Source organism: Phacochoerus africanus, chromosome 5, assembly GCF_016906955.1.
Source record: "Phacochoerus africanus isolate WHEZ1 chromosome 5, ROS_Pafr_v1, whole genome shotgun sequence".
NCBI lineage: Eukaryota > Metazoa > Chordata > Mammalia > Artiodactyla > Suidae > Phacochoerus > Phacochoerus africanus.
The window spans coordinates 73,431,491-73,533,418 of NC_062548.1; the positions used below are offsets into that span (position 1 = coordinate 73,431,491).

At 44.5% G+C, this 101,928-nt stretch overlaps 2 protein-coding genes across 6 annotated transcripts; both read right to left on the bottom strand.

Annotated features, from left to right (window-relative positions):
- Positions 1-1,629: 1,629 nt before the first annotated feature.
- DGUOK (deoxyguanosine kinase) lies at positions 1,630-37,794 on the bottom strand. 5 transcript variants are annotated; one of them, XM_047781751.1, is made up of 9 exons: positions 37,564-37,794; positions 25,413-25,525; positions 25,115-25,209; positions 15,785-15,836; positions 13,717-13,904; positions 9,246-9,393; positions 3,111-3,226; positions 2,430-2,529; positions 1,630-2,007 (listed from the first exon to the last, which is right to left on the bottom strand). In XM_047781751.1, exons 1-9 carry the CDS (start codon positions 37,703-37,705, stop codon positions 1,981-1,983), a joined length of 981 nt encoding a protein of 326 aa, XP_047637707.1. In that variant the 5' UTR covers positions 37,706-37,794; the 3' UTR covers positions 1,630-1,980. The 5 variants fall into 5 exon arrangements, with proteins under 5 accessions (XP_047637707.1, XP_047637708.1, XP_047637711.1 ...); XM_047781752.1 differs by lacking the exons at positions 15,785-15,836; positions 25,115-25,209 and having other exon boundaries at positions 37,564-37,791; XM_047781755.1 differs by lacking the exons at positions 25,115-25,209; positions 25,413-25,525 and having other exon boundaries at positions 37,564-37,680.
- Positions 37,795-43,781: 5,987 nt separating this feature from the next.
- Positions 43,782-67,822, bottom strand: ACTG2 (actin gamma 2, smooth muscle). Its single transcript, XM_047781756.1, has 9 exons — positions 67,740-67,822; positions 57,853-58,014; positions 57,337-57,465; positions 51,940-52,050; positions 51,656-51,740; positions 49,527-49,688; positions 48,284-48,475; positions 47,065-47,246; positions 43,782-44,003 (listed from the first exon to the last, which is right to left on the bottom strand). Exons 2-9 carry the CDS (start codon positions 57,976-57,978, stop codon positions 43,860-43,862), a joined length of 1,131 nt encoding a protein of 376 aa, XP_047637712.1. The 5' UTR covers positions 57,979-58,014; positions 67,740-67,822; the 3' UTR covers positions 43,782-43,859.
- Between the last annotated feature and the right edge of the window lie 34,106 nt (positions 67,823-101,928).

Below are 101,928 nucleotides of genomic sequence, written 5' to 3' on the forward strand. Positions count from 1 at the left end.
CTTGAAAGTGAAAGCTAGTCAAAAAAGGCCACATATTATGAGATTCCATTTACATAAAATGTCCAGGATAGGCAAATCTAAAGAGAAAGAAGGTAAACTAGTGGTGGCTTAGGGTGGGGGGCAGGTGGGTGGGTGGGTGGGTGTTGTGGGGGTGGGGTGGGGGTACAGCGACTGCTCATTGGTATGGCATTTCTTCTTGGGTGATGAAAACATTCTGGAATGGACTGTGGCGATGGCTGCACAACCCTATGACTATACTAAAAACTAGTGACTTTATTTTTTTCTCGGCCATGCCTGCAGCATGCAGAAGTTTCCAGGCCAGGGATCAAACCCATGCCACTGCTGTGACCACAGCAGTGACCATGCCAGATCCTTAACCTGCTGAGCCATGAGGGAACTCCTGAATTGTATACTTTACGTGGACGAATTGTATGCTATATGAATTATATGTCAATAAAGCTGTTATAATTTTAAGTAGGATAAAGAAATGCTGTGCTATTTCAAAACGTCACACGTGTTAGAAAGCAATCTCACACGCACCTTCCCAAGCATCCAGGAAAACATAGGTTCCTGTCTTCAGGGATGCTCTGGGTCCCAAGTTCATCCATTTTCCTGTGGGCCTGAGCAACTGTCAAGGGCTCAGTGTAGGAATTCCGATCCCAGCAAATCATGGACCTGCAGGCTTCCTGCAATGAAGCACTTCAATTCTATAGTGCCATGTGTTTTTTTCTCTTAACAATAAACTGTCCTTGAAGGTTGAAGTGGAGCACAAACACAAAGATATTTTTTTAAGTTATTTTCTTTCCAGCAGAGACAGAGTCACTCCATTCAGGTCACCTGAAACTCACTGGGGCCAGGTTCCAGGATGACGAAACCCTAAATGTCAGCTGCTGAATTTTTAGGTTCCTGATTTGTTCACTCCCCCTCCCCTCCTCTGCCCTTACCTTTCTTTCATCCAGGTTCTTTGGCTCCAGGACAAAGGTCTAAACCCCCACCCATGCCCCATACCAAGAATGCTGGATGGGAAGAGACAGAGGAAGTTCCTGGAGTTTGGGCTCCATTTCCTGGCTCTGTGGCTCACACTTGAGTGGCCAACCACACTTAAGCCACTTGACTTTTCTTCTTGATGCCTAAAGCAGAGCTTGGTTGGGGTCCTGGAAGCAATTCCTGCCCTGGCATGTCAGAGGGAACCAGTGAACACAAAGGGCAGTCTGGTCGGTGAAGGACTCAAGAATAAGAAAAGCAAAGACTTTTCTTGGAGTTCCTGTGGTGGCTTAGCGGTAACGAACCTGACTAGTATCCATGAGGACTTGCATCCTGGCGTTTTTCAGTGGATTAAGGATTCGGCGTTGCCCTGAGCTGGGGAGTAGGTCGCAGACACCGCTTGGATACTGCATTGCTGTGGTTGTGGTGCAGGCTGGCAGATACAGCTCTGATTCGACCCCTAGCCTGGGAACTTCCATATGCTGTGGGTCCAGCCCTAAAAAGACCAAAAAAACAAAAAACAAAAAAAAAACAAAAAAAAAACAAAAAAAAACCAAAAAGACTTTTCTTAAGTGAAAACGGTTAGTCTAGAGGGGAGTTCAGAGCAGGCACCAACAGATACACATAAATAAGTGAACAACTGGATTAGCAAAATCCACAAAAACTTAAGACTTTATTTAAGAAGTCCTTAGATATAAAAGAAGACAAAGGCAGGGTCTAAGGATAATAGGAAGCTAAGCCCTGCATGTCAGAGCCCTCTAGGGGTAAAAGGAGCTAGAGTAGGGGTGGAAAGGCGGGTGACTTGTATCTTTCTGGCTTCACAAAGTCAGAGAGCCCAGATCACAGCTAGAACACATCATACTGGGTACAGATTCTTTTTTGGGCGGGGGGTTGTACCCAAGGCATGCAGAAGTTCCTGGGCCAGGGATTAAACCTGTGCCAGGGCAGTGACAATGCCGAATCCTTAACCGGTAGGCCACCAGGGAACTCCATCGTTTACAGATTCTTTACAAAGATGTTTACCTGTGAAAAAGAGAAAAGCCAGAAGCTAAATTTCACATTTTCCAGGAATAATGAATATATAGCCAAGCCCACGGATTTTTTTGTAAAGAAGAGAAAATAGGTATGGAGAGGAAATGCGACCTGCTCAGCGTCATGCAGTGTCAAGTGGCAGAGCTGGATAGCATCCAGAAGTCTCACTGCTCTAGTTCTGGAATCCCTCAGAGGATGGAGTCAGCTGGAAAGCACACCTTACAAGCCCAGTATTTAACAATTATTAGCCCCAAATACTTCGGAGAATATTAGTAATTAATACAAGGCCCCACAGGCTTTGGAGCATGAAATGCAATCTGAGGCACAAAGCACAGGACACACACTGAAGTCTGAAGCGATAAAAGTGCAAGAAAGGAAATCTACCAGGACGCAGGAGTTAAAGTCTTCCCCACCCTTTTCATGAGCTCTTCTTGTCTGGTTACTTCTTCAGAAAAATCATCATTGACATCCAACACCAGCACTGGAACGTTGAGCAGAGCCTCAGAGTGGAGCCTATGAGAAGAAGCATGGACATTCAGCAAGTGTCACATACTCACCAGTTTTAATAATTCAGAACAGATCTAAGGTCACACGGTTTCTCAATGAAATTTCATGTAAACAGCAGCTTAAAAAGGAATTCAATAATGTCAGCTGGAAAGATGAGGCTGAACTTTCTCTTTAGTGCTGAAACGGATACCGACACTCAGAGCCCCAAACGTTTTAAACGAGCAGCACAGAGAGCCTGACGGGAGGCAAGGCCAAAGCCAGGAATGTCAGCTAAGGACACTGACAGTTTCTCTCAAATGTTCGAGCCCTTCCCCCTGAACCAACTCTGTCGTCCTCTCATCAATGGCCATGTTCCATCCAGGAGAATGTCAACAACCAAAGAGCTGGAGAAATGGAATCAGTAAGTGACTTGGAACACAGACATTACTTCCGATATTCAGTTTCTGATTTGGATGATGCCTGCCCATCCGCCCACTTCCAGTACATTCTGAACCTGCGCACGGGGCTGCGTGTTGAGCGTCCTGAAACATTAACGCCTGGCCTCGGGGAGGCAGGCCTCTGTCCGTGCTGCGCTCCTGTCCACTTACGGGGTTGTCTTGCGGACAAGCCAGGCTTCGTGCTGATCATGAAGCTGCTCAAGATACGCCAGCTCAATTCCTCTCTCCTCTTCCCTGGCCCTCCGGCGTAGCCTCTTCAAACAAACCTGAAAGACAACCCCCAAGCTCTGCTGAGCCACAGGTTAGCTCAGCTGTTCCAGGGGAGCCTGGGGTGGGGGGCGGTGGCGCTCAGACCCACTCCCCACGTCTGACTTCGCCTTTGCCGCCTCGTGTTCTTATTCAATCCCAGGGGAACGGCACCCATTACTCCAGGACCCTGGGGACCTGGAATTACCCTTCTTTTTCCTTCTCCCAGTCACATCCAGGAAGTCACTGAATTCTCTTCAATCTCTCTCCAGCTGGTTCTTTCTTTGCCCCTCCCTCACCTCTGCCCTGGTCAGGCCCCCATCAGCTTTCCCCTGAAGTACAGGGCAGGAGGCCTTGTGGCTCTCTGCCCTGGAGACGGGGAAGCGTGTGGCAAGAGCACAGGCCTCAAAATCAGAAGGTCCAGGATTAAGTCCCCAGCTTCACCAGGCAGCAGCGGTACGGGTGTTGTGGCCTTCCACTTGCTCACCTTCATCAACCCCATGGGTCCCTGGGAGGATCCACAGCAGGGAGAATGTCAAGCTCCCAGCCAAAGGTGTCTTTCCCCCCAGTCTTCCCGCTCAGCCCACCCTCCCACAGCACCGAGTTAGGCAGCGGTCCCTCGGTAATGGCGGGTGGGCTGGTCCCAGGACCCCCTGCAGGTACCAAAATCCAAGGTGGCTCAAGTCCCTTACACATCTAAAGTGACAGCGGGCTTGCTCTCCACATGGGCGGGTCCCACATCGGTAGACGTGGAGGGCTCACTGTAATGGTATCACTCTCCTTGCTTAAAATACTTCTCAGGGTCCTTACTGCCCATAGCCATCGGCCCCAGTGGAAGGAAGTAGGAGCAATACTACAGGTACAAAAGAGTCAGCGATTTGAAACATCTCTTTCCTATCACATCAAATACCCGCTCTGGGGCAGAATGCAAATTCTGCGTAGGTCAAGGGTAAAGACGTAAAAAAGTGAGGCTTGAGATGAGCTCTCGGTCCCCAACTGCTCCCAGAGTGTGCACAGTCCCTTATGCTGACAGGCCCAGAGAATGTCCCCTTCTCCTTTATCGGCCACACAAGGCCATTCCCAGAGTGTGGCTGCCCCTTCTAATGCCCCGCTGTCAGCTTCCTCAGCTCCTCCCCTGGACTTGCTGCTTCGGCCAGACTGGCCTCCCGCCTGCTACAGACCATGCGCCTTCCCCTTGCACGACATCTGCTTAAAGGTCTGTTTGGCCTCAACGGCCTGCCTTCCTCTCTCTGCCTTTCACACTCAGTGTCCTCTGTCCTGGGAAGAACAGGTGGAGTAAACCACTGACTCAGGACTCTGTTCCTTCAAACACTGACACTTTATTCCCAGATGTGAACTCCATCCCCAAATGCAGTGTACAGCATTCCCAAGGCTGCGGAGTCTTTGTTCTCTTCCCTTCTTGCCCTATCTTTTCCTGTAAGGAAAGGACAGCATATAAACGGGTTTTATTCACGGTCTTGTGTCCAGCATTTCAAACTGATGGACACAGACGTAACATGCTAATACCTCTAGCACTTACCCTTTTCATCTCTTTCCTCTGAATCGAGAACTGCTCTAAACTTAAATGAGGTCCTCATCCTAGGGATTCCATAATTTAGTTAGATAACAAGTAAAACGAGATATGCAAAACAGCCAATCAAGCGCCAAGCTGTGAGTCTGGATCTCAAGTGCAGCGGGTCAGACAAGGAGGAGCAGGTGGGCCCCTGCAGTCAGAGAGGCGCTTCTTGGAAGAGGCAGGTGCTCCACCTTTATCTCTGGTCCCAGCTCACCTGTTTTTTGGGGTTTTTTTTTTTGTATTTCTTTTTTTGTCTTTTTGCCTTTTCTTGAGCCACTCCTGCGACATATGGAGGTCCCCAGGCTAGGGGTCTAATCAGAGCTGTAGCCACCAGCGTACACCAGAGCCACAGTAACATAGGATGATCTGACCCACGTCTGTGACCCACACCACAGCTCACGGCAGCCCCAGATCCTTAACCCACTGATCGAGGCCAGGGATCGAACCCGCAACCTCATGGTTCCTAGTCAGATTCGTTAACCACTGCACCATGATGGGAACTCCCCAGCTCACCTGTTCACACCACTCTGCGAGATGGGCACTGTGCTAGGCCCTGGACGAACGCAGACCAGCGGTGGCATTTCACCTCTATCAGATGACAAAGGTGCATCTGCACAGGGTGCTCTGAGGGTACAGTGACTGGGGGAGACCCAGGAGGTAGGCCAGAGTCCATCTTGAGCACGGGGCCTGGCAGCGCAGGTGGTCAATAAATCCGTGTTGCCTGTATTCACTGACCATTTTCATGTCTGACCTAATGGGTCTGCCTTTTGCTCCTACTTTCATCTTTTTCCTTTTCTACTTTCCTTCGCTCTGAACCTCCTCTTTTTCCCTCCATCTTTCTGCCCCTACATCCTCATCCTCACTGCTAACTGCTTTAGGATGTTTCCCCTTGTTCCCCTGCCCCCATCACAAAGCTTTACACCACTGACTTCCTGCAAGCCAGTTCTCTGCCCACTGATGATGGATGTTAATGGTTTATTAGATACTTTCAGAAATATTTTATGCACATACACATTCTTACCCCTACCTTTTTTTTTTTTTTTGGTCCCACCCACAGCATGTGTAAGTTCCCGGGCCAGGACTCAAACCTGTGCCACAGTGGTGGACCCAAGCCGCTACAGTGACAAACACCAGATCCTAAACCTGCTGTGCCAGAAAGGAACTCCATCCCCCCCTTTAAAAAAAAAAAAATACATATAAAAGGTGCCCTACCACACATTCTGTTCTTGTTTTTCTTTACTTAACAATATATCTTGAAGATTCTTACATACCAGTAGAGTACTTTCTAACTCCCTTTCATGACTTCAGAGTTTTCCAGTGTGGGAGGGAGCATTAATATATTTAACTGGTCCCTAATGATGGCTGCTTGGGTTGTTTACAAGAATTTGCTATTCCAAACAATGCACCCTTGCACAGGAGCCATTCTGCCCGTGTGGGAGCAAGTTTATGGAGGAGTCAATTCCAAGGAGCTCCATTACTAGGTCAAAGGGAGGTGCACCAGCTGGTATATACGGCCAGACCGCCCCCTTAAGAGGCTGAACAATCCACATTCTTGTCAGCAAGGTAGCCTCAGGATTTCTGAACACAGCAAAGCTCCCTAATTCTCCCTAGAGAAAAATATTATCAGAATTAATGAAAATGCCTATTTTTTAGAACGTGGCTTTATGTTTTCAATTATACACAAGGGCAGGGCAATTCTTTTCATCAAAGCCATGGTTATTCATTCATCGCCGGCAGGCAAACCTTGATGTTAAAGTCTCTCCTGCTAAAATAGGCTAGCAGTCCCCTTTGCACTATCAATTTGCTTAAAAGAGCCAACTTTTCTTCCCCCCAGAAGTCTAAGTAAACTTTTTTTTTTCTTTGTGGTCTTTTTGTCTTTTCTAGGGCCGCTTCCACTGCATATGGAGGTCCCCGGGCTAGGGGTCGAATCAGAGCTGTAGCCGCCAGCCTACACCACAGCTCATGGCCACGCCGGATCCTTAACCCACTGAGCGAGGCCAGGGATCGAACCCACAACCTCATGGTTTCTAGCCAGATTCGTTAACCACTGAGCCAAGATGGGAACTGCAGGTAAACTTCTATTTTGAGCATTTGGCATAATTCTTGCTTTACCGATATGGCTGCAACAAGTTCTTTAAAAAAAAAAAAAAAATCCTGTGCCAACACTGCTTTAGTCTGGTCCCTCTTCATCTCAGTCCTCACGGAGAGGACACACCTGGACATGAAAAGGAAAGACATGCAGCTGGTGACAGCAGGGGAGAGAAGGACCCTTTTATCAATCTGCCCCCTTTGCGTCCTGCCTCCCCCCCGCCCAGCCCTGGTTTGGACGGTCTGAGGTCAGAGGCAGGCACGGACAGTGACTGCTAGTTGGTCTGGCCACTGTGTTTCCCAAGCCCCACACCTGGGTGCCATCTGCCCCTGGCCTTTCCAGTGTGCTGTGTCCATGCCATGAACACAGCCTGGCTCTTGGAGGCACACTGGCCAGCTGCACTCTCTCTTCCTGACTCCCTGGGGCATGGAGGCTCAGCCATTTCTCTCTTGATTTTTTATTGTTGGCTTGCTTGCTTCTTATGATTTAGGGAAAAGGGGGTGGGAAGGAGCAAAAGGCCCCACCGAGGCCCATCTCACTCAGGGCTCTGGACTGGCAGTGGAGCACTTGTCCACCTTTCTATATAGAGAAGTTTTCACTTCTGTTCTGCTCTCTCTTGGATGTAGTTACCTCTGGGTCTCTCAGAAGAGGTCGGGGTGACTTCAGGTAAAGGGCACTGGCACTCCTGAGCTCCTGGCTCGAGTAACATCAAAACAGCACCAAAATCCCCATCCAATCTCAAAATGAACAAGCTATTTCTTTCCTACAATTAAGCTGCAATGATCCTTCAACCCTTATTCTATGCCAGCTGAAATACCGCCATCAGTCCCTCCAAACAGCTCCATCAGCCACCATAACAACAATGATCACCACCACCCTTATCATCATCATGGGGATGACTTCCCACAAAGTCATTCCAAGAGCACAAAGAAGCAAGGAAGACTTTCTTGCTTTCCTTGCTGGGTCTGAGTGACCCAGCAGGTTCGGTGAGGAAACTGGAGAAGGCTTGGTCAGTACTCTCAACTCTTCTCCTAATGCTCAGCCCCGCAACCGACGGCGGCTTTCAACTACTGAAAGCCCATCGCTTCTTCAAAATCCAACAACCTTCACTCGTTCAAGTCCATGATGCTCTTACTCAACCTTGGCCCAGGCCCTGAGCCTTCCTGGGGGCCAGGACTTTCCTCTCCCCCTGAGCCCTACACTCAGTTACTTCAAACCATCCTCCTTGGCAGGGGCCTCCTCTCCCCCTGATCACTGCCACCGATCCCCACCCTACAAGTCACCTTCACGCTTGGCCTCTTCTGTTCCTGCTCCCTGGCAATGAAGACTATGCAAGAAGTCATAAATATGTGACCCAGCCAGCTCCAGCGTCGTTCTTTTTGCAGAAGGTTTTCAGCCCTCTGGCTTCACTGTGTTTCAAGTGGCCTTGAGGTCTGCTGTGTCTCACTGCAGACCTGAGGTTCTATTTATTTCCATGGAATCTCTCATTTCCTCCTATGATCTAGCTTCTATCTCACAATCTTCAGAAACTCCTGATACGAAGAGCCCCCACATCTGGTCCCCCACACCCAGGGCCTCCTGCCTGGCTGCCACCTCCCTGATGTCAGGCCTTTCCATCCGGTCCTCTCCTCCCTGGCTCCTGTGAGCCTTTGCAACGGGGGCTCGCCCTCCCACCCATTTTCTGGCCCTGCTCAGTCTGTTCTCAGGCTGCCTCCTATCCACAAGCTCAGTTCTAACTCTAAACGCATGGCCTCAAGCCTAAAGAGAGCTATCCTTCCTAAGATAATCTGGCACAAGACTACATAGCAGCTGTATATCTTAAAAGCTGAGAACGACACAGCCCTCAAAAAATTCTCCCTGCCTTGGCTCAGAATCCCACTCCACAAGAGCCCCTAGAGATCACTAGTCTGAGACACTGGATTTGACAGACAAGGATCACTCCAGGGGAAACATTTCCAGGGGCTGCCCATGGTCACTGCCTTCCAGTGGCACTCTCAAGGTTCAAAAAGAGACTAAGTGCTCTTCTTCCTCCTGACATGCTATTCAGGAAAACCATCAAGACCGCCACAGACTCTGATGACCCAGTTAGAGGGAAGGAAATGCTGAGGTAACTGGCTACAGGTTATTGGTCAGAGCATCTGACCTCAAATCCTGGGCAATTTCTCGATATGGCTGCTACATCAAGGGAGAGCCTTTCTTCGCACAGTTTGGCTTTAGCCCTCTCCTGCGGAAAGCCTGTGCTTACCCACTGCTCTCCGTGCACCAGGTAATACCCACAATCGAATTTCTCTAATTGGAAAATCGGAGGCTCGGAGAACATCGCCTTTTAAGTTTCATATGACCCTAAGGTCTAAGGCTTTAAATTCTGTGTTACCTGGGGAGCAGCCTGGAGGTAGACGAAGCCATGTAATCTCAGCCGGCTGGCAAACTCCTGCAGGAGAAAAGAATGCCCGTCCTGATAGATATGCCACTCCACGTCACTGAGGGAACCATTTTCAAAAAGATTCTTTGCAAAGATATACCTGGTTGGAAATTTAAGTGGGATGAGGGGAGAGAAGGAGAATGGAAAAATGGAATGAAAGGCAAAAGAAAAGTGAAGCAAAAAAAGAAAAAAATCAATAACCGACTTATTCCATGTCTGTCCAAACCACTTGACCTTTCTAGTTCATCAAGCTTTTTTTTTAAAAAAGAACTGAAGTGTTTCTAGCTCCTCATCAATCTTTAAGAAATCTGAATTCTTCACCTATATCTCTCCTTCCTTGCTCTGCACTAAGGTGAGAAGAGCATTTAGACTTCGAGGCCCAAAGCACAGCTCTCAGGTGGATTACTCCACTGGAAGAAAAGGGGCACTGAAAGAGGGTATCAATGGTGGCCAACAATTATCCCTGCTGGAAACCTGTCAAAACATAAAGCAAATAGTGCATGTCAACTTGAACTTAAGATTTCCTTATTATTATTGTAAGTAAGCCCTGAAACAAACAAACCAAAAAACCCAATCTAGTATAAAGCACCCAACACTTTTAATTTAAGGACTCTAGTCTTCTGAGTCTCCAGGCAGCCTAGCCATCCCTGTGTCCAGTGGAGAAGTAGAGAAGAAAGTATATTTAAGTGGGGTCACCTATGGAGCAGGAAATGCATTTCCTACTAACTGCAGTATTCACCAGGAAAGCAGACTCTCCTCCAAAGCAAGCACATATGCACTCTTGCTTCCTATGCTGCTGAGCTTCTAATCCAGATATAAGAAATCTAAGAATCCAACTAGTTTTGCCCCTTGTTTACTTCTGTAACTAAAGGAGCATCTGGTAAAGAGAAAATCAGAGCTACCTGGAAACTCTTGCTTCAGGAGGGTCAATTCTGCTTTCAAACCTCAGGCATCTTGATACAAAACACAATTTATATCCTAAACAATGAACTTCAGTTTCTAAGGCAACACTCAGCACCTGGCCACTTCTGAGAAAATGAAATTCAGAATCCTTGTGTACAAATGGCTCAGGCAAGTGCACGTCACAAGGCTGCAAGTGTTGTGAAAAGAGAATGGGCTGCAGAGTCACATTCCTAAGCCCTATCCTGGCCTCAAAATTCAAGAGCTGTGTCGCCATGGGCAAGTCATTTGACTCTCGGCCCACTTCTTCCTCTGCACGAAGAGAGAACAGTTGAGCCTAACTCACAGAGCTGCGAGGACTGGGACGGAATACTTACAAGGTGCTCATGAGAGGGACTGGTACGTAAGCTAGGAAGGTACTAATTTGGGAGCTCCAGGGGTCAACCTGTCCATTCTGGACTGGCTGAACTACAGCCTAGCTGAAGGCAACAAAGAGGTGAATTTCCAGTTCCAGTTTCTGAACAATGTTTTCAGCTTCCTCACAGGTAACATGGAAAGTGAAATCTCACGAAGAGAAGTTAAGTATGTGTAAATAAGCCCTATACAAGGGCCCTCGTCTCTCTAAGATGAGCATTTCTTCCTCTCTCCAGAGCTGGTGGTGATGGGGAGAGAGGCAGTTAGAAGGCCGTGGTCAACGCTGAGGAGGAGGAACCACTGCAGCCTGAACGCAGGGGTTGCAGAGAAGAACCAGCTTAAGGATCGAGGCGTCAGGGTCTCTGCTCTAAAGCCACATGCTGTTGTTTCTTTTAACTTAAACATAAAAGATTTAGATTTCTCCTTCCCTGTCATCGAGTCTCCCAAACAACCCATGCTCTTCCTTTGGAACACATCTGACACACATGAGCACGTGCATAGTCTCAGAGTGCCCTGTTAGACTAAGGTCACCATGAAGGTGGAGACAGGCTCTGCTCTGCTTACTGCTGCAGCTCCTGGGCCTGGCCTGGTACCTCAACATAGGCAGCATTCGACAAATTGGTGCTGAGCAAATGAATAAAGGAAGAAAATTTGGGGCCATGATGTGTAATTAGTTATTCTTTCTGTCAAAAATTTGCTCCCCTACACCCCCTGCCCAAGAAAACACCTAGGATGTTGTAGCTACCTATAGTGCAATCAATTTCCATCTCTTCCTTTATAAGTAAATGTTAAGATCTTATAGCTTCTAAACAAAATACTTCTGGAATTCCTGTTTTGGCTCAGTGGGTTAAGAACCCAACAACAGTGTCCCTGAGGATGTGGGTTCAACCCCTGGCCTTGTTCAGTGGGTTAAGGATCCGGCATTCCAGGGCTGTGGCATAGGCTGTGGCAGTTGCAGCTTCGATTCAACCCCTAGCCTGGGAACTTCCATATGCCATAGGTGTGGCTCTAGAAGAAAAACAAACCAAAAATGTTCTGTTTCTTTTTGGGGGGCCATGCCTGTGGCATGCAAAAGTGTCCAGGCCACAGACTGAACCTGAGCCACAGCAATGACAATGCCAGGTCCTTAACACACTGAAGCACCAGGGAACTCCAAAATACTTCTATTTCTGATGGGTCTCTCACATGCCTACCTCACTAAGAGGCTGGAAATCAAAAGACCAATGGTGAGTATGTTTCCAAGCAACCCAGAGAGTTATATGTAATTCATTTTCCTAATCCTAGAGGCATTGGCTTGGGAGAATGGAGAGGAAAATAGGTAGAAGCACATCCAACAGCTGAAAAAGAACCAAAACCCATAACCCAACAAATTATAATTCACATATCTAGCTTTTACAAAGAGCAGGCTCTCTCCTGGCATCCAGAGAGAAGGAATGCCTAGCCTGTCAGGTTTGTTTTACATATCTTGAATGATTTTGAAGTAATGTTTTTTTAAAAAAAGTCACAATACATCTACGAACATACCCTTATGTTTTCCCTCCAGGAGGGTTTATGGGAACACTAAGAGTAGAACAAGTTTCTATAATTTGGAATTAAATAGATAACCAATCTAGTGTCTTCAGAAGTGAGCAGGCAATAAAAATGTATTTTCTATTTTGACAACTCTAGGGGCTTAAGACAGACCACCATGATGGACCTAGAAATTATCATACCAAGTGAAGTCAGTCAGACAGTGAGACACCAACATCAAATGCTATCACTGACGTGTGTAATCCAAAAACAGGACACAATGAACTTCTTTGCAGAACAGATACTGACTCGCAGACTTTGAAAAACTTATGGTTTCCAAATGAGGCAGGTTGGGGGGATAGGCTGGGGGTTTGGGATGGAAATGCTATATATAAAATTGGGTTGTGACGATGGTTGTACAACTATAAATGTAATAAAATTCATTGAGTAACTAAAAAAAAAAAGACAGACCACCATGGTTGAAATCACCATTTCACACTATATAGGACACTCAGAGCCTTCAGATTAAAAAATCCTCAGTGATGTCCAGATCAAGGCACCCCTCGCTTCCTCTCCAAATGGCTTGAATGAGAGTCACAGCCTGGTCTTGAGGCAGAACCAGGAACTCCAGAGCCTAGATGGACCAGCGCCTCTGGATCAGATGAGCTGAGTTCCCGAGGCAGCCGCTGGCCTTCACAAAAAGCGACTCTACAGCTCACTCCTTCTGGTGGTCAGGACGGTGCCCTTCCCCTGACTGACTGAGGCACTGCCTCTTACAGACTCTGGCCAACAAAAGTCCTGTCACATAACAAAGGGTCCAAAGAGGATAAATCCAAGACTGAAACCAATTTTGCAAATGTGTTCTTTCTACTCAGATATCTTGTCGTGAAGAATAAAAAAAGGATAAATGTCCTTCCCTTATTACTTTAGGAAAAGAAATTTTAATTGTCTGCTTTTTCCTTCAAGGTGATGACCAGCCACTGATTCATTTGGTTTGCTAGAACATACACTGCTACTTAAGTGTTTGTTCTGTGCCCTTTAGCAGGTAATGGTTGTACTAAGTAGCTACCAGCCTGCTTCTATGCCAGAAAAGATTAAGGAAACATAATCAGGGCCAATGTGAGAAATTAAATGCATTTAGTTTGTGAAAAACACCATTTCCTTTCTTGACATATATGGTAACTCTGTGAAATTATAAGTCTAAACAAATCTGTATTGTGTTGGCTTTAAAAAGAGGACAATTTGGGGAGTTCCCGTGGTGGCTGGGTGGTAATGAACCCGACCAGGGTGCGGAGGATGCGGGTTTAATCCCTGGCCTTGCTCAGTAGGTTAAGGATCTGGCGTTGCTGGGAGCTGTGGTGTGGGTCACAGATGTAGCGTGGGTGTGGCTGTGGCGTAGGCCAGCAGCTGCAGCTCCCACTGGACCCTTAGCCTGGGAACTTCCATATGTACGGCCCTAAAGAGAAAAAAAAAGGAAGAAGAAGACAACTTGTCCAAGTATAACTTTCAAAGACCAGAGCAGTGCAGGGTCTGAGCCAGAGGAGAACACATGCAGTGCTGGGCACGCAGCGTGTGAGCGGTGGAGAGCTCGGGGTCTTACCTGTCACTGTACACAGACCTCTCAAAGATCCGTACCGCCTTCTCGGCCTCTAAGAGCTTCTCAGGGAAGGGCTCCAACTGTACTTTCAGGCGGCTCATAAAAGAAAATGTCTGGAATGTGTAGGACCATCGTGTTGGATTCTGGTACATCATATCCAGTAAGTTTCCAAGATTTGGGCTAGTGCAGGCCTAGAGGTCAATTACAAAAGAGGAGAAGTTCCCAGAAGGCATGTTTACGGCACAGTGTTTACCACTCCCCACCTCCGAAGGTGGAACAATCAACGTGAGAAGAGGCAATTACAAAAGTCCCTTTTCCCTCCAAAGATAGAATTGCATCCCTCAGTCAAAACTACATAATCAAGGAGGAGCCATTCCTACTTTATTAGACAAGAACCTGCTAGAGGGAGAGGACACGCCACCTTTAACATACCAGCAAAGAGTGGAGGGAGAGCCACACACAGAATTAGCACAGCCACTGACTGCTGGGTTTGTGGAGCGTGCGGGAGGGGTGTGAACAGTCAACAACCACCCAATGCTCCACCTGAAATCAGACATTCCTATTCTAACACCGTGTTGCTCCTCTTCTGAGCTTCCATTTGTGGCACTTTCTCTTTAAACCTTCAGCCCAGGGAGTTCCAGTTGTGGCTTAGCGGAAACGAATCCAACTAGGAACCACGAGGTTGCGGGTTCAATCCCTGGCCTCACTCAGTGGGTTAAGGATCTGGCATTATTGCCGTGAGCTGTGGTGTCGGTCGCAGATGCGGCTCGGATCTGGCGTGGCTGTGACTGTGGCGTAGGCCAGCAACCATAGCTCCAATTCGACCCCTGGCCTGGGAACCTCCATATGCTGCGGGTGCGGCCCTAAAGACAAAAATAAAGAAATAAACACATAAATAAATAAATAATAAATAAAACTTCAACTCAGATAAGAAAATAACTGACCACTGGAAAATCCAATCAACCAAATAGAGTTCTTGCTCTCTCATAGCAAGGCCACAATTTGTTTTGTTTTGTTTTGTTTTTTTGTCTTTTTGCTATTTCTTGGGCCGCTCCCACGGCATATGGAGGTTCCCAGGCTAGTGGTTGAATCGGAGCTGCAGCCACCGGCCTACGCCAGAGCCACAGCAACGCAGGATCCGAGCCACGTCTGCAACCCACACCACAACTCATGGCAACGCCGGATCGTCAACCTACTGAGCAAGGGCAGGGACCGAACCCGCAACCTCATGGTTCCTAGTTGGATTCGTTAACCACTGCGCCACGACGGGAACTCCCACAATTTGTTAAACAAACAAAAACAAATACTTCCTCCTCAACTCTAGAGACTTCACGAAAGGCATGTGAAGACCCGCTTACTCAGCAGGTGCAGATGGGAACACAGGGAACCCTGGATTCTTTCCTAGGCCCCGCCGCTGACTCACGGCAAAAGTGAAGTCTGTGCAGAACACTTTGGACCTGCATTCATTCAGTCACCATTAACTCAAGGCCTGTGCGAATGAGAGGCCACGTGAGTGAGGTGCTGTGAGGGGTACCGAAAGCAAAACGAAGATTTACCTCAACATTCGCTGTACTCTGTTACCTCATTCAACCTTCAAAACAGCTTCAGGAGGTAGGTGCTACTATTATGCCCATTTCTTGAGAATATCCACTCACAAAGGTTACGTAACTGACTTGTCCAAGGTTTCGTGGTGACTGAGTGTTGAATAGGGACTCAAACCTGGCTTCCTCTAACTTTTCCATGCTAATACTTCTCCATATAAGGGTAAGCAAGACACGGTTCCCAAACTGGAGGAGCTCCCAATGCAAAAGGAAAGGGGGTGACACAGCTAGAGAGCTAGAATTGAAAGGCAGAACGTATGATGAAGAGGTGATCACGTACGGTGGAGGGAATCTAATAAAATTTCTGGAAAAAAGCGGTACTAAGTTGGGAAGTAAATGATACATCAAATTACCACAGATGGAAACGGGGATTAAGAAGAAAGCAATTCAGGTAGAGACAAAAATTCAGGAGGGGGTAAAAAAAAAAAAAATTAGACAATCACAAATGGTCTAGTTTGGCTAAATCTTACCCCTAGATTCCAAAGAAGGGTCTGGGCCCTTTGGACGCCTTCAGCAGGAGCACTGCAGGTAGAACAGAGTGGATCACAAGATAATTTCCCTCTTTCCAACCCCCCAACCCACAGACACACACCAGCCTCACAACTGGCCCCTGGCTAAGAGCTGGAGGGGGAAGCAGGGGGCAAATCTGAATCTACTTGAGTCTGCGATGGTGTCACTAGAGACTGCAGGGAGCCCTTGGTATGTGGCATAGTTCTGAGATGGCACGGAAGTCCCGCTGCGCTGGCAGAGGGACCAGAGCTGACTGGGTGGGGGCCTTGACCAGAAAGCTTTGGGCTACCAAGGGGAGGACCAATCCGTGTGCTCAGGACAAGCAGCCTCTCAGGAGGCAAAGCTGTTACCAGAGACAGGCGAAAACAGAACAATCTCCATGAGATTCAAGACACCACCATGTTGCTAAGAACAGGCTACCATGAAAAAGGCACAATGCAAAAAGAACATTCTCAGAGGAGAAAAATGCAACTGCCAAAACAAAACACCCAATGGAGACAGTAACCAGCAGACTAAACTGCCGTAAAGCTAATTATTGAAAGCACGCAGAACGTCAACTCCAGAAAGTTCCCTCGACTAAGAGGAAAGCAAGCAAAAAATGATGAAAGAAATGAAAAGGCACACAGTATAGGAGATCCAGTGTACACTGTTATAAAGTGGGAGGGTAGGCTTTGTTTTTTCTTTCTTTCCTTTGGAAAGACATGATGTAATGCCCCTGCGCCCACATCAGGGCAGTTAATGCAATTTTGTATCAAACGACTTTTCAAACAAGGGCCAAAACTGTGTGCAACTTCACAGCACCCCTAGCCCAGACAAAGCTACATAACCAAATGGTTTTCCTTGTTGTGTCCAATACAGTGGACACAATACAGGTCCAATACAGAGAAGTGAAATGCCACCCCCAATAAAAAGATGAGCAGAGGAAAGACCAGTGTCAAGTGTGTATCTCCCTCTCATCAAATTTCGCCATCTCTGTCCAACAGAAACAAGATATATCTCTAGGTGTTTTAGAACAGCAATGAAGTTTAAAACCATGGTATAACTAGGAGTTCAGATGAAAAAGAAGCCAAAATCCAAGAAAATCTGAAATGTGAGATTTTCCACATTTCAATTTGCTGAGTACCAGAAAAGATTTAATATAGATTTATATACACAGCTTTTACACACACACACACACACAAACATGAACCCCAAAATGGGCCTATCCTGACAAAATGTCAACAATACATTAAAGCAAAACAAAACAAAAACCTAAGAGGAAGGAGGAAAAACATGAATTACTTATACGTAAAAGAAACAAACAAAAAAGGGAGTTCCCTGGTGGTCTAGTGGTTAGGACTTGGTGCTTTCATCTCTGTGGCCTGGGTTCAGTCCCTGGCTTGGGAACTGAGATCCCACATCAAGCCACTGCAAGCTGAGGCCAAAAAAAAAAAAAAAAAAAAAAATCAGAACCATATAACACTATAACACTTCCCTATGACAGAAACTAAAGACTGCTTTTTTTCTCTTTATGGCACCTGCAGCATATGGAAGCTCCCAGGCTACGGCTCAAATTGGAGCTGCAGCTGCTGGCCTATACCACAACCACGGCAATGCCAGATCTGAGCCACATCTGAGACCCATGCCACAGGTTGCAGCAATGCCAGATCTTTAACCCACTGAGCAAGGCCAGGGATCGAACCCGCATTCTCACCAAGACTACATCAGGTTCCTAACCTGCTGAGCCACAAGAGGGACTCCAGAAACCAAAGACATTTTAAGACAAGCAATCATTCAGAAATGATACCACCCACTTTCTGAAAAATTTTTCTCTAAGATACATTCAACCAATTGAAAAATGAATCAAAATAAGAATTAAGAAACAGAAGTGGCAGTAAGAAAACAGTGATCAGTGAATGACCAGTGTTAAGTATAAAGGAATTATTATTACCGTGGTTTACTTTACTGCCAATTTCTATAGTTAAGAGAGAAACTTCACAATGCAAAAACATTCTGGATCTATAAAACTACAGCTTTCTATACCTAGAGGATGTAGTCTGGAGAAGAAGGTAATACAAAAGTAGCAAAGTTTTTTTTTTTCTTTCATAGAGACTCCATTAACATTGATAAATAGGTTTAAATGTGTACGTGTGTGTGCGTGCATGCGTGTGTGTGTGTGTGTGTGTGTGTGTGTGTGTGTGTGTGTGTGTGTATTTATTGGAGTACAGTCAATTTACAATATGATATTAGTTTCAGGGGTATAGCAAAGTGATTCAGTATTTTTGCAGACTATACTCCACTATAGGTTTTTATAAGATAATGACTATAATTCCCTGTGCTATACAGTAATCCTTGTTACTTATCTATTTTACACATAGTAGTTTGTATCTGTTAATCCCATAATCGTAATTTGTCCCTCCCCTTCTCCTAGCATCTTTGATAACCACTCGTTTGTTTTCTTTATCTGTGAAGTCTTAAACATATGTATTTTTTATTTAAATGTTTCCACTGGTAGAATAAAAATAGCAAAGTTTCCATATGAATGAAGGGGAGAAAAATGAAAGAAATATTCAAATATTGCATAAAGGAAAAAAAGGAGATGAAAGCACAAAATAAGGTGGCAGGAATATATTAAACATAATCATGATAAAAGAGAAAAATTCCCAGGAAAGGCAAACCCTAAGATTGGGTAAGATCTATAAATTCTGTTCATAATAGAAACACCTAAAACAAGATGACATAGATTCGTTAAAAACAAAGGGACAGCAAAAATTCCACCAAGTAGATGCAAATGGAAAGAAAGCCCACGTGACAAAGCTGTATTAAGAAAAAAAGCATTAAACACGACAAGAGAGTTTTTTTAAAAAACTAATAAAGCCATAAAGACTCCACACAGAAGTCATGAACATTCTTCTACAGAAAAATAAAGCACGGAAACACAAAAATATAAAGTCAATTAAAAACAAGGAAAAATGGGCAAAACACAGTAATAGCATAAAAATTTAGTACACCACTTTTCTTAGAATTTAATTCAACAAGTAGACCTCCAAAATGAGAACTTAGAGGATAAAACTCGAAATCATTAGTTTTTCACCTATCTGAAACTGGGATACATCTCACAATGCTTATTAAATTTAATTATTTTATTTTTTAAAAATTATTTTAAATAATTAAAACAAACATTTTAATTATTCTTTGGAAGTGCTGCTAAATTGATAATGCATTTCACAATCAATGATATCTTAAAATTTATAAAAATGTCACATCAAACTCCATATACCTTACAGATAATACACATTCTTCTTAAAAGCCCAAGGCACATTTACCAAAATTTTACCTAGGTCATGAAGAAAACCTCAGTGAGCTTCTCCAACTAGAAACCTTATAAGTCACGCTTATAAGTCGTAACAAAATAAAACTAGAATTAACAAAATAATAAACATACAAAATCCACTCAGAATATGTAAAACACTAAAAATAATTCTGAGGCAAAAAATAAACCAAAATTACAATTACAAACACTTGTTTGTGAAATTTCAGTTAAAATCTCATTTGTCAAAATCTAGAAGACAGGGCCAAAGCTTATCCCATGAAGAAAACTTCCAGTTGCACATGCTTTTAATATTAAGGCAGAAAAAAAGAAAAAAAATACCCAAATTAATCACACACTGAAAGCTTTAAAAATGCAAAGAAGCTCTGAGAGATAAACAAATTTAAAGGTAAAAATTAATGAATTAGAATGCAACCCCCATAGAATTAAAAAAATAAAACCATTAATTGAGTCTTAGGACAAGTAGACAATCATCTATCAAATCTATCTCTGCCAAAATATTCACACAAATAAACATCAGACAAAAGATAGAACAATTCTCAATGTAGAAGAACTTAAATTATAAAAGTTCTCAATGTAGAAGAACTTAAATTATAAAAGAATACGCATAATCATTTTACACTATTAAATTTGAAAATCTCTATAAAAGGGCAATTTTCCTTTTTTCTTTCTTTTTTTTTTTCCGGTCTTTTTGCCTTTTCTTGGGCCGCTCCCTCAGCATATGGAGGTTCCCAGGCTAGGGGTTGAATCAGGGCTGTAGCCGCCAGCCTACGCCAGACCCCCAGCAACGCGGGATCCGAGCCGCGTCTGCAACCTACACCACAGCTCACGGCAACGCCGGATCGTTAACCCACTGAGCAAGGGCAGGGACCGAACCCGCAACCTCATGGTTCCTAGTCGATTCATTAGCCACTGAGCCAGGACGGGAACTCCAAAAGGGCAATTTTCTAGGAAAACAAAATTATCAAAATTGACACAAGAAGGATAAAAAAAGTGAATAATAATTTTGGACAAAATAGTTGTCCAATAACTATTCTCCCAAATAGAAATGAATCCATATAATTTTAAAAGAGATTTCTAGCATATCTTCAAGGAAAAGATAATTCCTCTGCTAAAAATGATCCAAAACTTCTCAATTCATTTTCATAATCCTGATGGTAAAACCTGTCAAAAACTGTACATACAAACAGTAATACCAATTGAATTTATAAATAACAATGCAAAATTCCAAACAACAAATTAGCAAATTAGTGCGACAGTATACCATGACCAAAAGAGTTCATTCTAGGAATGTGAAGATGGTATTGTTATCAAATCAATGACTAACATTAAGAGGTAAAAAAAGAAAAAATCCCATGGTTATGTCACTAGATGCTAAAAAAGGCTTTGGATGAAAATTTAACATCTGATACTAATAAAAACAGTTAATATCCTACTAATAGAAGGGTACCTCCTCCACATGGTCTATTGAAATGAATGACAGTCACAGAATTTAAAAATGGTACATTAGAGATAGTTTCACTAAAGACAGAAAAGATAAGGGTAACTATCATAACTGCTATTTTTTAATATTGTTCTGGACCATCTATCCAGTGAAAGAAAACAGAAATGAGGTTTGGATAGTGGAAAACTCTCACAAATGATTAGTATTTAGAGAAAACTATTATTTTCTAAAACCCCAAGCAAATAAGGCAAAAAAATTAATATGAGAATTAAGTCTCATAAGATATACACAACAATCAACTGCTTTTCTTTAAAACGGCAATAACCAGTCGAAAAAAAAAATGATAGGAAAAGAGATCCCAGTCACAATAACAAAATATATAACCACTCAGGAATAATCTCAACAAGACTACTCCTGGGCCAGACAGATAACAAGTTGGGGAAAAATCAGGCTCCTATAACTTTTAAAGTCACATAAAGAGTAAAACCTTAAAAGCAAGAGAAAGAAAAACAGGTGTGTATTTTTGTAATATTGGGCCGCGAGAGGTATTTTTAAACTTTAATGTTAAAGGAAGTAACTACGAAGTAAAATATTTGACCACATAAAAACATCAAAGTATAATATTACAAAACATCCATAAATATAAAGGAAAAATAACAAACTGGGGAAAGTATCAATAACATACGACAAAGAGTCAAGAGACCTAGCAATGAGACTTATGAAGCCATTACAAAAAGATCTCAACAGGAAAAAAAAAAAGGCTACAGTCATCAAAACAGTATGGTACTGGCACAAAAACAGAAATATAGATCAGTGGAACAGGATTGGTTAGGAAACCCTAAACAAAACAAAAAGACAACCCACAAAATGGGAGAAAATGTTTGCAAATGACGCAACTGGCAGGGAATTAATCTCCAAAATATACGAATGCCTCCTGCAGCTCAATTAAGAAGAAGAAAAAAATTAAAAAATGGGCAGAAAACATGCCCAAACACTTATGGTCAATTAATCTATGACAAAAGAGGTAAGAATATACCTCCTTTGGAGAAAAGACAGTCTCTTCAAAAAGTGGTGCTGGGAAAACTGGACAGCTACATGCAAAAGACTGAAATTAGAACATTCTCTAACACCACACACAAAAATAAACTCAAAATGGATTAAAGACCTACGTGTAAGACCAGATACTATAAACTCTTAGAGAAAAACACAGGCTCTCTGACATAAACCGCAGCAATATTTTCTCGGATCCAGAAGTAATGGCAATAAAAATGAAAATAAATAAATGGAATCTGATTAAACCTAAAAAGTTTCTGCACAGCAAAGGAAACCCCAAACAAAACAAAAAGATTACCCCACAGAATGGGAGAAAATATTTACAAATGAAGCAAATGACAAGGGATTAATCTCCAAAATATACAAACACCTTCTGCAGCTCAATATAAAAAAACAAAACAAAACAATAAGCAAGCCAATTAAAAAGTGGGCAGAAGATCTAAATAGACCTTTCTCCAGAGAAGACATATGACGGCCAAAAAACACAGGAAAAGATACTCAACATCACTAATTATTAGAGAAATGCAAATCAAAACCACAATGAGGTACCGTACCACCTTACACCAGCCAGAATGGCCATCATCAAAAAGTCTACAAATAATAAATGCTGGAGAGGGTGTAGAGAAAAAGCAACCGTCTTACACTGTTGGTGGGAATGTACATTGGTGAGACCACTATGGAAAAGAGTTATGGAGGTTTCTCAAAAAACTAAAAACAGAACTACCACACAGTGCAGCAATTCCACTTCTGGGCATCTCTCTGGAGAAAACTATAATTCAAAAATATACATGCATCCCAATGTTCACTGCAGTATTATTTACAATAGCCAAGACATGGAAGCAACCTAGATGTACATCAACAGAGGAATGGATAAAGAAGATGTGGTACATAAACACAATGGAATATTTCTCAGCTGTAGAATATGACATAATGCCATTTGCAGTAACATGGATGGACCTAGACACTATCATACCAAGTGAGTTAGTCAGATAGTGAGAGACAAACATCATATATTACATATATGTGGAATCTTTAAAAAAAAAAAAAAAGGATACAAATGAACTTATTTGCAGGATAGAAACAGACTCAGACTTTGAAAAACTTATGGTTACCAAAGGGGACAAGTGGAGGGGGTGGGAGGGATGGACTGGGCATTCAGGATTGGCATATGCACACTGAGCTATATGGAATGATTGGCCAGTGGGGACCTGCTGTATGGTACAGAGAACTCTACCTCGTATTCTGTGATAACCTGTGTAGCAAAAGAATCTGCAAGAAAATGGATTGGTGTCTATGTATGACTGGGTCCCTTTGTTGTACAGCAGCGATCATCATGGCCTTGTAAATTAATAATACTTCAATAATTACACTTTGATATACTTTTAAAAAAAGAGGTCTGAATAGGCAATTCACTAAAGAATACTAATGAATGGCTGACAAACATTAAAAAGTTGTTCAATTCATTGGTAATCAAAGAAACGTAAAATAAAATAACACACCATTAATTTTCTTACCTCTCAAATTAGAAAGGATGAAAAAATAAAGAACATCTGGTGTTACTGAAAGTTTGAGAAAAGTAGTACAACTTTTCTGAAGGAAAAATTTTCTCAATAAAACATGTAATTTTGTCACATCAAAATTCCAGCTATAGGTTATGGTTTTAGATCACCTTCAAATTTCATGTATTAAAAAAAGAAAGGGACAGCTACAAGGATATTCATCACTGTAGCACTGTTTCTAATAGGGAGAAATTAGAAAACTAAATATTCAAAGGAAAAGATTGGATACCTAAATGACAGCACATCATATTATGCGGTACATGGCAACCATTAAAATGACATTACTATCAATGGAAGATGACCTTGTCTATCAAGTGACATGCAGATGACAACCACGATTTTTCTTTTAAAAAAAAGGAAGTAGATGCCTATGTTTTACACATTTATGTCAGGGTATGTAAATAAAAATATATACTCTGTAGAAATAAATCTAAAAGGACAAAAATGTTAAATATTTTGCTTCTGAATAATGGGATTATGGGAGTATTAGTTATCTAAACTGTGCCAAAATTTAGTGGCTTAAAAAAAAATCATTAACTCCATTTCAGTGGGAAAGGAAATCTGGGGCACAGTTTAGCCAGATGGTTCACTGCCTCAGGGTTTTCCATGAGATTTCAATTAGGATATTGGCTGAGGTTACAGTCATCTGAAGACTTGACTGGGGACTGAAGGATCTTCCAGTAAGACTCATTCGCATAGCTGTTGGCAGGAGGACTCAGTCCTTGCTGCGTGGGCCTCTTCCCAGACAGCTATACTGCATTATATGGCAGCTGGCATCCCCAGGGACAAAGCAATCAAGAAAGAACAAGATGGAAGATACAATGTCTTATGACCTACCACAGACACACACTGCTAATCCTGCTACACTGTATTTACTAGAAGCAAGTCACTAAGTCCAGCCTGCACTCTAGGGGAGAATTAAGGTCCACTTCTTGAAGGAAAGAGCCTCAAACAACTTGTGGATATATTTTTAAATCCCGGAAACAGGTGACTGGTGGCATACTCAGAAAAAGATAATTTAGTTTCTAAACAGGAAAGTTAACTTCACAAATACCCACCCACACACACAGCGCACACATACACAGAGAAAATTTACAAAACAAATAGCCTCAATAAGAATTACATGCCTGCCAAAAAAAGGTAACACAATCTTGAGGTGGAGTAACAGAAAAATGGCAGCCAGAACAAGCTCTGTGACATCCTGCACCATTTAAACCACATCTAGAATGTCCCGTGCAGCTCGGAGCACCCATCTTACTAAAATCTAAGTGGAAAAAGAACAAACTGAAGTGCATCACCCAAAGTTACTTCAAAATGAGAAAAGGTCTGGAGGATAATGGAATTTGGTTTCAAAGAGAGAAGGCTCGAGGGGGAGAAAAAGCAGGCAACTCCAGGCCTTAGAAATGTATGAAGGGTTGCCAGGTGGAAAAGTTAAAAGACTGCAGTGAGCCAATGAGTCAGAGTCACAGGTATGCAAAGTGGCTCAGACAAGAACTTTCTAACAATAGGTTGTTAAAAACAAGAATGAGGCACTCAGTGAACAACGTTTCTGGTGACTGGTGAGGAGGCTGTGGAGACTGAGGCAGGTACTGCCACTCCCTCAACTTCCTCTAAGGTTTCTGTCCAAATCGGTTCTTCCCTGCTCACACTGCTGTGGCTGGTGCTGAAACCAACGCTATGCTATAGCTGCTCCCAAAGCAACAGACCTGACACCAGCACCTAAGCCACGAGGCCTAAGTAAAATGTACAGTGCTTGGGATAGGACAGTGCCTGGCATGCAGTATGTGCTTTATAAAGGCTAGCTAGTATTTCTGCAGCAACTCAAAACATGACAAGATGCTCTCTAAGGTGACCCTCCAGTTTCTTAGATTTCATGAATAAGTCAAAATCACCATCAATCCTGAGGTCCATTTCCGTAACGTACCTAAGGGCAGGAATGACAAAATTAATCTTCAAAGCCAGGATGGCTGGACAGGCTTTGGGAAGCCATAAAGAACCAAGGCAAGTCCCTTTACTGATCTGTAAAAACGACACAAATCAAAACTAAACACATTCATACAGGTCATATTTTCTCTAGTGCATGTGGTCTGCTTTCCGGAATGAAGGTATTTTTAAAAAGGAGTCTCAAACGGGACTACTTCCCCTACTCAGAGCAAATTAGATTATTAAAATTAGTTTATTCACCCATGCCTGCCAACTACCCACCACAACCGAAAACTTACTTTTTGGGTGCCAGCAGCCTGGACATTCTGCCACGTTGCTACAGGTTCTGTAGCTACGTCCCACTCTGGGTAAGTTTTCGTGAGTAACTTCACAAAGGTGGATTTTCCCACAGCTGCAATGCAAACAGCATGTGTTGGGATGCTTCCCAAATCAGGGCTATAGGAAAAGGCTGCCATTAACTCTGCCACAGGTGCCCAACAAGAGGGAATAAATATCGGTTTCTCCAATTTCAAAACTCAGCAGCCACATCACTGCCAGATTGATAATGGGGCAGGCCATGCTAACCAGAGTCAGTCACCACAATGAATGCAGGCAACAGGGAATTCTTTTTTTTTTTTTTTTTTGCCACGGCTTGTAGTGGCTAGAAGTGGGATCTCAGTTCTCCCACCAGGGACTGAACCTGGGCCACAGTGGTGAAAGAACCAAATCCTAACCACTAGACTGCCAGGGAACTCCCAACACCCCATAAGATTTGATTTGTAATTTTAACATCTATCCCAACCTCCCAGAGGCAAAGAGTACTTAATAAGAGTTAAAAATGGAATACTACTCTCAAAAGCAGATGGAATCAGCTACACATGTTGTCAAGCTTGCATCACGGTCCTATTCACTCCGTGACCGTGTAAAAAATCACAAGTTTTCCAAGATAGAAAATGAAGATAATGACCCTCATTCATTTAACAAATCTAAATGACATTCAGGGAGTGCCACGACGTGCTCAGGACTGTCTGGCACTGGGGGTACAATGGCAAATAAAACACCGGGTGGATTCTGCCCTCACAGAACTTGTATGCAAGATAGACACTAAACAAACACAATAATAAGAAAGCATATTAAGTGCTAGGAAAGAAAAATCAGGATGGCTCTGACACTGCTCCGGAGATCAAGGAAGGTTCTTCTGAAAAATGTTATTTGAGGTGAGACCTGAAAGATGAAGTCTGGCCGGGCCCAAGGGCAGGGAAAGGTGGAGGGAGCGGCATGAACAAAGGTCGGGCAAAGAAAAACTTGGCTACAACAAGATAGCAGTCTGTGGCCTTGAAGGCACGGCAGTGACTGTGTGGTCAAGTGAAGGAAAATGGCTCATAAGGAGCGTGGAGAGGCAGGTCGGCAAGCCGGGGCCAGGTCACACGTGGCCTTGTGCTGTGGTGAGGAGTCTGGGGTCTCTTCCAAGGGCAATGCGAAACCAGTGACGATGGGTTTTAAGGAGGGAAATGACACGTCTACATCTCACTTTTAAAAGCCCACTCAACCAGTTATGGAAGAAAAGGCTGATGGGAAGGAGGCAGACCAGTTAGAAGATAATAATAGCTTGAATCGAGGTGATGGCAGATGAGGTAGAAAGTGGTGGCTGCTTTGAGAAATATTTTGGAGATGAAATTAACCCAGTACCACAACATTCAAGTTATCTTTTCCCACTTACACCAATGCCTAGCTCATCACTTCCTGAATTCCAGACTCACCGGCCAAGAGGCCTTCCAGACATTTTCGCTTGGATATCCCACACATAACTCAAAGTCAATATATTCCCTAAATGAACTCTTCATCCCCCCACCCCCAACACACACACCAAATTGAGCTTCCTTCCTGGTATGACAGCACCAGCCACTCAGTCAGAACTTCCTCCTCTGCCAAATCTCAAGTGGCAGCAAGTGCTTTTGCACCTGCCTTCTAAACTTTCCCTATCTGGGAGTTCCCGTCGTGGCTCAGTGGCAATGAATCTGACTAGTATCCATGAGGACACAGGTTCCATCCGGCTTTGCTCAGTGGGTTAAGGATCCAAGTTGCAGATGAGGCTCGGATTTGGCACCGCTGTGGCTGTGGTGTAGGCCAGCAGCTACAGCTCTGATTCAACCTCTAGCCTGGGAACCTCCATATGCTGTGGGTTGGCCCTAAAAAGACAAAAAATAAACTTCCCCCATCTGTCCTTTTCCCTCTATTTCCACCTCTCACTCAAGACCAGGCTCTCATTTCTTTCTTATTTTTTAAAAAAGTCTATTATAGTTGATTTATATTGTTCTATCAATTTCTGCTGTACAGCAAAGTGACCCAGTCATACATATATATACATTATTTTTTTTTTTTGTCTTTTTAGGGCCTCACCTGAAGCATATGGAGGTTCCCAAGCGAGGGGTCGAATTGGAGCTATAGCTGCCTGCCTACACCACAGCAACACCACCACCAGATCTGAGCCACATCTACAACCTACACCACAGCTCACGGCAACAGCAGATCCCTGACCCACTGAGTGAGGCCAGGGATTGAACCCGTATCCTCATGGATATTAGTTGGATTCCTTCTCGCTGCACCATAAAGGGAACTACTCCCATCCATTCTTTTTTTTTTTTTTTTTCTATGAGGCTTTCATTTCTTGCCTAACTCTGGCCTTGCCCTTTTCAATCCATCATTCATAATGCAGCTATAGTGAACACAAAACAGTACTGCCTAAAATACTTTGGCAGCTCCCTACTGCCTTCAGGACAAAATTTAAACCTTTTAGCATGGTCTATAACACACAGTGAAATTCCGCCCCTGCGTAGACCTCTCTGTCTTAGCTTCCTTCAGGCATTCTGAGCTCCCACTGGATCAAACTCCTTGTAACTCTAATCACGCCACACTGCCTGCTGCAAAAGTGCCTTTGCATGTGCTTTCCCAGTTCCTGAAGCTCCTTCTCTCCTCCTCTGGCCAACCTCTACTCAATCTTCAAGATTTTGCTCAGATGTACCTCCTGTGTGAAGCCTTTCAGGACTCTGACACCTCTAGGCTGGATCAGCTCCTTTGTGGTTGGCCAGGCATTACAGGTAAGCCTCTACCACTGCTACTATAATTCTGTTGCTCTAGGTAGAAGATGGGGCTCCTCCAGAGCAGGAAGCAAAGCCCAGACTAAAAACCTGGCTGAATGAATAAAACATATAAGACACTATTAATTCCAGTTCCCTAGGAAACCCACATTTGTTAAAAACCAAAAATGAACCTTAACAGTGTGTTTGGAGTGCAATCTCCCCCATCAGGGATAATCTTTCTCAAGTGAGTTCTACCCTTAGGAGGAACCCAAATGGAACCAAGAGAAGGAAGGGGAGGCACCCTTTCAGTCAATTCTATCAGCTATTCATGGTTACTGATCAGGAGTAAAGAGATGTCTTCAGCAGAAGAGCCCACACATCCAGTATGTGACATTTATTACCTACCACTCCAACTGTTCCCTGAACACAGAGTTAAGAACAAACACATAAACCTGTGCCTTTTGTACAGTCACACTCATCTCTCAGTCCCACCTCCAGCCAGCTCATGTGTGCCTTTGCACATGTGCTCAGCCTCTGCTCCTCCCTCCCACACTTCAGTGACTAAACATCTTTCCCTGTTCTACTCGGTCTATGTCTAAATCCCTTCCCCTACCAAGCCTAAAGCCCACCTCTTCCACCAAGTTCAGGATGTCTCTAGCTCACACCCAATTCCTACCACGACGGGCAGTTGAATCAAACAAGAAATATTTATTAACTGCCTCTGATAGGGTTAGCAGTTAACTGTTTGGATTGTTTCATGGGTCTCAGTGTTGGTTTCCTAACAGGATCTGAATCTCTGAGGTTGGTCCCAGGAACCCACATATTTAAAGGATGCCCCAGTGATCCTGAGGCAGATGTGTATTTGAGACTGCCACAGCTGCACTGCCATCTGATCAGTCGACAGAGGTGGCTTTTTAAAAATACAAATTCCGGAAGTTCCCATCATGGCGCAGTGGAAAGGAATCTGACTAGGAACCATGAGGTGCGGGTTTGATCCCTGGCCTCACTCAATGGGTTGGGGATCCAGTGTTGCTGTGAGCTGTGGTGTAGGTTGCAGACGAGGCTCAGATCCCGCGTTGCTGTGGCTGTGGCTGTGGCCAGCGGCTACAGCTCCGATTAGACCCCTAGCCTGGGAACCTCCATGTGCCGCAGGTGCGGCCCTAAAAAGACAAAAGACAAAAAAAAAGGTTCCAAAACCACACCCTAGACTACTAAATAAGGCCCTCTGGGCTTGTCATGGAGTTACCAACAGAGTCTCCAGAATTAATTAAAGATTGGTTGAGTTTGTGTATTATCAGATACCTGTCTGCCCTGAGTAGCCCTTCATTTAAAACATTCGGTAGGGGTGCTCCTGTTGTGGCTCAGCGGTAACGAACCTGACTAGCATCCAGGAGGACATGGGTTTGATCTCTGGCCTCACTCAGCACGTTAAGCGATCTGCCGTTGCCATGAGCTGTGGTGTAGGTCACAGACACGGTTCTGATCTGGTGTTGCTGTGGCCGTGGCTGTGGTGAGGGCTGGCAGCTACAGCTCCAATTCGACCCCTAGCCTGGGAACTTCCATATGCCATAGGTATGGCCCTAAAAAGACAATCAATCAGTCAATAAAATATTTGAGAGTCAATATTTAGATGGTAGGCTGTTGATTAAGCCTAAAACATGGTCTCTGCCTATCAGCTGAAAAACTACTTAAATTAATACAAAAAGATGAAGGTAACTGATTAGTTAGATGGGTAGCATGGAATGTGAGAATTACCTAAATTTTTAAAAAGTTAAAAACAACTACCTAAGGAATGATTGCAGATGGAAAGAAAGGGCCCTGAGGGTTAGGGAGTGCCAACTTCACCTCTGAGATCAGAAACTATTAGTTCATCTAAGGGCAGTCAGGACTCTGAGAAACTGACTCATGCCGTTTAAAGACACAAAACCCAGAATGCCAACAAATTAGATATAATGGGAAATATATTGCTCCAATTACTGGAACAATCACACCAGAGCAACACCCCCACCTCGCATACCACTCCTCATTCCAAAGCGTCTAGAAAGCCAGTTTAGTAATGAGGAGCCAGCTTCAGCCAAGAACGACAGTAAATGGTGGTGGACGGTCCAAGGAGCTTTGCCATCCATGCTGCTGTAGGGCGAGGAGAGCCTGGGTAGTTCACAATAGGACTGCATGTCTTAAACCACATTCCAAGAGAATCCGGCTGTGCCAGGCACCACCCACAGATAGGGAACAATTGTTTTAAAAAATAATTCAAAATGCTATATTTATATTAAAATTAAGCACAATAGAACTTTTTTTAAGGCTATGATACCTGATTGTAATTGTTTCTTTCCTTTAAGAAGGTTTTGTTTTTGTTTTGTTTTGTTTTTTGCTTTAACAGCCACACCTGTGGCATATGGAAGTTTCCAGGCTAGGGGTCAAATCAGAGTTGCAGCTGCTGTGGGACCCGAGCCGAGTCTGTGACCTACACCACAGCTCATGACAACGCCGGATCCTTAACCCACTGAGCAAGGCCAGGAATCGAGCTTGTATCTTCATGGATACAAGTCAGGTTCTTAACCCACTGAGCCACCACAGGAACTCCTGTTTTGTTTTGTTTTGTTTTAAGACAAAATGTTTAAAAAAAAAAAAAGACAAAATGTTTTAAAGTATTCCCCGGGGTTTCATAAAAATGGTGTTGTCTGTTTCTCCACTGCTACACTGGCCTCCTCCTAGTGACCAGAACATCTGTGTCCGTCAAAGGCCTCTCTTCAGGCAACACTGGGCAGATGGACAAATGCCTCCCTTTGTTGGGTCTCTACACAGAGCACCAGCCTAGTATGACAGCCTCATCTCAGGCTTGTTACAATTCAGTTAGATTCCGGCTTAACTGTTCTCTTTCAATATACTTTTTAATATCATGAAATGTGAGAGGTATCAGATCTCATAAGCAGCATTAAACCTTCCCTAGGGCCTTGGCTACCACTGAACTTCATTATGTCTGCCATGACTTGAAAAAGGGTGGGAGGTGTTTTCTTTGAGTACATTACATCAACATGCTGATTTCTATTAGCACCAGGATTGTCATTCCACAAGCGGGACCAAAGGGTTCTATTGTTAATGTTCATCCTTTCCCAAATCATGTTTTTTTCTTTCCTTCCACAAATTTTTCTATAAACCATGATGCCTGCTATAGCTACATTATACTAAAACCTAGCAGTACGATAGTATCTGATGTAACACTCAAAATATATTATTTTAAATTTAATATGCTTACAGCTCATGGGACCCTCTTAAATATACCATCATCTCCAGGCATTTTATTCTTCTGAATGAGATGGGGGAAAAAATCCAATTCTAAACCCTTTACCAAAGAGCAAACAAAAACAACAAATATAAAACTGCCTATCTTGAAGTTCCCTTATGACACAGTAGGTTAAGGATCTGGCATTGTCACTGTAGCAGCTTGGAGAGCTGCTGTGGCAAAGGTTCAATCCCTGGTGTGGGAACTTCCATTTGCTGTGGTACAGCCGAAAGGAAAAAAACAAAACAAAACAAAGAAAGCAAGTGAAAAAAAAGTTCCTTACAGCTTTCAGAGTACAAGTCAAACTTCTGCATTTAGCATGAGACCCTCGCTGATCTAGAATGAACTCCCCAACTCTGCCCACCAGTTGATTCATCCTTTCACTGTTGCCTTCTCAGTGAAGTCTCCTTGAACTCAGTCCAGCTCCACAATAGCCCTGGGCAGAGTTAATTACTGCCTGCTCTGGTTTACCGAGGCGTCATACCGTAATTATTTGTTGACTCATCACTCTCTCCAGCTAGATTGGTAGCTCGCTCTTTGAAGACAGTGACTAACCTTTTTTCCTTTGCATCTTGAGTATCAGGTGCTCAGATGGAGATGGACTGATGGAATGAGGTGAATCACAGACACAGAGAATCCAATTATTCCAAACACTGTATGTTAGATTAGATACAATGTTTAAAATAAGAAGATCTTTTTCCCACTGGTATTCTTGCTCAATTGTTTATACTTAGTGAGAGTAAAAGATGCACACTAGTGATGTTAAGTCACTAGTCTTGAATGCTGAAGGAACGTAACCAGGAAGATTTCCACAGCTTTATGTACAAAGTCTCTAGATAGCAAAACTGAGGTTTCTTCTTTCGAACTGGGTCTTGGAAAATCAAAGTGAAGGGAAAAAAAAAACAAAGTGTGAATAGTCCGAGATGACTCACTGATAATATTTCATAAAGTGATCCTTTCTCCAATTTAGATTTGTAATCATAAAATAACTGGCTTTGGAAGGTGATAATACACTTTAGCAATGAATATACTTAAAAGATAAGCTAAGGGTTTTATTTTTTAGATTTCAAGGGACTCTAGGTTCCAAGCTTTTGACTTTCAATCATACATGACATATGGCTTCATGACTCATGTTTGATGCCATTAGTTGCTAATTCACCCAGCCATTTTCTTTACATGCTGCTGCCTGCAGCCACAGAATCAAATCAACAAGATTTAGAGCAACAGGACTACAAGAAAAGCCCCTCTAAACAACCTAACCAGCTGGGACAGGGGTTCACCTTCCCCTGTTCAGGTTTCCTGAAAGGATACTCTGACGGGGGTGGGGGGGTGGGGGTGGAATGCCACCTATGGTTAGAGAACAACGTAACTATTTGACTTGACTGGAAAAGCAGTTTATTTTTTTTTATTTATTTATTTTTGTCTTTTGCCTTTTTTGTTGTTGTTGTTGTTGTTGTTGCTATTTCTTGGGCCGCTCCCGCGGCATATGGAGGTTCCCAGGCTAGGGGTTGAATCAGAGCTGTAGCCACCGGCCTACGCCAGAGCCACAGCAATGCGGGACCCAAGCCGCGTCTGCAACCTACACCACAGCTCACGGCAATGCCGGATCGTTAACCCACTGAGCAAAGGCAGGGACCGAACCCGAAACCTCATGGTTCCTAGTCAGATTCGTTAACCACCGCGCCACGACGGGAACTCCTGGAAAAGCAGTTTAATGTATTTCCTCTGTGGATGCCAATGACTAACTTCCACAAGGATATCACAGCACAGGATTCAAGCATCTGGTAAACAAGGAAGGAGTACAATGGGCCCGGCCTGGGTGAGGTGCTGGTGACACAAAGTAGCTCACCCAGGGGAGGTACTTAAGGTACAGACTATCTCAACAGAACTCATGCTGCAGCAGCTGTGGGTACACAATGTTATGTGGGTACAAACAGGAGGCAGTGACCCATTCTGTCCGGGGAGAGTCATCAGGGTGTAATAGGAGATGAGAAAGAGCCAGACTAAGGTCCCCCAGTCCACTTATTCATCACACACTGCTTGGGCAAACGCGTTCTCTTCCGAGACTTCAACTACCCCTACAAGTCAGCAACTTCGTATCTGAGGTCTCAGCTCCAATCTCTCTCGACCGCATGCACTTATTCTAATCTACTTCAAAACATCTAACCGTCTCAGAGGCACCTCTTACAAAACATATCACTCTTACCTCCCAAGACCTCCTCTTCTTTTATTCCCATGCTCAGTTTTCAGAGTCGAGGTCCAAAATAAACCTCCTTATCCCTCACCTCCAAGTGGCCACCAAATCCTGTCAATCCCAATTCCAAAATCTCTCTCAAACCATGTCACCTCTGTCCCGCCATGCTCTCTGTTCAGGCCTGCATCTTCCCTCCCTCTGGTGACAATAGCCACGAACCTAGTCTATCTACTCCAAACTCTGTTCCTGTTCATTCATTCAACAAACTGGGTACAAGGCACTATGGGTATTGCAGCAAACAAGACATACGAAGAAGGTGCCTGCTTTATTGAGCTTCCTATGTTTTTATTTTTGGGCTGCGCCCATGACATGCAAAAGCTTCTGGGCCAGGGATCTAAACTGAGCCACCACAGCAGTGACAACCACTCAGCCACCAGGGAACTCCCCATGGAGCTTTCTTTCTATTCATTCATTCTAGCCGATTTCCTTTAAAAAATTAATCTGCCCATGGCACATACTGGCTTTAAGTCTTCAGTAGCCTCCCAGAGCCTACATGAGAAACTCCTGGCTGTTCAACATCTGGCAAACCCTACCCTTCTAACCTCTTGTTCTGCCATCCTCTCAAAGGGCCTTTAAACTCCAGGCGCAAAAGCCTGATATTAAAACCGCATGTTTCTTCAGACTCCTCGTTGGCAACTGTTACTTCCTGTGCTTGGAATACTCTTTCCTCTGGGGTAGGAATTCCTACCCCCAGAGATTCTGAGTTTCCATGTCCAAACATAGCACTCAACACATGGTGCAGAAATCATGTTTAGAAGCCTGTTCTTCTCACTTAGTTGTGACTTCCTTAAAGGATAGAGGCTGTATCACATCTGAGCCCACCTCCGTGGTAGGCACACGGAGAGCCCCCAGCTGCGTGAGAAAACAGGGAAGAAGTGTAGAAATCTGGAAAGGTTAAGAAGCAAAGGTCAGGACAGTTGGGAGAGGCTGCTCACACCTCACCTGATGCCCTCTCCAAAGGACTTATTTTGTAAAGGACTCTGTTATCTCAGTGGGCTCTGAGGAGAGTTTTCTTTACGGGCGTGTTTCCCAAAATACAGGACAGAACATCTTTAAATAACACCATCAGGCAGGGAGCACTTCTCATGGCTTTCAGTGTCTCTGATTTGGCTGGAGAAAAGCACACAGCTGGGGTGACTGGTCTCACTTTACATGCAAGCCCACCAAGTTCAAGTGGGTCCTTAACACCACCCAGCAATTCTACATTTCTCCCCCTACTCACAAGACTATTTCATGTCTTTCCCCTCTCCTCACACTCACTCCAAGCTGCTCTTTCCTCCTAATTCACTGAGAATATAGACACAATCAGAGGACCTTCCCCAAGTTCCCTCGCAGCTACTTGAGTCAGGAATCATTTCTCCTGCCATTCTCCCTGGTGCTAGAGATGAACGGTGCCCCCAGCTAAAGCCAGCCTCTCTCCGCTTGGGCAAGAGACTCCATTCCTTCTGGCTTACTAAAATCACTCTGGCAATTCTATCCTCTCTGCTGTTTCACCAGTTCTCTCCCTCTCTACCAGCTTATCAATATGATCTAATTCCTCTTACAGAAAGAAAAAAAATTAAAACAACCCTCTCCAACCCTATTTCAGCCACCACTCCATGGCCCCCCTTTCCAGGAAAACTTCCAAAGGGTTGTCTTTCAAAAAAGTTGGCTTTTCTCCTGTCTCAGTGGTCATTCCTTCTCAGTCTCTTTTGCTGGTTCCTTCCCATCGCCTCAATTTCTGTAACATTTGCATGCCCATCAACACACATAGGTTCCTGGCTTTCAATACTGTCTACATTTATAACTAGAGTCCAGGGAGACTCTCAATTCTGGACTCAGATATCCAATGGGCTATTCAACATTCCTATTTAGATATTTAATAAGCATACAAAAACCTAACACTGCCTAAAACCCAAAACTGGAAATGACCCTCTGCCCCCAGGCTGTTCTTCTCACTCTTCTCTATCTAAGAAAATTGGATCTTTTTTTTTTTTTTTTTTGGCTGCACCTGCAGCACGTGGAAGCTCCCAAGGCCAGGGATCAAACCCATGCCACAGCAGCAACCCTAGCCATAGCAGGGACAACACCAGGTCCTTAATCTGAGGCACCACAAGGGAACTCCAGAAATCCCCCTTTCAAGGGGCTGAGGCTGAAATGATTAGACATTACTAACCTCTCTTTATCTTATATTCCTCATCTTTCTGTTGCCAAATCCAGTGGGCCCTACTTTCAATGTAACTAGAATCTAATCACTTCTCACCACCTCCACTGTTACTGCCCTGTTCCAACATACCATAACTCATCATTGCAACAACTTCCTGACACCTTCTATTTTCAACACAGAGAGATCTTTTTAAAATCTAAGTCAATCATCATGTCACTTGACTGCTCAAACCTTCCAATTGTTTCCCTTCACAATAAGAATAAAAATCCATGATGGACTACAAGGCCTAGGCAAGGGGTGGCTACAGTTTACCTTCTGACCTCATCATCCCCACACTCCCCACTGCCCACTCCATTCCAGCCACAGCAGCTTTCCTCTCTGAACTTCCCATCTAGGGGGCCTTTGCACTAGGTTCTCACTCTGCCTGGAAGATTCTTCTAACCCTCACCTTCCTTGGGTTTTTGCTTAAATGTCACCTTCTCATTGAGGCCTGATTACTCAATTTAAAATTGCAACTTCCCTCAATCCCTGATCCCTGAATTTCCTCTATCATGCTCATAACCAATATACTGTTTACTTTGTTTAATTTATGTTGTTTACTGTCTCTCTCTCTCTACTAGAGCTCCCTGAGAGCAGAGATTTTTATTTGTTCTGTTCACTGCTGTGTCCTCAGGGCCAAAACCACTGTGGGATTGTAGAAATTGCTCACAGGGCTATTTCTTGAATGCATAAAATGAGAAATTTTCAGTATGCTGCTAGAATGTCTTCAATACTTTACACTTGCTAATCCCTTTTCAGGGTTTAGCAGCTTAATAGGTAAAAATCTTAAGTTAGAATTTAGTAACATTATATTGAAATGTTTTGTTTTCATTTTATTTAAGATCCAGTGGGTCTCTCACTGGATTGCCAGGTGAAATAAGGACACCCAGTTAAATCTGTATTTTAGTTTTTCGTTGTTTTTTTTTAAGTGTATGTCCCAAATATTGCATGGGACACATACTAAAACATTATTCGTTATCTGAAACACTATTTTCAATGGGCATTCTTTTTTTCTCCCCTAAATCTGGCAATCTTATTACTACTATTATTATTATTTGTCTTTTTTTTTTTCTTTTGCCTCTTCTAGGGCCGCACCTGCAGCATACAGAGTTTCCCAGGCTAGGGGTCTAATCGGAGCGGTAGCGGCCGGCCTACCCCAGAGCCACAGCAACGCGGGATACGAGCCGCGTCTTCGACCTACACCACAGCTTACGGCAACGCCGGATCCCCAACCCACTGAGCGAGGCCAGGGATTGAACCCGCAACCTCATGGTTCCAAGTCGGATTCCCTAACTGAACCACAACGGGAACTCCTAGCAACCTTATCTTAGGGGAAAAAAAAGAACTTGCACCCTGCTCCTTATTTCTATTTTGTTCTATCAAAACAAGCTAACTCTTGTCCTATCTGTGGACTGCGTGGCTTCTATGCACCAATAAACGTGTCTCTGTGGGAGAGAACTGAGGCTTGACGCCTGAAAAATCAGAGTCAAAGGCCCAGAGTGCACTTAAGGGGAAAACGCCTGGCAGCTCAGTCCGGCCACATCAGTCGGGGAGGGAGGAGGTTGCAAGCCCAGCTCCTTTTTGCAGCCTCTCAAGCACCTGCTCTGCGGAGGCCGAGGCTTGGCAGCTACTTTCTGGCCCTTACCAATGTTGCCTTCGATGGAGAGCCTTCGGGGCCCGCGCCCCGCGTGCAGACCCCTGGAGGGGGGCCCGCCCTTGGCTGGGCTCTGAGCCATGGATTTGGAGGATGATCGCAGCAGCCTTAGATAGAGCCGAAGCGCGGTCATCCCACCCACGATTCACGCAGCGATCACTTCCGCCGAGAGCCGTTCCGCCCCCGGTAGCGCAGTTCACGCACTCCGGCGCGCCTTCTACGTCAGGCGATCGCCAGGCAGGAAGTGGGTGGGGTTGAGAGGACTGGAGGGGAGGGGCCAAAGGGAAGCTCTGTTCTCGCGATGTTCGTGGGAGGGTGTAAGGAAAACGAAGACGCCTGATGTAGGCGACGGGAAAGATTGCTGATGAGAGGTGCTGCTGTAGGATTTGCACCTTCTTTTTTGTTCACTGGACAAATAGCACTTAAAAAGAGACATAAATTAACGGTCTCAGCACCTTTGCCTTTTTGTATCACTGTAACATAAATTTCACAACTGAAAACAAAAATAATTGTAATTTTAAGCGACTCCCCCCACCCCCGCCCCCACGTTGTCTGGTTTTTATTCTGACACAGGAAGAAGTTGGACGGTTTTCAGTAGGAAGATGATGCAACCTGAAGATTTACACAAATTAACGTTTTCCCATTCCCTGTTAATTCACGTCATAATGCTGGCACCTTTTTGAATACGTTAAATTCATCAACTACACCCCACCTCTTATTTTGCTTCTTGAATGGATAAACAAACTTTTGCCCAATCGATTTGCATAGTAGCCAAATATTCTGTAAGGATGAAGAGGGTGGAAGCTCAGGGACGCGCGTGTGGAACTCGTTTAAACCAGATAAACTGGGTTCTGTGGGCGTGAGCAATGGCGGAGGCGAGGTGGCTGGTGGGGATTCAGAATGGGATTTGTAAAAGCTTGGGAAAAGCCAGGATAAAGAGAGACTTTCTAATGTATAAATGTACAAAACTGGAATCCAGCAGTCGGTGAAGAATTGTGTTTTGCAGAAGGACAGGGACAATTCTGAGCTGCTGCCACCGGAGGAGGCCCTAACAGGCTTTGTCCTGCCACACCCCATGGATGTAACGACTTTAGAACTAAGGATTTATGAAATGTTGTCAGAGGATGCCTCCACCTTCCCAGCTTGACTTCCACAAGAGTCAAACCGGGAGTCAACAGGCAAACCAGCATTCTGGCAGCGATCTTAGATGAGGGAGGTTTTAGGAAACCATTCTGTTTGCCAGAATCAGTAGGGCAGGGCCAGTGACTAGGACAACTGTTTGCAAATCTGGCACAGGACTTTTTTCCTATATTAATGTTTATATGGGATGGCTGAAATGACATTAGTATACTATATTCCCATACAATCTAATTAAAAATAGAGTGTACATTTTATTCAGGATAGCCTGGGTGGGTCGCAAGCAGCTAAAGTCTATCCCATCCCCCACTCCCACAGCTACTTCTGTGTAAGAATACTGCTTACCTTTCTTTCCTTTCCTTTCCTTTTTGTTTTTTTCTTTCTGAGTCACAGCCATGCATAGGGAAGTTCCTAGGTCAGGGGTCAGGAATTGAGTCCGGGCTGGAGCTGTAATCTACACCACAGCTTGTGGCAACACTGGATCCTTAACCCATTGAGCAAGGTCGGGGATTAAACCACATCCTCACAGAGACAACGTGGAGTTCTTAACTGTTGAGCTGCAAGGGGAACTTCCGCCACAATGCATTTTTTCCATTCTACTCTTGATGGACATTTGAGAGTTTCTAGATTTGGGCTATTATGAGTTATGTTTGCTGTGAATATACTTGAATATATCTTTTGATAAAGTGAAGTATGCATTTCTCTTGGGCATATGCCTACAGGTGGCATTGCTTCATGGCTGGTTATATGTATGCTCAGCTACTAAAGATATTCCCAAAGAGCATGCAGTTCTGCAATGTTTGTACCAGCTGACAATGCTACTGTCAGTGAGTGAGCACTCTGGTTGGTCCACATTCTCACCAGCAATGGGTATTTTCAGCTTTTTTCATTTTATTTCTGCTGTATATGATATCTTATAGTTCTTTGTTTTATTTTGTTTTGGCAGTGGTTCCTAGGCCAGGGCTCAAACCCACACCACGCAGTGACCTGATCCATAGCAGTAACAATGCTGGATCCTTAACCTGCTGAGCAACCAGGGAACTCCTGATATCTTGTAGTTTTAATTTGCATTTTCCTAATGATTAATAAAGTGCAACATTTTTTCATATGTTTATTGGCCATTGTAGTAACCTTGTTGTGAAGGACCTGTTCAAGTCTTGTGCCCACATTTTTTTTTTTTTTTGTCTTTTTAGGGCCACACCCTCGGCCTATGGAGGTTCCCAGGCTAGGGGTCCAATTGGAACTGTAGCTGCTGACCTACGCCACAGCCACAGCAATGCGGGATCCAAGCTGTGTCTGTGACCTACACCACAACTCAAGACATCACCAGATCCTTAACCCTCTGGTCAGGGCCAGGGATAGAACCACATCCTCATGGATACTAGTTGGGTTGGTTAAACACTGAGCCACAACAGGAACTCCTGTGACCACATTTCTATTGTCTATCTTTTACTTATTATTTTTGTTCCTTGTATATTGGTTGTGAGTCGTTTGTGAATATTTTCTCTCTGTTCCTTGCTTCTTCTTTTTTTTCTTTTAGCAGTGCCAATAGCCTATGAAAGTTCCCAGGCCAGGGATCGAGCCCACGCCACAGCAGTGACCCAAGCCACTGCAATGACAGTGCCAGATCCTTAACCTACTGCAACACAGGAGAACTCCTTGCTTCTAAAAGCTTTTAAGTTTTTTGGATGTATAGTGTAAAGTCAGAAAGCAAAATGTCTTTTGTCTGTTAGTTATTTCATTATTAGTGATGATCCTTCTATTCCTCTGTATTCCTTTATGCTTGTTTTATTATGTTATACCAGGCCCCAGACTTCAGTATCTTCCTTGGTCCTAATTCCACATTTCCAGGAGAGAGACTCTGGCCCAGCTGTGGCCAAAAGGTAAGGTCTCAAGGGACAAACATGAGTGGCCCACCCCACTGTGCATGAGGAAGGAGGGCGATTAAAGGGATTGTCGTGAGCAAGGGAGGAAAAAAAGATGGTCATCAGTTCCTCCTGGAAGTGGTAAACAGGGTGTTTGCATCCCACCTCCGGGGGACAGACAGCAGAGTCACATCGGTGAGCAGAATTCTGTCCCACTTGCCTGGAACAATAAGGTCACTTCCTGCTGCTGGGGGCCTGTCAGAGACCTGCTGGGTTTATGGGTAAGACCTGATGTTGCGCCCTGGGGACTCAAGCATCTATACCTTCCCCCAATGTTTGCTGAGCTCAGAAAGAATGATTACTGTCAGTTATTTGTAAATGCTGTCATGACAAATAAAGTACTGGTCCACATTACCAAAATGCTAAGCAGCCACTAAAAATCAGGAGATAAGCATACACAAATGTGACCCTGACTGGAGTTCCGTGGTGGCGTAGTGGAAAGAAATCCGTCTACTAACCGTGAGGTTTTGGGTTCCATCCCTGGCCTTGCTCAGTGGACTAAGGATCTGGCATTGCTGTGAGCTGTGGTGTAAGTCGCAGATAAGGCTCGGATCTGGCATTGCTGTGGCTGTGGTGTAGGCTGGTGGCTACAGCTCCAATTGGACCCCTAGCACCCTAACCTGGGAACCTCCACATGGCACGGGTGCAGGCCTGAAAAAAAAAAAAGTGACCTTGGTTTTCTTCTGCAGCTTGGTGTCTGGTCAGTTATATTTGCATCTCCATCAAAGATATTCTAATGTGCTAGCTTGTGCTAACTCAATTTGGTTAAACTGAGAAGGACACTTTCTAGAATCCCTTTCCTGACAGAGCTCTGAGTTAGAGTTGGTCAAAAGAGGGCCTGTGGGAGATTTGGAAAGCAGAACAGGAGCCTCCGCCACTCTGGGGAGCACTCTGTCATCAGATACCGTGACAGACAGATGTGCCCACGAATAAATCACAGCTAGTCTTCAAGGCCTAGTGACTCCTCTCTGGTCATCCCACACTTCCCTTTAGACCTTCGCTTTCCCAGCGTGCCCTACCTTTGGGCAGACCATAATACATCCCATGTTCCCATAGCGTACACGGTGGCTGTGCTCCCCGAATGAACTCTGTCTGATAGAATTAATCATAAAAGGAGGCATGCAGAGAGCGACTAAGAGTGTGGGCTCTGGATTCCGGCAGCTAGAGGTGTAAGAAAGATAATCCATGTGCAGCATTTACCCCAATGCCCGCCACAGAGGGACCACCCAATAGGCATTGCAGAAGAAGTAATGGCTGCCTTCAGCTTGGCCCTCAGTGCCTGGGATGTTTTTTCTATTTATCTTTAATTGACTTCTTGGATGTACAGTCTTCTCAAGCCCCCGTAACTGATCCATGCTCTCCCCTCTATCAGCGCATAATTTGACTTCCACTGCAGAATCCAAGGACAGCCATACTTGAAAGTGGGGTACGACTGGGTGGAGGAGGGAGGGGAACAACGGGTCAGCCTCCCCTTCTTGCCCCACATGGAGATTCCCATGTGCCCCTCCCAGCAGGGAGTGCCAGCGCTCCACACTTCTCTGGCCATGCCTGCCTGCCACTGCATCCTACCGCCTCCTCCCTGGCTTTCTCTTCCAATACGCTCTTCTCTGCAGGACTGCCTTCAGCCTACTGGAGCCCTTTTCCTGCACAGAAGGAAAGCCTGGGACTTTCTGTCCCCTAGGAAGCACAGTCACCAACCACTGATATGTGACCAGGACAGCCTGGCTCTTTGCCTGCCATCAGGTTTATACTCCAGTCAAGGGACCAGGCTGAAGCCATCCTCTGTGGGACTTTGGCCCCTCTCCTGTTCTGCCTCTCCCCTCCACTTACTGGTTTCTCCTGAGACCACTTCCCTGTGAGTCCTCATTTCAAGGTCTGCTTCTGGGAGAACATAAATCCTCTAGGGGTTCTTGAAAACATGCTTCTCCAGCCCATCCCCAGAAGGCAGGTGCAGGGATGGTGGAGGAGGAAGGTCTGCCATTGAGGTCCACGTGCTTCCATGCCTTCACTGCCTCTGAATAGGTGTGTCTGGGAAGACCAGGTAGGTCCTGTTCGGGAGCATCAAGGATAGGACCTGGCCAGGTGGCAAGAACCAAGGTACACCAGGCAGAAGTGAGGACCTAGTTCTGCCAATAACTAGCTGGAAAATCTACTTAACTAGTAAACTAGTTATAAAATGAGAATGATAATAGTACCTGCCTCACAGGGCTGTGGTGAGGATAAATGAGAAAATTAAGCTCTTAACCCAGTGCCTAGTGTATTGTCAACATTAATCAATGTTAATTACTATTATTTTTCCCTTGTTTTCTCATAGTATTTTGTGACTGCTTCTGTTTCACTTCCAACCTTTCTTACATGTATGTGTCTGTCTCTCCCCGGTATGCAGTGTCCTTGATGGGCAGGAATCATCTTTATGAGGTACATAGATCCCATTTGGCCTTACCCAGTAATTGTAGCTGCCAAACATTTATCAATACTCGTGATATTAAATAGACTTGACAAAGGGCAGGGAGCAAGCAGCAAATAAGGAAAGAGAGGGAGAGAGAGAGAAGAGGGAGGGGGAAGAGGAATGGAAGAAGAGGAAATATTCTTCTTTCTAGGGATGTTGCTCCTTTCCTGATTAGTTTTGGGGCAAAATACACCTTAATCCCGAATGACAAAGGAACGCATAGAGATCTTAAGCCCACTATGACCCTCCTTGACATAAGTTTAACATAACATTGTATTTGAACCACTCACTGTTACCTCCTGTAAGCCTTGTGTTTCTCTTTCTGTTCACACTCCCTAGAGTATCGCCCATGAGTACAAGGACTTACATCTTGCTTCTTGTTTCTTAACCCCCTTCCCCTAAGAGTCATCTAGTCCTCCTTCTTACTAATGTTCAAGAAAACGGAAGCAAGGAGATACAGTAGAAGTAGCACTAGGCTTTAGAGCCAGACACATTCCCTTTAGATCGAATCCTGGTTCTCTGGGATCTTCAGCAAGTCGATACCTTCTCCGAGCCTTCATTTCTTCATCTGTAATGTGGGGATAATAATGGTACCTCTCCCACACGGTCATTGTGTGGACTAGAAACAAGGTGTGAAAAGCCCTTCGTGCTGTGTGTGAGACCCAGCCCAGGAAAATAAAGAGCCCCACGCAGAGAAGTAAGGCTTGCAGGTTTTAATGTTTCATGGTTGTTGACAGAGAAGTCTCCAGGAGATCCCCAGAGAATCTGCTCTCACTCTAGAAGCACTTCCTGTGGACAATGGAAGGCCCTGCCTCGTCATACTCTGGCTTGCTGATCCACATCTGCTGGAAGGTGGAGAGAGAGGCCAGGATAGAGCCTCCGATCCAGACTGAGTACTTCCGCTCTGGGGGAGCAATAATCTGCAAAGAGCAAATGTGGTAAATCATGATCAGTCCCCAGGGAATAGGGAAGGTGGTCGAGGAATCAGCTCAGCACCCTGCTGGGGAGCCTCAATGGTAAGAAAGGAACAGGAGAAAGCTTGTGGTAGATTAGACTGTTGCTCAAATCATCCCTCTCCCTCCCACCCCATCCTCATGCCCCTGCTTGAGAAGAGTGCCCTGTTCTACCCTGTGACTTTGGGCTGGGCCCTGTATTTGCTTTGGCTGATGGGATATCAGCAGACATGACCCAGGAACTGGAAATGGGCTTCAGGCGTGCAGGTGGGCACACTTCTTGTGTCACTGCCACCTTCCTGAAAAGAGCTTCCTGAAAAGAGCTGTTGGCCCTTCAGCTTGGGCCCCACAGCAAGAGATGTGCCCCTGACCTGGGCTGGCTGGGCCTGCAGAGCTGCCTCACCAAGCTTGACCTAGATCAACCCAACTGGCCCATGATGCATGCGCAATAAATGCTTATTGTTATGTGCCCTGAGATTTCATAGTTGCTGTTAACGCAGCAGTAGCTAACCAATACAAATCTATAGAGGGAGTTCTGTTCTGTTTTTGCCTGGAGTTTGGATGCATGAGCAGCTTGGGCTGGGATTCCTCCATTCCCGAGTTTAAGCAGTCTACTCAAGCGTCACTTGTATCTAGAAGTTCTCAAATTCATACATTCAAAGTTCATCCTCACCACTGTGAGTCCTGAGCGTGGCCTTTAGAAATTGATTGTCATGTCAGACAACTTTGAACTCCAAGCTAAAAGTGGATCCAGAAAGACTTTGACTCTTCAAACAATTCCTGTTTCTGAAGGGACTAAGATTTCAGCTCTGGAACAAACCAGACACGAAATCGATTTTCTTTTGGTCTCCTAAGACTCTCCTTACATATTACCTAAGTTGCAAAGATCATGGAATTGCAGAATAAGTAGGGTCGTTAGAAGTTCTTATTTGGGCAGACAACCTTCACCCTGTTGCTCCTTTGACCGACACCTGAAGGAGGGGCCCAGCCACTCAGAAGGTAACAACAGATTTTATTGCTGGACAGTTTTCATTGTGAAAAAACTCAGGGTTGTCTTGGGCTGGAGGCCCTAAATCTAAGCCCCACTCCCACCCCACATCTCTTCTTCCATATCCTGGAGGCTTGCCTCATCTTCCCTACTGTCTTTACACACACCTTGCTGTCCAGTTTGGCCAGAGTGTTTGTACCTGCACACACACCCCTGGGCACCTTTGCTGACTCTATTTCCACTGCCTGTAGCACCCTTTCCCCTCTTCTGTTCTTGTTTAAGTTGTTCTTCCATTGATCATGTCTACCAGTCAGATCTTAAACTCTTTGAAGGCCAGCATATATTATTAAACTCCAGGCATACATTGGGATATCCATCGGATCACTGGTGTCTGTTATCAGTGTAGGTCATGGGGGCATCCCCTACCTGCTGAACCAGAATCTGGGGGTGAGGCTAGGTAAGGTGTTCTGACACAGGCTCCTGGTAAAAAGCCACTGCCCCAGGCCTGGCATGGTGCTCCTCCTATAGCAGGCTGACTGCTCCAGTGGCTCTGGGTGAGAAGAGCCTACCAGTGCTCCGCTGTCTTCTGGTGACTACTCTGCTTCCCTGTGCTGAGCACCATCTGCTAGGCAAGGGGAAGTCCTTTGTGAAGAAGGCTCTTAGAATACCAACATAGAGAATACACCTCTTCAGAAGTTCCCATTGTGGCTCAGTGGTAACCAACTCAACTAATATCCACTGGGATGCAGGTTCAGTTCCTGGCCTTGCTCAGTGGGTTAAGGATCTGGCATTGCCGTGAGCTGTGGTGTAGGTCAAAGATGTGGCTCGGATCCTATGTTGCTGTGGCTGTGGTGTAGGCTAGCAGCTGCAGCTCCAATTCAACTCCTGGCCTGGGAACTTCCATATGCTGTGGGTGCAGCCCTAAAAAAAGAACAAAAAAAAAAGAGAGAGAGAGAAGAAAGAGAGAGCGAATACACACCTCCTCAGATCAGGCCTGCTCCTTGGAGACCAACTTTGAAACTTTCAAACTATTTGTTATTGCTACTTTACTCCTAACTCTTTTTCTAACCCTGCTAGCAGGAAAGTTCCTAGAAGCCCTAAAAATGGCTGTCGGAGTGATTACTTGGAGACCAAGGGCTGGGGAGAAGTGGTGGGCTTCCGTTCTGGTGGATCTATGAAGTGAGAAGCTGTGGCCCAGATGGGACAGCAGGTCAGAGGCTGTCCATGCATCAAGGAATGTCCCTGTGAGTTTGAACCAGCAGCCTGTCCTATAAACAACATTCTGTCTTTGGAACTCTCACACTTCTCTAGGGTGAGACCTAAGTTCTCTTAAATGTGGGGATTTTGTTTTTCAGGATTTTTTTTTTGCTTTTTGGTGCCACACCTGCAGCATATAGAGGTTCCCAGACTAGGGGTCGAATTAGAGCTGCAGCTGCAGGCCTATACCACAGCTCATGGCAATCTCACATCCTTAACCCACTGAGGGAGGCCAGGGATCAAAACCGCATCCTCATGTATACTAGTTAGGTTCATTACTGCTGAGCCACAATAGGAATTCCTTTTTTTGTTTTTGCCATGCTTGCTTGCAGCATGAGAAAGTTCCTGGGCCCAGGATTAAACCCATGCCACAACAGTGACCCGACCCACAGAAGTGACAATGCCAGAACCTTAACCCATTAACCACCAGGGAACTCCTAAAGTCGCAAGTTTAAAGATGCTGTGCTGTTGCTTCCATCTTTTCTTTGCCTTTCTCCTTTCTCCTTTCCTTTTTATCCCCCTCGACATTCTCTCCATTCCAAATTCTTTTACCTCCTCATATGATGTCCAGGAGATTGTATTTGAGAGTCCAGGTTAAGTTGTCTCCAGCTCATCAGTGCCCAAGGAACATAATCCACTGAGTTGAAATCTGTCTCATGCCAGGACGATGGTGCGCCCAGGAGACCACCAAACTATAGGCCTGGCAGCCTGACTCAGAGCATCTCCTAGGAACACAGGTCTTTGGACAAAGAACAGGGTGGAGAGGAACACGGCAAGACCCACCTTGATCTTCATGGTACTGGGGGCCAGGGCTGTGATCTCCTTCTGCATCCTGTCGGCAATGCCAGGATACATAGTAGTACCCCCAGAGAGGACGTTGTTGGCGTATAAGTCTTTGCGGATGTCAATGTCACACTTCATGATGGAATTGTAGGTTGTTTCATGAATTCCAGCTGACTCCATGCCTAGTAGAGATCACAGGATCTAGTCAACATCCATCACCCCATACCTTCGCTCCTCAAGGGACACTTCTGTTGTTGCAGCTGCCTTAGTTTAAATCCTCAATCACCTGCCTAATGGATCACAAGGTCAGACTCTCTGAAGGTCATTGCAAAAACACACGTTTCAGGAAACTAGTTATCTTTGTATTAAATCTTACCTTATTGGATTCTCGTAGCAGCCCTATTACAATTTCTACTTTATAGATCAGAAGACTGAGGTTTGAAGAAAGTAACATGTCCAGGGTCACGGGGCTTGAAAGAGCAGAGTCAGGACTTAAAACCAGGTCTGACCCCAAAACCCATCCTGTTTACTGCTATAGGTTTCAGACCCCATGACCTAAATGGTGAGGGATCCAAGAAGTATTTTGTGGGAGCTCCCTGGTGGTCTGGTGGTTAAAATTTGGCACTTTCACCACTGTGGCTTGGGTTCAGTCCCTGTTAGGGGAACTGAGATCCCACATCAAGCCACTGCACCTCATGGCCCAAAATAAAAATAGGTATGTTGTGTTTAAACTTGTTCTTAGTTTCATGTTATAGCCTCTAACCCACTTTTCCTTTATTTTGATTATTTTGATTTCCTTATGCTTCTATTTAAAATTAGATTCTGGAGTTCCCCTCCTGGCTCAGTGGTTAACGAATCCGACTAAGAACCATGAGGTTGCGCGTTCGATCCCTGGCCTCGCTCCGCGTTGCTGTGAGCTGTGGTGTAGGTTGCAGACGTGGCTCGGATCCCACGCTGCTGTGGCTGTGGCATAGGCCGGCAGCTCCAGCTCCAGCTCCTTAGACCCCTAGGCTGGGTACCTCCACATGCTGAGGGTGCGACCCTAGAAAAGACAAAAAAAAAAAAAATTAGATTCTATCTAGCTGTATTGTTTGTGTATTTGGGGCCCTTCCTGGAAACCTGTGGCAGGAATATAAACTATAGGCAGTGTATGTGACTCCTGGTGCCCGGCTCTCCATCCCTGCCCTCCGATTGGCTGAGGGTAGGGGCGGGGCCTCACCGATGAAGGAGGGCTGGAAGAGGGTCTCCGGGCAGCGGAAACGCTCATTGCCGATGGTGATGACCTGTCCGTCCGGCAGCTCATAGCTCTTCTCCAGGGAGGAAGAGGAGGCTGCCGTGGCCATCTCGTTCTCAAAGTCCAGGGCCACATAGCACAGCTTCTCCTTGATGTCTCGCACGATTTCTCGTTCAGCTAGAAAGAACAGAAACGACAGAGTTGCTACTCCGTTCTGTTTGTTCGGTTGCCCCGTTTTGATCTCCAGGAAAACGCTCTTCTTCCTTCTTCTTGGGATTCAGTCTCAGGATGAATGTTAATGTTTTTATTCCTCTTTCTAAAGTGGAAGTTCAAAATCTTGATTCCCAGGGGGGAAAAAAAAAATCTTTTTAAGGCCTCACCTGTGGCATATGGAATTTCCCTAGCTAGGGGTCAAATCAGAGCTGCCACTTTGGTCCACAGCCATGCAACACCAAATCCAAGCCGCATCTACCACCTATGCGGCAACTTGCAGCATCGTGGGATCCTTAACCCACTGAGGAAGGCCAGGGATCAGACCTGCATCCTCACAGATACTATGTCCCTTTCTTAATCCACTAAGCCACAACCAGAACTCCTAAGCAAAACGTTGCATGTGTTTTTCATTTGCTCTCATCCCTCTGCCCTGGTGCATCTGCAGGCCTTCCTGAGGGTCTTGCAGGATGCGTTTCCCACCTAGATGGAGGTTTAAATGCTGGGATGGTATAGAATATAGGAAGGCCCCCACTTAAACACTCCTCCTGCCCAGGGAGATGCTTGCTCTTAGACATTCAGTCCTTATTTATTCCATTTGTCCTCATACAAACTATAAATGCCATAGGTAATGAAAGGCATCCCCAGATCCTTACCACTATTCACCTCTGTGAAAACTAGCTCTGGTTCTGGGATGGACGTGGACAAGGGGAGCAGCTGCCTGAAGAGGGAGGAAGTGCTGCAAAACACACTTGAACGAGGGTGGATCAAGCACTTCTCAGGATGAGTATGTCTAACCTTTGTCTCCTTCTCCAGGGTGTCTTAGTTGGGAACCTTCCTCCTTAAATGATGATGCCTTATCTGGTCCGGTCCAGGGGCCCAACCCCAGCCTAAGCCCTCCCCGTCTACCTTCAGAGAGTTTGAGGATACAGCACCACCGACTTCTCATTGGTCATGGGAACTTCTGGTCCTCGATCTGATTTGGTTTTGAGCTCAAGTCCAGAAAGAGGCTGGGTACCTGTGGTCACAAAGGAGTAGCCTCTCTCTGTGAGGATCTTCATGAGGTAGTCCGTGAGGTCGCGGCCAGCCAGATCCAGGCGCATAATGGCATGGGGCAGTGCGTATCCCTCATAGATAGGGACATTGTGGGTGACGCCATCCCCGGAATCCAGGACGATGCCTAAGGACAGAGGGGATGAGACCTATGAAACCTTCCTTTTCTTTCCTCCACCTCTTTCTGGGACCTGTTACCAAATGGTCTTCAACGACTCTACTTTTCTTTAGCAGCTGAAAAATTCACTCACTGTGAGAATCATCAATCATATTTTTTGTGTACATCAATTTTTGTGTACCTCAGTTTATTCTCCCAGATGAGACTATAGGCTTCTGGAAGGCAAGTAAAATGTCTCCTCGTCTTATATTCTTTATTTTTTTTTTTGCTTTTTGGGTCACCCCCACAGTATATGGAGATTCCCAGACTAGGGGTCAAATTGGAGCTGCAGCTGCCAGCCTAAGCCATAGCCACAGCAATGTGGGATCTGAGCCACATCTGCCACCTACACCACAGCTCACAGCAACGCCAGATCCTTAACCCACTGAGCAAGGCCAGGGATCAAACCTGCATCCTCGTGGATACTAGTCGGGTTTGTAACCCACTGAGCCACAACGGAAACTCCTCTCCTCATCTTATATTCCTTGAAACACTTTCACAAAAAGACACACTTGTCAACTGGCATCTAGGCTGCACATTCTTTAAGTGAGACTGGATAAGTTTCATACCCTTCAGGCATCCAGCTAACACATATGCACATGCAACCAGAATCTTAGCTCTAAAAGGACTATAAAAACCAGTTTGAAAAAAAATTGACATTCTCTACTGATGAAACTTGAAGGGAAATAAGTTTTCTCAACATGATAAGAAATCCCTCTTGATCCAACAATCACATCAGAGGTGATGGGGAAATGCTACAATATTGTTATTGTGTTATTATTATTTAATATTTTCCTGGATGTTCTAGCCAATGCAATATGACCAAAAATAGAAATGAAGTACTATTTTTTTAAGAATTGAAGTATTATTAACAAAAGGAAATAGAATTGTCATTATTTGTAGATGATATAGTTATATGATACTTAGAAGACCTAAGAAAATTGACTGAGAAACGATGAGAGTTAATAAGATGGTTCAGTAAGGGTCAAGTCCAAAATAAACATCCAGAGACCAGTGGCTTACTCCTATACAGAGATGTTGATCACAGCATATTTTATAATAAAAAATGGAGACAATCTAAAAGTCCAACAATAGAGACACAGTAAAATGAATAAAGTATAGAATCCTCATACAATGACTACCATGTGGCCATTAAACAGGATATTCACAACATAATGCCAAGTGCAAAGGACAGGATACAAAAACGTTATGTACCCTGTATTTCCCCATCACTTTCCTTATCACCTGCAGTGAAATTATCTTGTACTTTAGGGCCACACCCATAGCATATGGAAGTTCCCAGGCTAAGGGTCTCTCCTCTGCTAGACCGTCAGCTCCATAATGGCTGGGTCTGTCTTGTTTGTCTGTCTTGTTTGTCACGGAGCACCCATGGGCTAGCAGCAGTGTTTGGCACTTGGTGGGGAGTAATGGAAAATATTTGAATGAATGAATACATGGACAAATCAGTGAATACAGGCACGAATGTTTGAAAGAAGTTCACAGAAGCTGTCGAGTCCCTATTAAAAATCGCTTTATCTTCAAGTCCCTCTGTTCCCACGAGAACCTTTCTAACGATGAAGGCCACGTCCTCGTTATACATCTACCATCTCAGGTTCTGCCACTGTCGTTTTGTTTCACGAACAAAAACATTCTAACATGGTTGGAAAGTGTGTATAAGTTCCCAGACTATCTACTGGGAGGGAAATGGCCCTGGCAGGATGTTCTAGTGGTAGTTTGCTCATGTAAACTCTTTCCAGCTACACGGGGTAGACTCGGATCTGCATTCTACGTGGGATCCCCTTCGGTTATGCCTGACCCAAGGTTTTCCTTGGACTTGGGCTGTCCCTTCGATTCTTCTGAAAGGAACTGCTTCAGAAGCCCGGCTTTCAATTCCTCTTCCTCAAGTCAGAAGGGGAACGGATTACAGGGCTACTCACCTGTTGTGCGGCCGGAAGCATAGAGGGAGAGCACAGCTTGAATGGCAACGTACATGGCAGGGACATTGAAGGTTTCGAACATGATCTAAAAGGATAATGAAGAATCGAATACTATCTGGCAGAAATCACCGTGCCTCTAGGCCCACAGAATGGTTTATAATTTTATCAAGGGCAGGAACTGTGCCTATTTATCCCACTCCCACCTCCCATAGGGTCTGGCTAGCAGGTCCTCAAAAAATTCTGTTGCGTTGATGATACATGAATGGGAAAAAGATGACTCTTACCTGGGTCATCTTCTCCCTGTTGGCCTTGGGATTTAGGGGGGCCTCCGTGAGCAAAGTGGGGTGTTCCTCAGGTGCTACCCGCAGCTCGTTGTAGAAGGAGTGGTGCCAGATCTGGTTGGGACAAAAGTTGGATGAGTGCAGCAGACTCCCATATGGGCTGGGAAGTTCTGACTGACATGCCCATGCTGGGGGAGGATGGCACACTGTCCTCAGGACAGACTGCATCTGGAGAGGAGGCCTGTGAACCCTGGGAATTTCCTTTTTCTTTCTTTTTTTCTTTTTCTTTTTTTCCCTTTTAGGGCCACACCCATAGCATATGGAAGTTCCCAGGCTAAGGGTCAAATCAGAGCTACAGCTGCCGGCCTGCGCCACAGCTCATGGCAATGCTGGATCCTTAACTCACTGAGCGAGGCCAGGGATAGAACCTGTATCGTCATGGATACTAGTCAGGTTCATTACCACTGAGCCACAACGGGAACTCCCTGGGAATTTCTGATTGGCCTTCAGAGGTTATATTCCTTCTCAACAGGGCCCCAGATGGGGCTCAGACCTGGGGCCGATATACTTAATGTGTCCATTTTTTCCATCTGATCTTGCCTCCTCTACTTCCTCCCTTGTCTCCCCTGCTCTGGCCCCTGAGGGACCAGGCCCAGTGCAGCTGTCTGACTTCTAGCTGTTTGGCTGATGGAAGATACCATTTAGAGGTCGGAGAGTGTGAGGAGGGAGAAGGGCAGGGTGAAGGGTGGCCCCTCTTTGGGCTCCAGCTCCCCCTGAGCCCTAGTGATGTTGCCCTTGCCCCTCAGCCTTCCCTTTGTGGCTGGTACTTGGATGCCTCCACATCCCCTTCTGGTCTCTAACCTGCTCACATCTCTTAATGTAGCCCTTCCTTAAGTTAATTTCAAAACCCTAGTTGAGTGCATATTGACTCCTGCTGAAGCCTGACAGATATGCCTGGATTGTCACTGTCCATTACTGACACAGCTGCTCTTTATAGCAGGGTTTCTCAATCTCAGCACCTTGACATTTCAGGTTGGATAATTCTTCACTGTAGGGGAGGGGCTAGCCTGTGCCTTATGGGATGTTTAGCCGCATCCCCGGCTTTCACTCACTAGATGCCAGTCACACCTCTCCAGCTATGATGAGCAAAAGTATCTCCAGACTTTGCCAAATGCCCCCATGGGAGGCAGAATTGCCCCAGTTGAGAATCACTGCTTTAGTGGAAGCTGTTTCCTCCTGCTGTGCCCAGTTCCCTCTTCAGTGACCCAGGACAAAAAACAAAAACAAAAACAAAAACAAAAACAACAGGAGCCTTTACTTCAGAGGGATTTGGCAAAGAGTGGCAGGGACACAGGGCTTTGATTTCACAGAGGTGGGAAGCTTTGATTCCATCGTACCCATATATTTATGGACCCTTGGCTTTGTGCCAGGATGATGCAACATGTGATCTTAGTTTCAAAGTCTGGAGGAGAGCAAGGCAGTCAGAAAGACCAAACACAAAGACACGTCCGCATTTAAGTGAAGGAAGAGCAGGGGAAGGTCATTTCCTGGGAGATTTGAGTGGGCCCTCAAGGCAAAGGAAGGTCTCCAGACACTGAGAGGGTATCTGAGGCAGAGCAAATGGCACAAACAGAGGCCCTGGATGGTGGGAGTTTCCCAGCAGACATGAAGGAGCTGGCAATTGGGCTTAATAAGGTGATGCCAGAACTTCCTCAAAGGTGGGCCCCAGATGCTTTGTGGCAGGATCATCTGGGATAACTTTATAGGTGAAGGTTCTTAGGCTGTATCCCAGATCCACGAATCAGAAGCTTCGGGTGTCAGGCCCAAGCATTGGCACTTCACTTTATTTCATTCTGGGGAGCTTTTATAGAGTACTTTAAAAGTTAAAGATGTTGACAGTTTTAAAATTAGGAGTTCCCACTGAGGCTCAGTGAAAATGAACCCGACCAGTATCCATGAGGACTCAGGTTCAATCCTTGGCTTCTCTCAGTGGGTTAAGGCTCTGGCATTACTGTGAGCTGCAGTGTAGGTCGCAGACCCAGCTTGGATCTGGCATTGCTGTGGCTGTGGTGTAGACTGGCAGCTGCAGCTCCCACTCGACCCCTAGCCTGGGAACTTCCTTATGCCATGGGTGTGGCCCTAAAAAAGCAAACAAACAAAATAAAATAATAAAATAGAATTAGGAAATTATTTTTATTTATTTATTTTTTCTTTTATAGCTGCTCCGGTGGGATATGGAAGTTCCTGGGCTAGGGGTCGAATCAGAGCCACATCTGCAAACTATACCACAGTTTGTGGCAATGCCAGATCCTTCACCCACTGAGCAAGGCCAGGGATAGAACCTACATCCTCACCAAGATGTCAGGTCCTTAACCTATTGAGCCAAAGTGGGAACTCTGGGAAATTATTTTTAACAGGAATAAAAATTTCCCATATTTCCATCACCTAGTAATAAACAGTTAATACTTCGGCTTTTTCCTTCTGCCTGCTCTTTCATGTATGTTAAAATTTATTACTATTGCCATTTATTTACTTTATATACTTTCATTATTTATTATTTACTAATTTTTTTCCTTCTTTTTAGGGCTGCATCTTCTGCATTTGAAAGTTCCCACAGCTAGGGATCAAATCAGACCTGCAGCACAGCCACAGCAACACCAGATCTGAGCCACATCTTTGATCTACCCAGCAGCTTGCAGCAACGCCAGATCCTTAACCCACTGAGTGAGGCCAGGGATTGAACCCGAATCCTCATGGATACTATTTGGGTTCTTAACCTGCTGCGCCACAATAGGAACTTCTTATACTTTTATGTTTGTTTCCTGTCACTTTCAGCTAATAAAGTTTTCTTTTTCATAGTAAATATTTATTTTTAATAAACTGAACAAAAGTTCATTTTGATTTTTTTTCTCTTTTTTAGAGTTGCACATGTGGCATATGGAAGTTCCCAGGCTAGGGGTCGAATTTGAGCTGGAGCTTCCAGCCTACGCTAAAGCCACAGCAACACAGGATCTGAGCTGTATCTGTGACCTACACCACAGCTCATGGCAATGCCAGATCCTTAACCCACTGAGCAAGGCCAGGGATCGAACACTCGTCCTCAAAGATACTAGTCGGGTTTGTTTCCACTGAGCCATAACGGGAATTCCTATTTCAATTCTTACACAACATTTCATCATATATCATCACATAGTAATTATATAGATATAAAAAATCATGTGGTAATTAATTCATGGTATCTTTGATTTTTGTTTAGAAATAATCTTGTGATAGTTGTCTTTGTACATATTACTTTTTTTTTTTCTGTTCGGGATGTTTTCCAAAGAAAAAAATTCTAGAGGTGGGGTTACTGGGCTAGAGAGCATGGTGATTGGAAAACTTTTTCATGTCTATTATTCACAAAGAAGCTAAATTTATCTTTACCTCAGATTGTTCTCGTAAATTTTGCCTTATCTGTTGCTCCATACGTTATGATTATCTTATATAATTAAAACGTGATATTTTTGGTGCAACTCCTAGGAGCAGAAAGTAAAGTGGTGTTACCAGGAGCTGGGGGGAGGGGATGCTAATTAAGGGGTACAAAGTTTCCATTATTCAGGATGAGTAAATTCTGGAGATCTGATATAACGTATTAGCATGGTGGCAATAGGTAACAACACTGTCCTGCCTACTTGAAATTTGCTAAGAGGGTGAATTCTAAGTGTTCTCATTACAAGAAAAGAAAAAGCTATGTGAGGTGGTAGATATGTTATTTAGCTTGAATGCAGTGATTGTCACATAATGTATACACGTATCAAATCATCAACTTGTATACCTTTAAATATACACAATTTTTTAAATTATGAGATTTTTATTAGAATGGGAATGAGCCTAAATTAATTTGAGAAGATCTGACAGCTTTCCCTTATTCAGCTTTCCTTTTAAGGCACATGATATACTTTTGGTAGTTTCTTTAGAGTTAACATTACGACTGTGAATAAATTTTTTATGTTTTTTCTTTTTCTTTTTCTTTTTTTTTTTGCTTTTTAGGGCCGAATTTGCAGCATATGAAGGTTCCCAGGCGAGGGGTCGAATCAGAGCTGTAGCTGCTGGCCTACGCCACTGCAATGTCAGATTCGAGCCACGTCTGCAACTTTCACCACAGCTCACAGCAACGCCAGATCCTTAACCCACTGAGCGAGGCCAGGGATTGAACCTGCAACCTCATGGTTACTAGTCAGATTCATTTCCACTGAGCCATGATGGTAACTCCCAAAAATATTTTGTCTATTATGCTTTCGAATTAAATATTGCTAGATATATATAAATATATAAATAATATGTGTAATTTATTGAGTCTTAAAAAGTGTGTTCCATGCCTTGGGATTATTCCAAGTATTTGTCTGGTTCAACCTCCACAGCAAACTAATGAAGAAGGTATTTTTATTGCTGTAAATAAAGAAGCCGAGGCTTAGAGGGAGGAACTTGCTCCCACATCTCCCTGCCACTGACTCCAGTGTCTGTGCTCTTAACTGCTCCACAGCAAGAAGCAAAAGCCATTGTATTTTATCTATTTATCTCACATCCAGAGAGACTGAATCTAGGTTTCAGAGAAAAGTGTATGTGAAGTACAGATTTCAAATCAGCTTTCTTTATTCCCTGTTGCCATCTGTCCAATAAGCCCTCTGTTACATTTCAAAAGACAGTTGTGGCAGAAGCAAGAATTCTCAGACAGCTGTCAGCAGAATTTATCAAAAGAGTATTAAAAATTGTACAGCAACTATACCTCACTTTAAAAAAAGAATATTAGAAAGTCTCTATCAAAAACAAACAAACAAAAGGCTCTATCAGCATTTTGCACAGGGTTGTGTTGAAAACAAACCAGTGTTTAAAAATTACCTCCCACATCTTCTGAAACACACACAAAAGCTTCTGGAGACCCCTAGAGATACCTATGTAAATTTTTCATTAGAGAAGCATCATAACACTAGAGCATCAGTGCACCTATCTGAGGTCATGAGAGAGAGAATAAAGCTGTTTGTCTTTCTAGGGGCAGCAGTGCATTTTAAAGAAGGATAAGCACTGGGCTGAAGTGAAAGCTGCAGGAAAGGATGAAGCTGGGACTAGGAGCTATGGAAGAGGAGGTGAGTGACAGGATTGGGGCTGTTTTTAGAAAGACAAGCCTTGCAGCAGGGCAGAGAATGAATCAGGTGAGTGAGGCAGGAGACAAAAAAAGCAGTCAGGAAGCCATTGGCATCGTCCAGGGAGCTATGTGGGCAGCTGAGGCTGGAGGATGGCCACAGGGATAGACAGAAGGAAAGAAGGATGTGAGAAACGCTGCAGAGGAGGAGTTGACAGGGTAGAGGGTCGTGGTGATACACTATCATTAAAGTGAGCACATTAAAGGGGGTTCACCAGTACCTTCTCCATGTCATCCCAGTTGGTGATGATGCCATGTTCAATGGGGTATTTGAGAGTTAGGATCCCTCGCTTGCTCTGAGCCTCATCCCCCACGTAGCTGTCTTTCTGGCCCATTCCCACCATTACACCCTGCAATGCAAAAGAGGAGGAAGGAGAACGGAATTGGCTTGGAGGAATTCAGGCATTGGAGGGTCTCTGAAGAGGCATAAAGATGGGAAAAACATCCTTCATCCCTGGGAAGCCGGACTGATGGAGACACTGGTGAGGCAGATACCCATGAACACAGAGATGGTGGGGAGAGGAGACGGAGGTTTTCTTGTGGGCTTGTCTCTCTTCTTGGTCCTGAAACAGTGTCGTTTTCTGAGAACAGGGCCCATCCAAACACATCTTCCTCTTCCCTTCCCTTACTTTACACACACACACACACACACACACACACACACAGCTCAGCATCAACTCCACAATGCAGAGCTTCCTCCTAGTAGCTCACAGCCTTGAGTCCACACGAGCCCATACCTGGTGGCGAGGGCGACCCACGATGGAAGGAAAGACGGCCCGGGGAGCGTCATCTCCTGCGAAGCCAGCCTTGCACAGGCCAGAGCCATTGTCACACACAAGCGCGGTGGTCTCCTCTTCACACATGGTGAGTGCAGCCGAGTGAATCGGGGGCTGGAGCACCTTGGGGGTTGGGGAGAAGAGAAGTAGTTGGCCGTGTGTCAAAGTCACATTGGAGATAGGCTCCTTGGCTTTGGGGCCTGACCCCATCAGCAGCCAGGGCCCTGTTCCAGGGCAGGGGAGGTCCCTCTCTCTCTGGCATGTGGGCTTCTTCCCTCCACTCTGCTTGTTTGGGGCTGAATTGTGGACCCCTCAGATTCCATGTGGAAGTCCTAACCCCTGTGCCTCAGAGTGTGACTGGGTTTGGGGATAGGGCCTTTAAGGCTATAATTCAAGTAAAAGGAAGTCATTAACCCGCTATGACTGGTGTCAAATACACCTGCAGTTATCTTTATTAGAGGAAATTGGAGCACAGACGCACAAAGAAGAAAGACACAGCCAGAAGACAATCATCTACGAGCCAAAGAGGGTGGCCTCAGAAGAAAACCAGCCCTGCCCACGCCTTGATCTCAGACTTCTAACGTCCAAAACTGGGAAAAAATAAATTTCCATTGTGCGGGCCACCCAGTCTGGGGTGCTTTGTTATGAAAGCCCTAGCAAATGAACCACCTGCCTCCTAAAGACCGGAAATGGCTACAAAGCTTTCATCCAAAGGAAAGAATCTCCAAAATTCTTGACATTTAGAAAAGGAGTTGAAAAAATGTGTAATGTACGTAATTAAGGGCTACTCTATAAAAGAAGCCTTACAAATCAATAAGAAACAAGTAAATAGCCTCAAGGGGGGGGCGATGACTACAAACAGAGAGTTGACAGAAAAGGAACTACAAATGTCCAACAATTACATGAAAAGATGATCAGCCTCACTAGTTATCAGGAAATGCAAACTAATGAAGATTATTTTCTTTTTTTTTTGTCTTTTGTCTTTTGTTGTTGTTGTTGTTGTTGCTGTTTCTTGGGCCGCTCCCACGGCATATGGAGGTTCCCAGGCTGGGGGTCTAATCGGAGCTGTAGCCACCGGCCTACTCCAGAGCCACAGCAACGCGGGATCCGAGCCGCGTCTGCAACCTACACCACAGCTCACGGCAACGCCGGATCGTTAACCCACTGAGCAAGGGCAGGGACCGAACCCGCAACCTCATGGTTCCTAGTCGGATTCGTTAACCACTGCGCCACGACGGGAACTCTAAAGATTATTTTCACCTATCATATCATTAAGATTCAAAGCTTTATCACAGGTGTTGGCAGAGGTGTGGGAAAACTGGAGAAACACACGACTCCCCAACCTGGCACTACCCAAAGGTCCCTTACAGGACACCATATTCAAGGTAAGAGAAGGGCCAGGCTGATGGACATGGACTAGTGTGGATGGATTTCTAAACCATTCTGCCGAGTGCACAAAGCAAGCTGCAGCATAGAATGTACAGCAGAAAACTATGATTGAGTTCCTTTTAAAGCACAAAACAATATCATGCATCTTCCATAATTTTCTTTGTGTGGATGTGTGCACATGGCAAAAAGTTCTGGAAAAAAACATATCTAAGACCCATCATGGTCATTACCTGGAGATGGAAAGTGCCATAATGTCTTAAATTTTTACGAGGAGACTGTATCCATGTACAGTCTATCATTAAAATCAATCATAGGAGTTCCCGCTGTGGTACAGCAGGTTAAGGATCCAGTGTTGTCTCTGTGACAGCACAGATTCAATCCCTGGCCCAGCATAGTGGTTTAGGGACCTGGCGTGGCCACAGCTGTGGCATAGGTCAAAGCTGGGGCTCAGATTATTCAATCCCTGGAACTTCCATATGCCGTGGGGGCAGCCAAAAAAAAAAAAAATCAATCATAACATATCATTGGGGAAAAAAAGATGCAGTAGTTCTAGAAGAAATGTTCAATGCTAAGGGTAGAGGCCTCTTAAGGAGGAAGGGGCAGCCTGAGAGAGAGGAAAGCCAGGGACTTTGAGGTGGGACGGCCCTGCCACATCAGATGGAGACGAGCAGAGACTCCCTTCCTGCAGTGCTGGTATCTAAATGCGAAGGACGGCAGAGTGACCAGGGAATTAATTTTTCCAACATCTGTTAAAGGTTTTCTTTCTCTGGGAGGTGGGGGGAGGGTGTGAAAACACAACCCCCACCAAATTCTTGGCACTTAGGGACAAAGGAGACGCCATGGCTGCTCCAGGATGGGGTGTGGATTGCGTGGAAAGTTTCAGGTGGGGCAGAGTAGAAGTGGTGTGTGTGTGGGGGGGTTTCTAGCTGAGGGGGTTGGAGTCCAGAGAGGAGAGGTGCAAGGAGTAGGAAGAAGAGGTGACCTCATAGGAGGGCCTGCCAAGCTTCACTCCAAATGTCCAGGAGGGAGGAGGGGAGATGCCACAGACACCTGGAACCCTGGTCCCCCAATGACCTTGGTGGACAGACAGCGAGGACCACGACCAAAGCAAAGAGGAGACAGAGCCACAGGCCTGTGAATGTGAGTCAGAAAGGCTACCTGAGCCTGAGCAGAAGCTTATTCACACAAATTGTTGGCTGAAAGGAAGCCCTGTGTTGTTCAAAGCAGGGTGCATGCTGGGAGGCCCCCCCATGACTTTTTGAATCCATCTTTGCTTGTCCTTGGTGACCCTCATGATTCCCCCTGGCCATGGAGATCGGCCCTCAAGGCCCAAGAGGGTCTGGTCTCTGCCTGGGTCTCCAGGCTCGTCTCCCCATCTTGCCCTCCTTGGCCTCCTCACTCTGACTCTGTGGAGTTTCTTTCCACTCTCTGAACTGTGCTGTCTCCTGTCCCTTCTGGACCTTGAGACACAGGGTCTGGAACACCCTTTCCTCCCACTTGTTGGCTACTCTGACTCCTATCACCTCTGCATCAACACTGTATTTCCGGTTTCAGTGGCCCTTCTTTGCCCCACAGCACCTTGAACTTGTCCCAGCAATGATCGGCTTGGCATGTCCAGGCTCATCTGTGCCTTTGTAAAGGCATGAGCCGGGTCTGTCCTGTTCCACAGTAATTCTTCAGTATGCCCAGCACGAGGGCTGGCAGGGGTGGGCTCTTAAACATTTTCTTATCCAGATGAATAAGTCAATCAATGGGTGTTAAGGAGAAAGATTTACGAATAGCAAAGGTAGAACAAACATTGGAAAGAGGACATCAAAGCCTGAGATGAGATGAAGATGGAAGGGAAGTACCTTGTTGCTCAAAACAATATTGTCTCTGGTTTAAACAGTTTCTGGATTGCAGAGCAGATCCCCCTAACCTCCTACCATGTTAGAAGAATGGAGAAATGGTGAGATATCAGGAGACAGAGACGGCTCTAACTGTTCAAAAAGAGAAAGAAGGCAGCTGTCTAAAACCTCAGATAATCGTGATATACAAATCAGGCAGTTTTCTAGAAGGCATTATTAGAGAAAGCATTATTAAAGCAGCAGTGGTTTCTTGTAATCAGTTAGGGTTTACCAAAGACAAATGTTGGCAGAATAACAGCCTCCCTTTTTTCCCCAGGACCACCTTGCCTGAAAATGCAGGAGAAGGTGGGAGACATTGAGCTGAACTTGATCTTGGCATCTGACAAGTTCTCCCATGATATCTCTATTGATAAAACCTTGTAGGCTGAACAATAAATTAATTAGGCATATTACACCTGCCTGAGTTACTGTCACTGGAAGGTGTTAATTGATGGGTCAATGTCAACCTGGGGGCAACAACATGCCTCAGAGCTCCACGCTTGGTCCCTTCTCACGTGACATTTTTATAAGTGAGTTGGATGAAAATCTGGAGTACATACCGATCAAATTTCCAGATAAAACAAATATGTTGGCTAGAAGAATCAAAATCCAAGATCTCGAAAAGCAGAGAAAATAAGCTGAATCCAATAAGATTTAATTTAACGGGATAAATATGTGCTTGCGGATGTGCGCCTAAATAACCAAACTGTGCAAGCTCTTGTTGAGCATCTGTGATCAGGCCTTGGGGTCTTGTCGACAGCCAGCAGCGCACTGGAGCCAGGATAACAGCTAACCCCACCTCTGGCTAAAGTGCTGTGTCAGTTCTAGGATCCACTCTTGCTGGCAGAGGTGGGGGAGGTGGGCTGGCGTTCACTGCTGACACATGTTGAATTGTGCTACTTTTCTGAAGGGGAATTCAAAAATACTTATCAAAAGCCTTAAAACTGTACGTATCTTTTAAATCCACAGAGACACTTCTAGGAATTTATCCTTAGGAAAAACTCATGGATGAGCGCAAAGATTTGGCCAAGAACCAGTTTATCAGAGCTCCGTTTAAAATCCTGACATCAGGAACAACTTTAATGACCAAAAAGTTATTGAATCATAAGTCAATCAGTTGATAAACTAGTTGCCAGAAACATCCACACAATAGAGGGAGCAGAATATTTAATTGGATGGAAAAGGCGCAAGGAGCTTTGTTGTGTGAAACACAGTGGTATGTTCCATGGCTCCTTTTTTTTTATTTTATTTTTTGTAAAAATGCATTTTTCATTTAAAAAAATTGGGGGGGGGGTGCTTTCACATTCATTATTACTTAAGCCTCACAAAAGCCCCGAGGGAAGATATTTTTATTTCCGTTTTACATGCAAGTACACCAAGCCTCAGAGAAGTGAAAGGATATAGCCCTCGGGCTCCTCGCCTGGAGAGGCAGGGCTGGCCTCAGCCCAGGCCAGGTTCCGAAGCCCAGGCGTGCATCTTCACCACCACCTTAGCGAAACTCTCACAACTTCTCCATGTTTGGTGTTTTTTTGCTTCTGCCTCCCTGTCTCTCTAGCGCTATTGGCGGCAGAAGCCCTTCAACAAAAAGGTCTGTGTTCTTTTCTCTCCTGGAACCTCTGAGCTTCCCTTATGCCACAAGTAGGTCTAGATTTTGTGTTTCTAGCCATTGCACTGTTTAGCATGTAGTAGGTGCTCAATAAATGTTGGACGACGACCCCACCCCCTGCCTGGCCTTCTTCTCCCAGAAGGCCTGCTCTGCCCCTGGGATCTGATTTCCAAGTCCCCACATGCCAGTCTTAAGACAGCTTGGTCAGGGGACCCTGACGGAGAGCCACTTAGGGACAGTCCTCTCCACGAGCTGGTCAGCAGAGCTGGGTTTCCTTGTTCTAGCAAGGGGTCCACCTGTAGGGGAAAATAACCTTGAAAAGCTAGAGGGTGGGTGGCCAAGAAGCAAAGCTGCACCTCTGGGACTGTCTCCCTCTGAGGTCCCCTCAGCATCCCTCACCTGTGACTTATAGTTCAAGCCTGCCTGGTCTTTCAACGAACCCTTGTGCCTCGCCCTGAACTTTTCCAAGCACTAGGAAGAAAGAGAGCGTTGGACTTTGTTTCCTAGCAGCTGAGACCAGCCATAAAAGCAACCTCAAGTGGTCAGCAGTGCCACTCCGCAGCCCTCCAAGTGGATTCAAGTCTGCCTTTTTTGAAGTCAGAATCACATGAGAAGTGAAGGGGGTGAAGGCAGGGTGAGGGCTGCTGGCCTGGAATGGAGGCTGCTGGGTGGGGGACCCGGCTACCTGGGAGAAGGCTTTGACCAGAGCCAGGCTCTTCTGGAATGCCTCTGCCAGGAGAAATTCTAAACTTTCCTCAGCCACTTGCTGGTAATTTGTGGCTAGACTCAAGCGTGTCAGCTGAACCAGGGCCAAAGTCACTGTGGTTTCCTGGGTCACAACAGCTTCGCGCTCACAGAAAGCCGACAGAACTGTTCTGGCTCTTTCGGCACGTACTACATCTGGGCTTCATTGAGGATTTCACAGAGTTAGAAACACGGCTCCCCTCAAAGTGACCCAAACCCAGAGATATAATGAGTGCGGAGAATTTGCTCACCCACGCATCCTCCTGACCACCCCCAAGCAAATACAAGGCCAGAGGGTGGTGACAGCCCCCTCCCCACCCCTACCCCTGCTCTGAAGGAGAAAGGTTTGGCTTCCAAGTTCCCTTCCGCTGTCTGTCCTTTGCCCTTCTCCTCCTCCGGGCACCCCTTCCCACGGCTCCCCTTCTGACCTTCAGTTTCCTTGAGTGTAAAATGGGAACAGTTTGGGAGTTCCTGCCATGGTGCAGCGGAAATGAATCTGACTAGGAACTATGAAGTTGAGAGTTCGATCCCTGGACTCGCTCTGTCGGTTAAGGATCCAGCATTGCTGTGAGCTGTGGTGTAGGCTGACAGCTGTAGCTCCGACTAGACCCCTAGCCTGGGAACCTCCACATGCCACAGGTGTGGCCCTATAAAGACAGAAGACAAAAAAAAAAGCAAACAGTGACACCTACCTCCTTGGAGGATGGATCAAATGAAATAATGGACATGAAGGGCTTTGAAAATTGTAAATCAGGGTCAGCAAACTAACACCTATTTTTGTGAGTCCCTCAAGCTAAGAATGGTTTTAACTTCTCTCCCCCCTTCTTTGGCCGCCCTGTGGTGTATGGAGTTCCCAGGCCAGGGATCAGATCTGAGCCACAGTTGTGACTTATGCCCCTGGATTCCTTACAACCCACTGTGCCAGGCCAGGGATCGAACCTGCATCCTAGTACTACAGAGACACTGCTGATCCTATTGTGCCCCAGCGGGAACTCCAGTTTTCACTTTTTTTTTTTTTTCCTTTTTAGGGCTGTATCTGAGGCCTATGGAAATTCCTGGGCTAGGGGTCCATTCACCAGCTGCAACTGCAGACCTATGCCACAGCCACAGCAATGCCAGATCTGAGCCGCATCCTGCATCCTCAACCTACGCTGCAGCTTGTGGCAATGAGCAAGGCCAGGGGTGGAACCCGCATCCTCATGGGAGTATTTGGGTTCTTAACCCCCTGAGCCACAATGGGAACTCCGGTTTTGACATTCTTAAATGGTTGCAAAGGAGCCAAAGACTAAGATTCCAAGAAAATGATATAAAATTCAAATAAGAAATAAAGTTTTATTGGAACACAGCCACACCCATTCATTTACATACAGTCCTTGGCGGCTATGCTATAATGGCTGAGTTGAGTAGTTGTGTCAGAGACCTTTAGACTCATGAAGTCTAAAATACTCAGTATCCTGCCCTCCACAGAAAAAGGTTGCCAACCTCTCTTGTAAAAGGGCTGGAAAAAAATTAATTCTTATTGTCTCCCTTACTCGTCTCCATTAGAGCTTGCTCCCAGGGTGAAGTCTGTCCTACAGGAAGGAGATGAAGGAGCCACTTCACCAATCAATGATCACTGAGGGGAAGGCAGAGTTTATGCCAGTTCCCAAAGACATTTTCATCTTAATGGAAAGTTTAAGCCCTAAAAGGAAAGCATCTCAGCCAGTGAGATTTCAAATAATAGTTGGGAAAATATCTTGGAGTGAGGGCTTCAAATGACCAGTAAACAGCTGCCTATTATAACCTGTACACACACATACCCATACAATGATTGCATGAGAAACACGCCTATGGTAGAAAATACTAGCAACACCTCTTATAAACGTCAGGGTATCTTGACTTGGTTGAGATATATTAATAAAATAAAAAATGACTTCTGGCTAGTAGTATTTCTGTTCCTCAGCAATCTGCCACTGGGCTCTGCTCCCTTCGGCTTTTGCTCCAGCCACTCCCTCCCTCCCCCACTCAGCTCTATCCTGACCCCTCTCCTGAGCTCCAGAGCTGCAGGGCCAACGGCCTGCAGGGGTCCACTCCCCACACTCCAGCACCTCAGCTCCACCTCTGAGACCCACGTCCTCATCAGCATCCTCTGACTGCAATGACCCCTCAGAGTATCACATGCACACCCCCTCCCCGCTGCCAGGATGGAACCCAGTCCCAACACTCTGACTCCTCCCTCCCAACCCCAGGCCCTCTTACTTCTGCCTCCATGCCACCCTGCGCCACCAGCTTGGGGACACTGCACACTGAGGTAGCACTCTTGCCCTGTTCTAGTCCCTTCAGAGGGCAGATCTCTTGATATCATCTTGCTGCGGTCTCCCTTTGCTCCATCCTTTAGTGTTTAAAACCCTAGTCATCTGGCCTTCCCCACCCCTCTGACCTCAGTTCTCCCTGCTGTCTGCCTTGAAATCTACATTCAGTGGAGTTGAGCCACTTGAAGGGTCCCACAGATCATGCTTCCTTTTATCCTGGAGCCACCCCTACTTCAGGACCCAGCTCAGGTACCCTTTCCTCCAGGAAGCCTTCCCTGATCATTTCTGGGCTGGGCAAGGGGCTCCCCCTGGGCTCTGCCCTTTTCATCTGTTGATCTACTCTGTGGTTCTCATCTGTCTCTCCCAGGGGTTGCAGAAGCCCGGAGACTGACTCTGAGTAGCAGGGACAGTGCCTGGCACATAATAAGTGCTCAATAAATGCTGCCGAAATGAACAAAAGGAAGGCGGAAAGAAATCTAGCCTCAAGGTCAGGTTGTCCTACTGCCTATCTTGGCTTTCCAGGCGTGACATGTAGCATCTCTGCTTACTGCCGTTTCTCTGGTATCCCAGCATCTCTGTCACAGCCTTTTCTCTCTTCAGCCCTAGGGCTAACCTCAAAGTCTAAATCCACTCAACTACTAAAAACAAGTGCTTAGAGCCTCCCTATGCAAAGTCTGATCCCAGAGCAGCAGCCTCAGCATCACCTGGGAGCTGTTTGGGAATGGGAAGTATAAGGCCCCACCCCAAGTCTATTGCGTCAGAATGTGGGGTGGGTGGTAAGGCACTCTGTGTGGTTCTTAAAGGGTCAGGCCCTGACAACACTGAGTGGAGGGCTTTAGCATGTGTTATCTCAGGTAATCCTTCTAACAGCACCGCCAGGTAGATAGTATTACTATTGCTCCCATTTACAGGTGAGGAAATTGAGGTCACCCAGTAACTTTGGTAGCTGGGCAGTCCGCACCACTGAAGCAGCCAGCCTCAGCTGTAAGGAGATGCTAGCAGACTCTGATCACAAAAGTGGACACAGCCCCTCGATCTCATTTTCTTCCTCGTTGTTACTTTTTGGCCATACCCACGGCATGCAGAAGTTCCCGGGCTAGGGATCGAACCCACGTGACAGCAATGGCCCAAGCTACAGCATTGATGTCAGATCCTTAACCTGCTGAACCGCCAGGGAACTCCCTCCTTCTAATTGCTTATGCTTGTGTGTTTGTGTGTGCCATTGGGAGAGGACAGGGGCCTTGGTGGAGAGGTTCACAGCCGGGTATGGGTCTTTGGGACAAGTTTTTTAACTTCTCTAGGCCTCAGAGTCCTCACCAGAGAATGAATTAGATGGTTCCACATCCCTTCCAACCCTGAATCCACATGAAGCCCCAGGACCCTTGCCCACCCCACTGCTGAATTTTTGCATTTTCCAATGATCCTGGAGCCTTCAAGGCTAAGAAAACTCTTAGCCAAGCCTGAGTCAGAGGCCGGAGAACCCACAGGGGTCTGAAGAAAATAAAATCCTCTCCCGTTCCCAACATGACATCTCACAGACACAGGGACCACATTGGGTTGGATTCAAATACCCCAAGAAACTATTTTTCAAAAAAGCGTCTGCTCCCCTGAAACAGCCTCCTGGACATTCCAAGCCATGAGGCTGTAGATCCGTGCCGGCCCTGGGGAGCGGCCTGAATAGAGACCGCGGGTGATACAGCCTATGCACCACCCAGTTAGGAGGACAGGGAGCCCTGGTCCTGGCTGTCCCTGCCCAGGATGTCCCATGACCAGAGATGCCTTTTGCCGGCAGGCAGCGGTGTGCTCGCAGGCACCACTGCACACTGAGGGCCTTGACGTGTGACCTGGGCCAGCGTCACGGAAGCCAGGCCAATCTAGAGGCGCCTCCTGCACCCAGAAAGGAAGAGCCTGGGAAAGCTGTGCGGTACTCACCGAGGGTAAGAGAGGTCCTTCTCCCAGTGACTGAGGGCTGGTGTGTCTTTGGCAGAAATATCAGAGCAATATAAAACCCCAGAGGCGGATCTTCTTTAAACAGAGTCCCTAAAAAGGCCAGCTGACGGTGTGTTAGCAATATTACCATATAAGGTGGTTTTTTCAATAAATTGGCCTTGGGGGGTGGGGAAGGGGGTTGGGTAGGGTGAATTATCATTTGAAAAATGTATGCAAAAGGCCTCGAGAGGCCACAGCCCCGGTGCTGGCAGATTTGTTCCTTTTATGCTGCACTTGCATAAACAAAACTCACACCAGGCCTTATAAGCTGCCCAGAGTGAGGCCAGATGCAGTTCTGCTCCTGGAGAGAGAACCATACCAAGAATGGCAGTGGGCCTCCTCCCTCCACACCTCCCTTCTCAGACCCGGCCGCCTGCCCCCCCACCCCACCCCCCTGGGGCCAGCCTGGGACACCTCTGCAGTGTCCCCCAAATGGAGGCCATTGTGCCTGGTCTGGTGCAAGCCCAGGACAGCTAAAAGCTGAAGGGAAATGCCATCCATCCTGGGGAAGCAATCCCACGTGCCCTCCTCCCCCGCTGCCCCTCACACTAGCTCCTGACCCCTGGGCTGAGTCACTGGGAGGCCCAGGACAGCCTAAGCCTCCCCTGGCCCTTCCCTGTCCCCTTTTCTTCCTGGGTTCCCTGTGCCAGTCCCTGAACATTGGGAATTATGGCCTTAGCGTTGTGCCACACCTAAGAGGACTCACAAGCTTGGAGACGTGTGTCCACAGTCCTGTGGTTGCTGCTTTGTTCTCATAGTTCACGTCCCCTTCCTGAGTAGCTGTTTGTTTCCCAAGCCAGCAGCTCTGGGGTCTGTGGCAATTACTTTCACCTCTATATTGTCCCAAAACCACATGCCTGACCCGGATGAAAAGTACGGATTGCCTATTGAACAGTTCAACCCATATGAGCCTTCAAAGCTGAATCCCCGACCCCTACTCTCAATGCTGCTCTGCCTCCTGGGTTCCCTACTTCTGAGGCCTTCCCCTTGGTCCTTCAAGCTAGAAATCTGAATTGGTCTGGATTCCTTGCTCTCCTCTCTCCCTCCTCCCCACACCTACCTGGGTCCTTCCTGCTGCCCCTCGCCTCAGAAATGCTCTGCAGCCTTCTTGTCATATTGCTGGCGCTGCCCTGCTTCAGACTTTGGTCCTGCCCAGCACGGCTTCCTGACTCTGCCCCACCTTCAAACCCAGCAGTTCCCAAAGTATGGTCCCCAGGACTGGAAGGCAGTAACAGCATGACCTGGGATGTGTTAAGACATGCAGATCCAAGGAGTTCCCATTGTGGCTCAGCAGGTTAAGAACCTGGCTCGTATCCATGAGGTTGGGGGTTCCATCCCTGGCCTCGCTCAGTGGGTTAAGGATCAGGGGATGCCGCAAGCTATAGCATAGGTGGCAGATGCGGCCCTGACCACACATTGCGTGGCTGTGATGTAGATCGGCAGCTGCGGCTCTGATTCTAACCCTAGCCTGGGAACTTCCATAGGCCACAGGTGCAGCCATGAAACAAAAAAGGGCGGGGGGAGAAATAAGAAATGCAGATCCAGAGTTCCCGTTGTGGCGCAGTGGTTAACGAATCCGACTAGGAACCATGAGGTTGCGGGTTCGGTCCCTGCCCTTGCTCAGTGGGTTAACAATCCGGCGTTGCCGTGAGCTGTGGTGTAGGTTGCAGACGCGGCTCGGATCCTGAGTTGCTGTGGCTCTGGTGTAGGCCGGTGGCTACAGCTCCTATTGGACCCCTAGCCTGGGAACCTCCATATGCCGCGGGAGCGGCCCAAGAAATAGCAACAACAAAGACAAAAGACAAAAAAAAAAAAAAAAAAGAAATGCAGATCCTTGGGTTTCACCCACATGGATGGAATCAGAAGCCCTGGGGGGAGGGCTCAGACATCTGTGTTTTACAAACCTCTCCCTTCCCACCCAGGTGTCCAGGATACCAACCCCCCACCAGAAGAAACAGGCACTGAATACAGGCTCACCCAGTACTGGGCCCCCCAGGTGACTCAGCCCAGGGGTTAGGAGCCTGTGTGAAGGGCAGCAGGTGAGGAGGGCACACGGGATTGCTCTCCCAGGTGAGGATGCTGTTTCCTTTCAGCTTTTAGCTGTCCTGGGCTTGCACTAGACCAGGCACAATTGCACCCACTTTGGGGACACAGCATGGAATTCTTGGCGATTTGGGGTGTCCTGGCACAATGGCTGAGTGTAGGTCTGTCTTGTCCATTAACAAAGGACTGAGGTGCCCAAAGATGTGGATAAGGAGTGGTTGCTGCTGACAGAATCCAGAGGAAAGACTAGGAAAGCTTTGCATGGAGGCTTGTGGCTGTAGAGAAGAGTCACTGTAGCCATCACGAGATATCCTTACTAATCTTTTGACCACTACCCTGAGTGCTTAGCCGAGTCTAAATTCCAGACCCCCAGGGAAGCTTCCCTGAGTCTTTCAGGCCCTGGAAAAGCCCTGGTTGTGGATGGTGGGGCAGGCCAAGTAGCAGATGAGGTGGGAGCTGTCCAGCAGGGACACAGGGCTGTCAGTCCTGACTGGGAGAGGCAGCGAAGAGCCAGGGCCTAGGTCGTGTTCTGCCTCCTAGTCTCCTTCCCTGGACAGGGACAGAGAGTGAGTCTCCTCTGACCTGATCAGGGATCTAGTGGGGGCCTTTTTTTCCCTTCACAGTGTTAGGTTTGGTTCCCTTCTCTTCTAATGATTCAGCACTGTGGCCAGGGTTTGGCATAATCAGCTTATAAAATAAAGAGCCTGTAATCAAAGGGAATTGCTTGGGTTCCAGACAGTCCAAAGATCAGACCCAAACAATTCCCTTTAACAGCTCTTTGCAGAAACCAAAGCCCTAAGGAAATACTTAGGAAGGTGGAATCTGCCTTGACTTTTGATAAAGATGAGGAGGAGACAGGAAGCTAAACCAGGCGCCAGAGGTATTCACTTTTTCATGGGGCGAGGAAACCCACTCTTAAAGAGTTATTTTCTTGCCCCCCCCATTTCAAAACAAGTGCAAAAAATTCAAAGAATGCAAAAATGTATATTTTAGAAAGCAAACATCTCCTACTATTTCAGACAGACCTGAGTCAGAGACAGCTCAGATATGCTTTTAGTATGATGTGTATTCTCTCAGCTTCTTGCAGACTTTTTCTTCGACTTTTATACTACTTCATAAAAATGGGATTATGTTATAACATATGTTTTTACAACTGTTCTGAAACTTGCCATGTTCTCTTAATAATACTCTTTGATGGCTGTCCAAGCCAGTTCATATCATTTTTAAAAACTGAACACAGTTTTTCATAGTAGGGATATACCATAAAACATTTAACCAATATCCTAGTGGTGGGCTCCTGAGTCCTTTCCAATTTTTCACCTATGCAAACATTGATGCTATTAATAAAACCTTATATGGAGTTCCCATCGTGGCACAGCAGAAACGAATCCGACCAGGAACGATGAGGTTGTGGGTTTGATCCTGGCCTCACTTAGTGCGTTGAGGATCTGACGTTGCCTCGAACTGTGGTGTAGGTCACAGACGAGGCTCGGATCTGGCATTGCTGTGGCTGTGGTGTAGGCCGGCAGCTACAGCTCGGATCAGACCCCTAGCCTGGGAACATCCATGTGCCTCGGGTGCGGCCCTAAAAGGACAAAAACGACCAAAAAAAAAAAAAAAATACAACAATATTATGCCTTTGTGTGCATGTGTGAGTATATTTATGTGGTAAATTTCCTAAAGTGGAATTATTTGATCAAGCAAGAACATTTAAAATATTAATGGAAATGGCCAAATTGTCCTCCAAAAATGTTGTACTAGTTTACAATCTTGCCAATAATGATGAGACCACCTCCTTCTTCACACTCTTTCAGACACCAAGTGTCAATGATTATATTTTTTAAATTTTTGGTCCATTTGTTAATTACCTTTGGAGTTCCTATTGTGGCTCAGAGGGTTAAGAACCCGACACAGTGTCCAGGAGGATATGGGTTCAATCCCTGGCCTCGATCAGTGGGTTAAGGATCTGGCATTGCTGCAAGCTGCTGGGTAGGTCGCAGATGTGGCTCAGATCTGGTGTGTAGGCCGGCAGCTGCAGTTCCAATTCAACACCTGTCTTGGAAACTTGCATATGCCCCAGGCACGGCACTAAAAAAGAAAAAAAAAATTGTTTATTACCTTTGGAAACAGGCTAATTTTTTTTCTTTGTCTTTTTAGGGCCATGCCCGTGGCATATGAAGTTTCCCAGGCTCGGGGTCCCATCGGAGCTGCAGCTGCCGGCCTACACTACAGCTCACAGCCACAGCCACAGCCACAGCCACGCGGGATCCGAGACACATCTGCGACCTATACCACAGCTCACGGCAACGCCAAATCCTTAACCCACAGAGGGAGGCTGGGAATGGAACCTGTGTCCTCATGGATAATAGTCAGATTCATTTCTGCTGAGCCACAATGGGAACTCCCAGGCTAATTTTCATATGACTCACCACATTATATATGGTTTAGTTTTTCCTGCCTGATTACAAAATTAATGCATGTAATAGTTAAGGAGAAAAAGGAAAATATGGAAGCAGGTGTTTGCATCCTAAGATATTTGTTTTGGTGAACCATTGGCCAGTTGAGCCTCTCTGTTTCTCCGGCTCTATTTTCGCCCAAAAGAACCATGTGATAGATTTCCTGCTGTGGCACAGTGGGTTAAGAATCCTATAGCAAGTGTTCCCATCATGGTTCAGCCAGTTAAGAACACAACTAGTAACTGAGGATGTGGGTTTGATCCCTGGCCTGGCTCAGTGGGTTAAGGATCTGGCATTGCTGTGGCTGTGGCACAGGCCTGCAGCTGCAGCTCTAATTTGACCCCTAGCCCAGGAACTTCCATATGCCATGGGTGTGGCCCGAAAAATAAATGAAGAAATAAACAAATATAGCTCTAGACCTGATAGCCGTTGAAGTCAATATTGCATTGTTATTCTCTTCCACACATTTCTTGGCTATTATTATTTACTTATTCTCCAGAAAAATTTTAAAATTATTTTGTGAAATTCTCTCACCACATCCCCTGAAAAAGTTGAGATCCTAATTGGTCACAGTGAATTTACATATTAATTTATAAAATGTTTATACCTTTACATTGTTGGACTTCCTATTTATGTCTATTTATTCAAAACTTTCTTTATGTTCCTGAATAACATCTGAAAGTTTTGATCATATAGATCTTGCACAGTTCTGTTTTCCGAACTATGTTTTTATATTTTTCGATGCTACTGTATTAACATTTTTGTCATATTTTATATCTGTTCACTGACATATAGGAAACATATGTAACACACATTTCATATATGTAATATGTTATTATATACATATATCTAGTCATCTTGCTAACCTCATTAGCTTGAAGGAATTTTTTTTTTTTTTTTTGTCTTTTTAGGGCCTCACCTGAGGTATATGGAGGTTGTCAACCTAGGGGTCAAATTGGAGTTGTAGCTGCTGGCCTATGCCACAGTGACAGCAACAATGTCAGATAAGAGCCGCGTCCATGACCTACACCACAGCTCACGGCAACACTGGATCCTTAACCCACTGAGTGAGGCCAGGGATCGAACCTGTGTCCTCATGGGTGCTAGTCAGATTTGTTTCTGCTGAGCCATGACAGGAATTCCCTGAAGGGATTTTTAATAGATAGTATATATTATCTGAAAATAATAATTATGAAACCCAATATTTCTGCCTCTTAATTTCTTATTTTTATTATCTACATAGAACTTCAAGAATAGTGTTAATGTTTTGCTCTTACAACTGGCATCCCTGTCTTTAATGAAAATGTCGCTAGTTCAATTTTTTTTTGTCTTTTTGCCTTTTCTAGGGCTGCTCCTGCAACACATGGAGGTTCCCAGGCTAGGTGTCTAATCAGAGCTGTAGCTACCGGCCTACGCCAGAGCCACAGCAATGCGGGAACCGAGCTGCGTCTGCAACCTACACCACAGCTCACGGCAACGCCAGATCCTTAACCCATTGAGTGAGGCCAGGGACCGAACCTGCAACCTCATGGTTCCTAGTCGGATTCATTAACCACTGCGCCAGGATGGGAACTCCTCGTTCAATGTTCTTAACCATCATTGCCTTCAACTCTCAAGGGTTCTAATTCATTAAATCTGAGGAGGGACACAGGCAACTGTGTCCTGTTAGTTACACAGATAACATTGAACCATATTCCCAATATGTCATTGAGGACCCCACTCTAATATTTCCCTATTAAATATTATTCAATATAATAGGCATTATTTTTCAAATCATGGAAATACTGTTCCACTAGAGGTTTATTAAGAGTTATTAATGCTTTATCATCTCAGTGATCCTCCCACTAAGATAAAACATGAAAATACCTGTTCAAAGGCACCAGAGAACCACCAAGCCAGACAGGATATAAGAGGCCAGGTATCTAGAGAGAGAAAATGCATTTGGGTAAAACCGGTATTCTATGCCATTTTCCCCTTGAAACATCTTTCAGTGTTTAAGCAGCTCAGGGCAGAGGCCAAGAAGTTGAGCAAGACACAATAACTAAGAGAATGGGAAGCTTATCAATACTTTTGGCAGACTCATGAGGCTAGGGAGAAAAATATTGGAGTTCAGGGCCCACTGTGGGGAAGGGGCACTGTCCAGCACTCCAGGCTTTCCACTGGGACTCTGATGGTTAATTTTATGTGTTAACTTGGCTAAGCAATGTACCCAGATAGTTGGTCAAATATTAATTGAGTTATTTGGTGAAGGTATTTTTTAGACGTGATTAACTTTTTGTTTGTTTGTTTTCTGGGTTTTTTGTTTATTTGTTTTTGTTTTTTGCATTTTAGGGCCTCACCTGCGGCATGTGGAAGTTCTCAGGCTAGGGGTCAAATCGGAGCTACAGCTGCCTGGCCACAGCAACGTGAAATCCGAGCCGTGTCTGTGACCTACAGCACAGCTCTTGGCAACACCAGATCCTTAACCCACTGAGCAAGGCCAGGGATCAAACCCTCATCCTCATGGATCCTAGTTGGGTTCATTAACCGCTGAGCCACAAAAGGAACTCCAAGATTAACATTTAAATCAGTAGACTTTGGGTAAGGTAAATTACCCTCCACAATGTGGGTAGGTCTCATCCATTCAGTAGCCAGCCTTAATAGAAAAAGATTGATCCTCCTGGGAGAAGAAATTCTGCCAGCAGACCACTCTTGGACTCAAACTGCAATTTTTTCCCAGATCTGCAGCTTGCTGGCTATATATATATATACACACACATACCCACACACCCACACACACACACACTTTATTGGTTCTCTTTCTTTGGACAGCCCTAATGAATACTGGTCCCATAAAACACTATGCTCTAGGGAATAAGGGTAAGCCAGCATAGAGTAGGCGTTACAAAGATTGCACACAGCTTAACATAAGTTCAGTTCCAGACTGGAAGATGGTGAACTCTAACTACCTGCAAAAATTTAAAGTAAATTCTCTCTAGAAGAAGATAATACTATTAAGAAGAGCCTATTAAGAGCCTCTATAGATATCTGTCTGTAGTATCTGGCATTCAATTTAAAAATTATCAGGAATACCAGGATATAGGCCTAAAAGAGAAAAAAGCGAACAATAGGAACATATCGCAGATGATCTTTATTTTGGAAAAATAGGAAAAAACACAAAAAAGAGATCTGGAACATGGTGAAAAGGTTTAACATGTATAATTGCTCCCAAAAGGAGATGAAGGAAATAATGAGACAAAAAGAAGATTTGAAAAATAATGGCCAAGAAATTTCCAAAACAGATGAAATATATTAAGTTAAAGATTCAAGAAGTACTCTGTATCCCAAGTAGGATAAATACAAAGAAAAATCATTTCCAGGCTCCTGTCATAATGGACCCATGGTATGTGGGGGAAACTAAGATAAAGAGAACAATCTGAAAGCAATTGAGTGAAATATGTTCCTTTCAAAAGAATAGCAACAAGACTTACACTGACTTTTCATAATGGAATGACATCTTTAAAATGATGAATAAAAATATATATAACTTGTGAAATATCTTAGAAAATAAAGGCAAGAAATAAAGACACTTCCAGAGACACTAACACTGTGATAATTGCCTTAAGGAGAATTCTTCAGACCAAAGGAAAATTTTCCCAGTAGGAAGTATAGACATTCAGGAAGAAATAAAGAACAATGAAAAGGGTTAGTATTGCATAAATATGCATGAATATTAACTATACAAAAGTAATAATGTCTAGTGAGCTTTAAAATATATATAGAATTATAATACACAACAGCAGTAACACTAAAGTCTGGAGGGGATAAATGAAGTGTTCAAAGTTCCTTGCCTTGTCTTGCAAAGAGAAAAGTTACTATTTTGCATGAAATGTTAATAAATCAAGGATGAACATTATAATATCTAGAGTAATCTCTAAAAGAAAAATCGGGTAATAGAGGAGAAAACAATTAGACTAATAGAAGATACTCCATTAATACAGAAGGAATTGGAGTTCCCGTCGTGACGCGGTGGATAACGAATCTGACTAGGAACCATGAGGTTGCAGGTTCAATCCCTGGCCTTGCTCAGTGGGTTAGGGATCCGGCGTTGCCATGAGCTGTGGTGTAGGTCGAAGACGCGGCTCGGTTCCCCCGTTGCTGTGGCTGTGGCTCTGGCGTAGGCTGGTGGCTACAGCTCTGATTAGACCCCTAGCCTGGGAACGTCCATATGCCGAGGGAGCAGCCCAAGAAATGGCAAAAAGACAAAAAAACAAAAAACAAAAAAACGGAAGGAATCAAGGAAGGAGAGAAAAAGAAAAAGCAGGTGGGAAAAATGGAAAACAAATTATAAGTTGGTACCCTTATGCCCACACATATCAGTAATTATGTTAACTTTATTTTTTTTAATTAATTTATTTCTTTTTTTGGTCTTTTTGCGATTTCTTGGGCCACTCCTGTGGCATATGAAGGTTCCCAGGCTAGGGGTCTAATTGGAGCTGTAGCTGCTAGCCTACACCATAGCCACAGCAATGGGGGATCCGAGCCGCATCTGCAACCTACACCACAGCTCACTGAAACGCCGGATCCTTAACCCACTGAGCAAGGGCAGGGACCGAACCCACAACCTCATGGTTCCTAGTCGGATTCATTAACCACTGAGCCATGGCGGGAACTCCTATGTTAACTTTAAATTGAATAAATATTCCTATTTAAAGATAAAAATTGTGGGAGTTCCCATTGTGGCTCAGCGGTAATGAACCCAACTAGCATCCATGAGGCTGTGAGTTTGATCCCTGGCCTTGCTCATTGGGCTAAGGATGTGGCATTGCCGTGAGCTGTGGTGTAGTTCACAGTCTCAGCTCGGACCTGGTGTTGTGTGTCTGTGGTGTAGGCCAGCAGCCATGGCTCTGATTTGACCCCTAGTTTGGAAACTTCCATATGCTTCAGGTGCAGCCTTAAAACGCAAAAAAAAAAAAAAAAAAAAAGATAAACACTGTTTTGTTGGATATTTGATGATGTTAAATTGACAATATACTGCTTATAAGAGGTATCATACCTTGGAGTTCCCTTCATGGCTCAGCAGTTAATGAACCCAACTAAGATCCAGGAGGACTCGGGTTCGATCCCTGGCCTCACTAAGTGGGCTAAGGATCTGGCATTGCCGTGAAATATTGTGTAGTTCGCAGATGTGGCTCAGATCTCTAGTTACAGTGGCTGTGGCGTAGGCCAGTGGCTATAGCTCCAATTTGACCCATATCCTGAGAACTGCCATATGCTTCGGGTGCAGCCCTAAAAAAAAGAAAAAGAAAAAAAAGAGGTATTATACCTTAAATGCACGGATTCAATAAAATTGAAAGTAAGAAGCACTACTCAAAAGGAAGTTGTACTAGGAGTTCCTGCTGTGGTGCAGTGAATTAAGAATCCAACTCTGGGGGAGTTCCCATCTTGGTGCATTGGAAATGTATCCGACTAGGAACCATGAGGTTTCAGGTTCAATCCTTAGCCTCACTCAGTGGGTTAAGGATGGAGCATTGCCGTGAGCTGTGGTGTAGGTCGAAGACACGGCTCGGATCTGGCGTTGCTGTGGCTGTGGCAGTGGCATAGGCCGGCAGTTGTAGCTCCGATTAGACCCCTAGCCTGGGAACCTCCATATGCCCCCGGTACAGCCCTAAAAAGCCAAAAAACAAACAAACAAACAAAAAAGAATCCACTTCCAGGGAGTTCCCATCGTCGCTCAGTGGAAATGAATCTGACTAGTATCCATGAGGACACAGGTTGAACCCCTGGCTTTGGCTTGGATCTGGCGTTGCTGTGGCTGTGGTGTAGGCCAGCAGCTACAGCTCCAATTCCACATTTTATAGAGTTGAGGACTTTGAAGCTGGGGAGGGTAAGGCACTTATGGGAGTGACATAATCTATAAGTGAGGAAGCCAGGAATCCCTCCCAGGTCACTTTAGCTTTGGAGCCAGTTCTTAACCTCAGCATTACACCCTCTCCTAGTGCTGAGGGAAAATAATATATTTGCAACTTGGCATTAGCTGAGAACTAGTAGAAGCATCACTTGTAGTGTTCTGAAAGTTAGGTTCTCCCATAACAGTGTATAATTTAGAATCAGGCTTTATTTTCAAAATGTTACCAGAAATATATTTCTTACTTTTCCTACATTTGGTTTAAGAGTTCTTGTGTAGCCAAAATAACCTTTAACAAGTCAAATGAAGGAGCTATGAAAAACCAAAACAGTAAGGAGCCACTCAAGACCTCATGAAAGGTAAGGTTTAGGATACATTTTTAAAAAATAGTTAATGAGTTTTACTACATTTATTGGTGTAAAACAATCATCACAACCCGATTTTACAGCATTTCCATCCCAAACCCTCAGTGCATTCCCCCACCCCGCAACCTGTCACATTTGGAAACCATAAGTTTTTCAAAGTCTGCGAGTCAGTATCTGTTCTGCAAAGAAGTTCATTGTGTCCTTTTTTTAGATTCCACATGTCAGTGGATAGCATTTGATGTTGGTGTCTCATTGTCTGACTGACTTCACTTAGCATGATAGTTTCTAGGTCCATCCATATACATTTTTCATGCTCTCAAAAATATTTTACTTGGGGGTTGAGGGCAGTAGGGGAGGAGAAAAAATAGGTGAGGGAAATTAAGAGATACACACTTTCAGTTACAAAATAAGTGAGTTACAAGTATGAAATGTACAATGTGGGGAATATAATTATGTAATATCTTTGTATGGTGACAGATGGTAACTGGACATAGCAAGGTGATCATTTTAAAAGGTATAGAAATATTGAATGGCTATGTTGTATACCAGGAACAAACATAGAGTTGCAGGTCAATTATACTTCACAAACAAACTCATAGAAAAAGAGATCAGATTTGTGGTTACCAGAGGTGGGAGAGCAAGGAATTGTATGAAGGTGGTTAAAAGACACTGACTTCTAGGAGTTCCTATTGTGGCTCAGTGGTAATAAACCCAGCTAGTATCCATGAGGACACAGGTTCAATTCCACCTCACTCAGTGGGTTGGGGATCCAGTGTTGCCGTGAGCTGTGGTGTAGGTCGCAGACATGGCTCAGATTCAGAGTTGCTGTGGCTGTGGTGTTGGCCGGCAGCTGTACCTCTGATTCGACCCCTAGCCTGAGAATCTCCATAGGCTGCACATGACCCCCTAAAAAGCAAAAAAAAAAAAAAAAAAGCAAAAAAAAGTTAATAAAAAGAAAGACACTGACTTCCCCTTATAAGTACTAGAGTTGTAATGTACAACATAATAAAGATAATTAACACTGCTGTATGTTATAAATGAAAGTTGTTAAGAGTAACTACTCTCCTAAGTAACTCTTAAGAGTTCTCATCCCAAGGGAAAAAAAAATTTTTTTTTTCTGTCTCTTCAGTCTAACAGTCTCCCAAGTGAGTTATTTTGGCTGCCTTTTTTTTTCCTTTTTTTGTCTTTTTGCCATTTCTTGGGCCACTCCCAAGGCATATGGAGGTTCCCAGGCTAGGGGTCTAATCAGAGCTGTAGCCACTAGCCTACACCAGAGCCACAGCAATGCGGGATCCGAGCCGAGGCACGTCTTCGACCTACACCACAGCTCACGGCAACGCCGGATCCCTAACCCACTGAGCAAGGCCAGGGATTGAACCCGAAACCTCATGATTCCTAGTTGGACTCGTTAACCACTGAGCCATGATGAAATCTCCTTGGCTACCTTTTTCTATGTCTTTAATGAGAACTATATGAGATGATGGATGTTCACCAAACCTGCTGGGGTAATCATTTCATGTAAGACAAATCATGTTACACACCTTGAACTTACGTAGTGCTGTTTGTCAATTATATCTCAATAAAACTGGAAAAGGGAGTTCCCACTGTGGCTCAGCAGATTAAGAATATGACCAGTGTCTGTGAGGATTCAGGTTTGATCCCTGGCCTCACTCGGTGGGTTGGGAATCCAGTGTTGCTGCCAGCTTCAGTGTGGTTCCCAGATGCACCTTGGATCTGGTGTTACTGTGGCAGTGGTGTAGGCTGGCAGCTGTAGCTCCCATTCGATCACTAGCCTGGGAACTTCCATATACTGTAGGTGCAGCCCTAAAAAACAAACAAACTGGAAAAAAAAATTTAACTTCAGTAATAACTTCTAGTGAGAATGGAATCTGGCAACAAGGGCAGACTTTGGAAGAGGTTCTTTTGTTTGTTTTTAGAGATTTTATTTTTTTTCTTTTTCGGCTGCCCCATGGCATGTGGAGTTCCCCGGCCAGGGATCCGATCCTAGCTGGACCTAAGCTGCAGTTACGGCAATGCTGAATCCTCAACCCACTGTGCCAGGTTTTGAACCTGCGTCCCCAGGTCTCCCAAGAGGTTGCTGATTGAGTTGTACCACAGCAGGAACTCCTGATTGTTTTATTTTGTTTTGTCTTATTTGTGTTTTGGCTGTGCCATGCATGTGGAAGTTCCCAGGCCAGGGATCGAACCTTCACCATGGCAGTAAAAGAAATTCTCTTTGACTCCGATGATATGGCAGAGGTTTCTGAGTGGTTATTCTGGAAAGTGAATTTGTGTGGTACCAAATGCTAAATAACTCCAAGAAAGTTCACTTCCCCCAGCTCTCTCGAAACAAGATCAACAGCCCCAGTGTTCATAAACACGAGGCCAATCTCTAACTAGAGCCCAGTTGTGGTCCTCCATTGCCCAGACAATTTTTAAAATGAACTAAATAGAGCATCCATGGGGGCTTTTTGCCTCTTGAGTTTTTAATGCTTCTTCTGAACGATGGACTCCAATCCCCAGTTTTATTTATTAATTGCATCTATTATTTATTATTTTATTCCTTGGACTTGGTTCTGTTTAGATAGAGCCAGAGTCTTGTTTATTCTTCTTGAATAAGGTCAACTTGTGCCTCCCCTAATACACATTAAAAGTCTATTTTTTTAAAATTGGTTATTCTACCTAAGTTCTATGCCAGCTCCTTAACACTTCATGCAAATCCAGGATTCTCAGATCAGCATTTGACACAAGGACAAGATGGTCTTTAAATTCCACCACATGAGTTCCCGTCATGGCTCAGTGGAAAAGAATCTGACTAGTATCTATGAGGACACAGGTTTGATCCCTGGCCTCGCTCAGCAGGTTAAGGATCCGGTGTTGCTGTGAGCTGTGGTGTAGGCCAGCGGCTACAGCTCCGGTTCGACCCCTAGCCTGGGACCCTCCATATGCCAAGGTTTTGGCTCTAAAACAAACAAACAAACAAAAAATTCCACCACAAGTCACTGCTATAAGGTTTGCCTACAGTGGAAAGAATAATATCATGTTGTCTGCAATTTTTTTTTTGTCTTTTTGCCATTTCTTGGGCCTCTCCCTCAGCATATGGAGGTTCTCAGGCTAGGGGTCTAATCAGAGCTGTAGCTGCCAGCCACAGACCAGCAACTCGGGATCTGAGCCTCGTCTGCGACCTACACCACAGCTCACAGCAATGCTGGATTGTTAACCCACTCAGCAAGGGCAGGGATCGAACCTGCAACCTCATGGTTCCTAGTCTGATTTGTTAACCACTGCGCCACGACGGGAACTCCTGTCTGCAAATTTTATTGACCTCTCCTCAGTCTGGCCCATGGACAAATTGATTCGGCACTGCTACTCTACCTCATGGGCTAGAATAGGGAGAACAACTTTCCTGAGGGTTGATCCAGACTGAGCTCTGACAGCAGTACTTTTCCACTCATTAAAAAAAAATCTGATACTATCTTTGGATGAGTTCATTGCATAGCCTCTTGCTATTTTTTTTTTTTTAATGTAGAAATTCTCTTCTACTCCAATGATATGGCTTTATTTTCCTGGACAAAAAAAAAAATGGTCTCTATATACAACAGACCCTATTAGCTAATTATGAAGAGAGAAGGGCTACAGATCAAAATCTCCAACATTAAAGTTATTACCTAAGTAGGTAGTTCCATGTTATCCCCAAGTTCATAAGTGAGGAGACAACCCCACTGTCCAAAATTTGATTCCCCAAATTTGCCGTACAGAAACACTTTGTCGTGGTTACTGCAAGTCCCTTTTCTGCTGTAAAGTGGGAGTTGGTGTACCAAGTGGGCCACGGGCTCTCTTACTCCACCTTGGTGAGCTGCGTTAAAATGAAGCAAAAACCCTTTGAAAGTTGAGAGCCTCAGATCTTACTTAGCCACCAATTAAGAATGGCAGCTAGGAGTTCCCGTCGTGGTGCAGTGGTTGGCGAATCCAACTAGGAACCATGAGGTTGCGGGTTCGGTCCCTGGCCTTGCTCAGTGGGTTAAGGATCTGGCGTTGCCGTGAGCTGTGGTGTAGGTTGCAGACGCGGCTCAGATCCCTCGTTGCTGTGGCTCTGGCGTAGGTCAGTGGCTACAGCTCCAATTCGACCCCTAGCCTGGGAAGCTCCATATGCCGCGGGAGTGGCCCAAAGAAATAGCAAAAAAGACAAAAAAAAAAAAAAAAAGAATGGCAGCTAAACCCCAGGTCCTTGCCAAAGATTATAATTCCGAGTTCACTGTCACTAAATATTTATTAAAACGGCACCAAAGAGAAACCTGGAGTTGTTTAAAATCCATGCAGTCCATCTGCATTCTCAGATATGACAAAATACGTCCCTAGGTTAAACCAGATTCACAGACAGCTTGGTATCCGAGATGAACTATGCTGCCTAGCTCCACCCCACCCCCTTTCCAGTAGAATTACTACATATTGTGCTTCAGTGAGATGCGATCTTTTATATGGAAAAGCATAACCCTCTATGTGCTGTTTGGGTTTATTACACAAATGTTTATAATATCCACAACATCACACATCATGTGCCCTAGTTGTGGGGGGATGGTAAGTGGTCATGGTTTACTGTTTAGTTCTATAACTGGATCTGCTTTGCTGTATCCTTGTAGTCTATATTCCTTTGTCCCTACATTCAATTAACTTTCTCTTGGTAATATTTTACATATCCTGGAAAACCTTCCTACTAGGTATCCAGAGTCTAGCATGGGGCTTGGCATTTAGTAGCCACATAGTAAATATTTGTTGAAATAATTAAAAGTGAAATACAAAAAATTATAGAGTATAAATTAAATACTAAAAGTGGAGTATAAATAAAGATGAAAACATTCACTTCTCCCTAACTTGGGTTCCTTCAGTATTCACTCATGGAGTTGGTGTTCATTCTGTGTACGCTCATCAGTTATGAAGAAATTGCTCTTGTGCTCTTTCATGGGACTATAGTTTCTTTTTTCTTTTTATGGCCATACTTGTGGCATATGGAAGTTTCTGGGGCTAGGGGTCAAATTGGAGCTGTAGGTGCAGGCCTGTGCCACAGCCACAGCAACACTGGATCCAAGCTACATCCATGACTTACACCACAGCTTGCAGCAATGCCAGATCCTTAACCCACTGAGTGAGGCCAGGGATCAAACCCCTATCCTTACAAAGACTAAGTAGAGTTTTTAACCGCTGAGCCACAATGGGAACTCCAAGTTGCTTTATATTACTCCATCATTTTCTCCCTGAAGACAGATTTTACTTCCTCTGTATGTATTTTGAAGAATATGCTGCACAAGCAGGTGCTTAATAAATCCATATTAAATAAATGACCATGGCCTGGATGTGTGACCCACCTTTGGGGGAGTGAAAGTGTTACTACCCAACAGTCCACCTGCTATTATCTAAAGCCAATAGCATTGGTATTTCCATTTATGTGTTATTAGCTTGCTCACTTTGGGTCACTGGCCACAGTGACGATGGCAGGCTCTACCTTTTTCTTCCAGGCACTTATTGTAGACATCTATTGCTTTTGCCTGCCTAGCATCCATTCTTCCCTTAACGCCATCATTTTTCTTTGCAGAATGAATGTTCCCTCACTCCCAGTGCATGTAGTTCAGATGGGGTATAGACACATAACCTAGGACGGGCAAATCAGAGTTTTCCATCCCCTTGGCCACAGCGATTGGCCCAAAGACGAAGGCATGACAAAGCCATGACCAAAGTCATGACCCAACGACTCAATGACAGGACTTGTTGGAACTCCTGGACCCAGAATTTCTCTTTTTCCTGCTGGACTTACCAAGACAGTAGAATATAAACCCAAAACTGTCAAAGCTACCATATTGGAAAAACCTAATTAAATGAACAAACACTGAGTACATAAGAGCCAAGAGAACAACACAGAATAAGTCTTGATGACCATAGGTATGGGATTCAGCTGTGTCTAAACACCAGTTTGAATTCAGTTTTCTGTCATTGCAATGAAAATAATTCAAACCAACACTGGGTTTTGTTCCCATTATATGGTCTCTTCCTAGGCCAAGGCCAAGGGCCATATCAAAGACCTGGTGCTTATAGAGCAACACTGGGACTGGGGACTAAATTATTTGTGTGAACTTATCCTGAGTCTACCAGGGTTCAATTAAAAATAATTTAAAACTCCTATGCCATGGAAATGTATAGAATACCAAGCTGGGTGAAAGAAGTTCTAGACACAGATGTTTAAGCAGGGGGCAGGGATGTGAAGAACTGTTCAAGGAGGCAAAGGGATCAATGCTATAGATGGCATCAACCATATCTTGATGGAATCGTGGTCTGGTATGACACTATTGGGTTTTTTTAAAAGGCAAAGGAAGATGAAGCGAGGAGACCAAGGGTAGGGAAGCTAACTCAAGGCAATGACTGAGGCTTACTTCCTTTAGTCTAAGTTGATGGTTGCACTTTCTTCACCCATCAATAACCCATTACTGTTTGTCCAACACAAGTAGCATACTATATTTTCACTCAGGCCCAGGAAAATAATGGAAATAACCCTGGGCCACTGTAGGAGTTCTTTTTTGGAGGAGGCTGAGGTGGGCAAAAGAAATCCTTCACTAGGAACTAAGCACAGAGGAGATTTGCTAAGAAGCCCAGATGGATGCACAGGAGTTCTTCAGGCCATATCCCAGAAGGCTGTCTTCTTTCGGTCAATTCTTTCTCGGCTTTCCACCCTCCAGGTTTTGTCCAAAGATCTCTGCTGGCCTTTGCAGCGAGGTTTATGTTGAATGGGTTCCAGTGGTGAGGTCACCCTCATGGAAGGTTTCCATATATGACATGCCTCTGCTGCTGTGCCCAAGAGCATTCCTAAGGCCCTTTCACTGATGCTGTCCAAGAATAAGGTCTTGGCTGGATTCCCACACTGAAGGGGCAGTAGAGCTTTGGTTTCTGAAAATAGTAGGCATTGTCCTGTCTCTCCAATTACAAAAGCAATACATGTTCTCTGTAGAATATTTGGAAAATTGAAAAAAGCATAGAGGGGGAAAAAAGAAAGCCTTCATGCCATAATTCTATCACCTACAGAAAACCAATATTAACATTTTGGTGTATTTCTTTCTCATAGTTTTAATGAAAACATGTATCTATATATATTTTAAGAAGGCAGTATTGCATTGTGGTTGAGTGTGGGTTTGGAAGTCTGACACCACTCATTTGGAGTTCTGTGGCCTTCAGCAACTTCAAAAAAGAACTCCCACAGTGGCCCAGGATTATTTTTGTCTTTTTCCTGGGTCTGAGTGAGAATGTAGTATGTTTCCTGTGTTGAACAAATAGTAGTGGGTTATTAGTGGGTGAAAGAAGTGGAAATATCACCTAGACTAAAGGAAGTAAGACTATTCTTAGATACTCCTCTGTCACTCCCTGTAGTTAGCTTCCTTTTCTCCAGGGAGTCTTCTCTCTTCACCTCAGTTTGCCTTTAAAAAGCCAATAGCATCATATTGAAGCACAATTCTGTCAAGATAGGGTCCATGCCATCTACAGCATTGTCTTACCCCCTTGAACAGTAAAGTTTGCTAATTCTTCATCTAGTCCTCCACCAGTACACTAATAATTTATCATGTTACCCAATAACAAAATTTCCCCCGATAGTCTTCATCTTTCCATTTTTAAAAATGGTTATTCCACTTACTCCAGAATCATTTTTTGATGATTTTTTAAGTTAAAAAAATGAAATTTTTGTAGACTTGTATTTAAATTTATGGGTTATTTAAAGAGGAATTAACATCTTTAAAGCATTGAGACTATTCCTCATGGAATATGGAACATCCATCTTTCCGTTTATTTTCTCCATATCCCTCTGCACAGCTTCATGTTCTTTACATAAGTCCTGCATGTTTCCTATTAATTGTGTTCCATGATATTTTATCGTTTTTGGTTGCTAGGGTGAAAGAGAAATCATTTTCACCCGGTCACAACTAGCTATTGACTGTACTAGAAAGCTACTTTAGAAGTTTTATATATATCTTTTAATGGACAACTTTGCAGCTCTTTCTTATTAGGCCCGTTTTTTGTTTGTTTTTTTTTTGTTTTTTTTTTTTTTTTTTGGCTACCCCACGGCACATGGAATTCCCAGGCCAGGGATCAGATCTGAGCCATAGTTGCAACCTACGTTGTAGCCAGATCCTTTAATCCACTCTGCCAGGCTGGAGATTGAACCTGTGTCCTGGTGCTGCAGAGACAGCACCTCCTATTGTACCACAGCCGGAATTCTAGGGGAGTTTTAAAAATAAAGGAGTTCCTGTCATGGCACATCAGAAATGAATCCAACTAGGAATGCTGAGGTTTTGGGTTCCATCCCTGGCCTCGATCAGTGGGTTAAGGATCCGGTGTTGTGGTGAGCTGTGGTGTAGGTTGCAGACATGGCTCAGATCCCAAGTTGCTGTGGCTGTGGTGTAGACTGGCAGCTGTAGCTCTGATTATACTCCTAGCCTGGGAACCTCCATATGCTGTGGGTGTGGGCCTAAAAAGCCAAAAAAAAAAAAAAAAAAGAATAAATGCTACTTCTCATCTTCAAAAACTTATTATCTACTGAGTCTTGAGTCTTTTTTTTTTTTTTTTAATCTATATTAGTGGATTTCTTTTATGGGGCCAACATTACCTTCTCAATAAATTTATCAAATTCATCATGGGCTTGAGGGTTGGGCAGACCTGGGCTGCCATCCTAGCCCACTACTTACTGGCTGGGAGGTCATGGACAAGTTCTAAACAGGGATGCACAACAAAGGCTGGCAGTTATGACATATTATTCCTTCACTATATTGGTGAATTTGTTAATGCTCTTATTTAGGAAATTTTCATCTGTATTGTTGAGATTGGTGTGAAATGTATATGTATGTGATTTATTAGGTTATGTTCATAAAAATGAAATATGTTCTTTTCATTTCTTTTCCCTTTCCTTTTCTTTTATTTTTCTTTCTTTCTTTCTTTCTTTCTTTCTTTTTTTCTGCTGTTTAGGGCCACATCTGTGGCACATGGAAGTTCCCAGGCTAGGGAGGTTGAATAGGAGCTACAGTGGCCAGCCTAGGCCACAGCCACAGCAACGAGGGATCTGAGCCATGTCTGTGATATACAGCACAGCTCATAGCAATGCTGGATCCTTAATCCACTGAGCAAGGCCAGGGATTGAACTCATTTCCTCATGGATACTAGTTGGTTTTGTTACTGCTGAGCCATAACAGGAACTCCCCCCCCTTTTTTTTTTTTTTGGAATCTTTGTAGTTTTCTTATTTTCCTAAGCTCTGCAACAGTTAAAACAGCAAGAGATATTTATATACTCATGTCCACAGAAGCACTATTCACACTAGCCAAGAAGGAGAGTGTACATTGACAGATGAATGGATAAAGAAAATGTGGCATACACACAATGGAATATTATTCAGCCTTAGAAAAGGACATTTTGACACATTTTACAACATAAATGAGCCCTGACAACATTATGCCAAGTAAAACAAGCCAGTCACAAAAAGACAAATTCTGAATGAGTCCACTTATATGAAGTATCTAAAGAAGTATTGAGATAGAAAATAGAAGGCTGGTTGCCAGGGGCTGGGGGAAGGGGGAAAGTAAAGTTTGGTTTAATGGTTATAGAATTTCAGTTTGGCAAGATTAAAAAGTTCTGGAGATCTGTTTCTTAGCAATATGAGTATACTTAACACTACTGAATTGTACATTTAAAAATGGTTAAGGGAGTTCCCATTGTGGCACAGTGGAAACGAACCCAACTAGTATCCACGAGGATGCGGGATTGATCCCTGGCCTCACTCCGTGGGTCCGGGATCCAGAATTGCTGTGAGCTGCAGTGTAGGTCGTAGACTCGGCTCAGACCCCAAGTTGCTATGGCTGTGGTGTAGGCTAGCAGCTGTGGCTCTGATTCAACCCCTAGCCCAGGAACTTCCACATGCCTCGGGTTTGGCCCTAAAAAGCAAAAAAAAAGTTAAGAAAGTAGGAAAGAATGAAATGGTAAGAGAACGGTGAAGAAATAATACAGTTGATATGACTGGTAATTCAGACTATTCTAAAATAAAAAAAGATTATTTCAAAAACAGACAAGGTAAAAGACAGCAGATTTTATATTGTATGACTTTTTTTTTTTTTTTTTTTTGCTATTTCTTGGGCCGCTCCCACGGCATATGGAGGTTCCCAGGCTAGGGGTTGAATCGGAGCTGCAGCCACCGGCCTACGCCAGAGCCACAGCAACGCGGGATCCGAGCCACATCTGCAACCTACACCACAGCTCACGGCAACGCCAGATCTTTAACCCACTGAGCAAGGCCAGGGATTGAACCCGCAACCTCATGGTTCCTAGTTGGATTCGTTAACCACTGAACCACGACAGGAACTCAATACAGAGGACTTTTTGAAAAGGCAATTTGTCATATCCCTTTTTTCATTTCTAATTTTGTATATATTATTCCTCTTCCTCAAAGTTTATTTACTTTGTTTTTTTTCTTTTTTTTTTAAGGGCCACACGTGTGGCATATGGAGGTTCCCAGTCTAGGGGTCCAATCGGAGCTACAGCTGCCAGCCTACACCACAGCCTCAGCAACATCAGATCTAAGTTGTGTCTTCAACCTACACCATGGCTTACTGCCATGCTGGATCCTTAACCCACTGAGCTAGGTCAGGGATGGGACCCGCAACCTCATGGTTACAAGTCAGATTTGTTTCTGCTGAGCATGATGGGAACTCTTTTTTTTTTTTTTTTAGGGAACTTTATTGTTTTTTCAAAGTGAAAATTATAATTTATAACTATAATTTACTTACCAAGTCTATTTTTTATTTTTATTTATTTTTTTAATGGCCACACCCGAGGCATATGGAAGTTTCTGGGCTGTGGGTCCAGCTAAGGCCTATGCCACAGCCACAGCAATGCTGGATCCTTAATCCACTGAGTGAGGCCAAGGATCAAACCCACATCTTCAAAGAGGCAGGTTCTAGGCAGCGTCAGGTTCTTTTTTTTGTTTTTTTGGCCAAGCCCATGGCTTACGTAAGTTCCTAGGCCAGGGATCAAACCTGTACCATAGCAGCCATAGTACCAGATCCTTAATCCACTGCAACACAGGAGAGCTCCTAGAGCCAGGTTCTTAACCCGCTGATCCACAATGGGAACTCCAAGTCTCCTATTTTTAAATTCAGTAATATATGCTTTAATATTTCTTTCCTTCCTCCTGGCTTTCCTACCATATCTTGTTTTTTTTTTTTTAATTTGAGCCGAATACTTATTTCATATCTCTGCTTCTTTCTTATTAAATAATTAAAGCACTTAAGGTTCTAAATTTCCTTCTCTAAACAATTCGTAGAAAGCCCAGGAGTGGGTTTTTTGTTTGTTTAAAAAGAATTTTTTAAAATTATAGTTGATTCCTAATGTATCAATTTCTGTTGTACAGCGAAGTGACTCTCTCTCTCTCTCTCACACACACACACACACACACACACACACACACAACCACACACACACACATTTTTTTTCTTTAGCAACAGAGATATGAACAGTTTAATGGATGGGGGAGTTTACATGTCTGACATCCCAATGTGTGTGGCAGACAGAGGGCAGGACATGGTGGCAGACTTCACTTCAGAGGGAGGGGAGATTGCCAGTTATAGGGAGAATTACGTCATGTTGGCTCATTAGTTACCAGGGAAACCAGTGAGGAGCATGCCCTTTTGATAAGCTATCACTAGCTGGGGCCTGGGGTAAGTACGTAGGAAGATTAGCCATGTGCATAGGGGTATAAGTGAAGCAGGCACTAGTCAAGTAGGGAATGTCCAGAGAACAAGAGAACAGCCATCTTGAGTGGCCTAATCATACATTCCACCCTACATAACCCGCACGACCCTTGCAGGCTTGGTCCATCCCTCTTCTGCAATATCCCTGGGGTCAGGTATGCAGAGGGGCACTGCAACCAGATACCACAAATGCAATACAGATGGGAGGTATGGCCACCCTAGATTAAGTTGAGTGCCATTAGGGGTGGACCCATTAGGTCTTTCCAAACAAAAACAGTTAATCCCACTCATTGGACTGTGTGTCCAGATGCCAGCCTATTCCATTCCACACAGCGTAGCCGGGGGGGCTTATGGGCAGTCAGTTGTACAGTAACGTTCACTGATGGGGGTCTTTCTGATGTACTGGCATGTGAGACAAGAAGGGGGTGAGGGGGATTCCCGTCGTGGCACAGTGGTTAACGAATCCGACTAGGAACCATGAGGTTGCGGGTTCGGTCCCTGCCCTTGCTCAGTGGGTTAACGATCCGGCGTTGCCGTGAGCTGTGGTGTAGGTTGCAGATGCGGCTCGGATCCCGCGTTGCTGTGGCTCTGGCGTAGGCCGGTGGCTGCAGCTCCGATTCAACCCCTAGCCTGGGAACCTCCATATGCCGCAGGAGCGGCCCTAGAAATGGCAAAAAAAAAAAAAGAAGGGGGTGAGGGTACTCCTCCCCCACTGGCAGTAGTCCCCACAGAGTCACATTAGCTGGGTCAAGTTTTCGTGCAAATCCAGAGGAGGACAACAATGGCATCTTGCTGTAGATCTAGCAATTAGACTCTCTTCGCAGTAAGGCCAGTGTTGTTGCTCCGTCCTTGAATAGGTTTTTTCCACTCAGCTAGGGATGAAATGTAAGGCATCTAATAGGTACACCACAGGGGAGATCATGACAATTAAGCAAAATACAAGCAGTAACAGCACTGGGAGATAATACCATACTTGCCTGAGGTCTTTGAAATACAGTTCAGAAAAACTCAAACTTTCGATAATACAAGAACATGTCTAAAATCAGCTTTACAATGGCCACCTACTTTTACCTCAGACATCTGAACCACAGTCACTCCATTCTGATTCTCAAATGCACTCTCTTTCTCAAAGGCCAAAGCAGATGTACAATGCATGCCTGAAAGGCCACAAAACAGGCTGCTCTGGTCATTAGAATTTAAGTTAGACCATGTGTAACCCTTCTGACTTGCCCATACTTCAATACTGCAGGGTTTTTGGGGGTTTTTTTTGGGGGGGGGGCGCACATGTGGCATATGGAAGTTCCTATTTCAGGGATCAAACGCACAGCATGGCAGCGACCCAAGCTGCTGCAGTGCCAATGCTGGGTCCTTTACCCACTACACCACAAGAGAACTCTAACATTGCAGAGTTTTGTATCATTTCCCCTTTTGACCGAAAATCTTTCAGTAGATACCAGGGTAATTTAGCTGCTTGCCACAGGTATAGATCATGTCCCTTGGTGCTAGGCCTCCTTTGTATTTGCCTAGTTTATCCAACTGGGGGAAAACCAAGCAGGTATCATGAATAAGTTCAGAGGTGTGTTAGTGGAGAAATACTTTATAGGCCATACATTTTATCTTTATACCCAACTGTCACACATGCATTGTATATGTTTTAGTAGACACAAAGCAAGCAGTGATATATCATGAGTAGTTACTCTGTGTTAATTCCACTAGATAATTTTCTTTTCCTTTTGAACATCAGGGCACAAGTGTGGCTAACACAATAACTTTCATAAATACAGGACTAGAATTTCATATCTATTGAAACATAATCTTTTTCTCTAAAATTACCCACATCTCTACTGAACCCAGCCAAAGCAAGGCTAATTTGTTTGCAAAAGAAGTCTGGTCCATTGACCACATAGGCTCCTCTACATTGACTCTGATGTAATTCCTCAGGAGTCTCAGACAAAATTCCCAAAAGGCCCCTCAAGGTTAGGAAAGCCATGCCAAAGGCCTGCCCTCAGATTCTGCCTTGGTGGAGTTATCTCTCTCTCTCTCTCTTTTTTTTTTTTTTGGTCTTTTTTTTACCTTTTCTAGGGCTGCTCCTGCGGCATATGGAGTTCCCAGGCTAGGGGTCTAATCGGACCTGTAGCCACCGGTCTACACCAGAGCCACAGCAACGAGGGATCCGAGCCACGTCTGCAACCTACACCACAGCTCACGGCAAGGCTGGATCCTTAACCCACTGAGCAAGGCCAGGGATTGAACCCGCAACCTCATGGTTCCTAGTCGGATTTGTTAACCACTGCACCACAATGGGAACTCCTGGAGTTCTCTTTTTGAGAAGTCCCCAAAATATCAGGATTCTTACGCATGCCAGGAGACCATCTTTCCCATTCACCTGACAAGCCTGCTCAGAACCCAAGAGTCTCCAGTTCCTGGAGGGACCAGGCAGAGAAAAAAGAAAAATATTTCGATTCTAGCCAGAACCATAATTTACCAAATTGCTGTTAGGTCATAAGCACCTTGAGGGGAAGGGCTTCTCTATATCTGGAAAACACAGATCGAAACCAGTAATATTCCAGACAAAATAAACTGTAAACATTATAACCACATTCACCACTTCACTCAGTAACTAATCCTTTTGTTAACTTTTTATAAGTTGTTAGGGAACTATTGACCAAAACTGCCTGCTTTGGCCAGGCAAGATAATAACTGCTTGCATGAGTCACAACGAAAGGCTCCAGAGGAAACACAGCGCTTCCCCCTAAACTAACTAGAAGAATTCAGGAGGGGCCAATAGGAGGGAGGAGACAACCAACTTCCTAGGATCCTTGGCGCTGGAATCCATCTTGGCTGAGAGAAGCACGGGCCACCAGGAAGGACCCTGAGTCACACCAGGCAAGATGATTGGCCAGAGCTAAGACAGAAACTAACCCTATTTCCATAAAACTTGAGGCTGTAAGCCATGTGGCAGAGTTCTCCTAGGTTTCCTTGCCATGCTGCTCTCTGCCCAGGTACCCCTTCTCAATAAAGTCTTTTGCTTTGTCAGCATGTGTGTCTCCTCAGATAACTCATTTCCAAGTGTTAGACAATAGCCCACTCTTAGGCCCTGGAAGGGGGTCTCTCTTCCTGTGACAGGATTAGGCCTTCCATTAGGATTCTTTAATTTCTTACCCACTTCAGCAGTATTATCTGAAATTTATCAGTGACCTGTTATTTGTCCAAAGATCCTTCCTATGAATCCTCTTAAAGATGAAGTACTTTTGCAAAAGCATCAGAGAAAAACAATAACTGTTTCTAGCAAGACAAAAGATTTTAAAGGGCACAGTTCAACACCATATCACAATGTAATCGATAAAGAAACTTGGTTACAATAACTAGAATTATGACTGATTATAATCTGAATACTTGACAACCTTAATCTCAGGCAAAAAAACCAAGAAGCAAGCAATTGTGCATTTTCTAATTGGGAGACTTCTACTTTAGTCTTCCTCTGCTAAGGAGGCAAAGATAGGTGTACTTATACCCACTCAGCAATTAATGTTCCAAAATTTATTCTATTTGAAATGACCCAGACAGTCAATAAATTTTCTATTTTTTTTTTTTTTTTTTGGTCTTTTTAGGGCCACACTAGCAGATTATGGATGTTCCCAGGCTAGGGGTCAAATTGGAGCTGTAGCTGCTGGCCTATGTCATAGCCACAGCCACACGGGATCCGAGCTGTGTCTGCGACCTACGCCACAGCTCATGGTGATGTCAGATCCTTAATCCACTGAGTGATGTCAGGGATTGAACCTGCTTCCTCATGGATGCTAATTGGGCTGATTAACTACTGAGCCACAACGGTCACTCCAGTCAATAAGTTCTCTTCATGTAACTTGGTTTAGTTTCAAACTAACCAAAAGCTGAAGAGGCTATTATAGATAGACATTCCCAAAATAAGTATTTCTATAGTTCACCTAAAATCTTTTTCCTCCTTTACTCTTAGAGGTTAAAGTTCCAGAAAGCCCAGGAAGATCACTTACATCTCAAAAGCAGGAGAAATACCAGTTCCTTCTAGAGAGCTAGTAGCCAGTTACAAAATCTCACCTTGATAGACTAGAAGAGCCATTGGGGGCCATTGTTCTCCAGATCTCTTGGCAGCCCCTACTCATGAAGGGTAGTCACAAAGACCCCACATACTAGAGGACATCTACTTGGAGATTTCCCCCAAAACTTATGGGATCAATCCTGGAAAATTTGGACCCCATGTGTTAGTGGACACCACTAAGGTTGTTTCCATGTCTTGGCTATTGTAAATAGTGCTGCTATGAACACTGGGGTGCATGTATCTTCTTGAATTATAATTTTCTCTAGATATATTCCCAAGAGTGGGATTGCTGGATTATATAGTAATTCAATTTTTAGTTTTCTGAGGAACCTCCATACTGTTTTCCATTGTGGTCACACGAACTTACACGCCCACCAATAGTGTAGGAGGGCTGCCTTTTCTCCATACCTTCTCTAGCATTTGTTATTTGTAGACTTTTACATGATAGCAATTTTGGAAAGTCCAGAAATTTTTATTTGTGATACTGCATTATTATTCATCTCTACGTAAATGGCCACATACATAGTTTTAATTTTCTCACATCCTCTCCTTCTTGTACCTACTAAGAGGTAATCTTCTGTGATTAATTTTTAAACTGTACGGCCTTTAAAATCAAACTGTGTGTATATTTACTACTCTGTTCCTTAAAAAAAAAAAAAACCCAAAGCTTTACCACTTATTTGGATAATTCTGTGCATTTATTCCTACCTTATTGAGTGTCAGGCACTTATTTTGGGAGCTGAAAATACAAGGGTGAACTAGCCAAAAAGTTGCAGTTTTCACAGAATATACTTTATATACACACACTAGAAGTCAACAGGACAATTTAGCCAAGATAGTGCTATGTGCAGACAGTTAAGAAGGGGGTGTGGTAGAGTGATAAGGGAGGTGTTTTAGGTGGGGTTGTCAGGGAAAACCTTTGCTAACTGCCAGGTGCCAGATTCACCTTGGTCCTCAGCCTAGAGAACCTCTCCTGAGTCATTTGGTACCACTCAACTCCCCTTTTCTAAACTGTTGCTTTCCTTGGTTTCAGTGACAAGATAGCAGTGACTCATCTTGTCCTCAATGTCTCTTGGTTTCCTCCTACCTCTCTGACCTTCCCCTTTCAGCCTTTATTGCAGGCACATCTTCCTCTGTCCACCCTGTTGGGCAGCACAACCATCTGCCTTGGCAGCTGGAAGAAGAGCTTGACTGCTGGCTCCCTCTGCTGAGAGTCCTTGCTTGTATTCAGACCTTAGGCACAAGGGGACACTGGGGTGGTGGCACGGGCCCAGGGTACAATGTCTGAGTCAAGGCGTTGAGCTGGTTTCCTACAAGGTGCAGGTTAGGGCACAGATCCAACAGGCTTTCTAACACATGACTCAATACAAGATCCCATGGTTATTCATGTTACAAGGCTGGATTCCAGATCTGAGAGGCACAATGAGTAATACCAAGCATATCCTGTAAGCTGAGGCCCAGCTTTTAACGCCATGCAGGCAAAGGTTAACCAAAATATTCAACTCTGGATTAAGGAGTAAAGATTTCTAAACAGTCATCAAAACCGTATGGTACTGGCACAAAGACAGAAATACAGATCAGTGGAACAGGATAGAAAGCCCAGTATTAAACCCATGCACCTACAGCCAACTAATCTACGACAAAGGAGGCAAGAATATACAATGGAGAAAAGACAGCCAGTGCAATAAGTGGTGCTGGGAAAACTGGACAACCACATGTAAAAGAATGAAGTTAGAACACTCCCTAACACCATACACAAAAATAAACTCAAAATGGATTAAAGACCTAGATATAAGACCAGACACTATAAAACTTAGAGGAAAACATGGGCCAAACACTCTCTGACATAAACCATAGCAACATCTTCTCAGATCCACCTCTTAGAGTAATGACAGTAAAAACAAAAATAAACAAATGGGACCTAATTAAACTTAAAAGTTTCTGCACAGCAAAGGAAATCTTAAACAAAACTGAGAGACAACCCACAGAATGGGAGAAAATATTTAACCTCCAAATTTTATAAATACCTCCTACCGCTCGATAACAAAAAAACAAACAACCCCATCAAAAAATGGGCAGAAGATCTAAACAATTCTCCAAAGAAGACATATGGATGACCAAAAAACACAGGAAAAGATGTTCAACATCACTCATTATTAGAGAAATGCAAATCAAAAGAGTATGACTTCTCACTCAAATCTGGAACAAGACAGGGATGCCCACTCTCACCACTGCTATTCAACATAGTTTTGGAAGTCCTAGCCACAGCAACTAGACAAACAAAAGAAATAAAAGGCATCCATATAGGAAGAGAAGAGAGAAAACTGTCACTGTATGCAGATGACATGATACTATACATAGAAAACCCTAAGGACTCAACCCCAAAACTATTTGAACTGATTAATAAATTCAGCAAAGTAGCAGGATATAAGATTAACATTCAGAAGTCAGTCGCATTTCTATATACCAGCAATGAAATATTAGAAAAGGAATACAAAAATACACCTTTAAAATTGCACCTCAAAAAATCAAATACCTTGGAATACACCTGACCAAGGAGGTAAAGGACTTATATGCCAAGAATTATAAAACTTTAATCAAAGAAATCAAAGAAGATGTAAAGGAATGGAAAGATATTCCATGTTCATGGATTGGAAAAATCAATATTGTAAAAATGGCCATACTACCCAAAGCAATCTACAGATTCAATGCAATCCCTATCAAATTACCCATGACATTTTTCACAGTGCTAGAACAAACAACCCAAAAATTTATATGGAACAACAAAAGACCCAGAATTGCCAAAGCATTCCTAAGAAACAAAAACCAAGCAGGAGGCATAACTTTCCCAGACTTCAAGAAATATTACAAAGTCACAGCCATCAAAACAATGTGGTACTGGTATCAAAACAGACAGACAGACCAATGGAACAGAACAGAGAACCCGGAAAGAAACCCTGACACCTATGGTCAATTAATCTTTGACAAGGGAGGCAAGAACATAAAATGGGAAAAAGAAAGTCTATTCAGCAAGCATTGCTGGGAAACCTGGACAGCTGCATGCAAAGCAATGAAATTAGAACACACCCTCACACCATGCATAAAAATAAACTCAAAATGGCTGAAAGACTTAAATATAAGACAGGACACCATCAAACTCCTAGAAGAGAACATAGGCAAAACACTCTCTGACATCAACATCATGACTATTTTCTCAGGTCAGTCTCCCAAAGCAGTAGAAATAAGAGCAAAAATAAACCCATGGGACCTAATCAAACTGAAAAGCTTTTGCACAGCAAAGGAAACCCAAAAGAAAACAAAAAAACAACTTACAGAATAGGAGAAAATAGTTTTAAATGATGCAACGGACAAGGGCTTAATCTCTAGAATATATAAGCAACTTATACAACTCAACAGCAAAAAAGCCAATCAACCAATGGAAAAATGGGCAAAAGACCTGAATAGATTGTTCTCCAAAGAAGATATATAGATGGCCAACAAACACATGAAAAAATGCTCAACATCGCTGGTTATAAGACAAATGCAAATCAAAACTACCATGAGATACCACCTCACAGCAGTCAGAAGGGCATCATTAATAAGTCCACAAATAACAAGTGCTGGAGGGGTTTTGGAGAAAAGGGAACCCTCCTGCACTGTTGGTGGGAATGTAAACTGGTACAGCCACTATGGAGAACAGTTTGCAGATACCTTAGAAATCTATACATAGAACTTCCATATGACCCCGCAATCCCACTCTTGGGCATCCATCCGGACAAAACTCTACTTAAAAGAGACACATGCACCCACCCGCATGTTCATTGCAGCACTATTCACAATAGCCAGGACATGGAAACAACCCAAATGTCCATCGACAGATGATTGGATTCGGAAGATGTGGTGTATATATACACAATGGAATACTACTCAGCTGTAAAAAAGAATGACATAATGCCATTTGCAGCAACATGGATGGAACTAGAGACTCTCATACTGAGTGAAATAAGTCAGAAAGACAAAGACAAATACTATATGATATCACTTATAACTGGAATCTAACATCCAGCATAAATGATCATCTCCACAGAAAAGAAAATCATGGACTTGGAGAATAGACTTGTGGCTGTCAGACGGGAGAGGGAGGGAGTGGGAGGGATCGGGAGCTTGGGGTTATCCGATACAACTTAGAATAGATTTACAAGGAGATCCTGCTGAGTAGCATTGAGAACTATGTCTAGATACTCATATTGTAACAGAACAAAGGGTGGGGGGAAAAATGTATACATGTAAGAATAACTTGACCCCCATGCTGTACAGCGGGGAAAAAAAAAAAGAGTATGAGGTACCACCTTACACCAGCCAGAATGGCCATCATCAAAAAGTCTACAAACAGTAAGTGCTGGAGAGGGTGTGGAGAAAAAAGAACCCTATTATGCTGTTGGTGGGAATGTAAACTGGTGCAACCACTGTGGAAAACAGTATGGAGATCCCCTAGAAAACTCAAAATAGAACTACCATTTGATCCAGCAATCCCACTCCTGGGCATCTCCAGAGAAGACCATGACTCAAAAAGACACATGTACTCCAATGCTCACTGCAGCACTATTTTCAATAGTCAAGACATGGAAACAACTTAAATGTCCATCAACAGAGGAGTGGATCAAGAAGATGTGGTACATATACACAATGGAATATTACTCGGCCATTAAAAGGAATGAAATAATGGTATTTTTAGCAACATGGATGGACCTAGAAATTGCCATGCTAAATCAAGTCAGATAATGAGACACCAACATCAAATGCTATCACTTACATGCAGAATCTGAAAAAAGGACGCAATGAACTTCTTTGCAGAACAGATACTGACTCATAGACTTTGAAAAACTTATGGTTTGCAAAGGAGACACGTTGGCGGTGGGGGAATGAGCTGGGGGTTTGGAACAGAAATGCTATAAAAGTGGGTTGTTATGATCACTGTACAGCTATAAACGTAATAAATTGAGTAATTAAAAAAATAAAAATAAAATTATGCCATGTTTCACTGTGAAACTAAAGAAAATATGGAAATAAAATCTAAACAAAACTTAAAAAAAAAAGATTTCTGTGAAGAGGTTCAAAGTTCTCTTCTTTCATTTCAAGAAATAGTTGGAACAAAAAAAGTGGGAGGTTCAAACGGGTGTGGGGGAGACAAAGGGATAAAAGGTAAAATCTCTTTAGGTCCTGCTCTGGGAAAGTAAGTAGAAATTTGGAATGTTTCTACTTGTTCTTGAGTTCATTTTTCTTATTTGTTTGTATATCAATGTAGATTTTTGGTTTGCTGTTATTCTGAATTTTTGATATGAGTCTATATATGAGATTAAGTTGTTGGTCTCTTAAGTGCAAGTGCATCTCCAGTGTCCTGCATATGTACCCTTCTCTTCTCATGAATTCTGATTTTGGTTGCATAATTGTGCATGGATGATTTCATATCTTTACTGTATAAGTACCTTTACTGGGGAGCTTTGTCATTTGTGGTATTTTTGTTTCTGGTTGTGGCCTTTTCTTTTCTGCCTAGAGAAGTTCCTTTACTATTTGTTGTAAAGCTGGTTTAGTGTTGCTGAATTCTTTTAGCTTTTGCTTATCTGTGAAGCTTTTGATTTCTCTTTCAAATCTGAATGAGAGCCTTGCTGAGTAATCTTGATTGGAGGTTTTTTTCTTTCAATCACAAGTATATCATGCCACTCCCTTCTGGCCTGCAGAGTTTCTGCTGAAAAATCTGCCAATAACCTTATCGGGGTTCCCTTGTATGTTGTTTGTTTCTTTTCCATAGCTACTTTCAATATTTTCTCTTTGTCTTTAATTTTGGTCAGTTTGATTAATATGTGTCTTGGGGTGTTCCTCCTTGGGTTTATTTCATATGGTATTCATTGCACTTCCTGGATTTGAGTGCGTGGTTCCTTTCCCATGTTGGGGTAGTTTTCGGCTATTATCTCTTCGAATATTTTTTCTGTCTCTTTCTCTCTCTCTTTTCCTTATGGCACCCCTATACTACGGATGTTGGGGTGTTTAACGTTGTCCCAGAGTTCTCTGAGACTCTCTTCATTTCTTTTCAATCTTTTTTCTCGTTTCTTTTCCTCATTCGTAATTTCTACTAATCTGTCCTCCACCTCACTTATTCATTCTTCTGCCTCCTGTATTCTGCTGTTGCCTGCTTCTAATGAATTTTTTATTTCAGTTATTGTATTTTGCATCTCTTCTTGCTTGAGTTTTGTATTTCTTTGCTCAGGGTTTCCTGTAAATTATCCATCTTTGCCTCCAGTTTATTTCCAATGTCTTGCATCATCTTCAGCATCAACAATCTAAAGTCTTTTTCCTGGAGGCTGAGAATTTCCTGATCACTTAGCTGTTTTTCTGGGGTTCTTTCTCCCTTGCCTGAGTTATAGTTCTCCGCCTTTTCATTTTTATAGGTTTTTGGTATGGTGACCTTTTTGCATACAATAGAGTTATAGCCTCTTACTTCTGGTGTCTGGCTCTCTTGTGGCTGAAATTGGTACGGGGGGCTTGCTGTAGGCTTCCTGATGGGAGGGGCTGGTGCCGGCCCACTGGTAGGTGGGGCTGATTCCTATCCCTCTGGTGAGTGGGGCTTTGTCTCTGGGTGAGGTTAGAGGTGGCTGTGTACCAGGGAGTTCTTTAGGCAGCCTGTTTACTGATGGGTGGGGCCAGATTCTCCCAAAATGGCCACCTCCAGAGAAACACACACTTTCCAAGAGCTTTGCCTCCAATGCCCTTCCCCCAAAACAAGCCACATTCACCTGTTTTCCCAGGAGATCCACCAAGAACTGCAGTCAAGTCCAACCCAGATTCCTATGAAGCCTTTGCTTTGCCCTGGGACCCAGTGCATGTGAAAGTCTGTGTGCACCTTTCAAGAGCAGGGTCTACATTTCCCCCATTCCTGTGGAGCTCCTGTGCACGAGCCCCACTGGCCTCCAAAGCCAGATGCTCTGGGGGCTCTTTCCCCCAGTGCCAGATCCCAGGCATGGGTATTTGACGTGGGGCTCAGAACTCTCACTCCTGTGCATGAGTCTCTTGTGATACAGTTACTTTCCTGTCTGTGGGCTTTCCCACCCAGGAGGTATGGGGTTGCTTATATCACATAATCGCCCCTCCTCTTGATGTGGCCTCCTCTTTGTCTTCGGGAGTAGGATATCTTTTTGAAAGTTTCCAGTCCACTTGGTTGAAGGTTGCTCAGCATTTGGTTGTAATTTCGTTGTTTTGAAAAGAGCAGTTGAGCTCCAGTCCTTCTATTCCGCCATCTTAATCTTCTGGAATGTTTCTACTAGTTCTTGAGGTTCTCAGTTTTCCAGCTCAGAATATCGGGGCAGACTCCCCAAAAATATTTGGAGCTGAGGCCCAGTTAGTGATAAAGAATGTGAATAAGTACGAAGAGTCCTCTGGCTGGAAGTGGATGGGCTAGAGGTCCAGTAGGTGGAAGCGATGGCACCTCAACTCTAACGTTTCCAGAGATACAACTAACAAATACCTTTAATCTTTTTTT

Bases quoted from the DNA above. Each gene is read 5' to 3' on its own strand.
- ACTG2 (XM_047781756.1), bottom strand. From the start codon at position 57,978: ATGTGTGAAGAGGAGACCACCGCGCTTGTGTGTGACAATGGCTCTGGC. The intron at 47,247-48,283 runs GTGAGGCCCCGC...GATCTCTACTAG, and splicing joins CTTCCAGCCCTCCTTCATCG to GCATGGAGTCAGCTGGAATT. The intron at 44,004-47,064 runs GTGGGTCTTGCC...TGCTCTTTGCAG, and splicing joins CCAGTACCATGAAGATCAAG to ATTATTGCTCCCCCAGAGCG.
- DGUOK (XM_047781751.1), bottom strand. From the start codon at position 37,705: ATGACCGCGCTTCGGCTCTATCTAAGGCTGCTGCGATCATCCTCCAAA. The intron at 25,210-25,412 runs GTAAGTTTTCGG...TCGTTTTTACAG, and splicing joins AGGCTGCTGGCACCCAAAAA to ATCAGTAAAGGGACTTGCCT. The intron at 2,008-2,429 runs GTGGGGAAGACT...TCTTTTTCACAG, and splicing joins AAGAAGAGCTCATGAAAAGG to GTAAACATCTTTGTAAAGAA.